This window comes from Heliconius melpomene, chromosome 9, assembly GCF_056956725.1.
Source record: "Heliconius melpomene rosina isolate 202511_hmr_F chromosome 9, ASM5695672v1, whole genome shotgun sequence".
In the NCBI taxonomy this organism is placed as follows: Eukaryota; Metazoa; Arthropoda; class Insecta; order Lepidoptera; family Nymphalidae; genus Heliconius; species Heliconius melpomene.
This window is the reverse complement of record NC_140397.1, coordinates 391,558-535,736: the sequence shown is the minus strand read 5'-3', so window position 1 is coordinate 535,736 and position 144,179 is coordinate 391,558. Positions and strand designations below refer to the sequence as shown.

Sequence of the window (144,179 nt, the reverse complement as noted above, 5' to 3'; positions counted from 1 at the left end):
GGGCCTGCTCGACAACTGCTCGGCTTATAACATTTAATTTTTCCTTATATTCTTTTCCTATAACTGAAGCCACAGGTACATTGGGTTATATCGAAACAATGTATTATGACTTCCTCTATAAATGGACTATCCAACACGATAATTAATTTTTCACTTCGAACCATGAGTTCTTGAGATAAGCACGTCGAACCAAACATACAGCATTGTAATATACTAGAATAAATATTTATGTATACTTTATTTATAAGCTGACGAGACTATCAGTTACCTAAGACGCTACTATATATAACAGGCGTGAGATACGCTAGTTTATAGCCATCGAACAACAATAGGAAGAAAAGCCCCACCGGCAGTAATGAGACTGTTACATACGAATATATGGACTGGTTCCGTTAAAAAAAATAAATTATAGCCCACCAATTTATTATACGTGGTACGTTTCAGTGATTTACGTTTGTAATAGTTTTGAAGTGAAGTTAATGATCGTGAAGTTGGTTTACGTGGTGTTATGTGGTAGGGGTTTTTTAGCTTCATAGCAAGGTAGGCAAAGGGAACCTGGAATCTAGTGTTAAAACACTAACGTGTCAATACGTAATGTCAATAATGAAATAAGATGGAGAGTGCAGAAAGTGATTTAAAGTCGTTTTGGAATCAGCTTTTGATACAAAAATACACAGTTATAAGCTTTTTTTTGCAGCAATTACTATATGTTCTTTATTCTTTCAATTCCAATAGGTAAATACCCAAATACGTATACATAATCGAAAGCAATAAAAGTCGAAGCTAAACGCTAGTCAATAGATATAACCTACCTACTTATATTAACATAATATTGCACAAACAATTTAAAATACAATTTTATATATTTTGTAATCAAGGACAATAGTAATCAGGTAATCAGCATCACTTTATGTATACATATTTGTCACGCTTCTCAAAAAAAATATTAAAAACGCCTTCATAAAGCCTCATTAGAAAATGTTAGACGTTTGTATTGGTTATAAACAGCTATTTATTATATTGCGTAGTTGTACTCTCGTGATTGCTCACGGTTATTGTGGATTCGAATTTGATTTGGGGAAAATATTGTCTGCAGTTTGGACTTGTCTAGTCTAGAATATCCCCATTTAAAAAGCGGCGTGGAGTATCACCACTAAATATGCAATGCCTTTAGAATTCGACAGAAAGTGGGGAACGAACTGTTTTACCAGGTTCCTTCTACCTATCCTGCTATGCGGGAAAGCTAAAATAACATTAAAAATACATAAATAAAGATGGCGAAATAAAACAATCGTGATTTTTGTTAAAAATATTAATTATTTTTAGCGGTTTAAGCGCAAATGAAATTTCTTTCAATGTCACAGAACTGTGTAAATAATAGTTATTATAGATATGATAATAAAAGCGCAACGGTCTCTTTGAGAGAGTCGTGACGACCTCTTTGCAAGAAAAAAATGTCTTACTTCATGGCACAGCGTGTGACGGTAGGAGCGACGGTAGTAAGTTCGATTCCCCTTGGGGGAACACATTACTTTCATTTTCTCGCTCTGTCAACAAGATAAGACGCTATGTTGAAATTGAACGGAATGTGGACTAGGTTCCTTCTGCTGATCCTACTACATACGGCATATAGCGTTAAAAAAATCTTAGTAACACACTGTTATATAAGATTCCTTAAACAATTAAGTGTTGGGTCGAATTCTACCGTAACGCAACTTTTTTTTTGCTCTATCTAATATTAGAGGAAGGGAAGCGTATTTATGGGAATGGGGTGTATTAACACTAGTTTCGCGGATTCCTTCTGATTTGTGCGGGATACAGCGTGAAACTAGAAAAAGTATAAAAAATTCAACCTAGCGGGATTTATAAATGTAAATTTTAAATTGACATTTTTTAATGTCAAGTTCCTGAAGTAGGTGCTTTCACCAAACAAATTCATCAGCTTTCTAATATAGTACTGCCTTATCAAATCAAAATATTTTTACTAGTAATTACGAACGTGTACTTACAATGAAAATGTAAACGACTAACTACTGTGCCTACTATTATATTTAACATCTCTAGCAATCATCATAACATGTGAAATAGGTATTTAGGTTAAGTTATATTAATGTATGAAATATCTTATTTTGTAAGAAGATATTAGTATCATAGTATGGTAAATAAAACCATGGTGATGCAATGGAGGTAATGTTTAAACGTACACGCGATGCTTATGGGTTCGATTTCTTCTTAGAGTTAGGCTTATTTTGCATGTAAATGACATTCATAAAGATATAAAAAGACAGGCCAACGTGGCGCAAATTTTAACCCAGGCATAATAAGAGATATATGTAGCTTAAGCCTAAAAAATATAAAAATATAGTATTATAGTATGTTAATGGCAGATTCGAGCTGTTATTAAAGACTATAATAAAAAAAAAATCTTTAATATAAATATTAAAAATAAAACATTTTTTTTTGGAAAACGTATATAACATTTCTTTCCTATGTGTGGAATAACACTTTAAAAATGTAAAAAATATCTGATCCACTTTCTTAAAAAGATATTACAAATTATACGTATTTTTTTTCACAAATTTTAAAAGAATTAAAGCAGCAATTTTTATTTACTATTGTAAGATAAAAAAGGAAAAAATCTTTAGAGCGAATATTCAAAATTTTAAAATATTATTGAGACTGACTATATATGAGACTCGAGAAAATTAAATATTTATTTCAGTTTATATTTTCACTTATTCTCTCCGCCACTCAACACGCTATGCCTCCGAAATCCAGTGGAAACCGGCGAACGGAGTGTCTTACTAGGCTCTGCCTACTAGTTTTTAAATAAAAAAGATATCCTATACCTCTAATATAATTATAGTCACAGATATTACGTTATACAGTGAAGAATCTGCTACTCGTGAACTCTAATTGGATGCTTAAAATATTAGCACGTGTACTATTAACTAATTAAATTATTTATATAATTACGTCTTAAATGCCGACGATTAAGGCGGCGCGGTGGTAGCGCAGCGGGACAGCATCTCATTGTAAACATGATGGTGATGGCTTCCATTCCAGTCACTGAAATAAGCTATTTTCCCATTCTGATAACACCAAGCCCATAATAGAGCTCCGCCATACGATGGAAGTGGACAACAGAGTGACTTAACATTAAGGTTTCTCTGACAACCTCCCATATAGAGAATAAAGTATAAAGATATACAAAAATATAATTTTATTGCATCAGCTTTAAAGCAGAACGCACGTGTTTTGGACACGTGGAGAGAATTAGTGATGAAAGAATGGGAAAAGTAATAGTGAAGGAAGAGTAAGTGGTGAGAGAGGCAGAGGGGGGCTTCGGATTGATTCTAAAACATAGTATGGATGATACTTGAGAGATTTCAGGTAAAAATCATGCACATGCTCGGCGTTCAGTTCCGCTTCTAAAGCTCAACATGCAATGCCATGCAGAGGGGAGTAAAGCGTCACAATATTAAGTTCCCTCTGCCTACACGGGTAAAATCGCGAAGGTGCGTCTTGATGCCACCAAAATATTTAAAAAACTAAATGCCACATAACGGAATTAAAAATAAACTAGAAGACAAAAGGTTAATCTTTAAAATAGACTTACAAGGCTACTTTGACACCAATCGTACTTTATGTAAGAAAAAGTCGTAATTAACATTATTTTATAGACTTATTTATAGTTGGTTAAAGTCAAGGAGGATCAAATACAAAAATAACCGAACTGGACTGCAAGCAGAACTGTTGAAAAAACATTATTTTAATGTTAAAGTTGATCTTAAGCAATAAACAAACCATGTTATTTATTTAAACACTTCCCTAGTAATGTCTATATTAAGATTGATTGCACCATATTTTGAAACACCGTTGATCCCGACGTAGCATAATGGCACAGCTCGCAACGGCTGTAGTTTTGATATCCAATCGAAGGATTGTCATTCTAGTAACAAGACAAAACGCGGCGTTGAGTTACGCTACTCAACATGCAATGTCTCGAAAACTAATCGGTACGTAGGAGACAGAGTGTCTTAATATGGTTCCCTTCACCTTTCTATATGCGTGATACAGCGTGAAGCTAAAAAAACGAAGACTTCCTCGATAATGTCTATTATTAAGATTCATAAAGTTTGGAAAAAAATTTCCAAACTGGGAATTGAATCCACAAACGTTGCGTTTACAGTCAGATGCTATGCCGTTGGACTACGACGGCTACAATCTTACGTAAGAGGAAGAGGAACATCTCTCCCGAAACACCGAAACAAATGTCTTTCTAGTAACATATTAAGCAATTAGAATGTAAAATGCTATATTAAAAGGTCGTCTTCAGTTTTTTTGTTGTTTTGAAACAATTCATTTCGTTTCATATTGTAAGTATGTGTGACTTATCACGACGTGACAGTCACCGCGTGACAGTTTAAAGAGGTTAGGACATTTCTATTATGAGTAATACACGATAATATTTTTTAACTTTGGCTAAGCGGATATGAACTTAAAATATGCAAGTAACGTATCCGATACCATTGGATTTTATTTATGCAGTTGAAGATGTTTGTTTTTAATTGTATCTCGCACACAGTTTGATAGAGAATCTCTGGAAACTTAGTGTCTAGACACTCCCGTTCCCACCTTTCTCCGAATTTGGGAAGCATTGTGTGTTGAGTGAGACACTCATTGCCTTGCTTTGACTCGTTATCAGAGCGAAGAGTAATAAAGAAGATGACATCTTCTGTAAGATTATTTTTAAGATGACATTTTCTTTGTAATATGGTAAAAAAAGATTATGTAGAATTTTCATATACCGAGCATAAATTTATAGACTTAGAGATAATTAATAGAAAAATTACCTCAAAACTAAGCAGAGATTACCCACTTTCTGCCGAACATTCAACGCGTTTTACCTGGGAACCATGTGAAGGAATAAAAATATGAATAATTAATTTCTCGGGATGGGAATAGAACCCATAACCGTCGTATTACTATCACACGCTTATGCCCCTACGCCACAACGGTCTCAAGAACATAAGTAATAAATGATCACAAAAATGAATAACTAAAAGCCTTCCTCAAGTCCAATCCGGTAACAAACAGATCCATCATTAAGGTTCCCATACAAAATCAATTATCACGGAAGTAAGATAAGGATCCTTAGCCTTACGTAACGATGCAACGTGAGATCTGAGGCACTCCATTTCGGTCCGTCTCGTCTCCTCAACACATCCGCGTGCCGTTTTGGCGATGAAAGTTTCAAAAGTTGCGAATGTGCAGACGTACGACTTTATTGTATTAAAAAATAATCATAAATTATCTTAGGTAGGCAAAGAGAACATAATTATACTCTGTTCTCCACTTTCCGCTGAATTCTTGAGGACGTGTTGAGTGGCGGAACTCAACGCCGCGCTTTACCTTGACACCAGAGCGAAGAAATGGAAATATAAACGTAAATAAATATTTCACTTCCTCGAGTGAGGATAGAACCCCCAATCGTCGCGTTACATTCGCGCCCCGACGGCCTCTTTTATATTTTAGTCGAATAATGAATATTAAACTGTTTAACATATTGAAGACCGTACAAAGTGTTTAGCCTAAGTCGGAAGATAGTAATAATTCAATCCCCGAATGTTAATCCATCCCAAGTCTCGTTTATAGTCACAGTTTTGCACTTGCATAAAAATAAATAGATTTCCATGATTAAATTATATTTTTAACTAGTGGACCCGGACGCGGCTACGCCTGCTTGAACTATAAGAATATTTTCGCGTCGGTCATACTCATACTATGCCGCCCGAAGGCTAGATCATTTGAATCAGTAACATCTCCTTAATTATTTATTAGAATGTTATACAGTAAACTATAATTTTAATTTAGGTAAAATGTTAAAAGTGACTATTATATTTATTTTCATAAGGATGAATATCAAAATGTCGCGGTAACGGTTGCGTAGCGACGCGACGGTTGTTATTAACATGGCAAAATAAATTGCATGTCAAATTAGAAAATACTTTAAAATATATTAATTTATATGGGTAATGTAATGTTATATAGCCTATAGCACTTCTGAAGAATGCAGCTTTCATACAAAACAAAAACAAAGTAAATCGGATCAGTAGATCCAGAGATCTTAGCGTTCAAACAAACAAACAAACAAACAAACAAACAAACAAACTCTTCCGCTTTATTATATTAAGTATAGAAGTATACTCGTAGATAGTATAGATTAGGCAAGTCTACGCAGCTTTCGTCCTACCATAACAGTTTTTCAGAAAGTCTCTCTAACCACGTAACAGTCCTATCTAGATCCTCGCAGGTACATACGGATCTCTCTTTTTACACACGAATTAAGATTTTCAGTTTATTTATACACGTACTGTTGCGTCATTGAAAATGAAAGTTTAGACGTGATGATGATGTCTCGAGCTTAATTTAGAACAGGTATTTACTTTAGAGAATATAAGTTTAGTTTTTTAATAATCTATTGTAGTTATTTATTAAAAGCTTTTTCTTATACGCTACAATGAAAAAACTAAAAGTTGTGTATGACATTCATGCCAGTCAGAATCGCCTTAGTGATAATAATTAATAATAATACTAATTCTTTATTTTTATAGTTTTATCCCGCACATAGGATAGGCAGAGGGAACCTAGTGCTAAAGCACTTCTTTCCCATTAAGACACTTCCATTTCCACTTTTCCGTCGATTTCTTTAAACAGTACGTGTTGAGTGGTTTAACTCGACGCCGCGCTTCGCCTCGTTACCTTGGCGAAGAAATGAAAATATTTCATTTCCTCGAACGGAAATCCATCAAATACCATGTGCTGTTTACAGCCACACGCTTGTGCCTCTAGCCTGGCCTCATTTATTACTTAATTATTAAAATTACTTTATTTATTATTGAATAATATTACAAATAGTTACTAGTATAGAGATACACATTCATTGTAACCAAATGAACTATTGCATATACATTTCATAATAATTCTCCACTGTACTGAATTTCAATACATATAATAAAATAATATACAATAAAACACTTTTATTCTCTATCAAAAACAATACACGAACGACACAATCGATCATTAAATCAATCATATTGATTACTTTCAATTGATTTCTTTTTCATTTTTTAGTTCCATTCAGACATTGTCTGTTCGGCTTTATTAAATAATTTATTGTCAGAATTACAATAAACGTGAAGTATACGTGATTGTAGATGATGGTTGTAGGTTCGATTTCCACACGTAAAAACGTAACTTAATAAGGAAACGAAATACGTAACTTAATAACGAAAAACGTAACTTATTATATTTACTTAGGATATCCTATGAAAAATGAAAAAAGTCGTTCGAACCTAGTTGAACAACAGTATAAAAAATAAATAAAATAAAATAAAATAGCCTTTATTGCTGTTCTTTACAATTAAGAACAGTATATAAACATTCAAAAAATAAAAAATATTAATTTCCTCGCTCTGGTAACAAAAAAAGGTGCCGCATTGAGTTTCATCACTCAACAAACTATACTTACCTAGCAATACGCGGGATACAGCGTGACGTTACAAAAAAGGAAATTCTTCCTATTAAATGTAGGACAAATATAAATCTAAAATAAGAATCCACTATTCGCTTAGTCAGAGCAATTATAATTATTATATCCACTGAGCCACAGATGTGTAATTAATTAAAATAACTTGTCTGTAACATATTATACATGGGATCTCGTCTCCACAATGACAATGGTTCTCGATTGTTCAATCACAGCTATCTCGGTACAAATCTTGGAGACCGACTCTGCGCTCGTACTCGTAAGTAAATAATATAATAACTGAATAAATATAAGACAATTTGCAAAAACAACGAGTTGTGAGAAACAGTGTTGTTAGTATTTTATTGTTTTATTATGGATTAAATAAAATAAACTATATAAAACTTATGAATATTTAAAAAAAACAGCAACAACTTTCTCGCATAGCATAGTAGACAGAGGGAATCTAGTGATAAGACACTTTGTCCCCTTTCCACCGAATCTCAACGCCACGCTTTGCCTTGTTGTTACCAGAGCGAAGAAATATTAATGAATAATAACTATAATAATTTCTCCTAGCGAGAATCGAATCTACAACCGTCACGCTAAGTAGGGACGTAAATATATAATATAGATATAGTTTTAAACAACACTAATTTGAAATTTATTGTCACAGGTGCTGACACAGATAGCCAGGTCAACTGTGCGGTTCAGGTTCTTCTCATTGTTTATTTAGAAATATATTTTGTAGTAATAAAACTTAATTATTATATAAAATGTTAATTATTATATAAAAGCTTTGTTTTTTATTTATTTATTGAAAATCAAATCAGCTTTACTCTGTATCCTGCACATAGCAAGGCACATAGCAGAGGGAACCTAGTGTTAAGAAATTCCGTTCCCCATAAATTAAAAATTCAATTATTACTATATCCATATAAAAGATATCCAAAGAATAACAAAAAGCTATTGAAAATACATGTTATATAACATATATAAAATAGACTAATAGCGTACCTGCTCCACTTAGAGATGACTTGAGAACAATATACTGGCAATATCGACACCGACAGGCCTGAGGCGTCGTTTTAATAGGGTTAAAGGTTGTTTTCGCTTTCTTTTCTTATCGATATGTAATATATATTTTTTTTATCCATACACATCTCTATTACACCAATGTTAGCTAAAAGAAATTAAAAAATTAAACATAATAGAAATATCCCGCATATAGAGGCGGAGGGAACTTGAGAACTTAGTGTTAAGACGCTCAGTTCCCATTAAAACACTTCTGTTTCCCGAATTCAACTGAAATCTTCCCGACTGTTTCGGGAGACATTGCGTGTTAATTGGCGGAATTTAACGCCGCGCATTGCCTCGTTACCAGAGTGAGAAAATAAAAATATATATATATTAAATTTCCTCAAGTGAGAATCGAATCCCTTGCACGTTTACAGTCGCACGTTTGTGCCCCTTCGCACGACTGGCCTCAAACGTAATAAATTGAAATGTTAGCATTTTCTCATATCGATTGCAATTAAATCAGATAATAAATTGAGAGAACTCTTCAGTCATTAAGGTTTTGTAGAGCTATTAACAGTTTAATTATTATATCATCCATTTTATTTAATGCCTATAAATATTTCGTAATTGGGTTACAGGTATACACGCTTAACTTTTTCAGGCTTAACTGACTAGATCGTTTGGGCAGTAGACAGGAGGAGCGGGTTCGAGTCCTGCTACATTACCATTTTTATTTGTTCCTTAATATTCCTTTTTGAAAAGTGTGTAAATGTATATGATGGTCGTAAGTTCAAATTCTGTTTAACGGAATGTAAATTTCAAACATTTTCGTCTCCCTGTTTTGGTATGGTCAGATGAACCATTGGGTTTCACCATCCAATGCTTAAATTTTCTTAATAATTCCAAAAAAGGAAATAATGTCGCTAGATATTCTTTGTTAAACTCAGAAGACGTGAATTTTATATAAACACGTGATAGAAAAGAAGAAAATATTTCTTTGATAATATAAAATATTAATTTGATTTTTTAAGAACTCAATAACGTAAAAGGTTTACCTATAGATACCATACCAAGTGAATAATTATAATAATGTACAGGGTGATACTTTAGTGAAAACAGTAAATTGAAATTAATTTAGCTACGCAAAAAAATCAAATGAATGTTACCTTTAGCATTGTAAACTATTTTAATAGTAACTATTAAAAATAATGATAGCATTACTAAGCGTTCACAATGGCGGCTAACTAATGAACCCATTTTGATGCGATTGCGTCGAATACCTCGGATGCATTGTCCGACACGCCTAGTTTCACCATGTGGGCGAACTATGTAATTATTACATTTGAATTACGAAGTGAAATGAGTATTGTTATTTGTATGGGTTGGTGGTTGCGTCCCGCATATATCAATATGGGCATAGGGAACCTGGGAACCTAGTTAAGAAACCGTTCCCCACTTTTTACGAAATTCTGAAGGTTTTGCGTGTTGAGTAGTGGAACTCAACGGAGCGCTTTGTACCGTACGCAGGAGTCAAGAATTGAAAATATTAAATATTTAATTTCTTCGGGTGGGAATCAAATGTGATGACCAAAGTGTCTGTCCCTCTGTTTACCATATTATGCGGGACACAGCGTGAAACTGCTGTTTGAACTATCACGTGCAATTTTTCAATTATCTTACATATTCTTTGTTACAGATTACTTACATACATATATGTTATACATAGTCTAAAACAATAGCGTTTGCTACAATTTAATTCAAAATATTTCTAAGTATATACCTTGATAATATATAATTAATTATTATGAAGTAGATATTATATAAGCTTATATTGTAAAATATTGTGACGTATACACGGTATACAATAATGGTAAAGAGGGTTTCTCACGGGCGGTGTCTTCACATAATATCACTTAGATTTATTTAGTAATCGTACCTTTTTGTCTAAAACATCTATTTTCTTTGTTGGGAAAATGGTGCATTTTTATAATACGCAAGTTGCTTCCCATATTTCCTCTATTTCACACTCGTAGATCATTGAGCAAAATTCTGTTTTAAATTCCGACAATCAACATACGATATCTCCCAAATTTAGCGGAAAGTGGGGAGAGGAACCTTCTGAGTGGGGAGAGGAACTTTCTGAACCCTGTTACAAGTAGGAACCAGCGTAGATCTAAAGCATGAAAGAAGATAGTTATCATTGAAGTTCATGATTCCGTGAGATCAAGAGAAGTGATCTCAAGATTCCCAAGTGGTTAAAGAGAAGGTTCCACATGAAATCAATACATTGCGTGTTTCCAATTAGGTATTTTTATTTGTCAATGACACCTGCCCAAAATATTTAAAAACTTGCATCAAATCAACAACCTTATACTCCAGCTTAGAGTAATCTATAATATTGCCATTAGTTATCTTATATATAAAAAAATCTGTTACTAATTGAGTGACAGAAAACGCAAAGACGAAACTTTTAGTTTAGGGGAGAGGATATCTCGAAATTCCTACGAGAGCAAGGAAAAGCCTTCAAATTAAGTTTATTTTTATATAAATTACCTATTGTGTATAAATATAAACGATAAATAAATACTTACATGCAAAAAAAAAATTCCTAAAACCTCAATAGTTACGTATAGCATTGTGCAGTTTCTTCCTAACTTTTATTTATAATAGGTATAATATATATAATAATATTTATATAATAAAATGTGACAGCGTTATATCATATTGTAACACCTTTCATAAATTATTCTTTTTCGTTTAATATGAAGTCGATGTATGTTGTAACATATAAGTATATATTATATATTTATTATGACAGCTTACGTTATATAAATGAATCTTGCTGATTCTTGCAATTTTGGAAATGGGACGGTCTTTACAAGTCACCGGGCGGGAAGGAGCGAGAGTAGCTCGCCCCTGAAGAAAAAGTAGGAGCTTTGATAATCTAATGAAAATGATTCTCTCGTATACTTTTCCTAAGCTGCTAATGAGACTAATGAGTCTGTAACTGGAGGAGAGATTGGCGGATTTGTTAGGCTTCCTTCCACTCGGTAGCGAAGGAGCAGCCTGCTAAAGAGCGTTTAATATTAGGACCAACAAAAAAATGAATCGAGTCGGAAGGTTCTTTAGGATCTTGTTGAAGATTTTGATGAGCGCCGGGGCCTTTTTGGAATTAAGGTCCTGCAGAATTGACAACCTTTTTTGCGTCTGGGGTTGGGGCGCACCGGTTCACCTATCTGGGGTATCGAAGCCCACTCTATGACCTCAGAGTCCACTTTCTATAAGTGATTCGAATCACATGGCTGACTACTCGGTAAGCATCGGGACTCTAAGCTGTCCGCAAAGCCTTTTCGGTGTCGTCGGCCGCTATTGTAGTGTCGGGTCTACTGAGAGAGGCAGTCGCCACTGTGTCAGATGGAAAGGTACTCGACAGCGCCCAGGAGGTCTTGGAGTAATGTTAAAAGAAAATACGTATTTTTTTTATTTTTTATTTATTATTCAGGCAAATTGAAGATTGGTCAATTTTCTTTCTATTACAAAACTCATGAAAAAACTCATAATGTGCAAAATATAAAATTTTAATGTAAAAATATTGGAACAAAGTTAATTATATATTAGTTTTGTTTTATAAATATCGAATATTAAAAAAAAACCTTGAACGTCCTTGTATCATCTTGTACGGACAAATACATAGAGTCCAAAATAATACTAAATTGTGTATAGAAAAAAAATTATATCATATTTTACACATCAGTTCGATAACAAAAACAAAATCAATAATTTGCACATTATGGAGAATTAAAAAAAAAACAAAAATAAAAAAGTCGCTTTTGACTAGACATTATTTACAGGCACTTAATTGATTACACAAACAAAAAAACCCACAAAAACACAATCAGTCAAAAACAAGGAAAACACTTTCAAGCATTTATAAAACTTCTCGAAGATTATTTTCATGTATAAAAAATAATGTAGAAAAGTGTAGATTCGATTTCGTTTGAATGGCAACGTCTGTAGTAGCACCATATTTAATTTTCATATGGGGTTTGAGGAAGTTAGACCTTGTTAAAAATTTATATTAGAATAAAAAATATACCTAATAAAATGTTACAAAATTAAAAAGTTTGTATTTACTGCAAAAAATAAAGTATTTCCATTTTAAGTGATTTTATTTTTTTAATATGCATATATATTAATAAGAGAAATATATAAGAAGGTAAAAACAACTTATTTTTATATTATAAGCAAATTTTGAATTAATTAATAATAAGTCATTTTGTAAATATTAAGTATAAGTAATACATTATTAAAAATATTAATTAAAATTGATATTTTGAAGTAACTTCCCACATAACCTAAATTACAAAATGAGAATTAGGAAATAAATAATAAAGAAAAATAATCAGGATTTAAAGAAGAAAAAAAAACGTTACAATTCAAACAAATCAACTAACAATAAGGTTATATTTACAACCATTAACATCTAAGATTCAACTTTACTAGTTTCATCTGATTCTAAATTACATTTAGAATCTTTTGAATCAACCACCCCGACTGATTCAATGGCTGATTCATTGAATGTTGCTTTATCTAAAACTGATTCAGTTTCAATTTTAGGATCCACATGTTCAAGTTTTGATTCAACGACTTCAACCTTAGAATCAACTGGTTCAAGTGTAGGTTCAACAGGTTCAACTACAGGTTCAATAGGTTCAACAATTTCTTCAACTAAAACTGCTTGATCAGTTTCAATCGCTGCTGTATCATTTTGTTGTTCATTAACAATTTCAAGATCACATAAATTAATATTTGCGATGTTTATAGCTTGTATTAAATTCTCCATTGTTTTGGTATCTACTTTTCCTTCTGGGTTTTCAGTTTCATTTAATTTTATTTCTTCTACATTTGATTGATTATCTTCTGTACTTTCCTTATTATTATTATTTTCTTTTGCAACTTCTTGATTGGCTTTTTGTTTTTCACCTTTATTCTTTTTAGATTTCTTTTTCTGTTTCTCCGGTTTAGGTGATTCTTCTTTTTGGTTTGTTAGTACATTCAATTGACTTTGTAAATGTGCGAGACTTTGTCTTAGTTGTACACAGTTGGCCGCCATTGCGTCAACCTGGTAAATGAAAAAGTAGTTTAAGTTAAAATTAATATTTTTAAAAATTTAAGGATTTATTTGAAAGAACCCACTTTTTTGGAATTAAATACAATTAATAATATAAAATAAAATTTACATCTACTTTATAAAGATGATTAAATTTATTTCTCCAACACCTTATTTAAAGTACACTAATTTTCTGATATGTTTGTTATTCCTTTTTTTTTGTCGTATATTTTAAATAATTTATCATATAATTGGTGTTTCGAATACTCTAAAACCATACGTTTACAAAACGATACACAAACTATTTATCATCATTATCATCTTGACATAGTATAGAATTTTGATTCACATTCTCTGCCGCGTTCGCAATTAAGAAAGTAAGACAAATGACGGACGTTGAAACTGCCCGCCTAGTCTACTATAGCTATTTTCATAGTATTTTATCTTATGGAATGCTGCTAAGGGGTCAGTGCTTCAGATATAAATTCAATATTTATTCTCCAAAAAAGAGCCGTGAGATATATTTAGAACCTAAGAGCTTGAGATTCTCTGCGAGATGTTTTTAAAGATGCAGGTATTCTTACAGTTGCTTCCCAATTTATATACTATAATATTTGTTTGTCCGACAAAATATAAACTCCATTGTTACTCCAAGTTTTCGCCTCCAAAAAGTTAATAAATCTTTTATGGGTCTGAGCATACGTGTATATAATAAAATTCCGCAGTGTATTCTATGTTTGCCACTTCCAAAATTTAAAGTATTTGTAAAAAAGTTCTAACAAGTTAAGCTTATTACACTGTACAACTATTAGACTATTTAGAGGATAAAAATGTATGGAATTAATATCTATTGAATGTAATGCAGGATAGCTGCCAATGTAATAAATTGTACCATTGTCTTTGAAAAGAGCAACTGTTGAGTTTCTTGCTGGCTCTTCTCAGCAGAACTGCCTTCCAACCCGTCGTAGCTTTTTGCTTATATGTTCATTCGACGATTCAAAAGTGCTTAAATATATATAATAAAAAATATATATATATATAATATAAATAAAGAATATTTTGAATTTGAATTTGAATTCACAGGAAGGAAGTGACCGCATACGATATTATCTTTGATATAGAATTTCTTGAAATTCTTAGCACCTACTCTGCTATATGCAATATAGAACATGAAGCTATAAAAAAATAACAATTTATATATTCAGGTTCATTACGTACCTTGGCATTGCTAGCGGGTGTGGGCGCGGGCGGAAGCGCGGGGGAGGGCGGCGGCGTGGGGAGCGGTGGTCGCTCTATATTGTGCTCTTTCAATGTGTTCAGTAGTACTGTACGCTCACCCTGATGGGACGAAAGACTGAATAAATTAATACATTTTAAGAAACATATTATATACTAGTGGGCCCGTGTACGCCTGCTTTCAATAAAAATATTAATAAAGAAATTGAAAACTAAAGATTCAGTCAATTCAGTAAAACGAATGAAGTATGAATTAAGTACTATAAATTGACATAACTTTTTTATTTATGAACCAATTGTAATAAAATAAACCCGGAAGCTTTCCAGAATCCATTAACATTTTGTATACATTTTCGTTAAAATGTTTCCTTTTCTTAAAAATGTTAATAGTTAAATTAAGTTGCAATATATTAACTACTTACTAATATGGATAACTATATAGGTGAAAAGTTTGTTTGTTTGGATGCGCTAATATGCGGTTAATTATTTTTATGAAGGAAGGCTATACCGCTATATTATATACACCGCTATATTACATTAAGGTCAGTCATACTAGTAGTAGTAGTTTGATTCTCACTTGAGGAAATTTAATCTATACATATAATAAAATTGTAAAAAAGGTGCATTTGTACATTGAATATATTCACAAAATAATAATTAAGAGAACTTTAGGAACAGTTATAGAGGCCAAGTTAACAAAAAAATATTGTCTGTTTGTACACGCTAATCTCCGAAAGTGCTAAACGCATTTGAATGAAACTTTTTAAAATTATATAGCTATTAAATCTAGGCATATATATAGGCTACAGTTTATTTTGAAAATCTCAGTACCTGATGTAGAACCTGTCATGTATAAAGTAATGAATTGTTTAAATGTAGGTATGTATTCCCTTGTTAAATAATAAAGTAAATTCAAGTGGGTATGTTGGAATTATGTATGAGAAGTTTAGTTCATGTCAGGCTACCTAGCTAATACAATACTTATTATGAACTCGAGTGTTTTATTTACGTTACATATATAATAGAACCTTAACAGCCAGTCTAAGCTATGAGAGATATAAATATACTGCCTTGGGGAAAATTGAACAACATGATAAACAATTTCCACCCACATAACAAAAATGAAGGTCTGGAGTACCTGAGGAGGAACCCTAGCAGCCCATCTAATCTCTAAGAGATATAAATAGCTAGTGACTAACGCCCCTCCCCATACCTGCAGCGTGCGACACAGTCCCTGCATTTGCGCGAGATGCCGTGCGGCGAGGGCGGCGCGCTCGTCCCCCGCTTGCCGCTCGCCGCACATCTCCAGTAGCGCGGTCTGTGAGGTCTCCCATTTCTTCTTCCACGTCAGTGATTCCTTTTCGAGCTTTTGAATTTTTTTTGACATCTGGAGTGAGGAAATGTAAATGTACATTAATAAGTAAGTTAAGAAGTAAAAGGAGGTCTATGCTGAGCTTTGTATTTATTTATGTCTGTTATAATATTATATAACGTGGGTGTGACGTGGGCCATCAATCGCGACGCTTTACTTGTGCGGCCTAAACCAGGTTTATAGTGTACAATATGCCTACATCATTTGTACCGAGAGCAGCGTCACATATTATACGTCATACATGTGTGTAAGATTACATGTGGACGTAATATTAGATGTGGATGTATCATCTCATGTTAGGATGTAAGATCACATATGTACACGTAAAATCAGATGTGTGGTTATACGTGTGGACATCACTTGTGTAGATATGAGATTACAAGTGTGGGCATGAGATCATATTTGTGGATGTCATCACATGTGTAGATGTAAGATTACATGTGTGGACGTGAAATCACATGTGCCGATGTGAGATCATATTTGTGGGTGTGTAAGTGACAACAATGTGTAATTTTATTACCCAAATCGATATGTATATTGTAGGTAAAGTTGTCACCAATCAAAACCTTCAAATCTCCATAGATTAAGAAGAACAATACACCAAAATACAACACATTACATTATTTATGCCTACATTAGATATATACATAAAAATCCTCACCTTCTCCATCTGCTCCTTAAAACCACCAAACACTTGGCTACTTTTCACTAAGGCATTTTGGAATTCATCATATTTGTCTGTGTATACTGCTAATTGTCCCTTAAGAGCAGTTTCTGTACCTTGAAGTTCCATTATTTTGGTCCTATATTGGGCTAAAGTTACTTTTAACTGTTCCATTTCAGCTAAAATCTTTTCTTTCTCTGCTTGATGTTCAAGTGACGCTTTTTGGAGCTTAGCGTCGGAGAGTTGTGACTCTAAGGTCATTTGTTTCGCCATCTTGTCTACCTGAAATGTTACAAATTATTTATGTTACAATTTAATATTCATTAATGTATAATTTTTAATAAAATTGATGTTAGAAAGAAATTCAAATTATTTAAAACTTTAAATAGAGGAAAATATAAGATAAAATCATTGCATACAATACATGAGGCCAGTTGTTGCACAGGGCTACAATGAATTTAAATGAGTAATAGTACTTAGAAAATAAATTCAGCAGAGACTCAATATCATAACTTCCTTATTTCACTTAAAAACAAGAATAATTTCATCTTTACAGGCAACAAAGTGTTACAGTGTTGAGAAAAGGATAAGCTTTAATTTGATATATAATTTACTTAAAAACATGTGAGTGCAAATTATCAACATTAAGTGACCTGTTTAAGCCTGGCAATCCTAGGGTTACTACAGAGTAAGAAGTGGCAACCATTCTTTTTCCAATTCCTTATGCGATTTTTTTTCAAATGATGTAGGAGTGACATAAAAGCCTGGTGTAATCTATACTACCATCTAAATACTAATATTATCTAAATAAGTTTCATTAAAAAACAGATACCAGATTAAGACAATGGGATGTCAACCTATCATAGATATATTTTATTCTTACCTGTTGCTCCCTGAGTTGATATTGTTGAACTACACTTTTAAACTTTTCTGTCATACTAATATTGTCATCTCTTAATTTAGCATTCTTTTCATTATTCTGTTGCAATAAAGAGGTTATTTCTGTCAGTGTGTTTTGGAACTTGGCTTGTGTTTCCTTACGCCTTTCCTCTTCTTCACGTATTTTGAGTAGAGATTCTTCCTGCAAAAATTATATTTTTTAGAATTTTTTTTACATTTTTAAAATATTACTCCTCACTTAAGAAAGAAAAATACTTTTTATAAAACATAAAAATTTTAGATTTAAACCCACGTCTCTTGGCAACCGTCCAAGCGCTCTGACCCAATCAGAGTTTGCTACTGCTTAAAAAAATATATATTTCTAAACAAATATAAGATGTTTTAAATATTTCTTCAAAAAAATGCATACCTTGATAGCCTTATTTTGTTTCTGTAATTCCCTACACAGATTCTCCAGCTTAGATTTAACTAATACTGTCTTATTAAATTCATGTTGAAGCTGTTCCTTTTCCTTCACTAGTAAAGCATACCTCTTATCAGATTGTTTTATATAAAATTGCATTTTTTTATTATCATCTGCTGTCTGTACATATTTTTTACATACTAAAGATAGTTTTTCGTCAAGTGTTGGTACAGAGTTCAAAGACTTCATGAATTGTTCAACATTTTTGTCATCCTTTTTGGATCTATCATCCTTTTTTGATTTCTTTAGCTGTTCTTGTGGTTGAGGTGTGGGTGCTTTCTCCTAAAATTTAATTATTATAAATAAATTAATTTAATATACAAGATAAAATTAATGTACAACAGACAGAATTAAAGATAACAGAATAACTTATCACATAGTTTTCTGAGCATAATATACATTATCTCAAAAGAAAGTGTGATACCTAACTGGAAGCATGTTGAAAGTGGGTTCAGTCTACATTCATAGGGAATGTTTATACTTAAATTATTTATTTTTTTGTAACATGCATATTTTAGGAGTGGAATGTCTTAACACTATGTTCTATTTACCTATCTTGCAATGTGGGTTTTTTTTTCACAAGAAATTGAAAACATTCTTTGTAAATATTTCTTAGTATGTGGGAAATAGACTGTAATATGTATACAACCATAGCAACAGAATACATTGCAAATTTTAAACATTACTTCATCCCACAAAATCGATAACGGCTTCACATTATGTTAACCATAAAAGAATAAAACGTGCTACGGAACAAAAATATCGTAAACATTTCCAATTTGGCATAAAGCCAACATTTAGCAGGTTAACTTACTTATTAGTGAATTAGAAAGTAATACATATTTTTATCTATGATCATGAAAAACTATTATTAACATATTAATAAAAATAGATCCTTTTTAAGTAATGAAAATGTAAAATATGCAATAAGAAATTCGGAAACCATCGTCATTTGATATTGTTTTACTTCTATTTATAAAACAAGGTAAATTATATATTTGTACTTACACCAATATTATTTACCGGTGAGGGGTTATCTGGATTTTCTTTTGGTATTTGTTCTGTAGTAACTTCCATTTTACTAATTTAATGGCTCTCGAATTTAACTAGCTAAACAAAACTTAAATAGATGGTTACCAATAATAGTAACACTAGTGAGGTACTGTCTGCAACGGTCAAGAAATGTCTATAAATAGTGCTGTCAGAATCATCGACTTATTGTAAATTATGTAGTACATTTTGTTAGAATTGCCAAAAGAATATTTATGGACCTTTATTATAAATGTATGCAGTATACTTATAATATATATAGCAAGTAAAATCAAAAGTAATTAATTCATTGACATGCATTACGATAATTGACAAATTTGTTGATATTAATATTTCATCACTAAGAAAAACTAAACTTTTCGGTCTAAAATGGTTATAATAATGATTAATCTTTCTAATAAAAATCTAATTGATAATAAATTCTGTATTCTTTTAATTAAATCAACTTCAAAAACTATGAAAAGTTTTAATTATTAAATGAACGTAAAAATTTGAAAGTTAGTATCAGATTTTTTTTAAGTTTTAAAACAGCTCTTAATTAGATTTATGCAGTTCTAAAGTTAAGTGTTGCAAAGTATTTTTTTTATTGTAGCTTCGTGAGGTCGTTTTATAAAGTATTTTTTTATAAATAATCTTATTGCTAGTGTAATGTAATATGAACTTACTTTTATTGAGTAAATTAAGTAGCTGCAATTTCATTGTAAAGTAATGTGTTGTAAAAGCTAGTAAGAATAATCATATTTAGTTTATTGTTAAATAAATTGTTATTCGTTAGTAATAAACAAGACAACGTTCTGGCAATACTCGAAATGTCAAATATGTTACGTCTCTTTTCCGCATTCATTCAACTTCATTCTATCAAAAAGAAGGAAACCGATTGGAGGTGAGTAATCTTATTTTATTATTAACCAATATACAAAAAACTTAAGCACAGATGTTAATAATTCTATTAAATATGCAGTATATCTTTTTTATGTTTTCGTAACAAATAGTTTGTCTTGCTAAGATAATCTAAGTAAATTTGCCGACCGGGTGTAGTCGAGCGAGCCGTTATTTTTCAAGATTGTGAGGTCAATGTGCTTAGTTATAGAGCGTTGGTATGGGCGGATTTTACATATTTGCGCACAAACCGCAAAATTGCGGATTTCCTCGGCATTCCATTAGAAAATCCGTTAGATATGCTGTCTGTTACTAATTTGGTCGTTGTCTGATGTTAAAAAAACAGTCTTATAATTATTGTATGTTTCCATACTTATTCTGAATAACAATTTTTCGTCTTTGTTTATTGTTTTTGTTGACTATATTTTTTTTATTCTACTTAGAAAACATGAATAATAAATTTATTTATTTTTAATCTTTTGTCCTTAGATTTTTAATTTAAATTATTTATTGCAAACATTTTTTTATTAATTATCCTACAGTAAAATATATTAGATTTTTGATAACAGTTTATCTATAATTGACAATTAAAAGGAAATTCATGTCAAATTCATATCTTATCTTTTGTCAATCAGCTCTACCCTATAAACCCAAATAATTCAAAGGGAGTGTTTTCAAATAAATATATTTAAGACATTTTTTTTTATTTATTTTATATTACTTTGACCAAATAAAACAAAAGACGACAGTGGCTTGGTATCTGATATGATAGTGATAATTGTGAGTTCAATCCCGCAAGGAATGTATTATTTTTATATTAGCATATTTGTAAAAAAAGAGAAGAAAAGAAAGCCTAGCTAAAATGTTGCATTGAGATCTTCATCATAACATCAATGTTTCTAAGTTAGTAAGTTGAGAATCAAGTGTTTTTATGTTAGGTTCCCTCTGCTTACTCTCTTATATCCAAGTGTGAAATAAAAAAAGAAATTAAAATTCATATTTATTCTATGCTTAATAAATTAATGTGGCATAAATATTTCACTAAATATTTAGATTCTTTGTACTGTGTAAAACAGACCTAAGAGCAAATTCAGATATATAAGTAACTTAGCAGTAATTAATAATATGAGACAAGTTACAGAAATAACAATATAATTATTATTAATATCAATTATATTTATGTATATTTCTAATTATTTTAAAAGTTTATTGGTTTATTTGGTTACAATAAGATAATATTAGATTTTTTCATTGCATATCAGTTGGGTTGCGAGTTCAATGTCGTACTTTATCTTGTTCTTTTTTTAGCTTATCAAAGAAATGAAAAAAAATTATGCACCTAAGCGGGAATCCAACCCATCACTGTCACAATTAAAGTCATGCCCCTGAACAAAGCCCAAAAGGATATATTTTGTGCTTTATCTATACTACAATCGATATTGTATTTAATAAGAAATACAATTCAATACTAATATTGACTTGTATTTCTTATTTACTCAATAATAATGTGTGTGATTAATAATCATTACTAAGAATGTAAATGCTATATATAGTTCCAGAGATAATAAAATAAGGTCAAGGCTGGCCATAAAAGGGCTTTAAGGATAGCAGTGTCTATAGACTTAATGGCCTAAATAAATATGTAATTTTTGTCAGACTGATGAAAGTAATAAATAGATATTTATTACCATTATTATGATAATTTTTATTAATATGTAATGTTTAGTAAAGTGGGGAACGGAGTGAGTTAACACTAGGTTCTCTGCCTAATCTGCTATGTGCGGGATACAGTGTGAAGCTGATTTAATTTAAGTAACATTACAATATAAAGTAATTAATTATTATATTCGACATCTTGGCCTTGGCTCGGCCTCGTTAACAGAGCGAGAAAATGAAAATATATATGTTTTTTCTTTTTTTTATTTCCTCGATTGGAAATCGAACCCACAACCTGCCCCGTTTATAGTCACACACTTGTACCACATCAGGCTACTAATTGGTAATGTAAATTTATGTAGAGGTTATCATGTCGACGCTGTTTATTTACTTCCCCTTTTCCGAAAGAAACTATAAAAGTAACATCAATGGCTATCGGATACAACATACCCTTGTTGCACCATATTAGCGGAACTCTTCGTTTCCTCATCGCGGTCGTAACACGATAGCTCAATGCGTAATCCTTACGTATCTGTTTACAGTTTCCAAATAAAGCCTTATAATGCTTATTAGTATTTGTAAATTTATTCGTCCGTAAGTCATTTAAAGTCGGGGGGGACAGTACTGACGTTTTAGAGTAAGTGGTTGATTTTTGAGTCCTTGTGTGAGTATTTAAAGAGGTTTCTAACTTTTCGAACTCCGTATAGCGTGCTTAAGGGGTTAGGCCACTGTAACGGTAAAAAAAAAAAGGTTTTTTCACGAATTTTTTGCTTCTAAAATTGAAGGTAATTGAAAAAAAAACTTTTAAGGGTGTTATCGGGCATACATTAAACTTTATTATTAAATTTTTTTACAGCGAAAAAAAACAAAATGGCGGTTCCACAGCTATCTTCCCGGGGCATGTTTTGCAAGCAGGGGTCCGCGGCACGCAGCATTACTGGTGCACTTTTGAATCTAGAACAAAAAAAAAAAAAACCATGAATCTAGAGGGTTATAGCTAGTGAATGTCGATCGGATTTTAAAAAATATTAATTTTTGTGGATTTGGCGTGCGTTTGAAAAAAAAAATTGATTTTTGACGAAAAAAACGGCTAGTTTTTTGTTAATAAAAAATCAATAAATAAAATTATTGAAAATCCCGATCGACATTCACTAGAGAATGTTAATGTTCACATCTGGTCAAAATTTCAAGTAATAAAAATGAAAATTGTTCGAGTGGTGCTGCGTGCCATTTCGAAAAACCATGTTTCGAGAAAAACGCGTTTAAAGTTTTTCGAATAGTTTTCTATTGGAAAAAATAAAAAAAATAGGGTAAAATTTTTTTTACCGTTAGTCTGCAATCCCAGCACCATACATTTGTCCATCGATGGCCAAATTTTCGTCTTCTTCTTTTTTCCTGGTAGATTTTTGGAGCGCGCGCGCACTTTTTGCCGCGTCGCTCAGAGATGTCTCCGCGTACGTAATGCGTTTGGCGTCGTCTTCGATGCAAAAATTATATAACTGTACACCAATTTCCACCTCCAACATCTTGAATATTTGCAAGACGTTGGTAAGGCCGCCATTGAATGTGCAAACAGCGATATCCGTCGCGATATCTAGGACAGTTTTTCCGCTTGAAGATGATTTGGGGGCCAAACACCAAACGGTTGCGTTGAAGCTTTCGTTATTATTTTGACTATAGGCTCCCAAGCAACGCTCCAGCAAGTCGTCCCGGCTCAATTCCATGTATCTACATGGGGTTTGATGGCTTCATAAACCTCCTCATTCATTGGCTGATTGTGATGATACGCATCCAAGGCATTTTCCGCTTTCGCTTTCTTCCAACTGCACCAATTCTCTGAACATTTTTCGTGCTGAGGCTTTTCATCCGTTGACATTTTTTGAAAAAGGGTTGCCCAGATCTCATTTTTCATAATTTCGACGGATTTTGGGCAAGCGATCACAATTTTGAAGCCTAAACCACGAGGACTTCTTTCTCGAAACTCAATGTCAGATCCGCACGTTTTGCACTTCACGTGCTGGGCAATAACGGAAAAAACGGCGCAGAAATTGATGATTCTATAGCCGAATTGACTATTAGTATCGAATTCCTCGTTGCAGTCCTTCAGTTTTTTCGCCGAAGCGCTGACGCCCTGCTCATCGCTCTCACATTCATATTGATTCATGGGTCGTTTCATCTTGCTTGACCGACGTCGCGTTGGATACGAGGTTTTCGTACCTTTTCGTCCACGATACACTCGAGCACTCATTTCAACTAACGCGTTCGTAAATTTTACAGTGAAATCGTAAAAAAACCACGGAAAACACGCAAAAATCGTCGCTTATGAACAATCAATCGCTCTTTACTGTGCGCTTGCTGTCGCAAAACTAACGGAATTTTATGCTCATAATGCTCAAAAGGGTCGAAAGGACACGTGGTACAACAATACAGGCGGTTGGGAACAATAAGGGGGAGGGGGCTATGGTGCCATATGGCCCATTATGTTTGCCGCAGGTAGTCGTTTCGGAGTAAGTTTTGTCGCTCTTGGCGGCGACCTTTATTTCCTAAGGAAAAAAAAATTTTTTTCGCACGGGACCTTTTTTTTCTAATTCTAGAGGGTTTAAACTATTTTTTAAGCCAATAAAAAAAAAATCGATTTTTCAAAAAAATTACAGTGGCCTAACCCCTTAATAGCTTAATTACCTGACTGCGGAGAAACGCGAAAGGGGGGTTATTTTTTTAACGCGTCCGTTTCTTTGTTCCTTTGAAACTGTTGAACCAGTGATGCAGTGAAACGATATTTATATATGATAGGTCGTTGGATTTGTCTTGGTTCTGCTAATATTACTGGACATATTAATTAAGTTTATGCAGTCGAGGTCTTAAAACACGTCTGGGCCATCACCTATTAGAAAATTAATAATGATTGTACCATTGTAACGAATTAAAACACTTGTAATTGATAAAAGTAAAATGTTCATCGCTTCTATCGCGTCTAATTTTCGATAAATGACTTGTTGAATAGTTGAACTCAAACGCCGCGCTTAGTCTTGTTACTAGTGGGAGGAAGGTAGTATAATTGATTTGAATGAAATAAATTCATTTCCTCCAAGTGAAATCGAACCCACAACCCACAACCCGCGGTTATAGTCAGCCGCTGCGCCAGAACGACCTCAATTTGCTCTACTAAAGCGTCTCAAATCTCAATACATAAAAATGACATTACACTAGCCATAAGTATGAAACGTGACTGGAGAGATCGCAAATATCTTGACTCACAGGATTTCCGTTGAGTCATTAAGAATATTATGACTTTCTTTCATTGCTAATGTAAAAACAATGAATTTATTGTTGCCATAATACACTATTTATCAATTATTTGTAAATTGTTGCAATTGGTCATACTTTTCTGAAAAATAATTATTTAACTTTACTAGTTGTCGCGCTTACTTTTAAGATCCTAAGATAAGAAAATCCTGCTTTTCCTGTTCCTATATTCTTCTTAGCAGGCACTAAGGAGAGTTTTTACTACACTCCGCAACATTCATATCAAATTTCAATTTTCTAAGTCCAATAGTTTCATGTGTGCATTTTCTATTAGTCACACAGTATCGGAAGAGTTAGTAGATATTACATATGAGAAAATGATATTTCCCGTTTCAAAAACAGACCTTTTACGAGCCACTAAAAGCATTCTCTTAGGAGAAGTCCATGTAGTGTATTTATCACGAAGTGTCAACAATAATCGTACAAAATCTTAGTTTTTGTATTATCGATTATCTTTATATTTTTTATGTTTTTATGTTGTTGTTCTTTTTTATGTAAATGTTCAAGCTCCATATTTTCTTTGTGTGAAGTAATTTTAAAATCAATGTCTAATTAGAATTGTGAAGCCACACACAGCAAACGCGCGTAGTATCTGCTTTCAACAGGCTAAGCATTATTGTAACAAACCTTAAACAAATAACCTCTGGGCTCACTCTGCCTACCCAACTATAGAACTATAGGTATGTGAAATACAACACGAAGTTAAAAAAAATATGGATTTATTTTTCTCAATCTCAATCGATCTCGAGAGCGTCTTGAGATGCTGTTTTGTGTGCTAAAGATTGATCTCAGAATTGAGAGCGGTATATAAATACATGCCTTTAACATGTTACCAAGCTGCTTTAATACGATACATAAATGCAATTACCTTGCTACTCGCAGTATAGTTAATTACAAACAAAACAGCGTAGTACAAATTATAATGAATTCCTTCATATAGACGCGAATACGTATAATACCGGTTTTGTAATATTTATAGTGGCTTATTTGATTCCTAATGACGCTACTTAGATGACTCACTTCAGATAGTATTACTATTAGGTCTCTTCTCTACATATTTATGTAGAGATATCGCGCTATGCTGGTTTTAACCGATTTTAAATAAAGGAGGTTGCCAGTATGTGAATAATTTGATATTGTTCTTTGAGATTTCCAAATTCGTTTGCTAATCTTCGTAAGAACGCTGATGAAAACAAACTGATATTTCTCTATATTCTCCACGTATACGTATCGTTAATTAACAGCTACACTTTCTTGCATATTGTAGCAGGATAGGCAGCGGGAACCTAGTGTAAACATTACGTACCACATTTTACCCAATTTTCGAGATATTTCCTATAAAAAGACGCTTTGTTTATCTGTAAAATGAAAATATTTGAAATATAATCATTTCCCGAGCGGGAACCGGACTCGTTAACATCGCGTTTCCAGTCAAACTCAATCCCACTGGGCTAAGACGGCCTCGTTCGTTTCTTGTTTCACCATTACTGCACTGGCATGCCTTGTACACAGTGTATGGAGCGTAAAACACTCGATTTATCTTTCTCTTCGGGGTCGACATCAAAGCGGAAAGATTTCTATGTAATTAATTGCAGTCTCGGTATATATACGGTAGGATTGACCTTGTTGAATAAAGATTAGCCATCTCGTGATTGTCTCTGTTATTCAGCATCCATATAAGAAGTTTCCGCTTCGTTTGACAAACTAATAGAATTTAACGTGGGTAATGTGATGCGGGTAGATTTGAAATTATATTTGTGATAGATAGAGGCATCGTCTCTAAACGCGACGGTTGTAAGTTCGATTCCAACTCCTGAGAGTGAATTATTTTTATTTACCCGCTCTGATACTTAGACGAAGTTGTATTATTTAGAGTTTTCTGTATATTTCAAAGTGGCGATAACTTTATTTTCCATCCGCATTGACTTCTACATTTGGCTTTTAAGTCTCATAACCAACAGAAAACATTTTAAACTTTAAAATGTAGGCTCAGTCTGGATAGGCGATATGTGGCGTCGTCATTCACCACTTTTTAGTTAGTATTAAAATTATTTATTTCTAGACGACACTAGTAAAAACATAATATCTATTAATATTTTTCCAAAATGAGGAAATGGGAAAATCTACAGGAAGTTTTCAATATATTAATTTTGTTTAATTATATAGAGTTAACTTCCCTATTTCATCGCTATCAGTCTAAAATTAATAAATATATCAATATTAATATTAATTTTCATCGGACAGACAGACGTTCAATCAACATATATATAGATATACAATCTACCGTATAGATATTTTTTTGTAGGTACCCATTCTTCGATACTCGAGCCTCACCGTCTAGACTCAGGTCACAGTCCAATTACATCGTACGTAATAGGAAATGCTGGCTATTTTAAATGTACGGACAGTGCTCTGTAGTCTGTTGGGTGGAAGCGAGTTGTTATCTTTGATTAAAGTTTCCTTGGTGCTTAGATATTTTAGTTTTGTTTGCATGATTTTGGATAAATATGACTATTTAAGTTTTTTTCTTGGATATACTCAATTTTAAAAAGTATTGAGTAGTCGTTTATTAGGGTTCCATACCTTTTAAGAGAAGAGGGAATCCTTATAAGATCACTTTGTTGTGCGTCCGTATGTCTGTCTGTCGGTCAAGAGCCTTTATCTTAGAAATGCTTGGAGGTATCGAGTTGAAATTCAAACCATATACTTAGATAGCGACCTAGAGCTCAATGATTTCTTGAAAAAATCGTATTTCTACATGTACTTAAAAAAAGATATGGCCGTTTATGGAACGACCGAGAAATTTAACTATATCATATTTATATTTCCAATTTTCCACGTTCTGGACTAACGAGACGAAGCGCAGTATTGAGTTCCGCCACTCAACACGCATTCCATAATGAAACGGAAAGTGGAGTGTCTTAACAAAGGTTCCCAAGTTCTCCTTTCCTACTCTGCTACGTGCAAGATACAGCGTGAAGCTGAAATTAATTATAGCAGGTTATAAGAAACAGTTAAAATTATGATCTACTTTCGTCAATTTGTCAATCGAATGTGTGCAGAATTGCACATTTTCTAGTCCGCCAGTTTAGCAACAAGTGAGCGCTCGTCGCGGTCAACGGACAAATTTACAATAGAGTTTCTCTTGTGCCGCTGTTGGTTTGGATTGGATTACATGATATCGATCTTCCATACTTTCTACTTCATTTTAGTTATTAAGTTTCATTTTTTAATTTTAAATTTGTTATTAAATGTATTTTTTTTTGTTTCTTCAATATAAGATACCTTGGTGTTCTTTTTTGAAATGAGCATTAATTTATTAGGTTCCAAAAAACCTGTAAAATATAAATAATTTAATCGATTTTTGCAAATAACATTATTTTTTGTGATATTGATTATTCGCGAATAATAATTAAATTCGGTACAAATTAAGATCTCAGCAAGTAATCAACGAAATCGATATAACTCAGTAGGTAGTAATGAGAAAATGACTTGCCATAGTGAGTCAGTGGTTAATCTGTTACAGTACCTAATGTTTTTCTTATTGAACTTACAATAAAGCTGCCCGCGTACGTTCTCACGGGCCATTGCGACAGGCGGTGGCGTTGGGTTGTGACATATTGTGAGTATGCCCATTTTTTTTAGTTTCACGTTCTATCCCACAAAAAGCTGGGTAGGCAGAAGGAATTTTGGAACCTGTTGTTAACCTTTCTGGCGGAAAGTGGAAAAAGGAGGAGTGTTAAGGTTGGAGTTTGGCCGCGCTTTGCCTATCACGTTACTTATTTTCACGTAACCATAACCTGAATTCGAAATTACCTCGAGACTTCATGTGCTAGTGAGACAATTTCCAATAAGATCGCGTTATTGAAATCTTCTATTTCCCTCATTACGCATGAAATATTAGACATATGTGTATTAAAGGAAATTAGAAAAACTATAGTGATAGCGGTATTAGGTACCTATGCAAAAAGTTTTGTTTATAACAGCGACTATCTACGATCGATCGATCGATGACACTCCCCCAAGCGCAACAGATAAGATTATATGAAGGGATATTTTTGCAATTTTACAATATTTTGAATTGCTATCTATGATTATAAATCATTGAACAACCATATTGAAATTGCAATATGAATTATGTTATACAACTGTAGGCTATATATATATATATATATATATATATATATATCAAAAAATTAAATCAGCTTCACGCTGTATCCCGCACACAGCGGGTAGGCGGAGGGAAGCTAGTGTTAAGACACTATTCCTCACTATTGTCTATATATCTCATTATATCTCAGATAGTTAAATAGGTAGTTTCATATAGTGCTACTGACGAATTCTTAACATTTTAAATTGATTTGATTGATGGACTTTGAAAATAGAAAACAATATTTCTTAGCCTGTATAAAATATCTTCTTAATAATTATTTTAAATGACTAAGCAACCCTAACAATAAGTATTGCAGTTCATTAAAATGTCTATCTATAATTATTATTTGTTCTGTCTCTAGACGTACCTGTGACAGTCATGTTATATTTGATTACAATTTCTTTTAATTAACTTTGTTAACACCTGCAATTTTGTTTGCTTTATGACTAAAAGAGAAAATTCCGTTTAGTGTTCCTGTGGCAAGTCTGAAAAATCCTGTATTATAAAACTAGATTCCCCCTGTCTATACCACTATACGGGAAAAAGCAGAAGCGTGAAACATATTAGCTTCACGCTTCTTGACATTTATATTGAAGAACACTTATGTAGATGAGGAAGCTCTCGATATATTCAAAGTTATAACGGCATAAGATTAAAGTTCCACGCGTCATATATCGTTAAAGATACTCGACATCTGGCACCTCGGCCAGCAACTGTTGTTTTTTTATGTTTTTATCCTTTGTGTTTGATATTTTAACGGTATGCTGTTTTTGAAGCGAGATATCAACATTTATATGGCCATTGATCGACAGCGATAGAGTCCGACTGTAAACTGTGGTTTTCAGTTCTATTTTATTCGGGGGAATGAGTTATTTTCATTTCTCTGCTTTAATAAGATATAACTTACTATAACGTTCTCTCTCCTTACTATGCGGGATAAAGCGTGAGGTTAAAAAAAATAAAGATAGATAAAAAAACTCTGTGCTTTGGAATGTACTTATTACAACTAACGTATTATTAAGGTTGGCAACCGCGGCTTAGTTAGAAATATATAACTAGATACATCACATTACTATTATCTTTATTGAACGTACTCGTGTATAATTTGACAGGAGAACTTTAATTAAAAGTAGTAGGAGATTATAGGATAAAAAGTAGGCTAATAATAATAGATTAGGTAGACTAATATTTCTTGAATTTTTAATACCTACACGAATACTTCGATTATATTAAGTGAATGAAATATTCGTAGATTTTATTTTAACTTAATAATTGAGGGTACTCAAAAAATTGGAAGTTACGAGGTATATTGATATGGATTTGATATTGTTTAAAAGCTAACTAAATTAATTGATGTTTCTTTGACGTAAAACGTAAAATTTCTCTTCTTCTTGTTCCTGTAGAAATTTTGGGAAATCTCTCACTTTTCCTGTATACTCCTAAAAGAAAATATATGACGAAATTCCGCTTTCTTTCATCTTTTTTTATTCCAAACCTAGGAAGTAAATATACTTTTTTTTTTTGAAAATGTAGCGGAACTTGAACCTCCTTAGATTAGAATTTTTATATGTGTTTTTTAAGTATTTCACTTTCTAATGCGTAATTCCAGCTAATTATCCAATCAGAAAAATAAGAAATTAATTAAAACTAAAATTGATTCAAGTGGTATTAAATGATTTAGTTCCACTTGATAGATGTCTATGCTTAGAATAAAACATTGAAGTGTACTTCTGTAGTTATAAAACTATAAATAAAGGCTTATAGTTATACATAAAAAAAGTAATAAGAGCACATCTTTAGATATTTTATATTCATCTTTTAATACCATGATTAATTGCAGGATGACTTAACATGATGGTTATGGGTTCGATAGCCACTTTATTGTTTGTTTGTGTAATATTTTTGTAATGCAAGTCCTTCCTAAGAGGCTATCATGGCGCAGCATCACAACGTGTGACAGAGAACGTGTGAGAGTGAAGTACAGTTTGATAGTTTCATTTACTGCACTCTGGTAACGAGACATGGGACAGTGTTGACATCCGCAACTTAACACTGTTGGAAGAAGCATGAAGTAGCTTTTGTAAATATATAAGAAACATTAATATCAATGACCCATTCAGACATAGATACAATACAAATACTATCATTCTAGATTATAGATATAACACAATGAACTATTGATCGCGTACACTGTAATTTAACTGGCGTGTATTCATCATTAAGGCATTTATTAACAGTCCACGTTACTACACGCTTTTAAACCTGTAGATACATTTTATCACGCGATGTTAAACTAGATCGGTTTTTTTTATTTTTTTTTATTTTCACATATCCCGCTCTAACGTGGTGTGCAGAGAAAATAGAACCTTGCCAAGACTTGGCTATCCACTTTCCCCTTAATTTCGAGACATTGCGTTTTAAATGGCGGGACCCAACACTGCTCATTGTCTTATCATACCGTCTTAAAGTAAAGAATTCTCATCAACTTTCATTCTACTAAAAATAATATTATATCGTATCTTATTGAAACCGTTAGGTAGGTACTTCAAACCATGTCGGTATTGTCAGTTCTAGAGGAAGCTACCGCTAGCCCGGAAGGTAGTTCCATTGACAAGAGCCGGCAAATTACCTAACACTAGTCGACAAAAAATACTATCAAATTCAATTCCAACTAGTAGTTCCTGAGATGAACTGAACCAAGCCAACTCTTCAGCTTTATAATATAAGTATAGACTAATTTAAACAATTCATTATATTGTTATATTTTATATGCGTAATGTTGGAACAGTATCGTCATTGCAAAGGAAATGCGCGCGCTTTGATAATAATAATGAGCTCTTAATTAGCACTCGGAATCAACTATGTACTATTGTTATGATAATTACACGTCTGTCTGTGTCTTTGTGACGTATCGTTCGTGGCTTTCTCGGGCTTTCCCTTTTGACTTTCAGAGAAAAAGTTTAGATGTTTTATTAGAGAAATTTTGTTATATATCTTAATATTTTTTTAAATTTATTTTTTACAATACAATCAATAACAATCAAATATATGATAAGCAACATAAATCCTTTTATGGAAAGAAATCCAATATTTATTAAATAGTTTTTACTGTAGTTTGTAGGTGCGGTATTTTTATTAAAGAATTTACTAAATTGGTTACGTTTAAGGAAATGAAAACAATTCTCTTTTACCACCAAAATTTCATAAATAACATTGCAATCTATAAAACCGTAAAAACGTAGAAAACCATGTGAAAAATTTAACAAATATTTAGTAGAACCCTTCTAAAAGGGGCACTTTGGCCTGCGTGCCGCGCACCTGCCTTCGCGGAAACAGGTGGTTTACCTTCTAATTAAAGAATCAATAGCCTGTCGTATACTATCATTAGCATGAAGACCCTAAGGATTCTAAGTATTTTCAAAGGGTTCCGTAATAGCGTTATGGTTCTTTAATATGTACCATAATTTGTGGTGACGAATCTTGGGTAAGGATGGGTTAGCCCCAATCGATTTAATTATGTACCAGTAAAATGGGAAAGAATTTGCGGTAAGTATTGGGGTTTTGCCGTATGGCTTAGATGGCATGTTTTATACTTTTATGCTAACAAGGTAGAGGGAACCTGGGGATCTAGTGTCAAAACACTCTGTTCCCCCTCTGGCGTTACGTGTTAAGTGGCGGAAGTTTGTTACCAGTGTGAGAATTGAACCCCCAACTGTCGCGCTTATAGTAACATACTCTGGCGCTGATTTTAAACTAGGTATTAGTAAATCAGAATGCAGACAATTCTCTGTAGACGCTTCGCCAATAAAAAACGTTTTGCGGTTACAAAACAATGCCTTTGTCTGAATCACGCGGTCATTATGGTTTGTATTGTGAGGAGATCAGGGCGGTGACAGACGAACTTATACTATATACCATTTGTCTATGTTTTTTATAATATTTTATTTATTAAGTTTTTGGTAAAAAACGAGAGGCGGGTTCTTATTCAAATTACAGGAAAATATTTAGAATGTAAGTGCGCGTGAGAAAAGGAGAACGGAGAAGTTATCATTAAGTTTTCATTTCCTTAAATTCTTTTGTTTCTTCTTGGTTTCTTCTAAATGATGATACTTGTATAATTTGTAATTTTTTCCTTAAAGGAAATTACGTAAATGTATGCTTCAGTAGCGTAATGTTTCAATAATTTACTTTAAATTGTTTTTTTTTTTGGAAATAATTGCAATATAAAGCTTAATTGCCTTCACGTAGCGACCATTAAGCCTTACAAAGCTATGCGTAGGCGTCTATCATATGGCTAACCTGATTGCTCTAAGCTTCGAAGAATTGAAATTTATAATAAATAATGAACTCGAGGCCGTTGTGGCGTAGCGACACAGCGTCTACCGGTAAACGCTACGGTTAAGGGTTCGATTCCCACTCGAGGGAATAAATTGTTTTCAATTCCTTTAAAAGGTTAAAAGATAAAGCGGGGCATTCAGTTCTGTCACTCAATATACACTCTTCTCCACTAGAATGGAGTGTCTTAATACTAGGTTCCTTCCACCTGCTGCCGAAGAATCCCAGCTATACAGAATACAGAGCTAACCAAAAACTATATAGGTACTTAAGGATTTTCTCTTTCAATTTCAGCATCAAAAATGACTTCCACATCTTTCAACGTTGGTATCAATGACGGGACGAGGCTGTCCAGCAGGGTGCTCCGTCCCCCTGGTGGTGGTCATACGGATATCTTTGGAGGTGAGCCCGAGCCCCCGCGGGGACGTCGTCAAGCGCCGTCGGCTGCTGCTAATCTTATACAAGGTTAGTTTTGAAAGTTTGTTTAGTTGAACGCGCATGCACCACGACGGCGAAGCTAGCCAGTAATGATAATGAATGACAAGAAACTGCTTGTGTGCAGTGGCACAAGCGAGCAAGCGTGTGATTGTTAACGCGACTGTTGTGGGTTCGATTATATTTTGATTTCTTCCCTCTGATAACAAGGCAAAGTGCGGCGTTGACGCTCAACACTCAATGCCAAGAGAATTGAGCCGAAAGTGGTTAACGGAATGTCTAAATGCTAGGTCCCATCTGCCAACACTGTCATAGGCAGCACACAGCTTGAAGCTGACAAGAAAGTATCTGACAGTACTCTAGACTGAGAGTGTTTGAGAAATTATTCATAATTATCGTAGTGAGTCAGGTCGTTTTTTACATTAAATTCTCCAGTTACTTCAAAAGTGTGATTCATGTTTAACTAATATATAACACATGTCATGACTATATACTATATATTGTTGCCGCGATGTACCAGTTTAATACTAGGATCGTTAGAGGAAGAGCAGTGATTGATGATTATACAAATGATACATTCTAAGTATAATGTTTAATTTCGAATAAATTTATAAAATAGATATATTTTTTAGCTTAGAAACTTGTTGAGTTCTTGTTTCATTGATGTTTGTAGACATTTTCAGACATTTTTCATCTTTGAAATGGCTTTTAAGGATATGTAGTACAAGAATTCTGATGTTAGACACTCTGTTTTGTACTCTCTGCCTTATTTGTGACGTTGTGTGTTAAGTAAAGGAAGAAATAAATCGAACCAACAAGTCTCGTTTACATTCAGGCCACGACAATATAATATTTATATTTTAAACTTACAACCCATATCAATCTTACAGGCCAATCCAACGAGCCATCACAACCGACAAACGGTGATATGCCTACCCAAAATGGTCAGGCAAGCGAACCTGCTCCCACCAGCCAAGTGGAGCCTGCTGCTCCCCAGTCCACACCAGAGCCAAGAAGCCCTGAACCATCAACTCCTGACTCTGCATCAGCGTCCGCATCACCCAAGGCTGTCACCCCCACAGAGAGGAACGATGCTCCAAAGCGTGTGAGAGTACCTCCGGGTGGTTTCTCGTCGGGTCTTTGGTAATGCCATTTGATGGATGGGTGGTTGGTATGAAATAAGATATTTAGTAATGTGTATATGGAATTGTAGTTTTTCTTTGGATGAACGTAACTTTTTTTAGAATCATGCTGTATTCCGTATATAGACAGAAACTAATGTTAAGACATTTCGTTCCTCACGTACCGCCCACTTATTTCTCATTCCGAGGTAACGAGTCAAAGTGTGGCGTTAAGTTCGGCCACTTATCTCATAAATGTCTCGAAAATTGCCCAAAGATATAGCGAGAAGCTAGAAATCATAAGTCTTATTCCCTATTCTGAATTGAATTTTTAATTTGTATACATATTATTAAATAAATATATTTTATTACAATACATCCTCGATCCAAGGTATTCGCTTCTTCTTGTTACTTTTAAATCCTCGCAAAGGTTTTTTATTTACTCTGATGTATTGTCATAATATTGATGATTATTTACGCAATTTTTCCTTTTATTATTATGAAGAATATACGATATTTTTAACTTGTAATGGTCTCACGGATTTGCTTGTCAAAGTGTCGTCACAAATGTGTATTTTCGTTGTTTGGCTAATAATGGTACCTTCCTTTTAGATTGTTGGTAGGTGGTAGAGTTGCGTTAGTTTTAATTGCAATTGACAATTCAAAATTAACAACTAATCATTACTTTGTGTGGAAATTAAGATGAAGTAATAATTGATTTTTCATTATAGAGTAATAATTTCCAATTAATTAATTTACAGTTCATTGTTTATTGTGATTGAATGAAATGATCGCTCGTTAAGATTGGATTGTTAATTGCAATTAAAATTTGCCCAACTCTCCTCTTGGTGGGTATTTGAAGTTGAGTGGTGTCTGAGTTGTAGCTGCTAATATCCATTCTATGAAATGTAACAAATTATAAAAATATGTTATAAAAATTAGTTTAGATTTTTATTTCTTTATGTGAAAAAAAAAACTGTATTATTTCATTGACGTTTTTGTATCATTTTGGGCTCAAATCTTTTTTTTAAGACTAAATAAAAAGGGTACATAAGAAAGAAGAATCTCACAGAGGGAACATAAGAAATTTCTCATAATGGAATTAGCAGTTGGCAAAGACAACATTGTGTTCGAGCAAAGACTGTTATTATAACGATTGAATCGATTAGGATAAAACTAAAAGGATTGTATAAGCAGCGTTCTTAGATTTAACTTGAGTGGCAAATTCAAGCTGTGTTTGACTCAGACTGACGTGTGCCTAAATTTTATATTGTACTTAAGTTCTTTTAGCATCTCTAAAAAAATAGCTAAAAAATGCTACTTTTTATTATTGGTAATGCCAACGACACATGTTTACGTAATGTAATGATAATTGTATTTTTATATGAATTAAAATGCAATATAAATATCTTCGTGTGTTTTATTTATTTATAATTCCAATTACGAAAAATTCGAGTTTAGTTTCTCGTTTAAAAATTGTTATGGCTACAGGATTATACCTATACTATTAACTATTTTTGGTATTTTATTTATTTTCACAAAAAAAACTTAATAATGCATTGTACTGAAATTGAGAAACGCGAATTGCATCATCCATCATCTTTATTCATTGTCTTATGTCTGTCTTATTTGTAGGTAACATTTTGTTATGACGTAAAATAAAATAAAGAAAAATATTGATGATATTGCTAGATCAAAATGTTGACTATGAAAAAAAAATTACACAAACATATTTTTATTTAATAAAACCTGTACTTAAAGTTGGATTTCTGCAGCATGGTTGCAGCATACATTTTTAGTATTAATGTGAAAAAAAAAACAAATGTCAAAAACCTCGCACTAAATACGGCTGTCAAAATTACACCTAAAATGGACAAAAATAAAATTAAAATATCTTTTTAAATAAAAAAAAAAATGTTAACTATGATTTTTACGTTGATTTTATATATTTAATAACTGTATTCTCTATAAATTGGCCAATAAATAAGTTATGGAGAGCAATAGCAGTACAAGTCGTCAATCTCGTCTTTTAGGCAAATTGTTGGGAAAATTACGTGGGGAGCATCGATACTCGAGTGTTGATAAAAAGATATCTTTTGTATCTACAAAGTAAGTAAATTAAAATAACCGTAATAATATCTTTGATTTTCGCGATTATTACACATTTTTTTACACCACGGACTACTGTATATATCACTAACTATACGCTTTTTAAGGTATGTATTGAGTTACGGCATTCAGCGTTGCGTTTTGTCTACCTGACGGGCGAAATAAAAATATAAATGTATACATTCTTCGTGTGAGGATTGAACCTATTTCCAACGCGATCCTACGAAGGCACGCCTCTTAAAAGTTTTTATTATAACATAGAATTTAATATAGGGTCATTTATATGTTTTATAATCACATACAGTTCTTAGACAAGAATCTACTTACCTACTATTAAAACTAATAACAAATTCTCATTAAAATAAATAGAATTCAAACTACGCGACTTACATAGCACGTCAAATTGTGTTGTAGAATTTAAATTGCATACCTCTTGCATGACTAGTTAAAATAAAATAAAAAATTTCAACAATTTTGCTATGTTATTCTGTAGATTTTTTAAACATTGAATGGCCAAACTCAACGATACGGTTTTCACCGTCACCAGAGCGAGAACCCCGAGTGGGAATCGAACCTTCAACCGTTGCGTTCATAGTCAGACATCAGCGCTGCGCCACGACTGCATCCTAACCAAACCTAACACTTTTCTTCACGCCATATCCCGCGTGTAGCGTAGACATTAAGAGCCTTGTGCTAAGACACTTTGTTCTCACTTTCCGCCGAATTCTGGAGATGTTGCATGTTGAGCTTTGCCTCGCCACCAGAGCGAAGAAATTGAAATATTAAGTAGGTATTTATTTCATTTCCTCTAGTGAGAATCGAAACCACAACCTGTCGCTTGTGCCTCTGTCCTCTTACTTAATGATAATAATTCCAGCATGAGTGAAAACGTAGGCTGTGGTACAGTGGAGGACGAGACGGAGACCGTCAGTGTGCACGTCGGTTCCAGTTCAACTTTAAACGATGTACAATTTGCCGCTAATATTGATATGAGGTAGCTATATGAAGCATGTATGCAAGTGACTTAAATAACGGAATGATTTACTGATCTTAACTAGCGTAGCTTTACGCTTTTTGAGAGAATATAGTGGTAAGATTTTATTTCTCATTTTTATTCCAATTTTCGAGATATATTACTTACATTTCATTTTTTATAAAAAAATTGACACTTAAAGTTGTGTAATATCATAAAATTGAAAGCATATTCAAACATTCAAATATAAAATAATATGTTAGATATGGCGGTCAATACCTCACACCGGAACAGCTGCCAGAGTTCTGCAACCAGCTCCACCACCTGGTGGAAGTTATAAGAAATATACAGTCCTATGCTAAAGTGACCGGGGAGTACCCTAGGTATGTATGTATAGAAGAACGTTTTTTTACTATACCGCTTGGGTAACCATTATGAATTATGGTCACGCTATTACATTTTAAATGTTTTTTATTTAGTAAGGTCTCTTGTAGCCTAGCGGCCAGCACTATTGCAGCTGATGCGTCATAATAAAATAAATTATTTGTCTCATGGTAGAAGCCCTCTATGTATTGTGCGTGTAAATGTAAATTTACACATTTTATACATGTATACATCGCACATACATGTGATCACACATTCACACTGTGTAAATATACATTTAGTTTAGTTAGTTGAGGGCAAAACTCTAAAGAGAGTAAGCTTCACACGTTCGTCAGTTACAAAGCATCCTATCTATGTAGATATGAGATCACGTGTGTGGAGGTAACAACACATGTGTGAACGTGTGATCACATGTATGTGCGATGTATACATGTATAAAATGTGTAAATATACATTTAGTTTAGTTAGTTGAGGGCAAAAGTCTAAACTCAGTTGTCAATTTATTCTAGCCGATGTGTCGATCTCACAGGAAAATAAAATGGCTACAAGCCTCTAGACTAGCAGTAGGTACAGTTTCCACTAAATTTAAAGAGTAGACAAGGCAAGGAAATTGCAGAATAAGAAACCATTAAAATGAACTCAAATAGTTAGACTAGGCTGCTTTGTCGTCATTAAAATATTAAATGTTATTAAGATATTTTAAAAGTTTTAAGTTTGTAAAAAAAGTGTTTTAAAATTTTGTTTATTGAAAATGAAATTATAGTTTATTTTAAATATATAAATAGTTAAAGATCATAATGTAGACCTATAATTTTAATTTTGAATCGTTTTTTGTTTCTGCAGTGAGCTCGAGCGTCGCTTGGACCGCGAAGCTCGTGAAATAGCGGCGCTTGCGAGCGAAGTGCGCAACGCTCGCGAAGTGGTGTCGCGAGCGCGCTTGCAGCGACGAGCGCTCAAAGCACAACGCGCTCAGATTGCGATCGACCTCGTTAAGTTGAGAGAAACTGGTTAGTCTTTCTTTCTCTATTCTCTTTACTAGTTGTCTGTGTTAGTTCACGAAATTGAGCACCGCACTAATTATCTCACGACACCGGAATAATGTGAAATACTTTATCTAGGTTTCAACTAAAATATTTTTACTTGCCATACTAGTTGCATTGGGTTAATAAGCACTTTTAAGTCTACCACAGTGTTGTATTTTTATTTAGCTCCACGCTGTATACACATGTAGCAGGCTGACCAGAGGTAAACAGTGTTAAGACATTTCGTTCTCATTAACATACTTCCGTTCCCCATTCTCCGTCGATTATATAGGCATTGCGTGTTGTGAAAAGTGGGAATCGAACCCGAAACAGTCACACGAGGCTCAAAAGCCCTGCGCCACGACGGTTCTTATACTTAACTTATCACATTTTATTTATTTGATAAAAGAAATACGCGAACTCGAAAGCTCAGTGCGAACATTGGATCGAAAGTTATACAAAAGTTGGGAAACACTACGAGATAGCAAAGATCCGGCTGCTTTCGATCCGTTACTTGAAGAAACTAGGGTGAGTTTATGTTATGGAAATATTTTTGGAGATTGTTTGGTGTTTTTGGTTGTATTGAACAACCAAAAACACCACACGGTCATATAAGAATATTTTATTTTCAATATTTTATTAAAAATTTTCAATTAATATTAGTTATACCCCAAGAGGGGAATGAAATTCGATTGTTTGTTATTTCCCTTTCTTTACTTTGGTAGCAAAGCGCGGCGTTGAGAATTTGGCAGAAAATGGGAACAGAAACAGAAATGTTTTAGCACTACGTTCCCAGGTTCCATGTGCCTACAAGATTCAAGATTACACGATACATATGTGGAAAGTATTTTCAAAAGAAAAAAATATATGAATATAGAAATACAACCTTTTCTGGTTTCTAAAGCTATTGTTTGTTTCGCTACTAAAAGTTTTGTTTCTATATACTTTTAGAACAGACAAGCTGCCCTAGAATGTCTTACCCGCCTCATAGAGAATCGTAAATTGAACCTGTTACATGCACCCACGCCTCGACCTCTACCACTGACTAATGAACATGAGGGTAAGAAAATATTAGAAACTAGTGGCCCCAACGCGGCTACGCCCGCTTGAATATCTATACGAATATTTAGTAAATATATTTCTGAAATTATTTTCAGTTTTCAATAGAGAGATGCTTTAAGTAAGCTCATTTTGGGTGACGTTTTCTAATAACAAACTTTACAAATCGTTGCTTAGCAACGACGGTTGTTGTTAACATGGAGGAATAAATTGCATGTCAAATTAATAAGTATTTTAATATATTGGTATATATCGAAAATATTACAAATATGAGAAAAAAAAGTATCCTATGTTCATCCCGAGACCCTGAAGTATCACTATATGAGTATTTTATCTCAATTAAATTAGCGGTTTGGCCCTGATTGCGTAAAAGACAGACAAACAGACAGAGTTACTTTCGAATTTATAATATAGGTATGGATAATAATAGTTTCTTTTACTTTAACTTACGTGAAATGAAAATGTCTAAGACGCCAAGAATCAGATTATAAACGCAATGGTTGTGGGTTCGATCCCCACTTGCGGAATGATTATAAGTAAAATATAAATCTTGGACGGTATCCAAGAGACGCTGCTTAAAAATATATGCTTTTCTTTATAGCTCAGTTCAGGTAAATTGAGTTCCGTCACTCAATCAGTACTATCTCAAATAGAGCGGAAAGGAAGAGTGTCTCTTGACTCTAGATTTTCTCTGCCTACCTTGCACAATGCATGATCCTGACCCCTAAAAAAAGTGTTTTTATTGGAATTAAAACGTAATTAAATCAATAAAATGTTTCACATTAAACGCAAAAATAAATACCATACGTTATATCTTGACTTGAGTCATGAATAAAACATGTAATGCAAGTTTGCTGATAAATAGTTAAGTCTTATAGTGATTTTCTATGGTTTTCTTGTTGATTCGTCGCGCCGCGTTCCTGATTATAATTTCTTAATTCATACTTTTTTCTTAACTTCACTCTTAACAATATTTTGTGCAATTTAGCTAGATATTATACATTCTGGAAAACGTTTGAGTTGAAATTCAGTTCCGTCGAAATTCAAGCCACTAAATAAATTATTATTTTTAGAACAAAAAAATCTATTATGTTCATAATTGACAATTAGGTATTATTCAATTCATTATACATTCAATTTAATAAAAACATTGATTAAATATTCGTAAAACTATAAATTGAATAACTAAAAGGGTACAGGGACCTATTCAGGGACCTTTACTCTTTCTAATTCACATTAACGTAAGAACTGGCATGTTTATATGAAAGTGATTATAAATTTGAATGGGTTAACTAATTAATATTATTTATTCGAATAGGTGGTATACACAAAAGGCAAGATGTGTCAAATCGTTCAAGCAAACGTAAGAGAAAGAATACAACGAGAGAACCAAGATCTATGCCTTTATCCCTCGAGCCCAGCCATCACAACCCGCAACAGGTAAAATCACTTATAATCAATTTCTTTGTTAATTTAATGAGTGATTAACTTGTAAAAGTTATAACTTGATTTATACCTCGACTGGCTGTTGTTGCCAGTCTCAAGCAAGCAAGTTTACTTCCAAAATAAAGCACATTATTTTTTAGGGTTTGGTTGCCGTTCATTAATTCTTGATTTATATCTTTGTATACAAATCCTTTTGTTTATGTTTTTATCGTTCATTAATTTGATATTTATTTTAATATTTATCTATAGTTTATGTATAACTTTAGGTAACATTATACGTACAAGGTTCGGGGATGTCGTCTCAGCCGCGCCCCCTGGAGCTGCAGACGCGGCCCAGTGTGCGCAATATATTGTTTTTTAGTACTGATTGATTATAAACGATAACTAAACGTTTCATTATATATGTAAATCAAGTATTTACTGGTGTTTTATTTATCACTTCTGTTGATATTAATATTAAAGGGGTCTGACTTTTAACGCGACTAATATGGCTTCGACCCCCGCTCGGGAGGGCAACGCCCGGCGTTGAGTTCCGCCGCTCATCACGCGATGTTTCGGAAATTCGTAGCAAGACTGGGGGCCGGGTAGTCCGTGCCCACCCTGGTCAACAGTCTGGAGCTAACCCCAGAAATTTTGTTTATAAAAAATTTGGTTCAAAATATCTCTAAATACGTCACTTAGTACTTGAATAATGAAATATTTTCATCAAATAAATAATATTGTAAAACTTTAGAATGCTAATTATCGTTCAAGGTAATATACTTATGTAAGATTAAATATAGTTAAATTTACCATTACAAAACATGTACTGCTACTTACCAAGTTAATATTGTTAAGATTTTTTTTATTTATTTTTACGATATCTCATAAGATACCATCCAACTGAACTAAAAAATGACGTTTACATGAACATAATATCTCTTCAAAGTAAAGCCCTGACATTATTTTTCCCCAGTGGGAATCAAGCCCACAATTCGCCACGACGGCACTTGTTTTCATTGACAGACATTGACAATCATCTACTAAAACTTGACGATTTCATTAATTGAAATTATCGCGCACTTTACTATGAAATTTATAGTAAAGTACGGTCAACGAGTCGTGGCCGCCGGTGAAGATAACTGTAGATGGTACAGATTTGATTTTAGGATTGTTTTCTAATTTTCACTATTTTCTTCCTGAGTGTACTATGCGTACAAGTTCAAATTCAAATACTTAGATTTTGCCTTTGACTTTCACTCAATGTCGCGGTCAATTTTACTATCAAACTTCATTAATAATTATTTTACATTTATATGTTGTGTTTACCTACCTACTGTTTAGTTTACGTAAATTAAGAGAAATGTTAGGAACTTTAGCTGGAATGCTATTGAATACCGCTCCCACTTATGGGACGATACAATTACCAGGTTTTGAAGATGATTGGCAGACGTGCCAGAAAATTAATCAAATACGAAACTGTCGTCGATACTTAGCTGTTGAGCCAATAGAGTGGAGTTACCTCACTGCAAAGATGAACGAGCGTATGGCTTTCCTGATGGTAAGTGGGCACCGTCAGAAACCCGATGACATCCGAGGAGCTAGAACTGTGTTGCCTTTAAGGTGAGGTCAGACGTGCTTTTTGAAGGTTCCCAGAATTGTATCGACCAGGAAACACTGCAGCAGATAAGTCATTACAAATTTTGGAGAGTGTGCCCTCGAATTGCACAATTTAGTTCCGTCTGCCCCATTTCACTATCAAACCTCACGCCGTCCGTATTATGGTAGTTTTTCTTACCGGACATACAAAATGTGTTAAGTCTACATTCATTCGCACAGAGAGACAATGGAATGTGAGTGAAATGTATGGAGAGACTTCAAATTTAGAGTGAACAGATATTTTCTAGACAAGCGTCACTGCATCAACCCTTAACATCAGGCTTGATGGGGTCAAACGCAAGCCTACTCTAATATATAACACAAACTTTAATATTTAACTTTTCAAGAAACTAATATGGGGTTTTTGGGTATTTTACAATAAAACAACATTTGTGATTAAGTATATTTTAAAAGACAATATATTATAATTATAAACGTTACATAGTTATTCTACAATCAGTGTATCAATATATATTTCATATTTCTTTTATCTACGCTTTCTTGTCCTCAGCGCGTACGGCGTCGTCGACGGGGACAGCCGAAGCTGCTTCACTTGGTGCGGCTTTTACCTATAAAATATGTCAAAATTTATGCAATTCTTAATGAATGAAAATGCCGTCATGTTGCCGTCGCCTTTGTATCAGAGCGAGGAAATTAATTATTTTTTTCCCCCGAGTGGGAATCGAACCCGTAACCGTAGCGTTTACACTCTCGTCGTTGTGCAGTTACGCCACGATGACCTCATATATATTATGTATATATACTATTTTTATTTTAACATTCTGGTTAAAATGATACGTTGAGTTGGTTTGATCTGCCAACTACTACGGAATACTTCTAAATATTCAAAATGTGGGAACGGAGTGATTAAAAACAAGAAGTAACAAAAACAATATCTGGAAGATACATAAGCTTAGCAGTGACGAAAGATACTAAATTAATTTAAAAAGGAGTATTGCCGCGGCTAATAGAATCAACAGTGCCTTAGCTGCATTGATGAGACGGCAAAACATCAGCATATCTGAACCACCATGTGACCATGCAGTGCTGGTAGCTCAGCAAAACGTAGTAACGTAAACGTAACGTATTTCAGAAGCAGAATAAAATATATGTAGAGTCAGTTTAGCTGACCACATTCGAAATGAAAAGTAACACAGAATTATATGTATTAGCGGGGATATTATAACGAGAATGGAAAATAATCCTTACTTAGCAGTCGGAAAAAAATTGCATAGGTGGTTTGGTGCATATTGAGAGAATGGGTCAAGAATGATTGACAAAAAAGATTTATGAAGAAAGAGTGAGTGGTATAGGCTGGGTTGACCCAGGTTTAAAGGTCACGTAAAATGAGGACCCTTTGGATTATGTCCTTATATATTATATCACAGACAGTCGACGGCGCGAAGCAGGTATCATCCAACCATCTTTAAATAGAAATAGAATTCGAGTTTTTTCTCTGTTATCATTCCTATGTGTACTGCCTACTGCTATTTATCAAACTACAGGAGTAGGCGATACAAGTAAAACAATTTTCTAAAAGAGCGTTGACCCCAGAGTTTTGTGAATATATTGTTTTTAAACCCAGCACCCCTTTCTCGTTATTATAAGCAAGGTAATTTAACATTTATGGAACAAATTCAAGTTAGGAATGTAATCAATACAACTACGCCGTTTGAGTATTTAACGGTCTGAAGTTAATAAAAACATAAACAATATTGAAATTTCTCTAATTACTAAACTTGGCTACCGCGGCTAATGCATTTGATATAACTGCGCTTTTCCACGGTACGTTTTTCTAATCAAAATTATATTTTTTTTACTCGTATTATATAAAAACGAATTCTGTAAGATTTTTATGTTTTTGTGTTTGCAATCAGCAAACAAACAGTTTATGAAACTCTTATTGCTTTTCAATTATCATAATAGTTGAATGGCAGATTTATGAGATATACTTACCTCCGAACTTTTTTCCCTCTTTTTTGCTAATGATTATCGGTAATTTTTATCAATAAATATAAAATGGTACATTGCTTAATCCAGTGTCGTGTGTGGGAGGCTATATGTGGAATATAAGAGGAGGGATAGAACAGAATGAAATATTAGATATGGATGTGATTAATCAAATATGGTGGGCCAGGCGTCTGGGACTTGGTTTTGGTTTTTGTGCAATTTGTGCTGAAAAACATGGATGATCCCAGCAGATAAGCGAGGTGCAATCATCGTGCCTCTGTATAAAGGCGCAGATTCAGAAATAGATTATGATTGCTAGAGCAGGTATTATATGTAAAGTTGTTCTTGGAAAGATCATCAAGCTCCTCACAGTGAAGATGCAGCTAGCATTTCTAATTTTCTTAAATGAAATAACTTAGTCTGTTTTGTCTTTCTCTTACTAGCATATAGCAGAGTAGGTAGAGGGGAATCTGGGGACCTAGTGTTAAGACATTCCGTTCCCATTAAGAGGCTTAAAAAAATGGGGAAAGGAATTTCCCCAACTCTCTAGATGAAAACAGATTATCGTAACTCGTAACTAAATGGTAATTATGATGACTATGATGAAGATATTGAAATATCTTCAGTATTACCTCCTCTGCTGGCTGACCCGCATCTACACCAACATGGTCTCCACCCGCATCCTTGTTGTCATCATCTGGGGTTGGTTTTGAGTGGCTAAACTATAAGACATAAATGTATATAGGTTTCTAAATTTTTCTAATATTTATATGGTAGATTCGTTCATTGAAATGTATTTTTTTAAATATTATTTTATTTAAAAAAATCTTTCAACGTTGTCTTTCAATATTTAAGGGTAAGATCAGGTACAGGAATGGGGACTGTCCCCATGAAAAATGAATTTAAATTTCGCTTTCGCCACCCATTTACTAACAATATCCTTGAAAAAAGAATGGGAAATGTAGAGAGATCTGATATTTCCTTAGGTATATCGCTAGATTCACTCATACATACTCATAAATCAATTTAAAAAAAACTGTAAAAATAAAAATATCGTCAATATTTAAATATTAATACCTATTATTAACTGTAAGTTACACTAACATTATAAATGTGAAAGTTTGTGAGGATGTTGTTTGACTCTCATGCAAAAACTACTTAACAGATTTAAATGAAACTTAGCTTATCCATCAGAGTAATATATTGTCTATAATTTAGGTATGTGAAGATTTTTTGTAATTTGGCTATAGGTACTGTAAAAAAAATTTTGAGCGGACGAAACTACGTTTGGGTCGACAGTTGGCTATAATGACACAACACTTAATTTGTCATTTTTCGTCCATTTTACAGATGTTCCGTATCAAGTAGATGGTGGAATTTTAATTCATACTTTTCTATAGATATTTTGATTACACATCCGATTCTATTCGAACATGCCACACCATCATATGCACTCGTAATTGGTAAAACTTAATATAACTATAAATATCTCACTACTTTTTTTCTCATTTCCTAAGTTATATAAGGCCAAGTTTAAAAATTACCTGAACAGCCACAAAAGCGAATATCGCGACGATAAAAACGATCTTCATGATTCTTTATAAAACTTTGAAACTGAATGAAGTATAATATTTTTCCGTACAACTATTATATAGACGTCGATGGTGTTCCTACTGAATCAAAACACAGGCTGAAGTTTCAATCAATAAGCCACTTGTTTATAAAACATGTATGAAACAATTAAAATCGTTATCGTTCTTCCAATTTGGCAAGCCAATGAATGTAGGATTTCAAGCGTGAACATTTTTATGCGACCCGATCATTCCATTAATGAATTCTAGTGTATTTATGTGTTTGACACGTGGAGCTTTCACTTGAATGCACATTTTTTGTATTTTCATGGCATATTAGTTTTATATTCTAGCATATTTGCAGACAATATTATTTATATTTTTCTGGTTATTTTAAAAGTAGATATCGGGATATTTTTCTAGCTACACGCTGTATCGTGGATAGGCAGAGGGAACATATTGTTAAGACACTCCGTTCCCCACTTTATGCCGAATTCTTCCGATTCTAGTTGAGTGGCGGATCTCAACGCCAAGGCGGGCGGAACGAGGCATTTCATCATTTTTCATATTTAAATTGGGCCGTTACAATCTACGTAGGATTTGCAATTTCTCAAAATCAATTATTATATATAGCCACTTGGCTAGATCCTGCTCAGGCTTAATATTCATTTGTATATCAAAAAAAAATCATGCAAATCTGCCCAGTAGTTCAGCAGATGTACCTGTATAAACAGACATAAGGACAAAAAATCAACACACAGATAACACTTTAAGCAATTAGAATATTATATAAATGTATATAATGAAAAGAAATAAGGATAAAACTTAATAGTTCTTTATACTTAACCTTTAATTAATAGTTAATGAATCGCCATCTAGTGGCGAATTGTATAACGAATAACAACTTTGTTTATAATAAATATTAAAGGCAATAATTTAATATAACAAACAAATTGTGTGAAGATTTATAATTTTATAAATGTTTGTGTGGTATTATGTAAATTCTTGAATAATTTTATTTGAGTGGTATTGTTTATATTTTGTCTTTGAATAGTGTACAATTATATAAATGCGTCAACGGTTTAATTTATTGAAAGATATAATATTTTTTTTATTTATTAAAATTTTATTTTGTCTTGTAATTTATTTGCTTAAAACTTATTATATGATGTGAATAAAATTTCTGAACGTTAAATGTAAAATGTCAACCTTGGAACGTTGGCATTTTTGGCATGTCAGTTCGCCAGCTCGGGCCTATTCGCAGATGTGAAAGTGTTAATACATAAGAAATTATTAAATATAAACAGATTATACATATTTATGAACCCACACCACTTGTAGAGCTTACAAGATTTATTTTATAATATTAAAAGCCTAACATTAATTTAAAAAATGGCTTCAAGAGGCGGTATTATGGTGACAGGCACAAATGGTGCAGATTATGAGCATAGGGAGAAAATCGCAGCCCATTATCAAATAAGGTGAGATTTAGAAGTATTTTTAAGCGTGATGAGCTGCTGGCCAGAGCTATGTTCAGCGAGAATGTGACACACGACATTTCGTCAAGTTCCGTCAAATTATTTTTAGACAAAAGCTTGGTCGAGGACAATTTGGCGCCATTTATTTGAATTGTATTATTTGAATGTGCTTGTTCTTATATTTACTATGTCTACATTCTACAAGATAATCTTAATTCTAAGCAAAAATCAAAGCAATAAAACAGACAATATTAAAGTAGATTACTTTGGAATTTAAAAAGTATAAGCTATAAGGCTTAAAGCAAACAGCTTTTATTATGAACTTATTGAAATCATGTTTTTATAATGTATTTCAGTGCACTGAACAAATCTCGTCTTAAATATTGTGTGTTCTTCCATCACATGCTGTTTCTGGGTATGCTGGCTAAACTCTCAGCCGACATATTGGACAAACTTGATGTATTTATATTAGAAATAGAAGAGATGCAAATACCACAAGTAAGTTAATATATTATATTGACGGCTCCTTATTTTATATGATATAACATATTAATTACAACTTACTAACATTATAAATGTGTAAATTGGCAAGGATGCATATTTATTCCACTAACATATCTTATACATCAGAATAACACACTTGAGATTTTGAATAATTTATCAATAAGTTTAAAGGGACAAAACCACATTTGGTTCCTTAGTATATAGTAATGTAATATTAATTTTCTTAGTATATAGTAATGTAATATTAATTTTCTTAGTATATAGTAATATAATATTAAGTGCTTAAATTGGTCTTTATTTTTAGCCACTTTGGTGGGAGTACATATGGTGCTTATCCCTCCTGCTATCATTCCTCGGCTTGTCAGCGATCAAACGTAACAACATAAAGTTCTTACGTCAATACATGTACGGTATCACTGCATTAGGCATGGGTCCATTGTTATACTGTGTTATATATTACTGTGGAGATGTGTATCAGTATTTGACATTTGATGAAGACGAGGATGATTATGAGGATATACAGTTGTGGCAGGTATGTAATATTATCTGTTATTTTTTTAATTTCTCTCTGTGATAAGGCAAAAGCTAATGTTGGGTTATATTATTTTTGTCTGATTGTAGATGGAAATAGTTGTGGGTTAAACCCTGAATCATTCAACCATTGATACATCTTTATAACTTAAGATTTTTCCCCTGCAACATGATGACTTAAAGATAAAGGCTAAGGCCATATTTGGATCATTAATAGTAATATAATTTTTATTTATTCCAGGGCTATCCCTATGGACTTTTATGGTATGCATTTGTCCTACTCGCATCTCAAGTGCATTTCTTTCAATTGTACTTCTCATACAATTTGTTAAAGGCGTGGAGGGCGCGAGGTGGTTATAGGAAAGCTGAATAATGTTAATTAATTTAAAAAAAGTTATTTTTGTGTGGAACTTGTTCTATTTATGTGGGTTTTTTTTACTTGTTAATTGTTATTATGTATAATTTATTAAGGAGGTTGCTTTTGTAGTTCATTTTGGTCTGATTAACACAGTGCATTTTTCATAAATAATAGTAATAATATTTAAAAAAATTGAGTAATCACAATATATACTTTATTTTGGCTGTTGAGTAGTTTTTCATTATACAACAATTTACAAAATGTATTTGATTTTTTTAATTAATTAAGTGATATATTTCTTGTTTTTAATAAGGAACAACTGAAATAACAAAAATAAATATTTAAATAATGTTAAAAAATTTTGTAGTAGATCAATCAATGTATAAACGTCATATGAAGTAATTCCGTCCACCATAAGTTATTAAAATAATAAGTACTTTTTTTTATATATTTGAACATATGTAGGTTCATTTCCCTTATATTTTTTTATAATCACAATCAATAGTAAAATTTTTGAAACCATGATGTTGCAACCTGACACAGTTTAGGATAAAAATGATGGTTATGAGTTTGAGTTCCACTTGGAGAAATTAATTGTTTTCACTCTGAAGACAAGAAAATGTCTGAAAAAATACTTTGAAATTTACTTTATGTGAGGAATACAGCGTGAATCTAAAATGAATTATAATGGCCTAATGACCAAAATGGACTACAAAAAGAATTATATCATACAAGTTATTTATGAAGAATAAAATAATTTCTTTTGTAAGAATATTTAAGTATATTTCATTTTATTATAAACAAATCTTTGTTTATTTCATGAAGACATTGCAAGTTATCTGAACATATTATATACATAAAAATATACTGAAAATATTTTTACGAAAATTATTTAATATGAAGAATATAAGCCAAACTTTAACCTACTACATTTGATTGTCTGCATTGTTTTATAAAATTCAAAATTTCAGTGTGGTTTATAATAGTATTTTAATATAAAAATAATATTATACAGGGAGGAATTGTCAGCACCACTTTAAATGAAACCACAGTTTTAACTACTCTATAAAAGCCTAAATACTAATAATTCGGAAAAAAAAAAATTCCCAAAAATTGAAAAGTTATTTTTTCAAACAAAATAAATAATAAAATTATCGTTTTAAAATAAAACGCCATTTGTAAAGTATAACATAAACACGCACACACTTACCTGTCAAAGCGGCAACGTCGCATACGTATGTGTGCGTCACACGAAATACAGGTATGGATAAAAATCGTGAAATGAAAAAAAAATCCTACGTCCAAACCGTTGAGGTACCTTGATTATTTTTTTTAATATTGAGTTTGAAATATTTTACCCTATATGCAGTTTCAGTAAAAGAAGCGCTGCCTCTTCCACCCTGTATATATTTAAAATTAACCTTTTTAGGTATTTTTTTGTTATATTACAACTACATTTAACAATTAAATACATGTCCAGTTAAATAAAAAAAATACCCTACAATTTTATTTTAATGTTTATTTCTTGCACTGTCTTTATTATAATAAAAGTATTTTATGTATTGTTTTATTTTTCAACTACACATGGGATGTGTAACCGTTATTTGTTATTTATTAAGAAAATTGTTATATTTTATCGAAAATATATATTATCTACATATAAAGTAACACATTAAATAGATACTGTGAATATTTATGATAAAAATATTTTTAAAAAAGAATGTATTGTAAATAAAATAGTGTTTTAGATTTTGTTACTATTTTTTATATAATCTTTTTGTGTTATTTTGTTATCTACATTTAAGCATTTAAAAAGACCGAATTGTTATTTTTCAATTTGTTATTGTGGTTCACTTAGAAATTTTTTGATGAGCAAAACCTCAAATACAAAAATTTTAAAATCTTGACTTTTCATATAATTTTTCAACGTTGTCATCATTGTTTGTATGGCATATATGACGCATGACTTGTATGGTTCTGGGTTCGAATTCCAGTCAGTCTAATGTTTACATTAAAGTATATTGGATATATAAATTATTCTGTTTTTTTTAGATAAAGATCGGTGTTGGGTTCCGCCACCTAGTAGACTGCAACCTAGTTTCTCCATAATGGACAAATGTAATAATAATGTTTTTTACAATCTAAATATTTGGACCTAGCCCATGAGATTACCGCCATATGGGATGTCAATGCGACTATCATTGTGCCGATAGTGGTTTCGGTTAACGGTCTAATAGCGAAAAGCCTCGACCAACACCTTAAGAGGTTATCGCTTAGCTGTTGGATCAAGAACCGGATACAGAAGGCAGTGTTACTTGAGACGGCACGTATTGTGCGGCGGTTCCTCTCTCTGGAGCCCTAGCCACCGATGGCTTGGACCCTTGTCCCGCCCTCGGAAGAGTGGTTTTTTATATTTTTAAATGTATCTTTTTTTATAATAATTTATATTTAAAAATGTAAAATTGATTCACATATTTAATAAAAGTATATTCAGTATGTTTTTTAAAGGAATGTTATAATAGCCTCGGTTCTTTAAATTGAGCACTTGTCTTTTGAAGTAAGCTTAAAATCTAACACTGCAATTTTTTGTCAAATGCTCATCCCATTGTACTGATGGTAAAATAATTTTGATTTAGATATTAGTTTTCCGCAAGAATTCTAAGCTATGGTGACGAGACAGAGCGAGGCGTGGAGTTCGGCCTCTCAACTCGCAATGATTCCCGAAGTCGGCGGTAAATAGAGAACGGAGTGTCTTACCCTCTATGTAATATCTATTTTTACAAAATACAAACATGAATATAAAATTCAAAATATATGGCAGCTAGACAAATTTATCAAAACTAAATCTTTGATAAACTATAACGTATCTTTTGTTGGTAACATTTTAAATTTACTTTATAGAAGAATCGAACCTGAAACTTTTTTCTTATTACACATAACATCACTTTTATCACTGCACCTATAGTGATCTAAATAATTATCTTTAAAATTATACTAATACAACCCAAAACATGATATCTATAACAACGATAGTCACTATCACCTAAAAGCCATATTAATTGATGATAATTTCTACATTGACGTCTTTTCTCAATTAATCGTATTGATATAACTATAGAATTTAGGGTCCCTGTCGATCTTATTATTTAATTAATTTTCATTTCTTCAAAAATATTGTTTAATTTAATTGATAAATAAAATAAATAATACACATTAATACAATTAAACATACTTTATTTATTTCATGTATCTTTTCCCAACACGCATCGTCTTGAACAGAAAACAGAACTAACGTTTTTTTCTCCGTAACATCTCTCTGCCTTGGGTCAGTCGTTAGTACGACATGAAGATATGAACCAGGAGACCATCAGTCTTCGTCAGCAATTTGGACTTCTTCATCAGACTCTTCAGCTGTGGGTGGACTCCCCGCGTCAGCGCATTCAGGTGTCGTCCTTCTCCATTTGGCACGACGATTCTGGAACCACGTTTTTACCTGTAAGGAATAATCAATTTGAACTAAAACTTTTTTAGTAGGTACTTTACGGAATTGGTAGGACATTCCGTTCTTAATTATTATCGGTAATTAAGACTATGACGTTCTGTGTTTTAGCGCAACGCTAAAAAAATATATATTTTGATATTTTACCTGTCTATCACTTAATCTTAACGATACAGCCAACACTCTTCTCTCATCAGGACTCAAGTACTTGCTGGCTCTGAACCGACGCTCCAGAGCACCAGTCTGTGCTGCGCTGAACCTTACTTGCCCTCCTTTTCTTCTACCTCCTACTCCCCACCAGGGGTTACAACATGAGGGTGCTGGAAGGAAAAAGACGGTTAAAAGTCGAATATTTCAAAAAAGAGCTAATTATATAATATTTTCGTTCGTTTCCGCCGTTGAACAAAAAGTGTCTGGAACAGTAGGCGGTGCCTTAGAAATGGGGTACCTTGACATTAGGTTCCTTCCGCAAATAGCAAATACCTTCAGTTAGGAACATCAAAACTAATTTACATTGAATAGGAATTTAAAATTTAAATTGTAATCTTAATTAATTAAAGCCTAATTGAAACCTAACCGTACGGGGACATTCACATTAAATAATCGTTTCGTAATGTGGGGCGTTGTAAACTTTCATATGGAGAGTATGGCAGGTATTTTTTTCCTCTGATCGCAGGTACAGTGGATTACTTCAGATTGATTAACGTTATGCAATATATAGCCTTTATAAATTAATTAAACAAAAAAAAATGTTTCAATTCGAACCGGTAGTTCCTGAGATTAGCGCGTTGAAATAATTGAGGCCAGTAGTGGCGCATGGGCACTAACTATGACAGTAAATGTGACATGTTGTGGATTCGATTCCTACTCGAAAATATTTCTATTTTCTTCGTCTCAGGCATGTCGTGGCGGTATTAATTGGGCGGAAAATGGGGAATGGAAGGTCTTAATAGTAGATTCCCTCTGCCTACCCTGCAGTGTGCGGGACACAGCGTGACATTAAAAAAATATTATTATCAGAACAATAATGATACATATTAAAATGTCCTAATTGTAAAATACGATAGCTATCTGTGTATGATTGATGATACAATCTAGAGATAACTGAACATTATGTTTTATTGCTTATATATTATCAACTAGTTTTAATTTCGTTATCATTATATATATTTTTTTTGTATTAGGATTAGAAATAATCACTATTTACTTATATACGGTACTAGCAACCCGCTCGCGGCTTCGCCCGCTTGAACTACAATCATCAATTTACCAATCAGCATTATTCAGCATTTTTTCTAATAATAATATTAATATCATATTAACAATACTATATAACTATATTGAAAAATAAAATTAAATATTTTTTTATTTTGCCGTTTGAAATAAAAGTAACATAAAATATTAAGAGAAGCTTGGCAAAATACAATAGTGAAAACTGCTATTAAATCGGTAAAGCCGTTTCTGCGATTAGCATATAGATATAAATGCACAGACGAACAGACAAAAGTTTTAAAAATCATTATTTTTGGTTCTGTTACGTCATTAAATATCATTAATAATATTTTTCGTATAAGAGTATATTTTCCATGTAACGAACCATTACGATTTTATTATAAGTATCGATATAGAATTAATATAGTTTTTTTTAAAGATTTGAACTTTTATTACAATTGCAGCTTTAAGTATACTCCGAATATAGCAGAGAAGAGAGAGTTTTCTTGCCGGAGACAAGCCACATAGAGCCCAATTTTCAAGAAATTACAATTTTCAAGAAATTAAGCAATGGAACTCAATGCTAGAAAAATCATTCACCCAAGAGGGAATCGGAAACACTCGTTGAAATTACAGTCAGAATTTGACAAAAAATACTTATTTACTAATTATCCTGCCATTAGTTTAACCTATCTTCTCTGATTCATCACGCAATGCTTCCAGAATTCGGCGGAACGTAGGGAACGGGAGTGTTTTAATGGGAACGGAGTGTCTTGACGCTAGATTTCCAGGTTCCCTCTGCCTACAGTACCAAATGCGGAATACGTCGTGAAGCTAAAAATAATCCAGCCTATCAAATTTTGCTTGTTTGTCCAAATTGTGTTTTTATTTTGCGCTATTTTACCAAATCCTTTCAAGTGTATATTTATCATAAGCCCGAGTGAAGTTATCTAATAATGTGTAAAACTACCTGATTTCGGCGATTACCGTTAAATACGATGGACTAAATTCCTTATCGGAGTATTTTTAAATAGTTATATTTATCTGTAAATATTTTATAAGTATTAATATTTTTATAAGGCCGTTGTGATGCAGTGGTACCTACAGCGCCTGGCTGTGAACGTCACTGTTGGGGGTACGATTCTTACTCAGCGAAACTATTATTAAAATTATTTCACTTCCACCTTCTTCCGCCACTCAAGATGCAATGACTCGAAAATTGGGAGGTCTGCCAACCTTGCAATGAGGGGTAGGGAGTGAAGCTTTTTTTTTTAAATATCTATATCTATACTTATAATTATGTCGTATGTTTGTCTGTCAAAACCATTTGTTTCGAGATCACGTGGAGGTATCGAACTGAAATTAATATCAAATATTTAGGTCTACAGTCTCTTAAAGCACTGAAACAATCAAACTTCTAAGTCAATGCAATCATTATATACGAGCAGTTATAATAAAAACATATAGGCTATTTTCCGTGGACCTTCAGTTGTGAAATTATTAACTTATATTGGTAGTTCATTCCATACAAAATAAGTGCATATACCCGCAAACTTAAGTTTGTTAACAGCAATCCTGAAGTACGGAAATCTCGGTGGGCGAGTCTGACTCGGACCTAACCGGTTTTTAAAAGCTTTTTTAATTTTAGTTAAATTATGTTATAAAATGTTATTGTTATAGTATATTTGTTTTAGGTTTCACAAAAAAAAGCGAAAGATAATAAGAAGGACCTTCACTTTTCAATTAAAGGAAATTGCTCAAAGTACGGCGTTGAGTTCCACTAGTCAATACGCAATCGCGTCCCTCATACGGCGGAAAGTGGGCTACGGAAGTGTCTATACAGAAACGGAGTGTCTAAACACTAAGTTCTCAGGTTCTTTGCCTACCCGCTATGTACAAGATACTGAATGAAGCTAAGAACTATCGAAGCACCACAGGTCCACAGAGTAGGTTCTTACTCCAAAGACCCCGTAAGGTACCTACTTTACTATCAATTACATTACACTTAGATTTAAAACAACGATGTGCTTTTTTAATACTCAATATATTGCCGTTATCTTATCTCTTATCAGTTATCACTAAGTTAGATTTCTTATAATTATATTCGTTAAATACAATTTTCTATAATTATTGATTTTTGGATGTTATCTAAGTTTTATTTTTTTAATAACTTTTTACGATTAATTTGAATTTCTTGTCGAGTTATAAGTACATAATTATTATTGTTATGTACTTATAACTCGACACATACATATGTTAAGGGAAAGTAAAGAAAAATGGACTAAGTTAGTAACCGAATGGTACCCAAGAAACAGCAAAAGAAATAAAGGCAGACAACCAAAGAGATGGGAAGATGACATCAAAAAAATAGCTGGTCCAGTATGGACCCGTCTAGCAAAAGACAGGAAAATATGGAACTCTTTAGAGGAGGCCTTTGTCGACAGACAAGCTGTTTCACACAAATATCTAGTTGCCGATGAATAAACAAAAAAAAAAAAAAAACAAACAAATAAAATTAATTAGATTATTATTATTGAAAAAATATTGATATTAATTATTAAAAATCAATTTAGTTTGTAGAAAAGGCAAGTTATATATTAATTGTAAAGAACAGCAATAAAGGCTATTTTATTTTTTATTTTTTATTTTTAATTATTATTGTTAAAACATAATGTGAATGGCCGAAAGTTGTTATCGATTATCAGTTCAGAGGATTTTCTTTTTTTATTTGTATAATGTAATATACTTTTAATAAGTTCTATAGATATAATTTTTTGAAGGTTTACACGTCTCTAACATATTATTTTCATTATATAGTACAGATTGTGATTGGTTCCTCCCTCGGTGCGACTCGCACTTGACTGGTTTTATTTGACTTTAAGCTTTATTATTCCGTCATCTATTAGGGCAAAGAGAAACAATACTTGTTTTGAACGGCGGAATTCACAGCCCAGCTTAGTCTTGTCAGAGTGGGAAATAAAAATAATTATCCCTTCCTAGTGTGGATCGATGGCTTTATCTATAATTAGTACAATAAAATAGTAGTTGCTAAGCTGATACAAGGGCACAAGCGTGTTCCTACGTTAAGCGCGACGGCTGTGGGCTCCATTCCCACTCAGGACAATTAAATATTTACTATTAGCATTTTCTCGCTCTGCCACTCCACAAGCATTGTCTCAATATGTCAGTGGAAAATGGGGAACAGGGTTTCGAGTCGAGTTCTAGGTCCCCAAGTTCCCTCTATTACCCTCCTATGCGGGATATTTGTTTCTGGAACTACTGATTCCAATTAAAAAATAAATTTGTATTAAATAGTAATTAACCAAGGAAGGTTATATTGTATTACCTTATTCCTTTGCGATCAGAAAATACAACTTATTTATTTCCACCTGAGCACGCGGGCGAAGCCGCAGTTAAAAGATAGTGGTAATTTTTTTTGTATATAATGGAATAATGGTTTCCATGTTAATGTAAACCAAGTATAAGTAATACTCGTATATCTGGTTACGGGAAGTGATAAATAGTATTAATTGATTTCGTTTTTTGTCTGTTATCGTGTTGTGATCGTAAACAGACGCTATTTTTTTATTTGCACTGATAACGATAACGCTGAATGGTCGAACTTATCGGGATTATCTGGTGATTAATTTACTTTAAACATCGTTAAGCCCAAATTAATTTGGGCGCGTAAATACGGCTGTATTCTTATTTTTTTACAGGAAAATGTTAGATAAAGTAATTTTTAAATAAGTTTTTTTTTTGTTTTTAGGGTTCCTTATCTCAAAAGGTAAAAACGGAACCCTCATAGGCTCACTTTGCTGTCCGTCTTTCCGTCTATCACAAGAGCGCGTGAAGGTATCGAGCTAATATTAATATCACATATTTAGGTCTATGGTTTCTTAAAACACAGAAAAAAGAAATTTCTAAGTCGTATTTGTATGAAATTCACCGCGGAATCAAATCCTATATAGTACTTCTTGCGGACCTATAATCCTGAAATTGGTACGGAAACCTCAATGGGCGAATGTTGTCGCTTACCTCTATCGAACCCATAGGGCTGCCGCAAGTACGGTGTGGGCACAAATCTGTTTACAGCAAGTTGATTTCTTAATATATGATCAGATTTTAACATAGGATCACTATAGAAACTGAGATTCCTCGTTTCTACCGGATATCCTTTAACCCTGTAAGGCCATGGAAAATTAGCTTTGACCGGTGTAGGATATAACGGATAAGTATTCCTCCTATCTAGACTTCCATTAATTTTAGCCAATTCCAGCTCTTTATCAACTTCTGTAACAACTTCAAATTTTGTTCTAAATTCTTCTTGTTTCGAACCCGTAATATTCTCGCTACTAGACTGAGATTCCCGCTCCAAAGGTCCATTTGGCTTATCAAATTTCTTATTATTGTTATCACTTAATATGTCATCTATGAAAAACGATGACTTCTTCAGTTTGCACGCGCACATTTCGGTGGTTTACTTGACACTGTCCAAATTATCAATAATAAATTATATTATGTTAGATGGGATAGCGGTAATTGATATCGCGTTATTTAATGGACAAGCCTAATCTATGCTGATATGCTTTTACAGATATCCTGTATGCTATAACATTGTAAGCAATTTTGTATTTTCAGTTAAAATGCTATAAGGGTGATTTTCGTATATTACAAAATGTTATAGGAATCTCAACTTAGGTGTGTTTCATCAGGTTTGGTTCAGGCTTTTAAGGTGGTAATGACAGGTTGAGATTATATCATTAATTGTGGAGTGTTGTAATGCGTGAGGATTATTGGAAGCTTTCGCCATTGTTGAGGATATGAGGGTACTTTTTACATATTTACTCGTATTATGGCAGTGACGTTATCTGTATGTGGATGTGATAGTGTCCCAGGATTGTGTTGTGGATTGTTGATAGTAGGTTCTGTTGAATGCGAGGTCAGTCGCAATTTTTTGGGTTTTTATAATAATTATTTAGAGATTTGCGATGTGAGTTATGAATAATAAAAAAAAATGTTTCACGTGATCGTCTACGGCTCATGTTATGGAAATATTAATTTTTTTGCTTCACGCTATATCTTGCGCAAGAGGAAACCATTAAGACACTTCCGTTCCCCACTGTTCACCGTATGCTGGAAGGAGTGCGTGTTGAGCGGCGGAATTCAACGTTCTGCTTGGAATTCCACTCCTGCTTCATACCAAAATAAGGAAATGAAAATATTTAATATTTCATTTCCTCAGTGCAGTTGAAGCGGACGAAGCCGCGCGGGTCGCTAGTATTAAAACAAATCACTCTAACCTCAAGCTCATCTATGCGTAGTCTAGCATATCTCATTCTCAAAACGGATTCCTCTCGAAAAACAAAAGGGGTGAAATTCGCGGAGCGACCGTAATTAATGGTTAGAGTTTTTACCTTTTGTTGCGGAAGGGCGGCTAATTGTCTTTAATTAATTGGGGTTGCGTATTTTTAACCCCCGTTATTCTCTTTGTCTAAGCGTAGGGTAGAATGTGAATTCCATAAAGTTACACAAATATAAACTTTATTTTTGATGGTTTAAGAGCTATTTTCGTTTGTTAGTTTCAGGTATAACACAAAGATAACGATTAAATAAGCTACTTAATTGTATGTATATGTATTCTAGTCGATTTATGATTTAGGAGCCCTAATTGCTTCTACCGTTTCGTTCGGATGTTTATTTGAGTTTTGTCAATAGATTGTAAGGCTCTTGTGCCGTTAATTGCTTAAGTTATTTGGTTAGCTTTTATGCTTTTTATAGCTGTATGGTGGTGTATTGTGATGTGATGGTCGTTGGTTCGATTCTCACGCGTTGAAATCTTGTTTTAAGTATAATATAGCGTGTAGAGTATCCTGAAACGCCTTTGTAGATCTATTGGGTGCTAAAATAAAATACGAAAATGTATATTTCCTGTGTAGTTTCTAAGATGTTTATTTTTAAATAACGGATTTTAAGCTAAGCAGTTAAACTAAGAATATAATATCTATTATTTGGTGTTATAAGTTATAACATTCTCCATAAAGTAATATGTGTCATATCTATAACATTTAGTGATGTCCATTTCACCAGGCGGACGAAGCTGCACGTAATCACACAGCAGGGTAGGCGGAGGGAACTTAGTGTTCAGAGAAAGACACTCCCTTCTCCACATTTCACGGACTTTTTGAGGCACGGACTTGTTGACTGGAAAAAATATATTTTTCTTATTCAAAAACCAAGAAGCAATGTATAATAAACAATTAAATGTAACAATTGAGCTGTCGACTACGGCGAGTTGATACAATGGGCGATTACTTAAGAGGCTGACAGCCCCGTGGGGTGTAGGGCTTGCTTATTTTGAGTACTCGATATCGATAGTTTTATAATTTTTATAATATTTTATAATATTTAGTGGCCATTGTATTATAGCGGAGCAACGTCCAACTTTAAAAAGAGACGGTTGTGGATTCAATTCTCACTCGGGGGAATGGATGAGAGAGAGAGAGAGAAGACAAAGCACAGAATTGATTTCCTTCACTCAATACTCGAGGTTGTTTGTCAGGAACAGAGTGTCTTAACACCAGATGCCTGATGATTGACAGCTATAGGTATGATTGGTTCTGCTCTGTTCTGCCACAGAAGTTTAAGGAAAGTGGAATTCATGAAGTATAACTATTCCAGAAAATGCAGGTATTGGGTGAAAATAAAAGACAAACTTTATTATTCAACATTTTTCATAATGTTAATTAGCGCCACTCAACACGTAATGTCTGAAAAAAGAGGGTTGTGTGTGAGTAAGAGTGGCTCAACCGTAGATTATCATCACCTACTCTCCTGCAACCTACAAACCCAATACAGTATGAAGCTAAACAAGAATAAAATATAAATCTATATTGATTTAACTATAAACGTTAGTTATTTTTACTGTTTTCCCTAAAAATATCGATACTCAAACAAACTCAACTAAAGCTATCTTGCAAAGCATTGTATTGATTTTGAGTCTATTTTTATTGCGGCCCACCTGGACGGCACACGCGGCCGAGTTCAGATGTCACCAAAACATTATAAGCGCATCTACAATTGTATACCTATACAATTTCACTGGGTTATAAAAGTATAGGAAAAATATGATATGCTACGAATTTTCGTTCATATGAAAGTTATCTTTATGGTAATGTGGTAGAGTTAATTTTTGTTTGTGTGTTGAATATTTTTGATTGATATATCGTAGAGCAAGAGTAATGTACGATTCTTTCGAGCACGTGTATTGTGTTGTGTATTATAGAACCGTTTTGTTGTTTTTAGTTATTTTTGATTGATAATGATTATCTACTGTCACGGCTTAATAGATTGTTTAGATAGTTTTCTTTATTTTAACTTTTCGCTGTATCCCGCATATAGCGGGGTAGTCAGGGAACACAGAGAATCTAGTGTTAAAACACTTCCATCTTCACACCAAACGCCGAACTTTTAGGTCTTGGTAGAACGAGGAAATAAAAAGAGCTCATTCCTAAGTCCTTCATTCCTTTAGATTTAGAATAAATATTTTTCTAAAAATTCTGTCTCAAAATTATCAATTTCTTATAAGTACGACTTTATAACTAATATTTGAGACGATTAGATTTGAAGCTGACCATAAAGGAAATTAAAACTCACAATTTCTAACAAGAAATATTTCTCTAAATCTTCATAAGAATTGGTACTTGTAACTGTGGATGTCAAGAGTTTGTTTGGTTGATCCTGCTAATCTCAGAAACTATTGTTTCAAATTTAAAAAAAATGTTTGCTTTAGATATTCCATTTATTGAGTAAGACGTTTAGACGTTTAGTTGATTGTTTCGACATTTACTTGAGGAGAACGTTACTCTAGAAATGAAAAGTACTTTTATAAGTTTTATATATTTAATTTTTTTAGCGTCCCGCTGTATCCGGCACTTGACAGGGTAGGAGAGGGAACCTAGTCTTAAGATTCTTCTCCTTTTTCCGTTAAATTCTGGAGGCTTTGCGTGTTTATTGGTGGAACTCAAAGAAGAGCGAAAGAATAAAAATATTTAATATATCATTTCCTCGAGTGGGTATCGAACTTATATCAACAACTTTGCGCCCCTGTATAATGTGTAATAACTGTTATTTCTATAATAAATCGCCCTCTAAATCAATGCATTTGTGGGTATAATAATATAATAATAAAACAATAATAAAAGCTAACAGCCGACGACGTTACGGCCGGGGCACTAAAGTGAGTTAAGTCACTTAACAATTTTGGATTTTTATTTCCACTAATAAAGTTGAGCGGTTTTGTAGAAAAAAATTGACAGTTTAAATCAATGGGTTCTGTGGAAAATTTTGTTTAGGTCGTAGTTTCGATGTTTTGTAAGGAATATATACTATTATACTATTATACTTTTTAAAAGTTAGCTTAGTCAAGTTTGTGCCGGATAGCCGCGTGTGCTAATTATAACAACAAATAATTAAACATTATGGATTATATCGATTTCTATAGGGATTTTAATTTTGTTTATACCTACGTATTCTTTAGTATTATCATACGAATAACATCTTTATAGGTGATAAGAAGATAATGGCATTGTACTGTAGTAAACAATGCAACACATTTATATTATATTGTAATATTATTGATTGTGGCAAAGTATGTGGGTATATTTAAAAATTGTATAAAAAAAATTAAATCATGCTTTTCAGCCAAAAAGATCTTTTTTTTTGGTCTTTACTTAGAGTGTGAGAAATAAAAGAAAAATAAGCTTATTAAGCTTCATCCGAAACCTGCACATATCAAATAGTAGGCAGAGACTACTTGGGAACCTAGTTATACACTTCGTTCCCATTAAACACTTCCATTCCTCACTTTCGAATTCTGGAGTAGTGGAACTCAACGCCGTGCTTTGCCTCGTTACCAGAGCGTGGAAATGTAAATATACACAAACATTTTATTTCCTCAAGTGGATATCGAACCCACAACTTGCCGAGTACCACGAGTGGGCTCAGTCAATGGTTTTTTATTCGTTTGTTAAGTGGAACCCTATATAAGAGATTCAAACAAATTTTTATAGCTGGCTAGGCCGCTACCTGCATTCTTCATAAGCGACAGGATTTACTACCAATTAAAGGTAATGACGGATGTTTTTTGTGACAGTGCGCTTCAAGTTCGAGGGTGGAAGAGGAGCATTAGATGGTTGGGGCTTCAAATCCCATTAAGGGTAATATAATTATTATGTTTTCTGTCATGTCTTTAAATAGAAAACCTATATAATAGTAAAGTGGAGAGTGTTTTGACACTACGTTCCTTCTGCTAACCCTGTTATATCTAAATTTAATTCACTTTTTTCTACATCAGAAATTGTGGAGGTCGCAATGAATCAATATTTTTATATTTATTTAATATTTCTGCTAAAAGTTAATTCTAAGAAGTGCTTCTTAGAAATCTATCATTTTTTGGTTAAGTTATTACTAGGTACTTCCCTCCCTGAAAATAATTCATTCATTCAATAATTCATTCATTCAATCGAACCCATGTTTATAGTCAGACGCTGTTTGCTGCACCACAACGGTTTCTACAGAAACGACGTATTTTCATAATGAACCACAGAGTCGGCAAAAAGTGGAGTTAAATGACTACCACAAAACCGAAAAAAAAACATTCGAAAAAAAAAAACTAAACACCCGATGAAGACATTGAACGGATTCCTCAAGAGATTTTTTGTCGACTGAACGATTGAGACGGGATGTTTAATTGCTGTCTTAATTGTTTAAAAAGAAGCTTTTATAGATCACTTTGGGACGTTTTATACTCCAAGTATGCGGAGCTCGATGTGGGCGGACATTCTTACACGTGGAACTTCTATAATAGACTGATTCTTAATAGCTATGGTGGATTTAAAGGGAAAAAACAGCTTCTTGTTTTTTTCCTCATGTCGGGGAAGGCAGCGGTAACCTGACGTTAAGATATTCCGTTCTCTAAATATGAAGCTTAATTCAAGTTAACAAGAAATTTAAAAAAAGTCAGTATACTATTCTATTAGCTTCACGTTATGTACCGCATACAGCAGAGTAGGCAGAAGGAACCTAGTGTTGAGACACTTCTTTCTCTTACTTTTAGCTGAATTTTTGAGACATTGCATTAAAGAGCTATCCAAGTACAATATTTCAATGATATACAAACAAACATACACACAACTATATCCGCCGTATATTACGTAGGAACGACCGTACAAGTCACACCAAGTTCCTAGAGACCGACACTTATCGAGGCAATAAAATGATCATAAAAAATAACTTAGCGTTTAATAGTGTTGTTAGTACTCATTACGTATGGATATATAGGAATTATACGAGAGTGGCATCTCAATGAGTGACGGCCTGGGACTTTGATATATTGGGCAAGTTTAGTGTGGAGGCCGTCTGGTTGTGAAGACAGGGGTTGTGGGTTCGATTCCCGCTCAGCGGCATGCTCATGCTCTGACATACAAAAGATATACTATAAAATATGTACTATGAAGGTTTAAATTCAAGGGATCACTGTACTTTTAACCATCGTATGGTTAGTAAAATTCTGCAGAGAGTACGTACTGATTAGTCACCTTGTTTTCTTTTACTTAAGGTAATAAAATAAAATTTTCTAATGAAGATAATAGCAATTTTAAAATCTATTTAAGCTTCACGCAGAGTGGCTAATATTGTATTACTGTGTGAAACAATGAAACTGTAATTTTTATAAAAGAAACTCTGAGCAACTGTGGAGTTTGGCGCCGGATCTTTTCATCGGAACTGCCTTCCGAGCCGGTCGTAGCTTTAGGTTCCTTCAATTCAAAAGTGCTCGTAATAGTCTGTCAATGTCTCGTGGCTTCAAGTATCACAATAGTAGACATTTCCATTTTTCTTTTTCCATTATTTAAATGACATTCCTAGTTCTGTACGATAATAAAATAGAAATACTCTTTACTAACAAACTTAAATTTTTAACAATAAATAATAAAGTACTTATATCTAGATATCAGTAAATAGTTTGTTTTGCTTTTTAGCATAAACCTCAATACTATAAGATAAAGATATTAAATACCACCAGGGGGAACAAACCATTCATCATCATACAAAATGGATATTTGCCTTGCTCCAACAATGAACCCGTGACCTCAACGTATTTGTAACATAATATAGTATAGAAGTATTGTACAAGTATATAGTAATTCTAATGTATAATGGCAATTAAAGTTTCGCGTGACACTAAGCCGTGATAGAAAACAATACTGTTCGAATCAAACGAACGGGCCTAATTAAAAGCGCGCACTCCGCGAACTGTCGGCTTAATTATTGTTATAACGTATTATGTATACAGAATGATGCTAAAATATATATATGCTAGAGTAATTAACAGCTTCACGCTCTATCCCGCAAATGGCAGGGTAGGCAGAAGGAAACTAATGTTAAGACACTCGTTTCTTCGTTTTCCACCTAATTCTGCAGGCATTGCTTGTTGAGTGGAGCTAAACAACTGGCTTCTATAGTAATGGAGGTGTGAAAGTGGTTGTGCACGAGATAGTTGTAGGTTTGATGCTGAGTTAGGGTAATATTTATTGTATTTATGTTAGTGCGTAAACTGTAAACGTGAATGTTAAAACTGATATAGGTATTATATTATCAGTAAAATGATAATATACCTATATCATATATAAAAATGTCATAATACTTTTTATTATTATATTACTTATAGTATGTTTTAAGCTACTATTGTATATCTTATCTTATACAATAAAGCCGTCGCAGCGCAAGGGTATTTTAGGTTCAATTCCCATTATGGAGTATGACTTATTATTTACTAATATTTACTGTTCTTCGCCCTGGTATTAAAGCTAAAGGGGTGGGTTCCACCACTTAACACGCAATACCCTGAAAAATCGGCTTAAAGTGGGAAACAGAATGTTTTAACACTAGATTCCCTCCAACCGTGATATATCCAGGTACATCATATGATTTTTTTTTTTTTATAATATTAACATACAATTTAAGCTAATATCTTATCTTATACAATTGTTCAAATAGTGCTAAATTATATTTTTTTTATAAAAAAGTATTGTTTATTAGTGAACACCCTGTACAGTCAGCATATAAGTTGATGATGTACGCTTAATACGACGCACGTTAATATGTCAAATGGATACATAGTATTAACAATGCGATGTGATGGCAACGCACACTATTAGACGTGTCTGCCGCACGCTGCGTTGAGGTGCCACTTATTATTAGTTTTTCTTATTTTTTTTAGCTTCACGCTGTATCCCGCACACAGCAGGATAGGCAGAGGGAAATCAGCTAATATTATTAATTAATGCAAAATATTAATTGTTATTATTTTAATAGATATGATAGTCGGCGTGTCACAGTAAGCTCGACGGTTGTACATTCGGAGGAATGATTATCTTTTCTTAATTTTTATTTCCCCGCTTTGGTAGACTTAGAAATGTTCCGCCGTTCAACATACAATGACTCGAAAGATGCTCAATAGAAAACGACTGTAAGCATCATAGGCCTTAGCACTAGAAAAAACATTAAGCTGTTGTTTTATGTTTAAATTATTTTGTTTGTATTGATAGTATTGGAATGTAACATTATAGTCTCCACTTTGAATTAAAATAGAAATTTTATTTAAATATATCAAACGGATACATATACTACGCATACTTTTATATTTATTGATATAACGTCACTTAAAAATGGCTTTACTGAGCTAATGAAGCTTAAGCCCAAAATATTAATTATGCGTATAACCTCAAATATAAGATATCTAATATTATCAATAGGTATAATGCTATGGCAACTCACACAAATAGAAAGTATAGTCACCTGTGTCTGTAAGCCTTCGACAGATTAAATGTAAATGATGTATATAACTGTTATTTACACATTTTGTGTTGCGAAATAACTTGTGCTAAGCTCATTAACATTAACTTATATGTCAATAAATAATGAATGTGGAGAACGGAGTGTCTTACCGCTAAGTTTCCTCTGCCCAACCTGGTATGTGCTGGATACAGCGTGAAGCTGAAAAAAAAACCTATTAATTAGCTCCATTATTTTGTGAACTATATTTATCTAAGTATATCTAGTATAATATAAATAATATAAGAAAATACTAAATAATACCAACAACCAATGGCCATATTTAAAAGACGTGTATAATATGTACAATTGTACATGTATCGCTTAATCAAATCCTATAGATTACTGTCTAATCCCACATGTATTGTATCACAATTCATCATTCAATAAGCGCTTTATCAATATTTCAGACCGTAAACTACTATCATGTGTAAAAATCGTGTAAATCGTTTTGTATTATCATCTTAGAATATAACGGCACTAATCCCGGTACTTAATTTAAAAGTTGATAATTTTATATGCATCGTATTGTTTTATTTGTTTTGTTGTTTTTGTAAAAAATATTTATGATTTAAAAATTCGTTGACACATGTTATATAGCGTGTCACAGGCAGTAATGTGTCCGTCTGATAGAAGGCCCAGCTCCACAAAATGCTGACAAGAGAGAGATCGGGTGAACGGCGCCGGTAGGAAAGGTATTCCTTCTTTTCCAGCACTTATTATTCCATCGTGGAGTAATTAAGTCGTAGGTTAAGTTAGATTAATTTAGGTTTAAATATATTATTGTTTTTCTAACTTTAAAATTGAAAGCAGTAGTCTTAAATATAGTTTAGTTTCAGATTTACTTTCTAATTCCATTTAAAATTTTATCAAAATAAGTTTATCTATAAATATCGTATTTTCTTAACCCTCCAACTGCAGCCCTCGTAACTCGTACGTTGTACATGTGCTTGATAAAACTGGACGAAGGTTTTAATGTGTGGCGTTATTGACAAAATATTCCATTGTATAAGAGTTGGGCATATGTTATTCATACTTATTTGCGACTATAGATCCTTTTTTTTACTTTTATTCATTATTACATTACATTACATAGGGAAATTGACATATTTGAGGAATTCAGCGGAAAGTATGGAATGAAATGTCTTAATGGAAACGAAGTGCCTTAACACTAGGTGTTCAGGTTCTCTCTTCCTACTCGGATATGCTATGCTATAAAAATATATAAATAAGTCAATAAGACATAATGTGGTGCCCTCGAGCTCGTTTTCTTAAGAGGGTGCGTAACTAATTTGTTTCGATTGGTATTTTATCATCAAAGAGAGTCATTACAGTTTGTATAACGTAATAACTGATAACTCTTCCAGCTTCTCTTGAACCATAGGAATTTGATAATATTTAAGTACCTAAAACTGTTTTGTAAATATTTAGGTATAAAATTTGAGATAATCACAAAGAATATAGTGATATATCATTGTTTATAATTTTTTACCCAAACTTCTGAGTGGCGCCTAATACTGTGTTTTTAGTAAGCAAATCGATAAATAAAAGATATTAAATAATCAACAATTATAATCTTTCACTTTGTTAATAACAATGGCGCAAATCAGCATTAATTATCTTAATTATCATAAATACCCAAACAAAACACACAATTTACTGAAAAAGAAACAAAATTACACAAAAATAATAGAAGCTCTCACCACAATGTAGCGTACAAGCTGCCCGCGTGTCCGACACGGGTGCGCGCGCGTGTGTGCGTGTGCGCGCGTGTGTGCGCGCTGTAATAGAGCGATGACGTGATTTCCTGCGCTGAGTTATTGCTACTGTACCGGCGCTAAATGCTTTGTGTGCTGTGACGTTGTATGGGAGTCGACTCAGGCAGGCAGCAGTGCTTTGATTATTGTGCTTGTCATTATCTGTGTGTTTTTATGTGTTTTTTTGTAGAATTTACCATTATACGGTAAGATTTTTGTTGTATATGATACGAGAGTTTTATTTATGTTTATTATAGCAGAGATAATCTACTGCTAGGTCGCTTCGTTCTCAATTTTTCGTTTTATTTTATTACGTTTTATGGTTACTGATAATAAAAAAATGTTAATACTATTTATCGTAAATCTCTTAAATTATTAAATATGTATCTGTCTTTGTATTATTGGATAGTGTTCAAAGTGATAGCAATTGAATAATTTCTAATTACTCATATATCATTGTTATCACGTTAATGAGTTATTTGTCCAATTTTGATGTTTTGATGCTACGATAAAGAATATTTCTTCGAAATTCCCATACGCACTTAAAAAAAAAAATCAATAGATATATATTTTAAAAAATACAATAAAAACACCATATTATATTCGTAAGTAATTAAAAATATAAAATAAACACTGAGCAATTAAGAAACATTTGTCTAAACATATTATTGGACGTCGCGTAAACGTTGTGCCGGGCGCTACGAGGGGTGGAGAAGGCAACAACTCATAAAATTAAGCGATTTGGATGTGAGTTAGTCTAACTGTGAGGACCGTCGCGTTAACAGCGTAACTGAACGCTGAAATCCGGATATACGGACGGGACATACGAAAATATACATATATATTTTGTATATGTGTTTGTATGTATACTACCTGTAATATCTGCTAAACGGAAGTTGTATAAACAGTTATTTTTATTGTGTTCTCTTTAATTGGGATTGTTTTAAAAGGTGAGATTATTATAAATATTTATACTAATATTTTTTTTATCTTATCTACAAGGATTATTCTAGGTTTTTTGAAACTATAGGTTGTGGAGCTGACTTTGCTTTTTCGAAAACTTTTGCACGTTGAAAACTTTTCGTAAAGCATTGTTAGAGTTGTTTTGTTTTTTTTTCTTTGAATGTAGTGTTCTAAAATACTATTTGGTATTATTTTTCTATCGAAAGTTTGTATTTTGTGATCGTTTTAGTACATGATTTATTTCCTGAAGCTTGTATTCAAATAATAATGTAATATAAAGCTTAAAGTTATCATTAACTACAATCCTTGGAAAAACAATAACTTAATATACAAAAACATTAAGTTAATAAAATGTATAAGTATAAAAGATGTTTATTATATTAAAATACAAACTTTTTATTAAATTTTATTCATATTAGTGACTTGCCGGGAATCACCGGTCAGGCCTCAGCTGATTCGTCAAAAACATAACGTTATCTCTTATCATAATTATTATAGAAGTGATAATTTTTGGACAATCATTTTGTTTTCATGATCCAGTAAGATATAATTATCAAATTGTTGTTTTAATAGAATATATCATTCATTTAATAGAATATATTATTTATTCATTATAGTTTATTAAGCTATAAGTAATTTAAGTTTAAATTGATAAACTGAGCTTTTATTTTGTATTGAAAACTTACTTTTGATCTTTATCATTTTCGTTTGTTTGTATTTATTTCAAGTTTCACGCTTATAAGATAACTGTAAGCGCGACGGTTGTGGATTCGATTCCCACTCGGGGGGAATTAATATTTAATATAGTCATTTCTTTGCTCTGGTTGGGTTCTTTTGAGATAAAGCGCGGTGTTGATTTCCACTACTCAACAAGCAATGCTTTTAGAATTAGGCGGAAATTGGGGAACTAATTGTTCAGTTCAATAAAAAATATTTTATGGGTTGGATAGTCCATGCATTGAGGAAGGCTTTATGCTATTATTGGATTATTAACAAGATGTCATCCAATGAATGTATAGTGTTAATGAAAGGAAATTTTAATTGATTTTACTAGAAATTGGATTAAAATAATAATTAAAGTGTAATTTACTTAATAACACGAACGCCCTTCTTTTTTATTATTATAATAATAGATATTATTATACAATTTTAACTTATTGTAAGGTTCCTTCCTTTTATTTTTATATTATTTAATTATATCCTCATTGAAAAATTTATAAGATCGTAAGATAATTTATATATTCAATTAAGGTTTAGACTAATCTCAGATCAAAGGAAAAAAGCTAATGACATAGTATAAAGAAATGTTTTTAAAAATTATTTAATATAAAACAAATGTATTAATATACTAGCCATCGGTCGCAACTTTGCCTGCTTAGATTTTAATATGTGAAATGGAAAATATTGATTTTTCCAATTGCTGTAGGAATTTCGGGAAATGCTCCAATAGTCTAAGGAATAGACTCTCCTGTCCTATATCCGTTGCTAAATTTCAACTTTCTTAATTCAGTCGTATCGTTCTGTGCGTTGTCAGTCACTCAGTAACGAGAGTTTTATATACATAGATTATTTATATAGATAATATTTTTCTTAATAAAATAGCTGTAACAAATTCAACTCACGACAAAGATAAGTGACAGATAGCGTTGTGTAAGCTCTCACAGAGATGCGCACGCGCAGCGCTACACGCTGTATACGACTTGCGCAATAAGTGATCTAACAACAACAATCTTTTTATCTTTATAGTTCTTCCGTTATTTATGTGAAGGAAAGTGAAAAAGATATTATGTCTCTATAGTTTTCAATAGCAAAATAAAACTGTTTATTAGTATTATAAGGCTGAAGAGTGTGTTCGGTTGATGGCGTTAACATTAGGAACTATAGTTTAATATATTTGTATTGTATAGTTAATTTATATTTTACCTTGTTATTCATTTCGATATAACCGATACCCGCGGTCGTAATCACTTAATGTGGTATATGCCATATGTAATAATAATTATTAATATTATTATAAATCTAAATTAAGTATTTCCATTTGATCATACGGACGAAGCCGCAAGAAATATTTAGTAATTATAGTTATTTTTTAACCGACTTCTGTAAGAAAAGGAGGTTATCAATTCGACTGTATTTTTTTTTTTTTTTTTTTTTTTTTTTTTTTTTTTTTTTTTATGTTTGTTACCTCATAACTTTTAACTGGGTGGACCGATTTTGATAATTTTTTTTTTATTTGAAAGGTATAGCTTCCCGAATGGTCCCATTTTTTTTTGGTCCATGTCTGACAATGGTATCCATGAGAAAATCACATAAGTCTTAAATTTGCATTATGCATGTGCGCGACTAATAGCCGAATAACTCAATGTCGCGCCAACCGATTTTGATGATTCTTTTTTTATTTGAAAGGATACACTTTAAGGATAATTTGGTGAAAGTTTGGTTAGGTTTCGATTATGGAATCCGGAGAAAATTGAGAAAGTTTGTTTTTTTTGGTCAAAAATTAATTATACTGTAATAGTTACAAGCAAAAACTTTTTAAATTGATGTCAGAAGTGAGATTCCTGATCGTTGCATTTCTTTTCAACCAATCTCAAAAAAGAGGATGTTCTCATTTTCAACCAACTTCAAAAAAGGGAGATTCCGAATTCACCCGAATACTTTTTATGTTTGTTCTTGTCAATATACCAAAATGTAACTTTGCACAAAAATAATAGCTAATTAAATGAAGTTTTACATAGAACAATCACAACCACTCGTTGACAACCACTACCACCACCATCACCACTCGTTCAAGAAGCATCATTTTAAGATCTACCCATCACTAAAAATCGTAAAATAAATTAATTTTTAACAAAAACAAAAACCGACTTCTAACAACGAACTAAAAAGTGAAAAATAATTATATAAAGATTTTATAATTTTGAAGTCGGTGTCAAACAAACTAATGCTACAACAACCTTACTACAATATCTAATTACTAAGTCTGTTTGTTTTACTTGGCACCGACTTCAAAATTATAAAATCTTTGTAAAATTATTTTTCACTTTTTAGTTCGTTGTTAGAAGTCGGTTTTTGTTTTTGTTAAAAATTAATTTATTGTCTTCATGCACTTACAGCATTCTTATAGCAGGGAAACTAGAGAAACCTAGTGTTAAGACATTGTAACTACTTTGTTTAACGATACTAAGTTAGCAAATATGTATGATTAACACTTTTAAAGTGTTATTCCACACTTAGTAAAGCAAAATATTTGTTTTAAGAAACATAAAAAAATTAAGTGGGGATTTGAACCTGCACTTTTTCGGAATTTTGGACAATTTTGTACATAAGTACAAAGTTAACAAAATCATTCCAGTATGAATGTTCCCCCGCATGGAAATATAATCTGACACTTTTCGTTTACGCCGCGTTAGTATCGCGGTCTTATGAATGAACAAGTTGAAATCTAAAAAAAAAATGAAATAGAATTATGGAAAGTTTGTTTTACTTATTTTATATAGCTATATAGATTTTGTACATTTAAAGTCTAGATACAAGTGCGATGGTTGTGGGTTCGATTTAGGACTTTGCATGCGACAGGTTGAAAAATTTGCTTTTATTTGTCCTTTTTTTAAAACGCGCTAATTTGATAGTGCATTATTCGAGCTTGGCTACTTGCTATTACATTAATTTTCGATATATCCCCTGCTATACCGGCTTTTATCGAAATGACTATGAATATATTTTTTACTTCAAATTCATAGGCGGACGCACCAAATTAAGAATTTAACACATCGAATTCGCAATTTTTTACTTAATATTAATTATCTTACAATTCAAATTCTTTCTTGTTATCGTGTGTTATATATAACTTTTAAATTATTTTTATTTTAAGTTTCATATGTTACACGTACCAAAACATTTGCTTATTTGGAATTCTAACAAAATATAAAAAATGGTTAGAAATCGTACGAGTCGCCTGCCGCTGGCAGCTTCCCGTCGGACTGACGGTACTGACGTTCTTTGTTCTATTTGCTAATCGGAAGCTTTTACATGAATCCAGATTATTAAATTTGCAAACAAAATACTAATTTCGTTTATCTAACTAGTATAAGAAGTAAATACTCACATAATAGCATCGTAGTATTTATCATTTCAGCAATTTATAAAAAAGCAAAAGATTGAAAATCTTTAGAGAAGTTTAACTTTTTTCTCCTTAAAATTTTTTCAGCTTCGATATATCTCGCAATAATCAGTAATCCCTGAAAATATCCATTCCTTAATCGAAATCGAATTCACAACCGTCGTATATACAGCCGGACGCTGTGCCACTGCGACACGAAGGCCTCTAGTCAACCATTTTTTATGTATGAAAATATTGTAGGTTCTATTTTAAGAAATGCATCCAAATACGTTTGTAAGCCCTGGGGACGGGACGGACTCCGTGCACTTAGAGCACCTGTAAAGTGCATCCGGGCTGCATCGTCCACTGCAGTGTTTAAAAATCAAAGCCTTTCTATAGGTACGTACTTTAAAATTTATCATCGATATTTTAAATTTTTCTTTATAACTTATAACTATAATTATAATATGAATATAAATAATTAAGTTTGTAAAGATTAATCAAGTTAATAAAATATCCATTACAATCATAATGGAATATAAAAATACATGATTAAAATGACAAAAGTACAAAACCAAGCAAAAATAATAAAAAAATTAAATAGCTTTATATTATAATAAAATTTATAGAAAAAAGTTCTTTATCTTCACTTTTATAGGGGTAAAAATTGTATGTCAAACATTTTCATACATGTTTGACCTCATAAGAAATGTCTCAATGACGTCAATCGAAAGCAATTGTAAGCATAATTGATTTAAAATTGTACTGTAAATGCTAGCGTATTGAAATATAAGGCATCTTATATACGTATTTAAATGGCTAGGTTTGGTTTTTTATTATTTGTTTTACGCGGGGAAAGTAAGTTGAGAGGGAATCAAGTGTTAGGACAAGTGTTCCCACTTTTCGTCCGCTTTTTGGAGACATAAGACAAAGCGCGGCGTCAAAATTCATTACTTATCCGTAATGTCTGAGAACTTGAGATACACTGTAGAGCTAAAAAATATATTCACTCATATCACATTATGGGTAATAAAGCGGGGTATACAACCTAAAGAAGCGCTGCTTGGATGTCGTGAGGCAGGACTTGAGAGCCATTCGTCTAACCATCGAGAACGTTAAAGACCTTGCAAATTCGACTAGGTTGAACAGGACGGCAGACCATGGCAAGAGCCAGGATTAATGCCAGGAGGAAGAAGATGGGGGGGTATAAAATAATTTGATTGACGTCCATTTTTCACTTACCATATGTTTTAGAGATAGAAATGGAAAGCGGAACTGAACGCCGAGCTTCCCGTAACCGAATCGTGGAATCCATAATATTTATATTTACTTGCACAAATATTCTAGGGTATCCTAGCTATAAATTAATAATACATATTACGTAGAACTCCCAGTTCGCTGTGCGTCGGGTTTACTTACACTAACTTACGAGTAAGCAGCTCAGTTGCCTGATAATATGTTAAAGCTTTACTCGTATACTAAATATTACAAATATATCGATTTTTCTTACAAAATATATATATGTTCAATAGATTAGTCTATTTCTTTCATAGATTAGGAACCCGCAGAGTTTGAACAGTCCAAGAGCTGTGACCACTAGCATAAATTTCTATCTAGGTTAAGAGAGAGAGAGAGAGAGTTTGTATAGTACTCTATGAATGTTAATCGTTATTCAATATGTAGTTTTCTTTTTGGCGGGAATTATCATCGTCTGCCTGATAGTAATGCTGGAGCAAAATGCAAAAAAAAAACCATAGCTCGACACAGTATAACGCATAGAGCAGGACAGACTGGGAAAATTAATTGTTAAGACACTTTGTTCCCCAATTTCCGCCCTCAACGCCGCGCAATGTCTTCTTTCCAGAGTGGGCAAATAAAAATCATTTCGCCGAGAATCAAACCCACAACCGTCGCGGCGCCGCGTTTTCACTCTCACGCTGATTTTCATTTAATAAAATACAACATACTGATACATTTAGTATTGATTCTATCCATAAAAAAATAATGACTGGCGATTAATAAATAATGAATACAAAACATCGATAAATAATCTACTATTATCGAGTCATAACATTCTCGATTAAAATAACAAAACAGACATCAAACTATATAGTTAATCTGTTACAATCAATAGACCCTACAAAGTCGCGGATGTCCGCAACGTGTGTGGCCCTTTGATATCGCCGGTTAAATTAAAATGCAGCTCGTTTTATACCCCAGTCGGGAATTGAACCCTGTTCCCTTCGCACAAGAGCTATTGCCGAGAGTATCTTAATAATATTTAATGCGATAATAATTTTAATAGATGCCGTCGGAAGCTACAAGTGGCGAATCTAAAATGCGATGATTTTCAAAGTGAACATTTCCTGTCGATGTTTTTATTTATATTTTCTCTTTGATTTTCTATATTCCGTGCGTTACAGGATATCTGGCGTGATGTTTGCTAGTTTATAATTGTAACGATTACAAATAGTTTCATAACTGTTCATTTGTATTCGCTTTCAATTTTCATAGGAAATATGTCATACATTAAATCATTATGGCGTTTATTTTTAAATAGTTTTCAAAATTGTAAAAGAAAATCTGTTTTCATTAATTTCTCACTGAGTTTAATTAATTATTTTCATTTTAATAAGAAGACAAAGGGTTGAGTTGACTACCACTCAATACACAATGACTTGAAAAATAAGCGGTACGTGAAGAATGGAGTGTCTTAACACTAGGTGAAGTGAAGGAACAGCGTGAAGCTAAACTAAATAATCTTCCCGCTGCAAAGCTCATAAAATAATTGATCACAAATCTCCTTCTGTTTACAATCCAATCTTAGTAACAATTAATTTAATTATTATTTCATTAAATGCCATGTAAATAATATATCTGACAACAAAAACATATCGACGACCTCTGCCCCACCACCCCACCCCCTACTAATTAACCCACGATATAGACAACAGATAGCAGAGTATAAAGAATAGAATAACAATTATGAATGCAATGGTAACGGCAACGGCAACGCTACAAACACAATAGCCGAATGTAACGAATGTAACGAATGTATGGAATGTATCGGTTTCGGAGTGCTGATTGTGATATGACGCCCCGACTGTAGGTTTTGTTTCAATTTGTGATGCAGGGTTGCCACTTTGTAAGAATTTTTGTTTTATTTGATAAATTCTCGTTCTCTATTCATTTTCCCCAAAGAACACTAAGATTTAGATGTGTTACATTTTTGTGTTGTCGGGTTTTAAAGTATAAAAATTTTAGCCAAATATTATATTTTTAATAATAAATTCATAAATTTTTCAGCTCTACATATCTATCGTATATAGCAGGAAAAACAAAGAGAATATAGAAACCAACAGTTTGTTTTAACAATTAATTCCAAGCAGGAAATAAAATAAGGTGATCTAATGAAAACAATGCAAATGTATGACATTTATATATTGACATTCTCAAACTGTTTTATAATTAATGTTCTAAAAGATTGATTATACACTATAGGTATAATTTATTAGTTAACCTTAATATCAAGGCTTTTCATCTTCATCTTTAGTTTTTAGTCAGCGCTTCTTTCTTGTTGTAGTCTTAAATGCTACGAATTATATATCAAAGTCGTAGTTTTCAACATGTATATTTTTTTTCAGATTATCTTTTTATTAAAATTATTTAATTGTGAAACTATATGTTTGAAAAAATTAATAAAAGAAATATGAAATTTGTTTCATGATTATCGGTAGAATAGCTTCCATGACAAACAAACAAGTTCACTTTCGCATTCATCACATTAAGGATTCTATTTAGACATAAATATAACATATATGATTCTAAAGTATTTTAAATAATTATTAAAAATATAAAATATACAAAATTATTATTTATTATCAATATAATACTTTTTCTACAAATAAAAAAAAAACAAGCAGCATTAACCCTATAAGCTTCCAATAAAAATCAATCAGCGTATACCGATCATAGTTACTACGGTTTTTGTGTGAGTGCGATCAAAGGGGGGTGTGACGTGGGGCTGTGGGGGGAGCACTGATGGGGTGGCACAATAAATACTCTTTTATCTTCCCCAGCCATTTTCAGAAAACAATAAATGTTTAGTTTAGTTTTTATTTTCCACTCTCTATGTAACATATCGCGGTTTAAATGGAAAATAAATTGTTCATGATTGATGATCCGTATGACTACTTTGTATCGTATAATGACGCATACATACGTAGATAGTTGTTTTTTTGACTAATATTTATTATTATTTGTTATTGTTATTAATTCATTGATGATTGTTTTATTTAATTAAAGCATTAAATTTGTAAACAGAAATAATTTAATAGTAAGTAAGTAGAAATATTTAAATACAATATTTATTTCAAAGTAAACTACAGTAGAGTGAATATAAATCTATCAAACGACTATTAATAATTGCATTACGCATACAATAAGTAGAGATATGGAACATCCACTCAACTGGTGCATCTAAAATAGCCAACACAGATCCTAGTCGATCAGAGCACTCAATTAGTCTCAAATCGTCCGTTTGTTACAGGAAGCGGTGAGAACATTCTACTTCAAAGCCACATTCGACATCAAACGAGCGAGCTTCAATCCCGAGTGGCTATTAAACGCTAATTCAATCATAAAAACAAACATGACCGACTATTTCCGTACGATTCGCGGTTGAGAATTACACATGAACGAACAAGACGCGGTCGAATGTAAAGTAACTGAGTCCGGAGAGATGCAAACTGTGGTGTCCACTTACGTGACACAGAGTCTCATAAGGCAGGACAGGCTTGAGGTTCACTATGCTGAGGATAGCTACACTGATTATCATTACGGCGAGGATGTGGATAGAGCCAGTAGTCCGGATTCGGATGAAAAGATAAACGTTGATGATGAGGACAAGGATGAATTAGTTATAGCCGATGATGATGTTTCAGAAAAGAATGAAGTCGAACATAAAGAAGAAGGAATAGAAGATAATGAACAGAAAAATGATAGTAACGAAAGAGAAGAGAGTGGAGAGCCCTCGTGGCATCCACATGTCTACGGCAAACCGCCAAAGAAGCCTACTCCTCATACGATAGAGAATATTCTAGGGTTATCAAAAAATAGGGAGGCTTCTAAGGAGGAACCAAAACGTGTAGTCAGTCAACTAATGAGCGTTAAGCGTAATTTCGATAGAAAAACCTTTTCCTGCCAAGAGAAGGGCACTCAAGTACAGAGTCTGTCGGACAGAAAGTATAGTGTAAGTGTGCATAAAAATAAACTCCAAGAACAATTGTTGCAGCGCGGTGTTAGAACTAACGACTGTGAATATGATAAAGTGCTTAAGTCCGAGGAGCAGCCGCTGAACCTGTCTGTGCCAAAGTCTAAAGATTCTACAGCGTGGAGCTCCTGTGCAGAAGAAGATAAATTTAGTAAAGGTTAGTAATTATTGGGAACTGTTTTTTAGCTATGAAACTAAGATTAAAACTAAATTATTATTATATTTTAGATAAAAAAAAACTTAAATGCCTATTGTCACTCTTTTCTTCTTTAAAAGAGACTTCTTTTGAAAAGAAATTACTATATTCTAATTTTCATTAAGCAATATGTGCTTATTCAAAACGTTATGTGATTGATTACTTGTTTAAAGCCATCTTAAAATATATATAGATCATATTTATTTAAAACAAAGCTGATATTCTAGTATAAATTAACTGTATAATAATCAATGTTTTAAGTGCGGCATTGAGTTAAGCATCTCATCTGTGTGTCTAGGCACTACATTATCTCTGCCTTTATTGCCATATGCGGGATAAAGCGTGATAAGCTACAACAAAAAAACTATAACCAATACCATCCAAACACGTGTAATTCTTATAAAATCGAACTGGAACCAAATTACCTTTTATAACCACTCAACCACATGCCATTGCCCAATAGCCATCAAGAAACAATTAATGAAAAGATTAATATTCGACGATTATATCCATATTTAAATAAAACCATAAAATTTACCATCGCGCCACACACGCTGACAAATAAACAACGTTTAATAAAAGTATACCATAGAATTGCATGGGAATATATGACTTTTGTCCTTAATAAGTAAGAACAATTTGCTTTGTCTTGTTTATTATAATATTTCTCAACGCTATAAACCTGCGCAGTTGTAAATCACAGTCAATTAGTCTAAAGTGTACGGTGCAATAGTCTTAATATTTTTGGCCGTTTAATAATACGTGTCTACTTGTGTTGTAGCTTTATACATATTTTCAACTTTGATATATGTTTCTCTCTTAACTTCACGCAGCACTATCCCTAGCAGGATAGTCAGAGAGCATGGAGAGCCAAACGCTACGGTCTCTACATACCTCTTTCTTTTGGCTTATCTTTTGGCTTTACTTTTAAATATAAAAAAGTTTAAAGCTTAAATAAGCTGTTTAACTAAACAGTTAAATAATCTCAAGAAGTATAAAAATTTTTTTTGTTATTTATCGTTGAATGGTTTCGATGTAACCCATTTTAAATTAGCTCAGTGTTACTTTTTTAGTTATCTCCCCTTAACACGTAGTGGCAAGCCGCTAGTACAATTTAGTGTCCTTATAATAAAATCATATCTGAACTAAGTTTTTCATATGGGTAAATTATCATAATTTCGAGTATTTTTATTTACTTTATTTTTATTAGACAAACATTCTAAAGAGTATAATTACGGCAGCAATTACCAACGTATAAACTATTTTTTTAAAAAAATAACATTATACGGATAATGTAATGTTTATAAAATAAGGAAATTCAACAATTAAATTCCGAATAGAGCAATTAAATATGACAGACAAACGACTAAGAATTTATATACAAAAAAGATATAATTTTAAAAAAAGTAATATAATTTAAAAATGTATTTGTTTATATTTATACAAAAAAACACAACATAACTATTTGTGTACTACAATCCTTATAATTATATTACCAAGACATTTCATCTATATCGCATACAGAGTTAAACCCAGCGCTGAATCTGAGTAGAGAAATTTCGGGTGGAATCGGAACCAGAACTATCAAAATATACTAACACTTCCTCGAGTGAGAATCAAACCACAACTATCTACAGTTGCGCTCTTGTACCTTTGCGCCACAACTGTTCTCAGGCCTCATATACATAACTAACATTCCTATTTTGTTACCAATGAAAATATTGTGTCTGCTGCTTGTTGAAGGCTTTAAGAATGTAACTATAAAAAATTTGAAATCCACAAATCACAACCTATCATAGTACCAGGTACGTACCAACCACTACCAACCACTACCAACCACTACCACCACCATCAGGTAGTCCAAAACACAAGGTACTCTCACTATCCCTTTAACAGAAATAGCCTAATTCTAATCTCAAGGCGTATGCATTGTAACATTTAATCGACTCGTATACCACAAACTTACAACTACCCTCATAAAACGCGAGTGCTCTCAATTTTCGACTTTATCTCTCTGGAATAAGGGTGTATGTTTAATTTTGTCGTGTTTCGTTTGTAAGATAATTTGCAATAAGCTATCGGGTGCAGCTGCGTCCGTCACTAGGGCTGCCAATTTATTTTTAGATAATAAATTCGTGAGGATTATTTGTGAGTGCTAATGTGGGGTTATTGCGTCAATCGCTCTCTAGTTAATGCGCTCTGCGCCGTCGCTTAATTGCTAGGGATGCGTTTTAATTAAATTACTTATTTAGATTAATTATTTGTGTTTTTACACGAGGTCGTAAGTTCGATCCTCTTTGGGGGATTATTTATTTTCTACAACCTTTTCCGCGCAACAGTGAGAACTGCGAGAACTGCATTGAAATCCAATTTACAACTTATGATGATTGAATAGAATATTATATATTTTTAGCTTTACGTTGTAACTCGATGCAGCGTCCTGCTTTATTATCAGATCCAGGAAATGAAAATATTAAATGTCCCTCGAATGGGAATCGAACTCATAACCTTTTGCGTTTACAACAACACTTGCGCCAGCAGTGGCCTCTATATATTATAAGTTAGCTTATATAAATATTTGTAAACATATATGTTACGCCAGCCCTATAGTAATTTATAGGTATTTACAAATCACCTATAGTCCTAATGGTTAATTTGCCCGCGTCTTGTTTAGACTACACTCACTCGTTGCAATGACTCTCTTTTTACTCTCTTAAGCACTAAGCTCCCATCAGTGGCGATTACTTCTTAAAATATCTGGAATTATTGGAAAAGCTAAAGTAACACATATTTAGATAGTCTGGTTCATGTGTATTTATTTATATTTTAGAGACACTGACGCAGCTTTAATTAATATTTTTGTATTTTCTGCCTTATTTGAATTGAATCAATAGTTAAAAGTTTATTTTATGCCAAATGTGCATATAGTATAAAAAAAGACGATAATTTACGAGACGGTATGTAAAATTTGTTTTAAAAGTTAACTTAAACATAAAGTGTAATTAAAAAAAAATATTATTTCGATATTATAAGAGAAACACCAAGGCCGTCGTTCTGACTGTAAATGCGACAGTTATGGGATCGACTCCTACTATTTTCATTTCCTCATTCTCGTAAAAATTTAGCGAGATGTGGGTAAAAGAGTAACCTAAAATAGGTCCCAATAACCCGCCCTATAATATCATAGCCACATATCATTAGCTTCTATTTCGCAAAATACCGGAATTACATAAAAGCACAATGTTTATCTCCTATGTCAGTTCACCAATCCGACGCTACTTACAAAACTGATCTATTTATAATTTGATTGTAGACACACTAATTGACTATTTTCTTTTCGCCCCAAGCTAAGTGCTCCTCCTAACTCGAGCTCGGTCCCAGGGGTTTCAGATCTTTAATCTTTGACCGCACATAAATCTTAAGTAAAGTGACTGTTTAATGACGAATGCTCTCGTTTGCGTCTCTGTGACGTTTCGTGTCCGGTCCTCTTGACGTTTGTGAGCGGCTTTTAGACGCGTCACTTCTGTTTGTCTGGAGGTGACAATAAAGTACTTATTTGTGTTTTAAGTAATTTTGGAGATTTATTATTGGGCTGTTGTAATCTAGTGGGATAGCGTCTGATTGAAAATGTGATGGTCGAGGGAATGGTAGAATATAATGAATATAAAGTATAATGTAGCGTAAAGGTAAATCAAAATCAAATTCTGTCTATGGGATATAAGGATTAAGGAAGTCTTGGAAAACAATGTAATATAGAAAAACCGTGGCTTTTCTTAGTAATTATATTATAGTTTTATATAAAAAAAACAGTCTTTAGACGATCGATAGTATAATCTGTATCTCATTCCTGTTCTGCCGACATCGATTCTTATCATTGAAGGTCAGAAATTCATGTATAAAGAAATGAAATTAAGATCAGAAACTAATATTATAAAGCTGAAAAGTTTGGTTAAGTGCCCTATTCTCAGGGATTACTGGCTTGAACTGTTTTTTTGATATAAATCCATTTATCGCAGGCTATATATTATAATATAGGCTGAAGCATCATTAACTGTTTCGATATAGCCCACTGTACCAGCGGTCAGAGTTGTCTCGGACATGTAGCAAGTCACGTCGTGTCATGTCTGATGTCATCACGTCACATACAACTTTTAGTTATTTGCATTTGGCCATGCGGGCAAAGCTGTATGTAAAGGATAGTATACGTTCACATCAATGTTGTCAGGTTAGTGGTAATCCTCGGTTAAAAACAGATTAGGAAACCTTATAGTGAAGGAGCGACAAAACCGGAGATTAACGTATCTTAATAAAAAAATTGTCGTTTCATATGTTTTTTTAGTTTGGCATTGGAATTAAGTTTAACGATTGGTCAATTTATTTTACACTAATTCTCGTTATTTGTCGGAATATTTTCTTTTTTGGGACCGGCCCGTTGGAATTTATAGCATATTTTTCTCTTTGCTCCCCTACTCTTCCCATTTAAAATTTGACTTTTAGGTCGTATGACCTAACAATCCAACAATTTTATCTGTTAGTCATTAATTATGTTATCGGTAACAGAAAAAAAATTAAGTTTACCTGAAATCACTTGAACACCTAAAATTATTTTGCCCTTAAATTACACGACATCATTTTTTACTAACACAGTAATCGAACTGGTTACTTATCGTAACACTAAAGCTACTTTGATATTTATACAGCGACCAGCAATTAATTATGATTAATTAACTTTGAAATTCACAGTTAATCAATAGCAAGAACCGCCTACCAGTTTCGACCGGAAATACTTGAAGATATCGTCTGGAACTGATTATTTTTTGTTTTTGATACTCCCGCTTGCAATAGCTGCCAGTTATTTCTTTGCTTTAGTAATTTTATTTTTCTATATGAATTCATCTTAATTACTAAGATTTAAATTAAATTGGTGCCTAAGAGGCTCTCTGTAACTCTAAATATGTAGAATTTTTTCCCCAATAGAAAGCTCCTATTTATCCCGGGAGTTATTAGTTCTTCACCGTTTAGATAAACTAAAATGCGGCGTTGAGTTACGCGTGGCAGTCAGTTACGCGCTTAAGACGCAGACTAATAAATATAATAATTATAATTATAATCCATAAATAATACTCTAAAACTAACGTAAATCACGACACAAATGATATAAATCCTAACTGAAAACTAATACATTTTCAGAGCGATGTAAAATAGTCATTCAAACTTAATTGCCACATACCGTCGAATTTGACGCTCATTATCACCTTCCTCTAAACACTAATAATAAATCTCTAGTAAAGTATCCTTTGAAGTCGACAGTCTGCGGCCGTCTTTATTACGCCGTTTTTCCATTCAAAGTAAATAGCTGTAAATATTTATTTATGTTTTAGTTAACGATCAACTAATCTTGTGATTGTGAAAACAAGGTTTTTGTTTATTCCAAATTATGGGGGAAGTATCAAAGTGTTTTTTCCCCCTTTTATTTCACCTTTTTATGTCCAATTCCGTAAATGCTACTCGATTTTTTATAATGATTGATACGATGGCGGTAATGAGTTTTGTTTTAAGTTAAGTATCGTGTCGAGGTCGATGTGTCGTGAGTGCAGTGCCACTACTGATGCTAATAACCGCACCATTATGAATTGGGTTCCCACTCGGAACAATAAATTGAATCTTCATGTCCTTTCCGGTAAGAGAAACAAGGCGTTAACTTCCTTCCAAAAAAAAGGGCGACGCGTAGGGAATGGTGCGTCGTAATACTAGGTTCCCCCTGAATCTTTGTTACATGCGAAATACAGTACTTAGCTGTTCCTCATCCTCCCCCCTTTTTAGTAGGCAGTTAAGTAAACCTATAATAAAAAGTGTTTGCTTAAACCATTAATTACTTCTAAGGTGACATGTTTAATCCTTTGTAATATATTATTAGAATTATCAAGGAAGTCCTCTAAAGTGTGTTGAATACTGTAGTAATGTCGTACAAATGGACAGGCCTCATTAAGTCTATACTATATAATGTTAAGCTGGCAGATATTTGTTTATGTCTAGGATTTTCTTGTTGGAACTTAAAGCTCGAAAATGATTGCCATAATTTATTAATATACTTACTTGAGTTTATGAAAATTAAGATGGAATTTGTCCAGCTTCACGCTATATCCCGCACACAGCAGGGTAGGCAGAGGGAACCTACTGTTAAAACACTCCGTTCCCCACTTACTGCCGAATTTTGGAAGCTTTGCGTGTTGAATGGCGGAAATCAACGCCGCGCTTTGCCTCCGCACCAGAACGAAGAAATGAAAATATAAATTTAAATAAATAGGTATTTCACTTCCTCGAGAGGGGATCGAACCCACAACTCAGTCACACACTTGTGCCCCTACACCACGACTATCCTCAAAATGAGAATTGATTTAACTTAAATTGAAATATTTGATATATTTTTTCTATGCTATTTAAACAAACGTCGAATGAACATAAAGCTCCCACCGGCACCGGCTCGAAAGGCACTTTTGATGAGAAGAACCGGCAGCAAATACAACAGTTCCTTTTTTCAATATAAAGTGTACAATTTAGTTATTTCATATGCCTTCAGCTCAGGGTAGTATAGAAATGAAATTGATATACTGATTACTATAATTTATGTTTTAATACATTCATAAATATATCAATCTGACTTCGTTGAAATATGCATAAATGAACTTTGTAATTACTTTGGCACTAAAATTTTATATATTTTAGAGGATGTGCGCTTGGTTTAATTTAAAAAGCAGTATTGTAAAATTAAAAAGAAAAACTTTCAAAAAAATACAAAATAACTTAATATCTACATAACAATAGCTATAAGGTTTAGGTTACACTATACAGCAACGGTGTTATGATAGGGTACCACCACAAACGAGCCCTTCGTAGAAGGGTGACGGTACCACACATGGAGCTGCCACTGCCCCAAGAAAAACAAAATGACGGCCAGTCACCCGTTTCCTCAATAAACTTGCCAAAATACACCTTACAGTTGGAATTCATCCGAAAACCAATACATTTAAAGTTTAAACAAGAAATTTATTTATTTTAACACGAGATTTTTAAAGCTTTTTAGGTTTTTATTGTTTCACTCAATGTCTTGTTAATTCTGGTTCGAATTTTATTCTCTAGTTTTACAATCGGCCAATTATCGTAAAGTGTTCTTTTAAGAGTTCTTTTGATTTTCTTCAGCGTTTAACTGGTGAGTTTTGATAGCTGACAATGAATTGCTATTTATAATAATACAAAGGTAAATGGTTCACTATATTAATAGAGAATGAAGTAGATAAATATTTATCTATTTCATTTTCTTGTTAAAATTCTTTTTGTGGGTCGCTGTATGCCGCACACAGCAGCCTAGGCACAGGAAGCCTAGTGGTAAATTTAAGACATTCCGTTTCTCACTTTGAGCCGAATTCTGGAGACAATTCTGCGTGTTAAGTGGCGCTACTTAACGCCACTTTTGCCTCGACACAGAGTGAAGAAATTAAAATATTATATATTTCATTTCCTGTTGTAAAATCGAACCCACAACAAGTCGCGTGTATAATGACATATGTGCCCTTGCGATATGACTAGCTCCTCTTATTAAGATAAACGGCATAGTTTAAAAGATCCTGGAGGTATATAATCAGACTTCAAGAAGATTTGCCTGAAACAAAAATACCCATAACGAAGATCGATTCTACGATATCCGGTCTGCTAACGAATCATAAAACGAAATTACTAGTTTAAAGCTAATTCTAGTTAAGCCTAGTTATCTATAGGCAGATATATGTATATAATAAAAATGTAACTGATCGCCGTCTGTGTATAAAAGATATTTATCAAAGTAATCAAAAGCATTTATCGTAATAATAGGAACATAAACAATGGTCTTTATTTTTTTCAATCTTTTCATATTTAAAACTGTTATATCAATTTACTTTCCCACACAGATGAAATCGCAGGCATAGATTTTTTTTTCAACTTCACGATGTATCCCACACGTAATGGTGGGTAGGCAGAGTTAATCTGGGAACCTAGTGTTAGGACACTTCCGTTTCCCAATTTCCGTCGAATTCTTAAAACATTACGTGTTGAGTGGCGGAACTTAACGCCGTGCTTTGTTAGTTGCAGATGATAGGCAAAAATTATAAATATCTATAAAAATAGTATGCATAATATTTAATTAGTATAAAAACCGTAAGCTAGTCTATTCAATATGTTGTGTCTATATATAGTAAGTAAATTCTCGGTATCAATGGTATCATTGCGACGTGTGATTCTTAAATTGCCCTCGTCAGCGTCTGGCGGTGCTTGGTGATGAGCGAAGCGTTTAAGTAGCGGTAATTAATTGTTATAATTTATTTGTTTTTTTTTATGGATACTTTACTTGAACTTTTTTAATGGTAAAGAGAAAATTTACAATACTTTTGCAAAATATTTTGCTATAATAGGCCAATTAAATAAAAGTATTTAATAAACAACAATTTCTCCGAATGGGAATTGAACCAAATACCATAATTATCTTGTTTTCAATGAAATACAAGAATGTTTAGAATAATTTCCCTTGTTCTCCACGATTTTTTTTTAAACAAAGATTGAAAACGTATGTCTTTCTATCAGGCTCACCCTGAAGACCCTAAGCATGAAGTTGTATCTGTAAAAAAGGCCTTTGAGTGCAGCAATTTTATGCTACTGTTTATCTGTCTTCTTTCATATAATTCCTTACTCCAAGTGGGAATCGGACCCGCAACCGTCGCGTTACAACTGTAACGCTTGTTATCGCTATCGGCGAAAAAAAAGCAACAATCGCAAACTTCTCACCATGTCCTCTCCCTAATAACAAACTGCTAACTACTATAATAGTGTTTTTCTCACGTAGCGACGCGCCGCTCTCGACGCCGTTGCGGATTACAATCAACTGACGCACATTAATTGTGTCATATACATACATACATACATACAATTATTATATACTATTAAATATGATTCTGGTTATTCAATTATTTTATAATATTGCTTTTAATGGCATGTTTTTATGCGTTCGTTTATGATTTTAAATAGAAGATTGTTATTGTTTTATTTTTATACATTTTGTGTATATAATAAATACCACTGCAGAGATTTAAAAAAATCATTCTATTTATTATCAGTTACTAGACTATATTTATTGTATAAAATAATAAATTATAACTATAAATTAATAAAAGGAGTAAAACAATGAAACGTCAGGCGCGGCGGTAGTGTTTTTCTCTTACAAGTTAAATAAAAGCTTGTAGAAATTTAAATGGATTAAAATTACTTCGATAATGTTAGATTATAGAGGTAGGTATTAATAAAAATCGCCTAATACTGCAATTTCGTAATTGTCATCAAAGAATTTGAACCCTAAAACCTACTCATAGTCACTGCTTCATCACCACTGTACCAGAGTGCATTGTTTCTACACTGGAACAATGGAAGCTCAAGCTTCATAGTTATGTGAAGATCGTATGTAACGCTTGGCACCAGGCTTGAGATATTCCAGTAGTACATACCTTTACCATGGATTTCATATATATGTCTAATAGGATTAAAATATTTTTGAATTATTTATATTCAATATTTCTTGATTCTTGAGTAGACGTGAGAAGTTGCGGGTTTGATTCCCACTCAAGGAAATGAAATACTTAATATTTTCATACCCTCGCCCTCGCTCTGCTAACACAAAACACTGCACAGGCAAAATTGAATTTCGCCACTCAACACGCAATGCTCCCAGAAATACGACGGAAAGTGGGGAAAGGAATTATCTTAATGGGGCCCGAGTCTCTTAACACTAGGTTCCCAGGTCCCCGTACCTACCCTGCTATATACAGCGTGAATCACAACCGTAGCAAGATCAAATAATATGTATTTAGCATTTATTATTTTCAGTTTACGAATACGATGTACGCTGGAAACGCAACACGATTTAATTAAAACGTATCTTCAATTAATACTTGTTCGAGATGTTTATCCATTAACACTCGCTCCCATCTTTAAAAGCTTAAAGCTTTTGAAAAAAATATGTAAAAACCCTCGCCAAGTAATTGGTGTGCTTTTTGTTCTTACTCTGTTTTATTTATATCGCTAACTTCATTGGTTTATAATAATACTTGTTTTTAGCTTTACGCTACAGAGGAAACCAAGGAACTTAGTGTTAAGGCACTTCCAAAATTCAAGTTATCTGGCTGGCTTAGTTGAAATATATCTGATTATAAGACATAGTTGTCTTGCCTAAGGAAATATAAAATATCTCTCTGAAGTCGTCCAAAGTTTTAGGACTTGTTTAACTTAACGGCTTCTATCAAAGTTTTAAGTTAAGTTAAGTTTGGAACGTGAGCCTATACGTTAAAGAATAGTGATCCTGGTCATCTCCTTCAAAATGATGAATATCTGGTCAAATTATAATGTCAATTCGCTATACATATCTACCTGATTTTTTTCAGCTTCATGCGGTTTCCCTCATTTAGCAGTGTAGGCAGCAGGCAACTTAGTGTTACAACTTTCCGTTCCCCACATTCTGAAGAATTTTCAAGGGATTGCCTATTGAGTGACAGAACTCATAGTATTAGTAGTGCGCTTATACCTTGATACCAGAGCAAAGAAATTAAATCATTAATAAATAATACTACATTCCCTCGAGTGGGGATCGAACCCACATCCTTATTCCCCTGCACCTGCACCACGACGAGTATTTTGATCTAACCGATAATAATTCTAAACTATTTATACGAACGCCCCACTTACTGTCTAATTAGACATCACCCAGCTCGTACATCGTACACCAACACTTTATAAATAAAATATGACATTTATATAGCACGAGTTAGTAATATCGTGCGGTATGAATGGGCCTCGAATACTTGTGCCCAGGCCAAATATTTTAATTGTCTCGACGAGTCTAAAAGAGCGGATTGATAGGGTCTTTTGATGACGATTTATGTTCTGTTTACGGCGTTTAACTGCGGTGATGTAGGGTTATAGTTTTGATATGGTGTTCGTTTAGTATATTAAATGTTGTTAGACATTATCTATATTCATTTAATTATAACTCTATCGTTAGTCAATGAGTGAGTTAATAAGTGACTGATTTTTCAGTTTACGTCTTTAATTTTACCCAAGCAAAGGTAGGAGTGACGACTGGCTTACTATAAACTATATTATAATGACGTAACATTCAATTTAATTTGGAAGCGGAGGTTAATGAGAAAAATAGTTTTAGGTCCTTGATCTATATAAATAATCGATTACAGTACAACGAAAATAAAATATTTGTTAATTTTAATTAAGTCTAAGTATTTTAACGTAGGTACTGATTAGTGCATATAATTATAGTATAAATAAATAAAATATCAATTAATTACTAAAAAAAGAAAAAGAAATCGATTTGAATCGATTAAAATCAGTGATATTTTAAATGATAGATGTGACAGATGCTTTATGTTGACATATTGCCTATTGATTTTTGCATTTTTCGTACCTTTCGACGCGTTTTTTTTCTCAGTAATTACCTATTTTATATAGGTTCGACTACCTAATCTTTGGTAATAAAGGAAAAGAAGAGAAAGACTCGATCTGGTAACAAAACAAAGCGTGGCGTTGAGTTAGCTGTTGCGGAAATTTAACGGCGAAATTCACTGTATTTATTTAAAAATTTACAGATAAACAACAAATGAAACGCAAAAAGTCGACCGAAGATGTGCGTTCACCCCTCGGAGGTGAAGGTTCAATGACGAGTGAGGAAGGCGAGGAGATTGGCAGGCGCAAGAAAGCAAGGACAACCTTCACTGGCCGCCAGATCTTCGAGCTGGAGAAACTCTTCGAGGTCAAGAAGTATTTGTCGTCTGGTGAAAGAGCTGATATGGCCAAGTTGCTCAATGTTACGGAAACTCAAGTAAGTTTTGTAAATTTTGTTATTTATTCTTAATTATTATTTAATTTGTAGATAATATAGGCCGTTACAAGCATTTTCCGTTGATTAAGCATTTCTGGATATTTTAAAAGTTCTATGAGACGGAGTTTAATGCTACGCGATTCCAAACCAGAAAAGGAAAAATATAATAGGAAAAATCTGACTAACTATCATCGAGGATATTCAGAATTAAAATAATATTAAATGTCTTTTACAAATCAAGCTATGATATTTTTTTTGTGTTTTGAATAAATTAATAAGGATAATGTTCACATTAGAATTATGTATTATGTTAATTCAAATTTACCCAACTGTAGCAAGTTGTCAGTTCCCCTACCAGCAGCTTCAGCTTGTGCAGTTGGTACATCTGTCAATAGATGATATTTAAAACGTTACAAATCGCCGCCTGTAATTACTTAATGGGTCATCACCTCGTCGTTTGTTCCACGAAATACCGATTTAAACACTGTGCGAGACGAGCGCCGTTAAGACGTAAGCTGTAGCGAGTCATACGCTTATTTTTATAATTTTTTTAATAATTATTTTTTTCACGGGTTCTGACTATTTACCAAGGTCATGAATTCGATTTTTACTAGAGGGAGTTAGTTATTTGCATTTCAACGTTGCAGTTCTAAGATCCGCCTCTTATCACATAGTGAATCGAAAATTAGACAGAAAATGCCGTACCTGCAGAGTCTCTTTATCCTAGGTTTCTGCCTATATTGAAACTTAAACCAAAACTTAAATCAAGAAAAACGCAGGAACGAGGAAAACACGGACGATCAAATTCAAATTCAAAATATAATTGTACTAATTTGATATAATAATTGACATAATTATTATATTAAACTACCGCCAACGATTTTTTAATTGCCTCGCGTACTGCCTGGATTCCTGTCTATTCCGATTTCTATGTCTTGCTCTCTGGTATTTCTCGGAATTTCACCTATCAAAAATTGTTCTTACTACAATATATAAATATGTATATGTTGTATTATCAAAAATACTCATGTTTGAACCCCCAACACCACCACCCCAACACATACTCATTGGAATTTCGCCATACAGGACAGCATCAATCGCTTCACCCTTCATAATTAAACGAACTAATAATGTTATTCATCATCGTCTGAATAACCAAAAAAGTAATTATTCTTAAAGATGAGCGTAATGTGGTGTCAAATACTTAATGCTCCCGGGCGCTCCCCTCCGCTCCCGGCCGCTCCCGTGCGGTCGGAGTTCTGTGAAATCTTCACAAATTAAGTGCCTAGTTGCCAGCTGGTTCTCCACATCTCTTGTGCACGTTCAATTCATGAGAGGTAGCGGTTTTGTGTGTTATTTCGATGAAGCGGTTTTGTGTGTTATGTTTTCAAAATTGAAGCTAGAACCCTGAAGAGGCTGATTGAAGAGATACCCTAGATGTAGATTTTTGTTCGTTGTTTTGTTTTGTTTTGTTAAAATTTTATGACACTATTAAATTCCTTCCGAGTGAATAGAATCATCTTTGAATCTTTTAAGGATAGATAAAAAGAAAATGTATTGGTATATCACTATTTCGTTCAAATCTCAGTCTTTGGTAACAAGACAAGGTACGTCAAAGCAATAAATTGGCAGCAATAAGTTGGCAACGGAGTGTCCTAACACTCTTTTAGCCCTCTGCCTATCCCACAGGATACAGCGTATAATATAAAAACATTACTTATACTATAAAAATAACCCAAAAATCGTAACTTAAACCACACAGTAGCTCAAAAGAGATAATTATATTATCCAAGGTGGTAGCGTCCCCCGCTGACGAGGCGCACATGGCGGCACTAATTAAAGCGTCCCATCATATTCTAAACAAAGTGAAATTAACACATGCTTCTCGCGTGACACCAGGGCCCCGTGCATGGAGGCAGGCTCCCGAAACTCATTGTTTTATTATATTCAAAACTAGTGACTGAATAATAAACAAAATAAACTATATTTAATTATAGTAACTTTAAGTACCTACTACCATTTTGTGACGTATAACACAGTGTTAAGACACTCCGTTTCCCACTTTCCATCGAAATTTTTCGAGGCATTCCGTGTTGAGTGGTGGAACTCAACGCCGGGCTTTGCCTTGGCGCCAGAGCGAAGAAATTAAAGTACTAAGAAATAATTATTAATTTCCTCGAGTGGGTATCGAACCTACAACCGTCGCGTTACGGTCACACCAGTACCTACTATACAGTAAGTACTATATATTTTTGGTGTTAAACTTCGGCACAATACATAATTAAATAAAACCATTTAAATTAACCACTAAATACTTGTCATCCTGTTGAAAACCGAAATGATCTAAAAAAACCCTCCGCAGTTTAACAAAATCAACATTCACTCCGCTCTACGCGCCATCCGCTCTTTAATTGCCTTTCCCAAAATATTTGGACACGTGTGTCGTGAAGTTGCAAATCTTTAACTTAATAAGTTAGTGACAAAAAAAATCTTGTTAAGTGCGTCATTCTTTTTTCTTCAGCTTTACGCTGTATCCCGCACACAGCAGGGTTAGGCAGATGAAACCTAGTGTTAAGACACTCAGTTCCCCATTTTCCGCCGATTTCTGGAGACATTGCGTGTTGAGTGGCAGAGCTCAACTTAAGAAAGAAAATAAAAGACATATTAAACGTTTTAATGATTAAGTAATAAGTGTTTGGCTATAATTAAAACACACATCTGCACACTATAACGCAAGACTAACAAAATTCTCTGAAGTAAAATAGTCTAAGTTAGTCTATTTACATAGCTAAGTGGCTTATTAATTCGCGGTCGTGCGTCTGTTTGTTCGCCAGTACGAGTGCCAGTACGAATACGAATTCAATATTATTCTACCACAATCGCAGGAATAGCAACACTAATTGACTACTCCATTTATTTAATATTTACCAACGGCTATTGCGAGACACGCAATTAAGGACTTTATTACTTTAATATAGAATTAGTTTTTATTTGTTTGTATAAGTCAGTTAGGACATTTTGCTTTGGGCGTGTACCGGTTCCACTGGGAGAGGAATGTACAGGCTGATCTTATTTCGTTAATATTTCGAAGGGGACGCTCTTTTGATATGAACGCACGGAGATAATTAATCTTAGTTAATTTATCGTATCGAGATTTCTTCTGTTGTAATATAGATTATAGAAATATATTTTTAACCGACTTTTGTAAAAGGAGAACCTTTCTCAATTGGTGTGTATTTTTAATTATGTAGTCCTATTGTTGGACATGCTGTTGTTATAATATAGTATCTATATTATACATAATAGAAAATATGCTTAGAAGTATTATAATTAAGATCAATATCATTTTCTTGAAAAATATTATATTTAAAATCCTAAATAACCTAAAATATTATAATGAAAAAGGATGAAGTTTATACAAACATAACTCATACTAAACAGCCTATGTAACACTAAACACGTCTCTTTCAGAGCACATGTCATGTGTTAAGTGTTCTCGTCCCCTCCGCGAGGTCTCTCACTCTCGCGTCCCTGGCTGACTGCGCGTGCGCAACCTATTGAGATGGCTGGGAATGTTTAATTGATATTATCACGCTTAATACATATTGTACGCCCCTATGGCTCAGTGAGGGGTATGTGAGATTGATTGGGGTGGTTGTGGGTTCAATCGCCGATTGGGATGATTTTATTTATTTTTTCATTTTCCGAAATTGCAGAAAATAGAGAATGAAGTGTTATAAGGCCGTCGTGGCGCAGCGGCACATGAGTGTGACTGCAACTTGACGGTTGTGGTTTCGATCCCCACTCGAGGAAGTGAATAATTATTTACGTTTATATTTCATTTCTTTGCTCTGGTGTCGAGGCAAACCTCGGCGTTGAGTTCTGCCAGTCAACACGCAATGCCTCCAGAATACGGCAGAAAGTGGGGAACAGAGTGTCTCAACACTAGGTTCCCTCTGCCTATCCTGATGTGTGCGGGATACAGCATGAAACTGAAGTATTATGACACTCCTTATAGAGGGTCGTAGGGGGCGGTGATTATTTACCATCAGGTGAGCCATATGCTCGTTTGCTATGACTATTCTATAACAAAAAACACGTGTCTATTCTCTACTTAGTCCACTCTACTAAATGCGGAAGACGCATGAAAATATGGTTTTTGCATTTCTTTTTTTTCCAATGTTTATTTATATAAAATTTATGTATTGATGAGTGGCAGAACTCAGTAGGGATCGAAACCACGAGCGTCGCAATTGCAGTCGGTTTCTGTACCACTGCGCCACTATGGCCTCACACTTAATAATAATTAAACAATTTATAAATTTAAGCTTTTTTATTAGACATAACATAGAATACCTATCAGAGGCACTCATAATTCGAACAAAAATAAAAGCTCCCAAGAGACGAGCTTCCTGCGAGCTTACACACACACACAAATTACAATTGAATGCTCAATTACAACAAACACAAACACAACAGCTTTTCATGAAAATCATATCCGTATTGCGTACGGGGCAAAGCGGGGCAAACAGATTTCAATAGACACTAATAGTGTGTAATCAGTTGTTATTAAATTATGAACACGCTAACTACTATTTTGACCCATAATCATATAGTAATAAAACCTATAATGCTATATTTCGGGAAAAATCATCAGATATTCATAATCCCAGTACAAATAGACGGGTCTTTGAGCGATTCACTTTTGGAAATAATACCTATTACTGGAAATATTATGAAATTTCGACTTTATCCTCTTGAAATAAGGTCGATTTTGTAGTTTTAGTAAGGCAGATATGTAACGATTGAGCTTAGGGTTGCCAAGCGACGGAAATGCGATGTTTATTTCTTGTTTGGACGGACTTCATGCTCCAAGTTGAGTATCATATATATGAAACATATGAACTTGTTCAAACTTGTTGGTTTTAATATTGGGTGGTTTGTTGTTTTTGCCATAGATATTATGTTGTGATTCATGATTTATTATTAAGGTATGTAGTTTATTTTGTATTGATGTTTCAAACTAATCTTCGTGTTATTGGCATTTACTAGACTACAGTTGTTATAGAAATATATATTTAATGTATGATAGTTATTAATTAAACTAAAGAAAAATTAATAAGTTTTAAGTTTATCACTTAGTTATATTTAGATATTTAGAAAAATGAAATACAATTAAGAATTTAAATTATATAAATAATTTTTCTTATAAATTATAACAATATAAATGGATAAATTCTTAATTATTACATAAAATAAAATATAAAAAATACTTGGACATTTATTTTTATTAGTGACGAAAAAATACCCTTTAACTTTATAAATATAACATCATACACATCCCTAGCTCACATTTTGTTAGCCCACAGCCGGTAAATGGGTCGTCAAATCGACGGTCGATTGGTATTGCAAGGTAAATAAATTAATATAAATTAATAAGCACCAATTAACATAATAGTTGATTTCGTAGCGCAGTGCGGCACTCTTTAAATATAGAGCAAGTTCGATGTCAAGTCTAGGAAACGTTTATATATTTTCCTTTCCATTTTCTAGGTCTGATTAGAGAAAGTGCGACGTAACATTTGATTCTGTAGGTTCAAATTCAAGCTAATATAAATATTAAATTTTGGTTTTACATTTTTCAATTAAAAATTGTACTTGGTACATATCAATAGCTGAAAGTGCTTCACTTCGCGAAACCACGTTTCACACATCATCACTATAAATCGGTACCCTAAGGAAACGGAGCGCCAAATGCTACAATCTCTCTATACCTCTTTCTCCTCGTCTATTATCATCAAACTCTTCATACATGCCCACCGAAGGGACCTCATACGTTCGACAAGACCTTTCTCCAGTACTACACATATTCTCGTAGGTCCAACGAGATCTCCCGCTGGGTCTCTTTCAACTTACTCTTGCTTACAAAGTAAAAAGCCGTAAATTATGCGTATAAATTGAATTAAGCATTCAAAATAATTAACATTTATAAAAAACAGTATGCGAGTAGCGTTATAGAGTAATTAATGATGCATCGTTGTAAACTGAATGGTCTCTTAAAATTTAATTAAAATTAATTTTAGTCAATAATAAAATTTTATAATTTGTGTAATATAGTTTCTTTAAAATTTTATAAAATTTCAATGTTTTGGTGGCTTTAGAAAATTCTCGTATATTGCTAGGAGGCAGACAGAATATTGTAAGGCATTCCAACATATTGTAAAGGTACTTTTACTTTCCCATTTTATGACAAAGAACTGCGTTGATTTTCATCACACGAATCTGAGGTCAGAGAGTGTCTTGACACTAGATTCTCTAATGGGTATCGAAAAAAATAACAGTAACTAATTTGTTATTCTGCGTATTTCAGTAGAGTAGGATTGGCCAGACGTAATTATATTTTGTTTTTGTTTCATTATGCTATCACCCTAGGGTAAGGAAGCTTAGAGAGACTTTTATCCAGTGGTATTTGTAGGGTGTGTATTTCTTAATTTAAGTAATTTTTCTCCTGGACATTCTTATAAATGTTTTGTAACTATGAATCATTATTAGTATGAATTCTTCCCAAGTAAGCTCTTAATTCGATTTAAGCCACAAATTCCTTAATCTTGCGATAATCTTGATATTATTGATTTTGATTTAAAAAAAAACTTTTTGCGTCGGATGGTCCATTTATCGAGGATACAGTCTACGTTATGTAACCTAGTTATTTCAATTTGACAACAGAGGCGAAGCGAAGCGAAAATAAAAACTTAATAAAAATAATAATGAACAACAGAAACATGGCAACCCTACGCCCAACCGAAACGATTACGCTGGTCATTGGATACGTAATTTAAATTAATAAAGCGGCTATTAATGTTTGATCGATGGAGCAATAATCGCGTCGTGACAGCCTGCAGACCTGCCTCGCGCACCGCCTCGTTAGTGGTAGTGGTGGTGGGTACGAGCGCCGGGCGCCGCGGCGGGGGACTTTGTAACGGATTTCGTTGCTTTTTGTTTCTTCTAAGTTATTCTGAGATATGTATTATGGTCGAGGCTGGCGGTGGTTGGTGATTCGATTTCTACTTGAGAAATTAATTATTTTATTCTGCAGGGCAGGCAGAGGGAGCCTAATGCTTAGATACTTCGCTCCCTATTTTCTGCTGAAGTTTATAGGCACTGCGAGCTTGCCTCGACTCCAGAGTGAAGAAATGAAAATATTTAATATTTCATTTAAATGAGGATAGAACCCACCAACCAACCAACCTGTCGCGTATATAGTTACACGCTTGTGCCTCTGTGCCACGAGTGGCTTCATGTACTGATTATTCTAATTAATATCGAATTTACAATTCCATCGGTCATTGAAGTGCCGCCAACATTTGCATAAACATAGACAAACAGTTGCTAGTTGCTTTATTATGTCGAGTTGTTCAGATCACTTTTTTGTTATTATTTATTAATATTGTTTCTAAGATTTTTGTCGCACATTGGAACAGGGTTAAAAGCGATAGTTATGGGTTCAATGTTTACTTAGAAGAATAATTATATATTTGGAGATTGGTCAGAGTGATAATTTTAGTTATTTCTATACATAACTGCTTGGGTACCGTAATATATTTTTTTATTATCACGCTGCAATCCTGCACATAGCAGTGTAGGCAGAGGAAATCTATGCCTAGGAAAGTATCTTAGGAAGTCATTCCTTTGAGTACGACCCGAACCCACAAACGTATCGCTCAAAGAACGCTGGTACCCCTGTCCCATCGCGGCTTCATCGAAGGGACAATACATATCTGCCTCGATTTTAATACTTGAAATCGTTAGATAAGTTTATAAAGAAAAATTAAGTAGACCCAAGACTAACTCACCTGCCTCTACTAGACCGTAAATACACCACAAACGTCAGTAAACCCATTCAGGCTATTAAGCAAATACAATTAATTTAAATGATCATCACTCAGGGACAAAAAAGATACGTTTTAATTTCGGGACGCGCCTGCAAGGGATTTGATTTATCTCCCATTATCTAGCTGTAGGGCTGCCCTCTGTTGGTTATGTTAAAATATTTAAAGAAAAAAATCTGAGAAATTCAGTAATTTTGAGGCACCAGTGTATGACGGTAAGCGTGATAGGTTGTGGGTTCGATTCTTACTCCAGGCATTGAAATATTTCATATTTTTATTCCCTCGCTTTGATAAGGAAGCAAAACACAATGTTAAGTTCCGTAACTCAACACGCAATGCCCCCACATTACGGCGTGAGGGCAAAAGTCAGGAACGAACGAGTTTTAATGGAAACGGTGTATTTTATTCCTAGGTTCCCTCTGCTTACCCCCCGGGATCCAAACTACAAAAAAAAGTAAACATAAAACTTGTTTTGTTATTCCAACACTAATGATTTTTTGTCTCATTTTTTTCTTTGACGTGTTATGAAATATACTAAGACAAAGTATAATCTTTTATTGCCCCATACATTACACGCGGTGCTATCAAATGTAATCTTAGTGACAATTTTAATTGCCTCCATTTTATTTATACATATTATAACAGGATAGAACCTATTTTAGTTAGCGTTTGTTGTTGTGTTAAATTATTAGGGATTATCTATATCCGGGTGTTTGAATTTAACATTTGTATCTTTTAAAGCCGTCGTAGTGCAGTAGATGCGATGCTCGTGGGTTCGGCTTCCACTCAAGAGAATTAATGTTATAATATTTTTATTAACTCAGGCTCAGGAAACACGTTAAACCGAGGCTTTTAGTTTCGGCGAAAGTGGAGAATGCAGTGACTTACCACTACTTTTACTATGTCTGCTAGTTTATACGCCGGATTCAGTAGTGAAATACATTTAGGCTTAGTGGTAGGAAACATGTGATGAATATAGGTTTAAAATATACATATTCATTTTGTCATATTAGTATGTTTCTAATTGTTTCGTATTTGGTTTTTAATATTTATCTTGCTATAAATAACCCTGGCTATAATTTAAGGTGACTTCTTCAAGTTACTTTACTATATGTTACTGTGTTATCTACCAATAGATAGAATTAAGATACAAGAAATAAATCTATAAATTAACACTTTTTAACGGTAAACCATATCTATCTTTTCTGAGATTCGTTCCAACTTGGCCGATAATTACAAAAAAAATCTTTAATCATTTCTTATCTTTGACTAGATTTTTTTTCTAAGAACGTGACAAAATTTTGAAGCTATTAACAGGTACAGACAAAAACGTCTTATAAAAACTAAGGCTTCACTCCGGCATGTTAATAGGACATGACTGTAATGTTGTTTTTTTACAACTTGGTGACAAGATGTGATTTTTTTATTTCACGCTAAGGTAGCGAAAGAGAACTTAGAGTTAAAACACTCTGTTCTCCACATTCCGCCCAAATTTCGAAACGTTGCCTGTTGACTTGTGGAGTTCAACGCAGCGCTTTATCTTGTTATCAAAGCGAGGAAATTAAAATAATTCGTTCCCCAAAGGACAATCGAACCTGCAACCATGTTTACAGTCAGACATAGCGCCGCTGTGGCACGACTACCTTGGTTTATAAAATATTCAATATTTAGATCCTCGCTAGTCGCTCTGGTAACGAGAAAAATCAGCGATGTTGAATTCCTTCAAACGTCTCCAAACGTTGACAGAAAATGGGGATCATCATCAGAGTGTCATAACACTGGGTTCTCTCTGTCTACACTACTCTATATTCGTATATACACAGTAAAACTAAAAAAATGCTACCAAAATTAAAATCGCCACTGATTCACCCCATTCCACAATAAAAACCTCAATTAAAATATCCCGAACTGCGCTGAGAGCTGTAAAACATTATTAACCTTTCACAGTAACTCCGCTTTAATTTCCTCAAAACTCACAAATAAACAATCGAATAAAATCACTAGAGCACTCATCGGCCACTTAAATATACCAACATAACTAGACCCATATATAATTTCACAAAGAACTTATTTCTAAGGGGAAAAAGCTCATTTTATAAAAGCTCAACCATTGATAAGGTTCATGGTAAAGTGGTCGCGTCGCACTTAGAGGCTAGTGATGCAAATGTTTGATATAATTGTAGCTTATATCGATATAATGAGCGAGTTATCGGTTTTAATTGGTATCGGTATACGATATAGGATTTTGTACTTCCGCGTGCGTTAGTTGTGTTTAAAATGTATTAAGTGCTTTTTTTGACGTGTAAATAAACTGGTAATTGAGTTATGTTTTATGTTTTTCTTGAGGCCATTAAATATCATATAATTAAATATTTGTTTAAGAATATTAAAAGGTTTACTTCTCTCATGGGATTATTATTAACTACTTAGTGCATTTAAATCTTCAATTACTTTGTACACATTAACAATTACTAAAATAGCCGCAGTAAGCTTTTATTTTACTAATTATATTTAACCGACATTACATGATAAGCGTTAACTTGATAATATTATTCTGTTGTATGTTCGTTTTTGTGATTAATATCTGTTGCACGTACATCCATTGAAGACCTTTAATAATAATTGAGAACGGAATATTTTGAAAAGTGAGGAGTGTTTTTACACCCTGCTTTTCGCGCTTAGCATGATAGATAGATGTAACCTAGTGATAAGATACTACATTCACAACTTTCTGCAGAATTTTGGAACTTAACGACATGCCTTAATGATACTGTCTCAACGTCTTACTTCGCCATGATCAAATTAACTCTATTTCACAAACATCTTTATAAAAAAAGCTATTAATTAAATAATTATCGATATAGTCAATCAACACCACCATACTTATCAAAACCCCAACAATTTCGAAAATACTCCCTTCACTTTGGAATCTCGTAAACCATATTCATCGTTATTCTTACTCATTGACGGAGCGAGAGAGATATATTTGTTTGTGCGAATTAGAAAGGGACGGAAACATAAACAGGATGACGAAACACTTTTATGAAGAGTGTAATGGGTTAAATTCAACGTCAAATTGGTCGTTTAATAGGGTGATGTCAAAGTTGTGAATATTTGAAAGAGCTTTTGTTTAATTGTTTATGTTTGTATGGAGAGCTCAGCTTTTTGCAGCTTTTCTTTTATTTTATTTGAATAAATATAGACGTTTTAGACGTTTTTTTAGTTGAGTTATACGTTAGTGTAGGTTCGTTTCTCTATTTGAGGTAATTTTTGTATTCAGATTGTTATATTCGCATTTACGTTATAGTTATTTAAGTATTTTAATTTTAACGTAATGCGTAACTAAAAGCTCTTTAAACAATTGACTTTAAGCATTTTATTTCTATTTAATTATAACACAACCATATTCCCTAAAAAGTTTAAATTAATATACAAATAATTGTGAAATCAAAACGATTTTATATTAAAGATAGTTTGTTAGAGATGGCTATTAGTAAAATCGGTAGTAAGAGAGTCTTTGCAAGCTCTACAGTTAATGAATTTTTATTGTATTTTCCTTTGTATCAGCTGTGTGTGCAATGAAGTAAATAATATCTATATAGAAACTATTTCGCACTCCGTTCCCATTTAGATTTAACTTCCGTTCCCCAGTTTAGCGGAGCTCAACGCCGCGCTTTAACTCGTGAAGAGAGCGAGGAAGTAAAAATAATAAATCAATTTTAAACTAAATATATGCATAATGAAAATAGTTACCATAAGATCTAAGCAATCCCAACAGACATACAACGTCTCTATTACGTCCATATTCTCTGTACATATCAAATACAACCTCACCTAATACCCGCAGTCGGAAATAATACTCCTGACAGGAACTAACATGACGTTTGATACATTCGAACCGTACTGTACAGCAGGCCATTTCTCGCCAATTATACTACCTTGCTTTTTTTTATACACAAGCAGATATATCGCTTAAGCTTTCAGTTTAAGCTTCAATTTGCCATATCAATTGAAAGCTGTGAAAGCTCTTGAAGGATAAATTGATAAGGAAATGTAAACTCTATTTGTGAAGCTTTTAGAGTTTAACTTCCATTAAAATAAAGATCAAAAACCGATGTTGCACGACACACCGCAATAATATGGTGATATTCGAAAATGGTTGTTAAGGGACGGATTGTGTTTTGTTTATTTAATGTTTTTTTATTCTCTATTTATTTTTAATAATTTTTATTTAAATCATTATAATTTACTATAGCGTCTAACTGAAACGATGGCTGTGGGTTCAATCCCTACTGGGAGGATAAATTATTTTCATTTCCTCGCTCAGTATATAAGCTAAGGGCTTGGGTTCCGTCGCTCAGCCCATAGTGCAGATCGGAGTGTCCTTAACACTAGGTTCTCTTTGCATATCCTACTGTATGCGGGATGAAAAAATAGCTGAAATGCTAGTAAATGAATGTTTTGTTTGTTTTTGGCATACAAACTACACTAAGCTTTTACTACTTGGCTTGAGCTTAGATACCTTTTAAATATGCAATACCTAAGAAATTGATAAGTAGTGAGTTACTTTATTGCAGATAAAATGAATGATAGAGGACGTAGTGACGTAGCAACACAGTGTCTGAACACGATGGTCGTAGGTTCGGTTCCCACTCGGGTTACCGACTTTGAATTAAGTCAAATAATTGAATTCAAAATAATAAATGACATGCTTAATTTTTTAAACGTAAATTTTTTACACCAGTTTTTACTCCCTCACTTTGGTAGCTAGAAAACCGTGGCGTTAAGTTCCGCCACTCACCAAGTAATGTACAATTTGGCGGTGCGTGGAGAAAAAACTTTATGTACATTTATTTATATGCAAATAACACATTTATATACAAATAAGGTACTTATGTCATGAATTAAAAAGTAAACATGTGGAATCAATTACAAGTGTTATTTTTGCAAATTTAGTACAAAATACCGTTTTCTGCTTTGAAAACTATCTAGACCAGAAAAGCATTAACTTACTAAAATAAGCATTACTTTTCTTTATTGATATGACTTACATTTTAAATTAATAATTATTATTTCTGACTTTTTTAAATTTTATAAATATCTTATATCTGTTATATCACCGCCTTAACTCTGTACCAAAGCGCGCGTTCACAGTGAACCATTACACAGTTACTTGACGAGAGCCCTTCCTGCGTTTGATCTGATAGCTTATATTGCACTTACAATTATTAACTTGCTAATATTGTCTAAGATAATAAATAGATACAAATAAACTCAACTACAAATACTCTTCCTTCTCTTATTTCTCTCTTTCTTCTCTTATTTGACTGGATATGTGTAGAATAGAACAGACGGCTTCACTATTACAATAGTGAAGCCGTCGTGGCATCACTGGTGAGAGTAAAGCGCGGCGTTGCTTTCTGCCTCTCAACACACAATGACTCCAAAACCCAGCTGAAAAGTTTCATAATGGGTTTGGAGTGTCCTAACAGTAGTTTCCCAGGTTCCCTGCCTACATGACATGCTATATGTAGGATGCTGGTTGAAATTAAAAAATGCTTAGGGCTGTGCTATACAGCGGCACAGTATGTTAATGCGACAGATGCAAGTTTGCAAGGGAAGAAATTATTTTTACTTCCTTGATCTATAAAATGGGGAGAGGAGTGTCTCAGCACTAGGTCCTGCGTCCCTGCTATATGCGTGGCACTGTGGTAAGTGGGACAATTAAATAAAGTTAAATATATCATCTGGAAGTTCAGCACTAATCGTAAGCAGCCACTGTCGCTTCCTCAGCTCGGTGCCAAATGGTGCTCGATAACCGTTAAACACTCTATAGTTAGCTTGTTGGGGCAGTCTGCTTTTGTACTATATAGTCTAGATATATATTTATACATATTATAATAAAATTGTAGGTAATAGCTGTCTGTATATAAAAGATATATGTGAATATCTATTATATTGAGCATCTATAAATGTAATGTTTTTTGTGTTTGTATGTGCGTTTGTGCTCGTCAATCTTAGAAATAGCTAATGAAGTAAATGAAAGATTGTAATGTAAGACCGAAAAAAAGATTTAGGCAGAGTGAGTGGTAAGAGAGGTAGAAAGAGACCTCCGTAGACGTCCGAAAACATAGTTCAGGTATCATAGAACTTGTAGAAGATCAAATAAAAAACATAAGAACCCCGAGAGCATTTATATTCGGGTTGACGACAGATAGGAGGTGTAAGAGATATAAAGAAACCGTAAGTGCTTATTAAGTTAGGTTAGGCTTAGGTTAGATTAAAGTAATTTTGTAGATAACGTACGGCGTTGGATTCCGTTACTTAACACGGGAAGTCTATACTCGTTCCCTCTAGCTACCTTGCTATATGCGGGATAGAACGTGAAGCTATCTAAACACTTTAATAGACTAACAAGTGTAATATAGCTATGGAAACTAAATAATCGTCTAATAACCTCCTCCGAATCGCTATTCCTCTCCAGATTAATAGATATTGTGTCATAATTGACTTGATCTGTGGCTCGGGACGCGTCTAAATATACTTGCGGAGTTGAAATAGATCGATAGTTAGGTAACAATTAAAGGTAAAGTTATCTGTTTAAATTTGCTTTGACTATATTTTTTGACGGTGAAGAAGTAAAGTAAGTATATTCTGGAGGTATTGCATGTAGAGTGGCGGAACTCAACGCTGCTAAATAAAAAAAATCGCTATCCAGTCTTGTGTTTTGTTGTAATTAAATTGTTTTCAAAATTTAAGGATAGATAAATTATCTTTTAAATTGTTGAATTTGGATTGAAAATGAAAATATTATTTACATATCACAAAATATTATACATTATATATCTATGATACTAGGCTTCGCCTTCGTGGTCTTAAGAAAATAGCTACCAAAAAAATCTCAAAAACAACAAAAAAATCTTCAAAATCCAACAAGTAACACGATTAGTATTTCAAAGTCCAGATTTGCGATACAGTTGTTACGGAGCTATAACATGTATTATACATACATACAAGCAGTAGGAGTGTACCAGATCGATTGTGCTTGTACATAATACTCCAGTGTATTTGATGTAACAAGGCACTATTAGCTCAGGTATTGACCTGCGACACCGGTGTAATTTACTATTATATAGATTATGCTTGTATGTTAATTGAGACTTTGATTTGTGCTTCTCTTAATTGTACAATAAATGTAACTTAAACTTAACGTTCTTTTTAGTTTTAGGGCAATAAGTTATTTCTGATTAATTGAACCCGCAACTCATATTTTAATTCACTTAATAATTAGTGCAAAAATATCTTTAAAACTTGAGTTACCGCCACCAGGACCACTGGTGTCGTCAATCAATAAATTATATACAATATAATTATCACGTTACAAGCACAGTCGGGAACCAAACCAGTATCTACCGTTGAGCGCCCCATTCGGCGTAGGTTAATTAGCACAGCCCTCGCGGGCCTCTCAACAAAGCGACGTTAAAAAGAAATCATCTTTTTCTTTGTTATCTGTGCCAATTATTTTCTTTGTTCTGATTCACGTTGTAATTTTTTTATTATACCCACCTTGCGTTGCTTTACCTTACGTTACCTTATTATTGAAGATTCTGGTACAGTGGGTCCTCGGTGTGTCGCAATCTCACAGATCTTTTTGTACAGTGTGTTGTTACTTTTTGTAATTTTTTTACAATAGGATATAATGAAAAGTGTGACTTCGCATATCTGGTATATAAGATGGCTAACAGCCTAATATTAAGGCCGCTTATCACTTTACGCTAATACCAATATCCAAAATAACATGAACCTCTTATACCCATATAGGCTATCCTCTTAGCCTCTTAGATCTAAAACGTTGTATTGCACATAATTGCCGGTTTCCTGAGATAGGGTTACACACACGAGCACACAGCGACACGCCGACAGCGCTGCGCGATTGATCTTTTAACTTCCGTCGCTTTTGATATGCTCTATATCGTTTTGGTAATTCGCAAAAATGTTTGTATTGTAAGATTAGTGAAACAAATACGTCTAGAATATATTTAAAAAAAGGATAAGTCTTAATAGTAGGTACTCTGCCATATTAATAGTAGTCAAACAACTCTATGACTCTTAAAATGCCGAGAAAAGTGATCCTTAAAATAAGAAATTGGATAAATATTTTTTTTAACGTTTGTTCTAAATTCTTAGACTAATAAACGTGGTAGAACACATTTTTTCCAATTCGATGTCAGCCCTAATTAGATAAGAACCCACACCCATCACGCTACAACTGCCCAACGATCTACAATCATAAACGTTTAATCTCCCATACGGTAGTTACTTAAGTCATAATTGCGGCTTCCTGAGCTCCCATTACTAGCGATTGATCTCGCCCACGCTTACTTTGTAATTATATCATTATCTTCTATAGATGGGGCAAACGGTTGTCGAATTTTAAAGTAGTGATACGTCACTAACTTTCTAGATCACATTTCGACGGCCTTCTAATCACATATGTGATGGCGTCGTGGAACAGCGTTGGCTGTAACGCGATGGTTGTCAGTTGGTTTTCCATTGCGGGAAATGGTTAAATTTAAATTACTGTAATTGTTTCTTCTGTTGTTTTCTCTTGTGTATTACATAATGTTTCCAATATTGGGTCGTGTATGAAATACGGAGTGTCTTGACACTATATCACCTCTGCTTATTAATATGAGAAAAGGCAATTAGCAATTAGGCTTGCCTATTAAAGGTAATAAAACGATTTTGATTCAAATAGTTCCGCAGAGGCGAAACGTGCCAAAGAGAAGGCAGGAAGGTGAAGAAACGTAGCAATTATAGAGACTACAGAGTGGACTGTAATTGTCAGACACTTGAGTGTCCACGTACAGCGTACGGCGTACGGTGCTGGTGAGTGTGGAAATACTTTTATTTTTCTTCCTATGCTTACGAATTTTGTATGGAATTTTGCCTAAAATGGTTTGGATTTTCTCAGTGTGAAAAAAGGAGTTTTTGGTTTTTTTAGTGAACCTTGTGTTAAGGCACTATATTGTTAACCAAATAGTTGACATTATATTTTTTTAGCTTCCAGCTGTACACCGCATATAGGCAGGATGAGCATAGGGAACATGGGGGACTAGTGCTGCCATTCTGTTGATATTAAGGTTCCGTTTCCCACTTTCCGCCGAATTCTCGAGGTATTGCGCGAAAACACTTAACATTTCATTCCCTCGAGTGGGAATAGAATCCACAACCTTTGTGTTTACAGTCACACGCTTGTGCCCCTGCGCCACGACGGTCTCTATATATTTTCATTTCCAATCCAAATATTAAAAAAACAGATATACTAGATATACTCTTTCACCTGTCAACCGTCGATATTTAATCCAATTGAAATAATGTAACCATATAATTTAGTATCGGATAAATACAACGAGCGCTCACAAAAGGCAATTAACTAATAATCTAAATTAAGCTTAGTTTTAAAACCGCAGTATAACGACGAGGCCGTAATTACAAAGTGATGTATAATTTAATTCGATTAGAATCACATTCGTATATTCAAACAATACTAATTGTATGTGAATTTGGATGTTTATGGATAGGCTATAAATAACCAATAATTCCGCATAGCCGGGTAGACTGAGGGAACCTGGGAACTTACTGTTAAGATACTCCGTCACGTAAGACACTTGCCCTCTTTCCGCTGAATCCTGGAGGCATTGCGCTTTGCATCGTTACTAGGGCAAGTATCTAAATAAAAATATTACACCAACCAAAAAAATATGATTATTGAAGTTGATTTCAAATCGGCCCTGTGCCAGAACAATGATAAATATAAAATACTACTATAACTAACTAAATAAATAACAAATTTAAATATATTAAATAAACTCTCCGACAAAGCCGAGGTATAACACTAAACAAGTTGTAACAAGACCAATCGCTTAGTGAAGACCACAACCGTCCAGCTCAGGAGTGTATCAAACGCCACTAAATCAATTGTCATACGAGAATTTACCGCAAACGGTATGCCATCGACATTTATATACCATCTGTACAATCTGTACATACTGTGCTTGGGAGACTGTTGTGGCACAGTGGTGGAGTGCAACGATGGTTGTGAGTTCGATATGTACTCGGGCGAATTCATTATTTTTCCCGTCAATTTTCGGGTAATTTTCGAAACATTGCGTGTAAAGTGACAGCGCACTACTCCGCGCTTTATATTACTATCAGGCCGAGGACATGCCAATAATTTATTACCCCGAGTGAGAATCGAATCCAAAAGCGTCGCCTTTATAGTCAGACTCAGTGCCAATTCCTATCTCTGAGTTGTACTTAATCCAAATTAACTCTTCTTCGTATCTACCTTCGTACAAGGTACCTCGTCCAAACGTCTGCCACGCGACCGCACGTCAATCACAAATGCGGTAATGGGTAGCATTATATTATAAGATAGATAGCTGCCACTTAAATATAAGATAGATAGATATTGTATAACGACTGTAAACGCGACGGTTGTGAGTTCAATTTTGACTCACGGAAGTGCTTATTTAAAATTTAATTACCCAGATTTTTTTTCAGATTTACGTTTTAAACCCTGTGTAGCAGAGTAGGCAGAGAGATCCTAATTCTTATTAAGTTTCTTCCTTCTCCACCTTCCGCCGAACTTTCGAAGCATTGCGTGTTGAATAGCTGAACTCAGCACCGCGCTTTGCCTTGTTATTCCCCTGAATAGGAAACAAACCAATAATTGCAAATAATTCACATATAAACATCCCCCAACTCCGATTCGTACCCGCGACCTCTCCATGCATAACTAACGCAACGATTATCGCTGTCAACGTATCCAAATCTACTTCTGCAGATAACGTATCGACGTAGCGAGCTTGACCGCACGTCAATCACACTAATGCGGTCTGTAATATACATTTGCTTATACTCATACAATATATTAATTATTTAATCTATCTAAGCTTAAAATTAAACGCTTCACGCTGTATCCCGCACAGCAGGGTAGGCAGAGAAAACCTAGTGTAAAGGTACTCTGTTCCCCAAGCTTAAAATGTAGGTCTGTAAAATATCTACTTTTGAGAGCCTCGTGGCGCAATGGAAAAGCGTCTTTCTGGTTGTGGGTGCCACTTGCCACCTATGTATAGGAAAATACCTAGATACGAAATTCACATTCATTATTAGATGGAACAAAAGATGGAGTGCCTAAATTCTCTAACTCCCAAACTTTATGCTGTATAAAGCGTAGGAACGAAAAGCTAAAAAAACAAAAAAAAGAGAATAAACCCTCCGCTCCTCACACAGTATGTTTTACGCACAAATAACTCAAAAACAGAGAACAGAAAAATAGATCACTAGATTCCTTATGTGTACATTTAATAAATACAACTACCTTAAACAAAACAATAACAAAAGAGACACTCATACTAATACACCCCTAAAATAAAAAAAAAATCCATACAGAAGAAATATTCACAAAAGTGTAGAAATCAATTCGCATTACACGCCGGATTGAACCTCCTCCGTCAGCGCAGTCGGCGGCACCGCGCCGCTGAGCCACCAACTAATATGACCCCTCTAACACTTAGTTTATTACGTCAAAAGAAATCGCTTGTAGGGTTGACACGTTTATATTGATATTATTTACTTTTTAATGTTTGCATTTATTTCTTACATTATTATTCTAAAAAAATAAATCAATTTTATTTAAAGTTTTTACAATTACACACATCTTTATGTAATACTCATACTATTATTACCGTTGCAAAGAGGAGCCTCTTCACTTGTTTCACCGTTTTACACAAATTTTGGGTAAAATGGAATGGGACGTTGGATCTATCTTGTAATTTTACTAAATCTTAGAAACAATAATCATATTAAAAACTATTATCATATAAATATTTCCAATACAGTTACGGTACAATTTCCAATATAATCTATTTTGTGTGTAGGTTTGGCTCTTAATAGGGTAAGACACTTGGTAATTAATAAAAAATAATAATTGGGCACGCCGCCTGTATGCGAGTAGACGAGGCGACAGAGGTATGGAGAGTCTATAACATTTGACTCCATCCTTTCTAGCTACCTCTAGGCATAAAGCCTAAGCTAAAGAAATAATAATAAATTAATTAAAAAAGCAATATTTGAAGTGACAACCCTGTAAAAACACGTAATAGACACAATTTAAAGCAAGTCATCATTAAAATAAAAGCGTGGAAACGAGCCTCCCCCGACGTGCGTTATCAACGCGTCGACCGAGGACCGGGTGCGGAGGCCTGAGGACTGAGGGTCCACGGGACGGGAGATCAATTCATTCTCATCATTTTGTATGAGCTTTTAGATTCTTTTCGTGTTTTAAATTATTTATAAATACTTGTTTCTTGCTTAAATTATGTACGACGGTTGTAAATTCGATTGAAAGTTACAATGATATATTTATAATATTTTTGGGTTGTCAAGAAGAGGGTAAAGTATTGTGGCGTTAGGTTACACCACAACCACTATAGGTTAGAAGTGCAGGTTTAAACCCTGCTACATTTAAACATTTCAATATGTTTGTTATTCTAAATGAGCATCCATTTTAAAATATTGAATTATTGGTAACTATTAGAATAAATGTATAATAAGATTAGGTACGGCGTTAAGTTCCGCAACTCAGCAAGCAGTGTCTCATCGGAAAACAAAAAACGGAGTGCCTCAACACTAGGTTCCCTCTGCCTACCCGACATTATGGGAAAAAGGTGTAAACTTTCAACAAAATATTGCAAATAAAAATTTTAAGATCGCGTTACATAATACGGAGCTTAAAGCTTAATTTATTCGACACCTGTCCCACTCCCAATCCCAGGCGCGTCAACATCTAAAAAAATCCATTTCAAAAGAAACATAATCGCCTAAATCACCGAAGAGACGAGTGTTGGGACGTTATTGGATTATACAAGTGTTGAAAACTTAATGTGTTTCTTTGGAAAAGAAAACAACACTATGCAAGATTACAAGGAAAACGGCTATTAGGAAGGGACAGATGTCAAATTATCTGTTAGTTGTATGTTCGTTACGAAATTAACCCGAAACTCGGTGATGAAATGGTTGTAGTGAAATGTATGTGGAATTTTTTCATATGTTTTTATTTATTTTTTATGAAATAAATGATAAAATTTTAACTTGATAATTTTACTAAGTAATATATTCTTCATTCTTATTTTTTTTATCTATATCTTGTGTTGTAAAGCGCGACGTTAAGTTCCACAACTTAAAAATAGTTTATATAATTTTATTGCTCCATCTAAGGAGAAACGAGGGTCTCTGTGTTAGGTTAGTAAAATGCTAATAAGTAAGATGTGTGACACAATGACACATTTAAATATCCCAAATAACTAATTATAGTCATCCATACCTACTAAGGTGTGGGTTTCCATGGTGTAGAATACTTCAACTCTTCAACTAGCTTGCTCTAGCTCTTCAGCTTTATAGTACAGATATAAAAATACAATTCAGCGAAATAAACATCTAATTGGATTAAACGCGACGCAACGTCTCTGGCCTCTTGTAAATGATCATTTGACAAGTTAATTCCACATTCTGTGTTTGTTCTCAGAAATTGTATATTTTAGTATACATGAGAATATTTCATTACGACGCTTATTTAGAACCGACTTTTATTTTTTCGCTCTGCGTTGGGCGGTGCGGTGATGAGATAAGCGTGGCAGAGAGTTCCACCACTCAACACACAATAGGTACGTGTAGTTTTTTACGTAAAGTGGAGAGCGGAGTGTTTTAACACTGGGCTTCCTCTGCCTACACTGCATGCGGGATACAGAGTGAAGTTGGAAAAGAACGAGTCATGTCTCATTCAAAAATTCTAGTGTCAATGATATCATCTAATTACGTATCTTAACTAGAAGAGCTCAATGTCTTAATAACACTTAAAATTATAGCAAAGAAAATACCAACAATAATTGAAATATAATCATTCAAAATAAACATTTAAATTCTTGTTTCCTTATGATTAATTCTAAAACGAGGTGCTATTAAGTACGTAGCACACATAACATAGTACGAGTAAAGTGGTTTTTAATTGGCGCTCAGTCCGGACTCCGGACTCCTGGCTCGTGGAGTCACCGACAATAACCTTTATTTCGTATTGTTATTTTTGTACGAGTTCGTGTATGGAAATTGGTGAATTGATTTAATTTAAATTAAATGCTTAATAGATTTATTGGGTCTATATTTGTTTTCTATGAATGACTTATTTCAATTATAGCATAATTGATACAGTTATGACATTGTTGTAGATGTGCAGGCTTTTAATACCCCTCGGAATTAGTTTATATTTAATTTTTTTTTTGCTTCACGCTGTTTCCCGCACATGGCAGAGTAGGTAGAGGAAACTTGGGAACCTGTTGTGAAGACACTCCGTAGGTATGTAGGTATTTCCGGCGTATTCTGAAGGCAATGTGTGTTAAGTGGCGGAACTCTCGCCTCGCCTCGCGTTGCCTCATTATTGCCCTTCCTATCCTGCGGATCCTTAAGTTATTACGTGACCTTCCATTAGTACGATAAGTTCTTAAACCCAGCCTTTTATATATAAAAATATACATATTTAACTTTTTCTATTCTACGTTGTTTGAACTGGGAACCACAGACACATTTCACCAACCACTTAGCCATAAGGTATATAATTAACAAATTAAATTCCCATCCAATTAATGGGCAATCGAAGCAAACACCTAGGCCTAGCCCCAATAAACGTATCGTCGTTTTGTATATATTCAATTAAGGCGCGTGTCTGTGCATTTTTATGCAAATGCGTTCGCCGGTGGTCTCTCGTGTTACCTGCTGCTGATAAGGGAACCTTATCTACATACTATTGTGAGATTCCTTAGATTAAAGAGTTTTGGTGATATTTGTGGTTAATTATTGTACATGAAGGTAAGTAAGTGGGTACTAGATTTGACTAGCGGTTATAGCTCCTAGGTTAAATGGAATTAGCAAGAATTATGTATGACATTCATAATTCCTAGTGGCCGAGGTAATTCTTACCGTATATCTAGTAGTAATAGTTTTATTTTTTGTTTAAATTAATCCTGAGTTCCTGAGATCAATACGTTTAACCAAGCTTTTTGGTTTTATTATATTAGTATAGATATAATTCATACTATTTAGGCGTATTAAAAATATATAATATTCTCTAATAAATATTTTTTTATTTAAATTCTAGACACCTACTAGAGATGATAAAGTAATAAGTCTAAATCAATAAATTATCATAGAGAATAAAAGGCATTATCATAAAATAACAACTGTAGGTACCTACTACGTTTTAGCTGACCTCGGATTTTTTAGCCAGGCGAGAAAATGATTACCTATATTATAAACTAACCACCCAAACGCGGCTTCGTCTTTCGTTTCGGAGTGTCTTACCACTTAGTTCTCTCTGCCTACCCTGCATATTACCTTTAACAGAAGAAGAAGCTTAGCAAGTACACTCGAGCTCTGCTTCATAATTGGTAACTATTTGTAGTTAGCGAGTTATTCCTTTTAGGCTTAATTAGCACCTCGTAGCCAAAACTATTTTAAATCAATTCAAGGTAACCATACCAGCTACCTTCTCTATAAAACGTTTATTTCGCCTTATGTGAACGCAATTAGAGAAAGAAAGCCACAGGAAAGTGTCTCTTAAAATTAAGGTATTAAAATAGATTTTTCAATACTAATATAAATTTAAATCATATGTTTAATGACTATTTTTTGTATACGATAATGAATCTTGTTTAAGAGGGATAAAGTCCATAATTTCTTAACTTAGTGTAACTTTAATAGGATAATGCGTATTGCTAAGTAACTTGGTAGTTAAGAGATTTTTTTCTTGAATCTTGAAGTACCTACTTACGAGAAACTTGTGTTTGATATTAATATACAGAATTGTTGCCATTTTAAAAGTTTATTTTTTTACCAGAAAAGTAACCGTTTATAAGAACGGTTATATTTATATTATTTTTATTTCTTCGTTATGGCAAATAAAGTGACATTTTGAAAATTGCCTTAAAATTTAATGTTCAATTGTCTCTTACAATAAATTAGGCGGGGGCAAGGAGTATCTTAACACTAGGGTTTATTGGATAGGTTAGTAAGTAGTAGATTAAAATTAAATATGTGCTAGTGTGCCATGATACCGCTTTATTTTTTAATTTTTCATATATTTATTCTAAGTATACAGGTTAATAACTAACTATCTATATATATAAAAGGACTTGTCCTCACTGACTGAGGTAAGACGCACGCACAGCCGTAACCGCTGATGGTAGAAACGTGAAAATTGGACATGTTTACTTTCGTTATCTGGACATCCACTAAGAAGGGATTTTGAAAAACTTCAACTCTAAAGGGGTGAAATAGGGATTCAAAGTTTGTATGGAAAAAAAATTAAATCGCCACCGATTTTTATAAAATTTGAAATTTAGATTTTTAAAAGTATTTAATTGAATACGTGTTTCATCGTTTTCTAGAATTCTCCCCCTAAGGGTGCAAATAAGGGGTTGAAAGTTTGTATGGAAAAATCTTTAAATCACCACTGATTGGCTCAGGCGAAGCTGCGCGCATCCGCTAGTATTACATAAGAAAATCTTTTTCAATTTCCTAAACACCGAACATCATGGCCTATTAACTCATCCCACAGTGACATATTTACAACGTATCCGTAACACTAATACGTACAAACACAAATATTTTTTAAAAAGCCCCGCCCACTTGAAGCATTGCCAAATTATTGTGTTACAATCTCCAGCCAATAGCAGCGCAGTATTCGCTGAGGCGCGATATCTCTGACCAATCAGGTGCGAGCAGATGCCCACGCGCATGTTTTCGTTTGCATTTCAATGACTTAGCTAATTGTACTAAAGTTGTTAGTTCTATTTCGTTGACTGTTTCTCATGATTTGTAAATATTTAAATTTGTAATTTGTTATAAGATTTTTTTAACAGTTATCATCATTTAAAATAATTTTAATACGAAGGTGAAGACTTTTAATATGAGGTGAGGTGAAATGTGAAGAAAATCGCTTCAATTATTTAATGTCCATATTGAGTTTATTTTGATCGTCGATAATGTTATGTTAATAGGTATAATAAAAGCTAAGCGAAGCTATATAAATCATATTTATCCATTATATCCACCAGTAAAGTAACACTGTTATTTACAATACTACATAACTATGAATGTTACCTACCTACATAATATTTCAAAGTCCATTAACGTACCAGATAAATCGAATCCAAAGTGGTCGTGTAAAGTGTTTCATTAAGAGTTTCTATTTTATATATAATTTGGTGTTTTGCCAACTGAGCTGACCGCCCGCAGTGCCAGCGCCGCAGATATTGGAGATGATGTGGGGGTAGAGAGGATGGATGTGGTTTTATACCATTATTATGATTATAAGCTTTTACCTTCAGTTTTGAGTCCAGTCGTGGCGCACTTGTGCCCACTGGTTGTGGGTTCAATCCTGGCGCGGCTTTGAGTCCCGCCACACAACACGCAATGCCTCTCGAATTCGTCGGAAAATGGGGAACGGAGTGTCTTAGCACTAGGATCCCTCTGCCTCCCTTGACCTCACAATAAAAAAGTGATTACCTATTTATTTTCCAGTATCTTTATATCATTGTTCACGTACCTACTCTATATAAAGACGCAAGTAGTATCCGGTGTTCATATTGCTTTGCCTTTGAGAATTGATTTGATAATGTCAAATACACTTCTTTCCTTCTTCATGGCTTCCTTATTTCTTTTAAAATTATGTTAAAGATAACTTTTGACTGAAATAAAATTATTAAGTTATCGGTATATCTCAATTGTTAAATTATTGTTTAACTCAATTGTTAAGGTGTATTATATGCATGTTATAAGCGCGGCGTTGAGCGCCGTCACTGAACACACAGCGTATCTTGACATTAGCTTCTTGGCTTTATTGGATGAAAATGGAAAGTTAAAAAAGACTGTACCTAGTAGGTAATAGTTATGAAAAAATAATATTATAGGATCACTTTGTTTCATAGTGTTCTCTCTTTTTGCCGCGAATAATAAACAATGTTAATAAACAACTAACTAAAATCTATTAAGTCACTATGTAGAGTATATTTATGATGAGGATTGCAAAACGCTTTTAACGTTCATTGCGTAAATATTTTAATGTGAATCTAAACTAGTTTACTGCTATACTTACTGGTGACGGAGTATTCTGTAACAGTAATTCTGTTATAGAATATGTAGTCACTGCATTGTAGTGATGAAGAGCGGCGTTACGTTCTGCCATTCAACATGCAATGGTACCAGAGTTCGGTGAAAAATGGTGAACGGTGTAAGTGTTTTAATGGGTAAACTAAACACTAGGGTTCCTCTGCCTATACTGCTATGTGCGGGATACAGCGTGAAGCAAAAAAAGGAATTCTATTATTCTAGTATGTAATCTTATAATTTTAAAAAACATATTTAACTCTGATTGACAATTTGACGAAAATCGAACCTACAACCACACTTACTGTGCCATGCTGGCGATAACCCATTTAATATCTACTCGAACATCGCTTATTTATTTCCTTCGATACATTAATAGTTTTTGACAAGTTGGCAATCGAATAGAAAACGTACGAGTCGTACAAACGTAGCTCATAGTATCAAATGATCAAACTGTCACATGAGAACATCATATTTCACTTTTGCCAATAAATTATAGTAAACGATATTTATATTTATGGCTGAACCATCATGGCACGGCGAGAAGCCTTTATTTACTTGATAATTGTGGGTTTCATTCATAATTGTCAAATTGACAACACTTTAGATGCCGTCGTTGCGCAGTGGAATAGCTTTGATTTTAAATGCGATGGTTGTGCCTTCAATTCCGTATTGGAGGAATTGAAGTGAAATATTTATTTACGTTTATATTTCCATTTCTTTGCTCTGGTGTCGAGACAAAGCGCGGCGTTGAGTTCTGCCATTCAACACGCAATACCAGCAATTTCCTTTGTTAATTCTAGAATAACACTTTAAAAATGTAAAAATAAAGTTATTTTATAAGTATTTCTATCGATTTAGAAATAATTTAATATAGCTGTAACATATGACATCGCAATTCATTTGTATTGTGATGCTGCGAATAAAATCAATACCTACACCAATGACATTACTATAAATACTGTGATATGATTCGCTCATTACGCACCCTGGTACCCTGGTACCCGCATAGCGGGGTACTGGGTAACGGGTAGCCACGGAGAACTTAAGTACGTATTTATAAAACTCTATCAACTTTGAGATCGATCTTGACAGCGATCTTAAGATTGAATAAGAAGTAGATTGAAGCTACACGTATTAATATATAGATTTAATTACTTACCTAATGTTTATGATTTCTTATACTTATTTTTCTCCATTTTTTACCACTCAATGTATAACGTCTCGTATTTGCGTGGAGAGTGAAATACGTAGTGTCTTGACAGTTAGGTATCCCTTATTACACTACTACGACGAAATAGAACACGGTAATCTCAGGAACTATAGATTTCAATTGAAAAAATATCAAGGAAGACTATAGACTGTATTATTACATAACGTCAATCGTTTCTATCCAACCATCTACCACAGAGTGACCCAAGGCACTTAGACTGTGTCACGTGTCATGACACCATCCCATTTTCATATGAGCACAGTCGAGGCCACATACAACAGCTAGTGTTATAACATGATAGTTAAATAATAAATGCGTAAACAATGATAGCAGATAGGACGTTTATATAAAATCATCGATAGAATGGCTCTACTCGTACGCCGCAGCTGAGCGGTGTAATGGGTTTATCTGGTACGTAGTTTAGCGACGCGCGAACACACGCCTCGATTATTAATAATTGTTTGAAATAATCATGATAGTATTAGATTCTGATATTTATTGTATCAATTTTGTATATAGTAACATTGTAAAAGCGGTCGTGTTACATCGACTGACTGCCTGACTGATTGGGAATGCAACGGTTTTGGTTCGATCTCTACTAAGGGGATGATTGTATTTCATTTTTTAGCTTTGCTTTAGCAGACGTAGCCCAGGGTTAAGATACGCAACTTAACATATAATGTCTTGAAAATTCTGCGGAAATAGGACACGGGAGCCTTAGCCATAGGTTCCCTCTGCCTACCCTGTTGTGCAAAAATAATCAACTCCACCTACTATAGTCTACCAATACCGAAGTTTAATTTAAAATCACTCATTTGCATTTGACACGTAATACCGAACACGCTTCACATATATAGGTACCTACATATAAACAAATGTTTGTTTGTTTGTCCTTTGTTTGATCAGATATAACTCATGAATATAATTTAAAACGTACTATGTCGGCTATTAACCGTCGGGCCTAATGAGCTGTAATAATGCTTCCAATGAAATATAATGGTGTGTGCCACCTGACACGGTGGTGTGGAGTTGCTGGATATGACACTGTACGGTCAGGTATGGTCAGGGTTGCGGGTTCTTCTTAAATAGTCTTTAATAATTTGGGAAAAGTAGGTAAAAATCTTTTTGAGAAGTAAAATATAAAAAAAATAGAGATACAAAATATTTTATTTCCTTGATTAGTTACTAGACAAAGGGCGACGTAAAGTTTCGCCACTTAGCAATGATTTGAAAATTGGGTGAAAGCAGGAAACAGAGTGTTTTAACACTAGGTTTCCTGTGCAGGATAGGCACAGGAAACCTTACATACTATTATGATACACAAAAACGAAATCAAAACAACTAGTGATTCTTTCTTTTTATTTTCTTCACAATGTATCCTATAATATATAGCACGAATAGATCCCTATTCGTGTTTTAATAGGAAATCTAGTGTTAAAATACTGCGTTCTCCGTGCACCGCACATTGTGCTCTGTCTCATAACCAGAGCAAAAAAAAAAAATATTTCTCCGAGTGGAAATCAAAGTTAAAACTACAGCCTCATTACCTATTAATTCAATTCAAAAAAACAAAAGATATCCACATCTACGAATAAAACAACCCCTTTAATGTCATAATTAAAATGAGCACATTTCTTCCAGCAGAACCCAAGTTATTGTACGTACCTATATCTGGGAGCGTTTGATCGCTGAAACGTAATTACGATAGCAGTGAAACAGACGGATCACCCTTAGCCGTTATTCACGCCTCATTATTATTAATTTGGTTATACGCTTAGCGAGTATGTAATTTTAACTTTATTGTAATTTAATGTGTGTTTTCATTTGGTATTTGTTAATTTTAGTAAGTTTTTATTAGGTAGATTTGTAACTGTGTAAGTTTTTTTTGTTCAAGCTGTATCCTGTAGTACGTTAGGTGGAGGGAACCTGGGTTCTTATTAAGAGATTTTCGCCGAATTCTTGCAGCATCGCGTGTTGAGTGGATTATGATGAAACTTGGCTGACGAAGCCAGAATTTCAATAGTAAAAGTATTCGAAGGTTCCTATTAAACCATTCGAGATTAGGCTCATACAATTTATAGCTCTGAGCATATATTATTATACTTTCTTCAGGAGGCACCAAGTGTGGCGTTGAGTTTTGCTCAACAAGCAATGGCTTCAGCATTCGGCGTAAAGTGGAGAACGGGATACTGCGGGATACAGCGTGAAGCTGGAAAAAATAGATAAAATGCGTTGTTGAAAGCCGTTACTTAACAGACGGAGAAAGAGTCTTGGACAGAATTCAATGTTACACTTTCTTAGCACTGCGCCATGATGGGCTCAGTACTCTACAAAAGCTCCTATAATACCTACGTTAATTAGATTAGAGAGTAAGATATACAATATAATATATAGTAAATGTAATAACATAAATATAAATATAACAATAATATAAGACAATAATATACAAAGTTAGCAAAGAATAATCGTCCCGCAGAGTGTAGTTAGTGGAAGTCAAAGTTTTAGGGATAAACAAAGTGGATGGAACTCGTTAGTTTTGTATTATTAGGTAAGTAGGTATATATTGTTTGTTTTTTCTTTTATTTCCTACGTACAGAAAAAAATCTGAGATGTTGTGTGCTTAGTTGTGGAACTTAACGCCGCTGTTTGTCTTGCACCAGAGCGAGGAAATTAATAAGTTAAGTATAATCCTGAGTAGAGATCGAATACATAATCATCGCGTTTACAATGGTTCATGAGATTAGGACGTTAAACCAAATAAATTTATTAGGTTTTTTATTTTTTTATTAGCCTCACGCTGTATCCCGCACATCGCAGGGTAGGTAGAGCAATACCGGGAACCTAATATTAAGACACTCCGTTCCCATTAAGACACTTCCGCCTCCCATTTTCCGCTTAATTTTGGAGTCATTGCCTATTAAGTGGCAGAATTCAACACTTTTCCTCGCTAGCAGAGGCCAACTTTCAACATGCTGGCGCACGTTTTTGCCTTAGCGTAACGACTGGCCTAATCTTAATAACATTAGTATATTTAGATGCAATATTGCAACTTTTCGTTTTAAAATCGAACCGGCAACCACCTCCCCACTAATGACAACTAATTACCACAACAACTAACTCTAACATTAGTCTCATGTAATAGTAATAATACATAACGGAGCCGGTAAGCCGGTTAATGTACTTATGTCAAACGGGTTAACTTAATCCTTTGATCGCGCCGCCATATACCTAACACCGACGCGGTTAATCAACTAACTAAGCGAATTTCATTGTGATATAGCCGTGATGAGCGTCGTGGCGCAGTGGTAGTGACTGTCAGTTAAGTGGGGATCGAACCCACAATTGTCGCGGTACAGTCAAACCCTTGCCCGTGAACCACGACGACTCGGGGGAAACACTATAAATATTTAAATGTTTTTTATTTCAACATCGCGTGAGAAATGAAAAAGATAATTTTAGCTATAATTAATAAGTGTTAAGTAATTATTAATATACTTGCTTGTTATATCTAACTTTTTTTGTATCTCTTTACCTAGCATCGCTTTAAATAAAACCGTCCGGTTTCCAAGACGTGCGGGTTCGAGTCTCGAAGCCTGTTTAAAATTTTAAAGGTTTCTAAATATTTTACTTTACTTTTTTGTAACATAAATGCACTTTAATACTGTAATAAACTTTCACACATAAACTTTCTTTCAAATTGTAACAACTGTTCATGTCAATGAATTTATTTTAGCAAATGGTTCTGTATTCGTAATGAGTCAGCTATGAACCGGATGCTGTTTTTCAACTGTAATTACTAATTTCTCTATAGGTACAGGAAAAGGGTTAATGCTGAAACTAAATAAGAAACAAAGCTTATAAAAAAGTTTACACCATACAGGTAGAGCTAATTTTAAAATAAATTTACAGCCATTTATAGGTAGAGATACCTGCACAGGTATTTTAAGCTCATTCACCTGTGACCTTTTCATGTCTTTCATAGCTTAAAATAGTTATTAAAGTTATAGAATTAGTTTAATAATAGAAACCAGTCGTGGTAACGGGGTATGAACGTGCGACTGTAAAAGCGATAGGTTTTCGGTTCGATTCCCACATGGGGAATGAAATATTATATTTTTCTATTTCCTCGATGTATTAACAATAGGTTCCCAGGTTCCATCTGCCTACCCTGCTCATTGCGGAATACAAAGTGAATCTGATAAAATATTTTTATCTTTCTCTCTCTAGGCTTTGAATTTCGTTACTTAACGTGGAGAATGTGTGATTAGAAATGTAAAATGAGAAAAAAATCGTACTTATATAAAATCAATTAATAACCGATGTTTTTTAACTTTAATTAACTTTTTTCCACACTTAGGAAATTAAAAGTACTTTTTCAGAAGTTGTATAAAAAAATTGACGTAGCGGGATTTGTACCCACGCCTCTGGACCTCCAAGAGCTCTGACCCATTACAACTTATATATGAAAACATACATATGGCTTAGTGATCAGAGCACTTGAACGGTGTAAACGAGGTTAGGGTTCAAATCTTACTACGATCAAATCTTTACAACTTTGTATAAAAGTATTTAACAGCATGTACTCACCAATTATTACTTTATTCGAATCGTTAAACTGAGAATATTTTTGCAGTGCAGCAAAAACATAATGGTAACTAACAATGAGGATTTAAATGTCTTTAATAATCGATCAAGTGTTCTCTGTCTCACTCTAATACCACCGATTAGCGGGTGAGTGAAAGAGACGGATCACTCCAATTTTGTGCTAGGGCTGTTCAGTGCTCATTATTGTAGTTTATTAATTTGTATTTGGGTAAAATTATTTCTTTTTTTAAATTATTTTATTAAAATTCAATGTAAAGCTTGTTGTTTTTTTTAGCTTCAGAGGCAAGTGTTAAGATACTTTTCCCTACTTTTCACGTATTGTTTTAGATATAACTTGTAAATTTTATAATATTTTTTTTTTTATATTTTTTTAAGTGTCTTATAATTTATTTGGTTACGATAATGATTATATTATATTTCTTTTGTTATAATCTTGTTCGGTATTTAAAAACGGAAACATAAAACTTTAGTGAATATTTTTAATCTGTTGTAATATTGTCATTGGCTGTCAAAGGTTCTCTATGAAGGCTGAAACTAAAATAGCTTTTCAATGAATTTTAAATTAATTGGTTTTAAATTTCAAATATTGCGGTATACACAAATGCGCATTACATTTTCATTTGTATTATAGGTATGGCATTGTATAGGTTTCATTTACTGTGGTAGAATTATACATTATACATTTTTCTTTGTAAATTATACACTGACTGTGTTTTTGCCTTTTTTACTTTCGTGAAGGTTATGTCCACTCCGTTACCATTACGAACATCCCCACTTTCCGCCATATTCCGGAGGCATTTCATGTTGAGTGGCGGAACTCAACTCTTCGAGTGAGAATCGAACCTGACACGCTTGTAGGTTGAGATCAGTCTCAAGTTAAAGTTGCCTGGAAGAGATTGTTTTAAACTTAGTTTTTTTGTGTGCGATATCGTACGTATATTGTGTAAAAAAGAAAAAAAGACACTAAGTAAACATAAAAGACATCTTATTTTTACGACAGCAACCCTAGCACTAACTCCTGGTTGACGGGAGAAGTCGGACAATCTTCAATGAATAATTGTTAGATTAACGAGCCTTAGTCATCGGCTCCGATCCGAGAACAGATAAGCTTAGTGGGGAGACCTGTCGATAGTTTCTTACGTTATATTTGATCTTTCTTTTTATTGTGGTTCTTAGGAAACTTATGTAGGTAGGAAAATTTCACGCTGTATCCCGCATGTAGCAGTTTAGCCAGGGGTTTCAGCGTTAAAACCGACATAAATGCACATACTCCGTCCCGTTAACTTTTTTAAATATTACGTGTTTAAAATTTAAGTGAAATTTTATCAAGGCTATAACTGAGACCACGTTAATCGTTTCGATGTAGCACACTGTGCTTGTAGCCAAATACCTAGTAAACTTAAAATTCTTATATGAAACTCTTAGTTATTTCAATTTAATCTAGCGGCCGAAGCCACATTTAAAAACAAATGAGTAATACAAATTTCATAACAATAATTCGTGTCGATGTCGATATCGATATACGCCTTAAGTTATTAAGCGAATCCCTCTTTAATACTGTATGCGGACACACGCTGACTTACGATTGCTCCTCTAAAATACGTGTTCATTTCCACCGACGAGCCCCAACGCGCCTCGAACAGAGAGAGAGAGAGAGGGAGAGCTGCTTAATACCTCTATTATAACTGAGACCTACCTGTCAGAGCGTACAAATGAAATGAATCGCAAACCCTTTGTTAGGCGAGTATAAACATTATTGGTTGTTGTTATGATATCTCCCTGATGATAATAACGATAGACGTATAATACGTATGTTACATAACTTTTTTAATTGTGAAGTAGGCAGTAGGTAGAGAGATTAAGAGTAGGTATACTATCCTATAATATCCGAATATCCTAGTGAAGTATCACTTTATATTTTTTGTATACGTGGGAATTGAACTTACTTTTAACTAAAATCACTATATTACTAAACTGGAAAATGGTTAAAATAAAATTATTTTGTGCAACTATGATAGTTAATTAATTAACTAAAAGAAGAATTACCTTGTTTAATAATAGGTGTTGAGTGGTGACACTTATTGCGCCTCGGTGGGCTAATAATTAATAATATTCATACATATAAATCAAAAATTTAATCAACTTCTCGCTGTATCCCGCACACAGCAGGGTAGGTAGAGGAAATCTCACAGCCACACTCCGTTCCCCACTTTCCGCCGAATTTTGGAGGCCTTGGGTGCTCGACGCCCGTGCGAAGAAATGGAAATATAAATTTTAATAAAAATTTCGTTTCCTCGAGTGGAGATCGAACCCACAACCATTTGCGCCACTGCGCCACGAGTGGCCTCAACAACATACATGTGTGTGTGCACTTGTACAGTAACGAGCTCAACAAAGTATTTCGTGACTGTAAGCTTAATTCGTACAGTATTACGGTATGAGGCTATGAGGCTATGAGGGTTAAGTCGTGTCCTAAAATCACAGTGTTTGCATAAAGAGGTTAATGAATTATGAGATGCTGCGCTCGCCGCCCGCCCGAGTTCAGTTCCGTTTTTGTCGCATTCGCAACGTCGTTGTTTACGAGGAGGTTTATTTACTACGTATGTATGAAGAATTAAATTAAAATGGTAGATGTGTTTGTGTCAACAAATTTTTAGATAAATCTTAAAAATGTGAAGCAGAACATTGTTAAGATACTCTGACCAACTTTCAAGACGTTGTTTATTGCGTGACTGAATTCATAGTTGCATTTTTCTCACAGACTGGGGAAATGAAAATGACGGCATTGATGTTACATCGGTGAAACATCAAAAAGGAATTAAACGATAAAAACTGATCCCTATTAGGACTAAACAATATGAATAACAATACCTTTTACTTGCATATAATTAGTGTTATGATACTCCCATCTTGACTCCCCAATTTTCCCATATGTGTTGAGTGTTGGAACTCAACGCCGAGTCGCTTCGAAAATTGGGTACAATTAACCTTAAGTTGCCTTTGCCCACTCTGTTTTGCAGAAGAATTGTAAGAAATACCATTAATAATAAAAAATAAAAAAAAGAAATATCATCGCTACCCAATTAAAGAAACGGTAAAACTCGTCAAGAACATTCACAACCCTATTACACTATTGTAACAGGGTTGTGAATGACCTAAACATTAATGAACCGCGTCACTATCAAACATCGATAAGCCGTCGATTCCACGATTTCCCATCCCTATCGTGACACAATTAGCGCGGGTTTGACATGTCGCATAACCATTGTGTCATTGTATCACTGCTTCCCGCTCTGAACCCGCGACCCCCCGCGCCCCGCGCCGCGCCGCCCGCGCCCCGCTAATGCGCAATCAATAATAATTATCTTTGTGTTTGCACCCAAGTAGATTGCATTGTGCTGTAATGTAAAGGTGTGGGTAGGGTGGCTAGGATTTTGGAGGTTTTTATAAGTTTTGTTTCACGGTGTATACCGTAGAGACAGGGAGCAGAGAGAACTCAGTGTTAAGAAATTCCTTCTCATTTTCCGTATAGTTTTTGTTACCAGAATGATTAAACAAAAATAATTTGTTTTGCGGAGTGGAGAAAATATGCTTAATAAGATATTTAACATTGGTACACACTATGCAGTATTTAATCCAGAATTTAAATAGCACCAATTAATAATATATTAAACCGGTGTTTATATTATTAATAATACAAAAAAAGTACAATCGGAACTGTCCACGAATTTGTCACCGCATGGCAACCGTAACGGATAGCCGCAGGTCAAATGTCACATGTCCAGGGATTAATTCGCGAGGTAATTATACGGAAGTGCGCTAGTGACGTGCCACCCGCTAGTGATGTATCTATAGAGATTATGTTTGTGTTTAATGTATTTTAAATGTAGGTTATATTTGTTTTTTTCGATTCGACTGGTAGTGGGGAACGGATGTCCCAAAACTAGTTTCTCTCTGCGTAGCACTGAATATAGTGTGAAGGGTACTGAAGAAATACTATATTGTGGCCGTCATGCTTCAGAGGCATAACGTTTGTTAACGCAATGGATGTGGGTTCGATTACCATTAGAGGGAATGAATCATTTTCAGTTTCTCTCTCTGAAAGGGAAAACTCGGCGATGAGATCTATCTCAATAATTGAGAAACGGTTACGGCGTGAAGCTAAAAGAATACATTTAGGTATTTCATATTAGAAACGTTAATATAGAATCCTGTTCACATAAGGAATATTTTGAATATGAATTGGGAACGTTGTATGTGTCAAAATTTTGTTTACCGTAGCATGGAGTATAATTAAAACTAAAGAACGCTATACCTACACGATAAGTTAACGATATTTCACATAAGTTTCACTTACAAGTGCAAGTGTAGCCTATAATTTTAAAAGAGCAACTATTGAGTTTGTTGGCAACTCTACTCAGCGATACTGCCTTTTGAATCGGTGGTAGCTTCCTGTAGGAAAGACACTATTTATATATCGTGTCGATTCTGACCAAAAGTTCTTATAGTGATCAAATTGAATAAAGAATATTTTGATTTTGATTGTGGGATATATATTTTTTTGGTCATTACAAATTCTCTTGTTTTAAAAGTAAAATTAAAATAAAAAAGTAAGGTTCACGCTATATGCCCTGCACCTCACACTTCCACCTTTCTAGAGGCATTAAAATGTAACTATAACTTATTATCTAATCAAACGTATCCATGTCTCGTCTCTCTCTGAGATCGATTATTTGGTAATTAGCTGTTTGTTAACTGATATACGTATTTGTACCGCAGACGGCGTCCACACTCTCGGGATATCAGTGTCATGTGTTCCCTATACATATAATAGTTATAGGAAGCGAGAGTGCGAACAATCATTATTTGTTAAATTCAGTTTAAGGTTTTTATTAAGAGAGAATGCAGGTTGAATTTAATTTACAGATATTCAATACATAATCATAAGCCTATTTTATTCTAAGTAGAGAACGTATGGCTTTGTTGCTCAGAGCGCTTGAACGATTTCCAAGAAACCCGGGTTCAAATCTCGCTACGTTAAAAAAAAATTATACATTTTCTTAATAAGTATTATTTTCTTAAGAATTTTAATATCACATATTCAAATATCCTTTTATCATTTCCAGGTAAAAATATGGTTCCAGAACAGAAGAACGAAGTGGAAGAAGAAAGACAATGTGTCAAATGCAGAAGTTGCCGAAATAAAGCAACAGAACAAGCCAAACGTCGAAGAGAAGACCGATGAGCCCAAAGACCCGTTAGCCCTGGACATGTCCAAGAAGACCTGTAACAAAATACTTAGTGAAAAGCTCAAATCCACAAAAGTCATCACCCAAAATCTGCCAAAACCAAGAAAAGTTGACAAAATAGTTGAAATGTGCGACGCAAATGACATCGAAAGCAGAATATCCATAACTAAAATAACAAATAAACTGTCCAGTACGGATCTCTCCGAAACCGTGTCAGTGAAAAGTTTTACCGCAGAGGAGGTGAAAGAGAAGTACGATACTTTAAGTAGAGACGTTGTCGAAATGTAAATCTATTGTAGTTTAAGTTCGTGGTCTGCGACGATCTCTGGTAGGTTATTTTTATATGGGCGTGTGTCAACTTTTGTGGATTTTCTTGGAGATTTTTGGACTATATGAGTTGATTTAGTTTTAGCAGATATTTTAGTTATGAAACTCTCTTGTTTTGCAACGTTTGAATCTTTGAGTTTTACATTAGTGCAATATGTTTGTGTTCGTGGGTGAATGACAATCTAAAGCGTATACGAGTAGATAGGTAATCAAATGTTATATCAAAATGGCAAAGATCGCATCAGCTCACAATGAAAATGTTTTTGTATCTCTTAATCATCAGAGATTGCTTCTTTCCCATTACGTGTATTATATATTATATTTTTTGTCAAAAATGTATGAATAAAATACTATCGAATTATAGAGATATGTTTGCTTTAGCTTACACAGAGAAAATAACGGATTATTCAACAAGATTAAAGGGACTGCAATATCTTTCTTTAATATATTTATTTATATTTACTAATGTGTGTGTATTTTGTGTTAATATCTGTTCTAATTGTCTTTAGAGCAACAATACCTCGCAAATCCCACAAAATGGTGAAACTATTATTGTGAACTAAAACTTCAAAAACTTTTCCTTGAAAATTACAAAAATATTATTGATATTATAATTGCTTCTTTTATAGATGTAAAGCTTTAATTCTTTATATTACGACAACTGACGCAAAAACTAAGCACGACATTTCGTAGGTAGGTACATATAGTTTCAGATATATACCATAATAAAAACATCGATCAGATGTTCTTTTAGAGTTTCAAAGAATATATTATAAAAGCTCAAAGTATAAATAACAAAATAGCTTTTAAAAATAACTTCCACAGTAATGCTCTACTTCACATACATATAATTTAGAAACATACATAAGTTCAATACAGCTTAATATATGTTCGACGAAATCATGTCTTAACTGGAACTAAGAACGCTACCTCCATAATTATGCTTCTTATTAACTTTCAGTATTAAAATACATTTAAGTAAATAGTTGTTTTTTCTACGTCAAAAATATAAACTAACAGTATTACCGCTGTTCAGCATTGCATAATGAATGTTTGTTATTCTTTCTTCTTATGTCACTGAAAAATACATTATATTTAAAGAAATTATAATATGTAGAGAGTATGTTTTTTGTCGCTCCCTGGATCTAATGACACTACCAATATTAAACGCCATAGGATCTCAAAATAAATCTTCTAATACATATTATGTACTACTCAAAAAATGCTACTTTATATGTTCAACAAAAAGGCAGATTTAAATATTATATAATTAATATATACTTATTGCTTTTTTAGTTTTCCGCAGTATGTTTAGAGAATGAAGAAAAATGGTTTATTATTCTTTATTTACCTTACAAAACGATAATTATTCAACTCCATTAAGTATTTAGTGGCGGAATTCAACGCCGCAGCTTGTCTTTGCAGAGCGGGAGTTATTCAAGATAATCAAGGCAATCAGTTTGACAAATGCATAAAACTAAAAATAGTAATAATCATTTTTAAATATTTTTTTGTTTTCCAAATTAAATATATTATATATGTATCATTTAAAATAACGCCTACTGTTGTTTACTTTGTTTAATTTAGCAATTTCAAATTATTACAGATTATATATTACTATTCCTATAAAAGTGGAATGTATTAGGTACTGTTCTACTGCCCAAGCACTGTATACCCACTAAGCTCCTTACATCATAAAAAGAAAGCTCCTAATCACTTCCACTAAACATATGTATAAAATAAAAAGAATTGTTTTTCTTAAAGTATTTTTTCTAATGTATTTTTGTATCCTGTATGTGCAATATCGCTACTTCTCGCGGTAGTTACTACTGTTTAAATATAACATAAGTACATATTTTAGTATTGTTATTAAACTATTCTGGGCTTTTTGTTTTTTAAATATTTACAGACAAATAGGAATGTGTGTTACCTCAAAATTACATATCATTTTATAAATAATATCTATATGTATGAAATGGCCGATTTTTCTGATGAGTTATAACTTTTTTAAATAAACGTCTCATAACCTAACGCTGCGCTTTTACAAAAAAATGCTCCAAAAATTGTAGTATGTAGAATCCCCCCCCCCCCCCCCCCCGAACTCTTCTAAGTCTTACATGTTTACTTTATTATGAATTTTAATTTCATACAGGCACTATCATGACTAAATGACAAAGTTGTACATATACGTAGATCAACATAAGAATTAATTAGAATACGAAAATTTTTAAATCTAAGATTGAAAAAAAGCAAGAAAAATCAGCCATTTTATACAAAATCCTGAATGTGTAACGTTTGAAAGCTTCTTACTAACTTAGTTTGTTAATATATGATTTGCTACCTATAGGCTAAGTGGAATTGTATATTATTTATTGCGAGTGTAGGGGTTCGATACGTGCCTACTGTACCTACGTATCCTAGTGTTAGAGCAAATGAGAAATACAATAGTTTTTCATATTTTTGAGATTTTTATTTTACTTTGTTTTTTTTTAACGTTTTGGCTCACATAGGGTAGGCAGAGTGAACATAGCGTTAAGACATTCAGTGCTCTGCTTCCTGCACAAATCTCAGATCAAGCCAGGCTTAGCTTACTAGAGCGGAGAAATGGGAATAAATAATTCCCCATAATCGGGATCAAAATTTAAATCCACAACCACTGTGTTGGTAGTCAGATGCTGTTCCCTTCCGCTATGACGGCCTCATTCTTAGTGAAACAGATTAAACGAATGAGCTTGAGGATTGAGATAGATACGAAATAAAATATTTCTAAATAATAGTACAACTAATAAAATTATTTGTAATTTTTGTAAATTTTTTATGTGATATATGCCATTGAGTATCGAATTTTTTACTTTTCAAAAGTGAATAAGCTTGATGATAACAACAAAACAACAGCTAAGAAAAAAATAAAATAATTTCCATAATTTTGACAGCGCCATCTATGATTTTTGCTCTTAATTACCAGAATTCAAATTTTCACCAACTTAAACTAGGTAATAGCGCCATCTACTGAAACATAAATGTATTATTCCAATGACGACACTAATAAATGTAGCCATTCAATACGTAGTACGAATAATAAATAACAGATGACACTATAGATATTTTTGCACACGAGATTGTTTTCGCACTTATACAGGAATTGACAGAAAATACGTACAAAAATTTTACGATTAAAATTTGTATGACGTTTGATTTAAAACAATTTATTAAGAAATTAAATATGTTTATACGATATTTAGGTGTATTTTATTATATTGCAATGCTTAATATTTTATTGATTTCAATTCAATGCGATTGAAATTTGCTACTCCAGAAATTTTAAATAACTGTAAAAATAATGTTAAAAATAAATAAATCATCAAATCAGCTTCACGCTGTATCCCGCACACAGCAGGGTAGGAAGAGGGAACCTAGTGTTAAGATACTTCACTCCCCATTTTCCGCTGAATTGTGAAACCCACAATCTGTTGCGTTTACAGTCACACGCTTGTGTTCCCGCTGCGCCACATAAACATAATATTACTTACTTTACAACTTAATATTGTAGATTTCTAATACAAACCTGCTAAATATTTCTAATATAAATAAAGCAAATTTAAGCAAAATGGCTGGTATAATAAAATAAATTAATATCAATTTTCAGCCATCACTCGTACAATTTGGGTAAATCTCAACAGATGAGTAATCCGGGATCGGCGTTATTCGCGGATTATGTTTGTTATTCCTTATTTAGTGCGAGCGAGACGGGTATAGGACGGATGTAGGCGTAGGGGCGAGTGCGAGAGGGACGGCCGTGAGTGACGTGTCGATTTGTCCCGCGCTAAACAAACACCTTGGCGGAGTTGCGCACATTTGCGACTTTTTGTTTTTATTTTTTTTATTGAAATTATTTTAGTATCCTAACCGAAATCCATATTCTTCGTATATTGATGTCCGTATCCAGATCCAAAATGTTATATAGTACGTAAAAGAAGGATATAATACAATTAGAAATATATTCTATTCTTATATAATTTATAGAAATATAGAAATACAAATACATACAGGTATAGACAAAAGGAATTGTGAATGGGAATCGATCTATGAGCCTAGACTCGATTAATTAACTGGTAACCTGAAGAGTCCTACTATTTAGTTCCTGACTCAATCATCAGACGACCCACCTCAATGACTCCGTAGTATTGTACACTTAAACTAAATATAACTGCCAAGCTTGGTGATATATTTTTTGCAGGTATGTCTAACTTGTTTAATTTAAGTAAATGCTCAATCCCACACATAACAGAGTTGGCAGAGGGAACCTGAGAATCTAATGTTAAGGCATTCTATTTCCTTTAAGACATTTCTGTTTCCCACTTTCTGGCCAATTCTTTTCCTCGAGGCATTCCTTGTTGATTGGCGGAACTTAAGATGCAATATTTTTTCTTCGAGCGGGAATCCAACTCTCAACATAAGTTAAAAGTTGTAAAGTTGTAAAAAAATAAGTGTAAAGATTTACGTAAAGTGTGCAAAAGCTCTTTATAGGTAGAGTAGACCCGAAGAGTGATCGCCACGATTACGACAGTATGGGATTAGTCCCAATTTTAAATTGTTGATTACTTTCACCCCTCAAGGTACCTCCCCCCTTCCGTACTGGCTACCCCCTAGACCATGTTTCTAGATCTTAAATTCATTAAATCTGGATCTAGATTTGAATAATAATAAAGTCTTTTATTTTCCTATAAACATAAAATTGTCCACATTTGACCGAATTTACAAAAATAAATATTAAATTTTCCCATGTTATTAATTTAATTTTATTTTTTTTGCTTTTATATATATATATATGTTTTTTTTAAGGCCTAGATTTGAATGTTTTATGCTATTTCCGCTTTTTTTGTTATTCTTTTATTAATATTAGTAGTAGGATTTTTTTAGCTTTTTGAAGTTAGAAGTAATTCATTCCTCTGAGTTGGAATCTAATCCATATACGTTGCGCTAAGCAAGACGCACTACCACCGAGATCAGCCTCAAAAGTTAGGAATACGAAATGTCTCCGCACTAAGTTATCTCTGCCTACCCCACAATATAAGGGACGATAAAGGGAACCCAAAAAAAAAGTTATTAAAAGTTTGTCATAACTCTTCCTGTCCCATAAGCAATACAACTATATACCGAACACACAAAACAAAATAAAATGTAATCGTCTAATAAAACAGCAAATACCCGTTCATTAGGTGGCCGTATAATTTACGAGTGCAATCAACCTCTCAGCCCTCGCCTAAACAAGCACGACTCACGAGGACAAGGGTCCCAAAATGTTCCGCTAAGTGCCTAATTATTACTCGGGAAGGTTTCTGGTAATGTCCAATTGTGATTTTGAATTTTAATTGTACTGTTTATTTCTGTTTCTTGATAAGAACCTGTACTCTGTATGTAGCAGGGGATGCTAAAGGAGGTAAGTGTTAGGACACTCAGCTCTCGCAGTCAGGTACTGCTCAATTTTAGAGATATAACCTGGTGAGTGAACTCAACAACCAGAGCGAGGAAATGGAAATAGTTATTATTATTCTTTAAATTTCAATCATATTTTGGATCTCCATCATCAACCCACAATTGTCATGTTTCATAGTCTCGAGAATTCGTCGAAAATATATCCATTAATGTGAACGGAGTGTCTTAACACTATGTTCCCAGGTTCCCTTTGCGTACTTTTCCGTGTCCGAGATACAGCGTAAAGCTAAAAAAGAGGCTTCAACAATACTAAATATACATAAGATAAAATTATGCAGAACAAGAAGTGACCTCATCAAAACCATTTAAATGAAATAAGTTAAGCTGAATTAAAATAACCCGTTCCACTAAGTGGGAATCGAACCCACAATGTTCGCGCACGGTTTCAGACGGTTTCGGCTGTATAATTTTAATACTAGAAGAAATATGTTTCAAATTAGGTGCATATCTTAGTTTCTAATACACCTAGATCGCGCACAACAGAATGACTTTTACGAATAACATCGTAAATCCAATAAAAGTACATTACAAGGCAATAAAAGCAATTATTCACGGTTCAATTTCCAAGTGAAGGAACACCTTTGCGCTTACAGATGTTCCTGAGTAATATGTGCTCGTGTGTACCTACTGCCTCTCATTTGTCGCACAATTTGACCCAAAATACGTTTAATGTTAAATGGTATCTGCGACCCGGCACCCGACAGATGTTTTTGACAAATTGTAGCAAAAAATGACTATTTAGCGTTAGTTCACGCTTGTTGAATGCGCTATTAGAAGTTTGTTTTGTTAGTTTGACGATTTTGTATTTGTACTATACACCGTCGCGACTTCGCCCGCTTAAATGAAATTACTTTAGTGTTCTTATAACATTATTATTTTAAACATAATATCTTTACACAAGAAAGTGAAATTTCAACTACATAAATAATAAAACAATTATTTTGTAACAATATTCAAATTTACTTATTATTTTTTCATTTCCCCACGTTTATCCATATCTGTATTCCATGTGACGCAGTTACGCATAGATACCAATAACGTGAACACATACTACAAAAATTGTTTAATAAAATCCTATTTTAACGCAAATTATGTTCAAAATGTTAACACAAAAAATTATATTGAACTAGTACTTACATTTAACATTAGTTGTCGTCGTTACATCGTCGTCATTACGTCATCGTTGAATTCTTTTTACTACCACTAATATTTTTATCATAAGAAATATCATAAAGTCAACATTTGTTTGTTTCTAATCTTAAAAGAATGTATTTTGAAGAATGGTACACTCAAATACTGACACAATACTTTCACATTAAACACCACTCAGTAATCACATGTTATATTCTTCACGATTTTAGAAATTCGATGAATGATAAAATTAATATTAAATAACAACCAAATAATTTAAAACACTTAATAATCACTTAAAATCTAAAGACGTCAAAATAAGGTAAATACAACAAAACTTAGCCGCGCCGCGAATTATGGTTTGCCTTTGCTTACATATTACAGTCACAGATAATTAAAAACAGATAATTAAAAATCGTTGTAATAATTCATAGTACATGGTAGTGCCTTTAATTAAAATACATACTTGTCCAACTTATTTTAATTTTTTTTTATTATAATTTTTATTATTAAATTACTATGCAGGGTGGAATTGACAGCACCACTTTAAATTAAACCACAGTTTTAACTACTCTATAAAAGCCTAATATAATTCAGAAAAAAAAAAAATCCCAAAAATGAAAGAGTTATTTTTTCAAACAAAATAAATAATAAAATTATTTTCCCTTTTTAAACTAACACTCATTTTTAACATGTTATTACAATAATAGCATTTTTTCTCACTTTAATAATAAATATTACATTTTCTGTCCACATTACATACAGCTTGACAATGACCCACATTATTACACTTGAAACATTTAATATTTCTTTTAATTGTAGCATTTCTTTTTATAATAAATGTGAATGATGATGATGACACAATTTCACCCCGTATTAGTATTATGGTTTGGAACTTCCAAGCATTCCAATTTTTTTACTCCTTCCAAAGTTTTATTACTGTGCTGTTTCCTTTCATCGTAATTGTTTTTTTGCTTGTTTTTCTTTTTAGTCCTTCTCGGCAACTTAACCTCCAAATTCCAATACCAATGCCGACGCGCCGCGTGAGGTAGCGCTGTTTTAATCTCGCCAGTATTTCTAATTTTCTACGATTGAAGCAATCTTCTTTATTATTGTTACGACGTGGTCTGGGCCCATAACCCGTTGTATTTATATGACTTAGTAAAGAGCATTCAGCTATAGTTCGACCCAACTACTATTGCGCAGAATGCACGCGCCGCACCGATTCCATGGGATTCCCCGGGAATCGGTGTGGGGTGAGCGGGGGTGTCTTTGTGCAGATATCAAAATTCATTTTTAATATTGATTGATTGTTTAATATAACACTATAGTTCATAATAAATGTAGATTATACTTTTTACGCATAATTTGATATTAAAATAATTAATAAAATTATCAATATTATTTACAAATAATTACTAAATATTAATTTATTTCGTATTGAGTTTTCGTAGCTTCTCGTATAACATTATAAAACTCGTTTACTATTTAATTTTAATACGATTTTCTATCAAAATAATTATAGAAATATAAATAATAATGAAAATCTTAATAAAAAATTTAATAGTATGTTCGATAAGTATTTCAGTTAATGGCAACTATTACAATGTTTTAAATTATCTGTGTAAGTTCTGTTGTATTTAAATTATTTTGTTGGACTTTAGATGTTGAATAATTATTAAGTGTCTTAAATTATTTGGATGTTGTTTAATATTAATTTATTCATTAATCGGATTTCTAAAATCGTGATGAATGTTTCGTGATCGTGATGATGTGATTACTGAGTATTTTTCTCAAATGTGAAACTATTGTGTGTCAGTATTTGAGTGTACTATCAAAACATACATTCTTTTAAGACATTTCAAACAAATGTGGAGTTTTTGATATTACTTATGGTGTAAATATTAGTGCTATTAAAAGGAGAATGCTACAACGACCATGTAACACTAATGTTAAATGTAAGTACCTATCTATCGTAGTTCAATATCATTTTGTGTGTTAACAATTTTGAATATAATTTTGTGGGTGGTTCAATAACCATGCATTATTTCTAAATAATTTAATAATAAAGGTGATATAATAAATTGACTTAAAGTAGGATTTTATTAAACAATTTTAATAAGAGTTTTGAATGTTATTTAGATTTATTATAATAAATAGGTAATAGGGTGAAAAAGAACGCGAGATATCGTTCTTTCTCGTTCGGTTATGTTTTGACGAATGAAAAGTAGAAGTTTGGCAACGCTTAGTAGTATTTTTGTGGTAGTATGTGGGATGCAAGGGGGCCATAATATCTAAGTGCCCTCAAACAGCCAACCTCACCTGCCCGTGGTGCATCCTGCTGATCTACGAACGAGGCTCTGACGACCGAACGATGGCGGTATAACCATCCAATTAGCCAGGCTTCAAATTAGGCTGGTGACGGGCAGCAGCGTCACCAGTGCAAGAGGGCCCGGCCCTGCGCTCGCCAACACGCCTTTGCCTAGCGTGGCGAGTATGGGCAACACTTCCCATGTCAGCACACCGAAAGAACGGCCCTCAGTTCCCGGCGGCCCTGCTATTCCCGACCATCGTGGTGACGGTCGTGGTCACGGCGGGGCAGAGGGTGCGAAGAATCTCCGGGTAGGATCCGGTCACCACACATACCACCAACTACATTTGGCTACATATAATGTTCGTTCGTTGAAGGAAGATGTCTACCTAGCTGAACTCGAGTCGGAGTTAGGACACATAAACTGGCACATTCTAGGGCTGTCTGAAGTCCGAAGACAGGGAGAGGACACGATAACCCTGAAATCGGGCCACCTACTCTACCATCGAGAGGGCGATAAGACGTCACTAGGCGGAGTTGGCATATTGGTTAACAAAGTTCTCTCTGGCAATGTGATGGAAGTCAGCAGTGTGTCCACTCGGGTAGCATACCTCATACTCAAACTAACTAGGAGGTATTCTCTGAAAGTTATTCAGGTTTATGCTCCCACGTCGACACACTCTGACGACGAGGTCGAGGCCGTCTATGACGACACAAGAAGGGCCTTACACAACACCACCAAGACCCACTTCACTGTTGTTATGGGGGACTTCAATGCCAAAGAAGGAGCAAAAGAACGCGGTGAATCGGTTATTGGATCGCACGGTACTGGTAGCAGAAACCGTAAGGGCCAAATGCTAGTTAACTTTCTCGAATCCCAGAGGCTCTCTCTGATGAATTCTTTTTTCCAGAAAAAGCCTCAGAGGAAGTGGACATGGCGAAGCCCTGATAATGTGACTAAAAATGAGATCGACTTTATCATGACGAATAGGAGGTATATATTCAAAGACGTCTCAGTGATCAACAGGTTTAATACCGGAAGTGATCACCGACTTGTACGAGGGACTTTGAATATAGACTTCCGACTCGAAAGAAATCGTCTGATAAAGTCTACGCTCCGACCGTCACAACGCCATATCGTTGCTTCCTATGAGTTCCAGCTGGAATTCCAAAACCGATTCCAATTGCTGGAAACTACGGAGCCGACGGCCGCTGGGGCAGACGTCTCGTAGAATGGAGACCCCGTACAAAACGACCGGTGGGACGACCCCCTGCCAGATGGGCCGACGACATAAAGAGGTTGGCGGGAAGCGGATGAGTCTGAAAAGCTGAGGATCGAGTGTGGTGGCGAGAATTGGGGAAGGCCTATGTCCAACAGTGAACAAAAGATGGCTGTTGATGATGATGATGTGTATGTGTACGTCACACGAAATACAGGTATGGAGAAAAATCGTGAAATGAAAAAAAAAATCCTACGTCCAAACTGTTGAGGCATCTTGATTATTTTTTTTAGCTCCGGGTTTGAAATATTTTACCCTATATGCAGTTTCAGTAAAAGAAGCGTTGCCTCTTCCACCCTGTATAATAAAATAAATTATTATTTAGTAATTGTTTCTAAATAGTATTGATAATTTTATTAAATAATTATAATATCAAATGATGTGTAAAAAGTATAATCTACTTTTATTATGAACTATTGTTTTATACTAAACAATCATTCCTGCACGATATAGCAGCACTGGCGCGAAACACAGAGAGAGCTCACCTTCGAATGACGTAGCTGAATGCCACTTTCCGCCTTGTTGTATTTTAAAATTTCGGAGACTATTGATTGACCACTTGAATTATTTAATATATCTGTTAATAAAATTACATACAACATTACTCCACATAACGTGACATTTTATTATTTATTTTGTTTGGAAAAATATTTTTTTCATTTTTGGGAAAAAACTATGTATAATTTTTATAAAGAGGTGCCGACAAAAACACTTTGTAGAAGAATACATATCATCATACTGATATTATAAATGTGAATGTAATTTTGTTTGTTACGCTTTCACGCCAGAACTACTCGACCAATTATCATGAAACTTGGTACACATATCCTTAGATGTATCTATCAATAAGGACATATGATTTTTTTCATATAAAAAGCGAGCGAATCCGGCTTGAGTCTGTAGTATTATAAAAAATATTAATTTTATAATTTTCCATACCACGGTTTGAATTTACGCATCACAAATAAAATAAGAGTTGAAGCGTCAAATGATAATGTACGGCGGCGCTGATCTGATTATCAACGTAAATTATGGCGGCTTATATCTATAAAAACATATTAAATTAATATATTTGTTTATGCTATTGAGTGTTGTTGGGTGGCGTTGGTTTTATATGGCGGAGAGAATGATGGAGAGACCTTGCACCCACAGAGAGGGAACACATTTTTTAATGTAAAAAAAAAATTGAATAAAGAGGTGGTATGAGTGTAGGCGCCAGGGTCGTGTATTCGATTTTCTTCCGGGATTTTTATTTTAATTTTGCAGGACAAAGATCAGGGACATATATCCAACATATGGCTGGGTAGGCAGAGGCAGCCTAGTGTTAAGGCACACTACTTCCCACTGCCCTCCGAATTCTGGAGACATTGCATGTTGAGTGACGGAATTCAACGCCGCGCTTTGGCTTCGACACCAGAGCGAGGAAATAAAAATATTAAATCTTTCATTTCCTGGAGTGGGAATCGCACGCTTGTTCTCCTGCGCCACAACTGGCATCAAAGGAAAATATAACTTAATCAAATATTTATTCGACGCCATGTAAGCTATCCTTAAAGATTAAAGAGAAAATTATTCGAGCGCGAGCGTTTCTTATTAACTTATTTGTCAAGCGAAGCCTTATTTTTACACGATAAAAATATTTGTTTTGTACGTTATGTAAATATAAGTGTCGTACTATATAATTCTTTTCTTTTACTTACTAAAACTTAAAATTTCTTTCAAGTAACTTAATTTATGAGAATGTATAGACAAAGATGTGTTTTAAGAGGTTAATAATAAAAAAAAATGTTTTCTATTACCTACAAATGTCTATTATGTAAACTAGTGGCCGCCTGGAATTTTATTTCCTTGGACTATAAAACATAGCATAGTAGGTAGAGCCCGCTTAACCAAGACCACGAGAGCAAGGATCGTTGGCTATTACATTTCTTCGCGTGGGAATCGAACCTAAAACCTGTCACGTTTACAATCCCACGATTGTGCCCCAGTGTGCCATTCAAACAAACTATAAACATTAAAAGCATCTAAAGCCTTAATTAACACACCTCATCCAACCAACCCACCTAGTACTGAACCCATCAAAACACCAGAGCAACATAAAATAAGAAGAGCCTACAATAATAAAGCTACAAACTACCCTACATACAATATAATACAAGTTTTAACATGAATATACCGACGCCGCACAAACGTATGTGTCGATCTTTTATTTTTATGTAGAGTTCGTTTAGTAGGGAAATGGGTGTTGGTTTATTTTTACCCGACTGCGGCGAAAATGGAAAGTTATTTATTATATGGCTAGCTATTTTAGTTTGACTGTTAATGTTAGAGGGAAATTAATTATTTTCTGCTCTTTGATTAGTGTGGGCGGAAAGGGGAGAAAGAAAATGTCATAAGTACTAATAGGTTATTTTCCTGTCTAACCAGCTATAGGTATGTGGTACAAATCGTGAAGACTTCTTTGACTTCTTTGGTCGGGATGAAATTCGAAATATATCATATATTTCATATCATAAGAAAGAGAGAGAATAAAATTAATTTAAAAATCTGATTTTTTAGATGATATCTTCAAAGCTCACAAGCTTCTTATACTTTTGTAAGATTTTAAAGTGTTTTTCCACATGAAGAACATTTTAGAAAGCCTCTGAAAACCCTCCAAGATGGTTCTAGTCTCGTTACGTTATCTTTTTAGAATTTCTAAAATAATAATTCTATAATAATAATAATAATAAATCTTTATTTCGGACATCCATAATCCATATAAAATTTTGTTAGTATACATTTGCTTAATCTACGTTAGTAATTGATATTATTTATTATTTCCTCTATTTCCTCGTATACTTTTTTACGCTCTCTAAAAGTATTTTTCTCATTCTCTCATAAATACCTACGGAACTCTATTACAAACCCCCACTCCTCTTGACCAAACACCAGTAGCTGACAATGGGGCTCATTTATCAGGCTCCTGCCTTTGCCGCGAGCCCGGGACCGCCACCGCCAGCTACCTGTTCTGTTCGTTACCATAATGACTTCACACTTCGCGTCAATGGTCCACGTAACAACTTAATAAATCTAGATTAATTAACTCTATACATTTATACTTTAATAATAATCTTTTTGTTTAGCTGTACGTTGTATTCCGCTCATAGCAGAGTTGGTATAGGGAACCAGGGAACCTAGTGTGAAGACACTCCGTTCCCCACTTTTCGTCAAATTCTGGAGGCTTCGCGTGTAGAGTGACAGAGCTTAACGCCGTGCTTTACCTCGTTACCAAAGACAGGAAATGAAAATATTCGAATGGGAATTGAATCTCCAACAGCGTTTGTCACGTTTACAGTAACACGCTTGTACGATGACTGACCTTTCAGTCTTTTTTTTAGTTATTTTATTAAAATAAAATTTAGTTATTTTGCTATTTCTGAAGTCAGGACGTTCAAGCAAACTAATGCTACAGCTGTTTAGTATTAGCAAAGATTATTTTCTTGCATTGAGTGCGGTATATAGAGTTTTTAGATTTAAGACATTCCTTTGTGTGAATATTTAAATTTACAAACATATTTTTTCAATCCCAGTAGATGAGACAACAGACAACTTAATTAATATATATTATTGTATATTTGAGAGCGAAAGAGGTTCTTTGAGTTGGAATAGAATACCATCGCTGATGCAATTGGAATAACTACGTAGTGATGCCGTCATATATCTGTTCCTTGCCATAATGGCTATAGAGATCAATGCATATGTCAATGCATAGTGCATACCAACTACTTGAAGAACGAAAAGAGAGAAAAAAAAAGAAAGTGTGTGTGTGTGTATGTATGTAACCGAAACTTTGAACGTGATTTTAAAACGTCAGATTAATGTGAATTGATGCCAATTCAATAAAATGAAAAATTCATCTCGATAATTATACTAGGACGCGCGACGACCTTCGGCGATAAATAAGCAAAAATAAAATAAAATAATATTTCTATTCTATACACGTCAAAGAGATCACTATAATTTAACTGACAAAACTCAAATATCGGGACGTCATTCACAGCCATTCACGAAATTAAGCAAAAAAAATCATCAAATCGTATATCAGATTTACTCCAAACACCAAAATTAGCTTCGACAAATCCCTCCAAAGCATAAAAGCCGTAAAATTAAATATGTCACTGAACAGAATTAATCCCGAATACAATAACTAATAGAAATCGAGCTCCATTCACTCGAAGACATCTAACGCTAACCCAATAATGGGTACTATTGACAATTTATATGATTTTTTTTCTTTACACATAGCAAAATAATAATACAATAACACAATTTTAACCCCCAAACTCATAAAATATAGGGGTTATTTTACCATGAAAGAATTAAGTAAAGTTTTTCGTTACTAGCTGTATAGTAT

At 33.6% G+C, this 144,179-nt stretch overlaps 9 protein-coding genes across 11 annotated transcripts; 5 read left to right on the top strand and 4 right to left on the bottom strand.

Annotated features, from left to right (window-relative positions):
• Positions 1-12,662: 12,662 nt before the first annotated feature.
• On the bottom strand, positions 12,663-19,483 carry LOC146536090 (beta-taxilin-like). Its single transcript, XM_085190267.1, has 7 exons — positions 19,305-19,483; positions 18,243-18,578; positions 17,817-18,014; positions 16,931-17,215; positions 16,111-16,284; positions 14,880-14,999; positions 12,663-13,673 (listed from the first exon to the last, which is right to left on the bottom strand). The coding sequence occupies exons 1-7, from the start codon at positions 19,371-19,373 to the stop codon at positions 13,035-13,037; spliced, it is 1,821 nt and encodes a 606-aa protein (XP_085046393.1). The 5' UTR covers positions 19,374-19,483; the 3' UTR covers positions 12,663-13,034.
• A 601-nt stretch (positions 19,484-20,084) lies between these two features.
• On the top strand, positions 20,085-36,641 carry LOC146536088 (uncharacterized). 3 transcript variants are annotated; one of them, XM_085190281.1, is made up of 3 exons: positions 20,085-20,229; positions 33,970-34,077; positions 35,001-36,641. In XM_085190281.1, the coding sequence occupies exons 2-3, from the start codon at positions 33,978-33,980 to the stop codon at positions 35,255-35,257; spliced, it is 357 nt and encodes a 118-aa protein (XP_085046407.1). In that variant the 5' UTR covers positions 20,085-20,229; positions 33,970-33,977; the 3' UTR covers positions 35,258-36,641. The 3 variants fall into 3 exon arrangements, with proteins under 3 accessions (XP_085046407.1, XP_085046406.1, XP_085046408.1); XM_085190280.1 differs by having other exon boundaries at positions 20,090-20,229; positions 33,970-34,140; XM_085190282.1 differs by lacking the exon at positions 20,085-20,229 and adding an exon at positions 28,791-28,809.
• Positions 22,594-24,545, bottom strand: LOC146536089 (uncharacterized). Its single transcript, XM_085190387.1, has 2 exons — positions 23,208-24,545; positions 22,594-22,835 (listed from the first exon to the last, which is right to left on the bottom strand). Exon 1 carries the CDS (start codon positions 23,603-23,605, stop codon positions 23,210-23,212), a length of 396 nt encoding a protein of 131 aa, XP_085046513.1. The 5' UTR covers positions 23,606-24,545; the 3' UTR covers positions 22,594-22,835; positions 23,208-23,209.
• Positions 36,642-37,066: 425 nt separating the features above from the next.
• Positions 37,067-42,640, top strand: LOC146536087 (uncharacterized). The gene is made up of 8 exons (XM_085190344.1): positions 37,067-37,340; positions 38,218-38,334; positions 38,577-38,696; positions 39,541-39,704; positions 40,129-40,247; positions 40,671-40,779; positions 42,097-42,218; positions 42,491-42,640. Exons 1-8 carry the CDS (start codon positions 37,222-37,224, stop codon positions 42,593-42,595), a joined length of 975 nt encoding a protein of 324 aa, XP_085046470.1. The 5' UTR covers positions 37,067-37,221; the 3' UTR covers positions 42,596-42,640.
• Positions 42,641-44,257: 1,617 nt separating this feature from the next.
• LOC146536086 (uncharacterized) lies at positions 44,258-48,198 on the bottom strand. The gene is made up of 3 exons (XM_085190276.1): positions 47,357-48,198; positions 46,445-46,534; positions 44,258-44,431 (listed from the first exon to the last, which is right to left on the bottom strand). Exons 1-3 carry the CDS (start codon positions 47,402-47,404, stop codon positions 44,354-44,356), a joined length of 216 nt encoding a protein of 71 aa, XP_085046402.1. The 5' UTR covers positions 47,405-48,198; the 3' UTR covers positions 44,258-44,353.
• A 422-nt stretch (positions 48,199-48,620) lies between these two features.
• On the top strand, positions 48,621-52,288 carry jagn (jagunal). The gene is made up of 4 exons (XM_085190343.1): positions 48,621-48,864; positions 49,218-49,359; positions 49,670-49,897; positions 50,138-52,288. The coding sequence occupies exons 1-4, from the start codon at positions 48,776-48,778 to the stop codon at positions 50,267-50,269; spliced, it is 591 nt and encodes a 196-aa protein (XP_085046469.1). The 5' UTR covers positions 48,621-48,775; the 3' UTR covers positions 50,270-52,288.
• A 1,183-nt stretch (positions 52,289-53,471) lies between these two features.
• On the bottom strand, positions 53,472-59,464 carry HHEX (Hematopoietically expressed homeobox). Its single transcript, XM_085190342.1, has 3 exons — positions 59,004-59,464; positions 53,901-54,073; positions 53,472-53,747 (listed from the first exon to the last, which is right to left on the bottom strand). The coding sequence occupies exons 1-3, from the start codon at positions 59,434-59,436 to the stop codon at positions 53,622-53,624; spliced, it is 732 nt and encodes a 243-aa protein (XP_085046468.1). The 5' UTR covers positions 59,437-59,464; the 3' UTR covers positions 53,472-53,621.
• A 10,889-nt stretch (positions 59,465-70,353) lies between these two features.
• Positions 70,354-132,024, top strand: LOC146536083 (uncharacterized). Its single transcript, XM_085190307.1, has 4 exons — positions 70,354-70,566; positions 79,231-80,110; positions 91,828-92,060; positions 129,116-132,024. The coding sequence occupies exons 2-4, from the start codon at positions 79,375-79,377 to the stop codon at positions 129,524-129,526; spliced, it is 1,380 nt and encodes a 459-aa protein (XP_085046433.1). The 5' UTR covers positions 70,354-70,566; positions 79,231-79,374; the 3' UTR covers positions 129,527-132,024.
• A 6,664-nt stretch (positions 132,025-138,688) lies between these two features.
• Positions 138,689-139,735, top strand: LOC146536082 (protein CFDP2-like). Its single transcript, XM_085190504.1, has one exon. It carries the CDS (start codon positions 138,689-138,691, stop codon positions 139,733-139,735), a length of 1,047 nt encoding a protein of 348 aa, XP_085046630.1.
• Positions 139,736-144,179: the final 4,444 nt, after the last annotated feature.

Bases quoted from the DNA above. Each gene is read 5' to 3' on its own strand.
- LOC146536090 (XM_085190267.1), bottom strand. From the start codon at position 19,373: ATGGAAGTTACTACAGAACAAATACCAAAAGAAAATCCAGATAACCCC. The intron at 18,579-19,304 runs GTAAGTACAAAT...ATTAAATTTTAG, and splicing joins CACCGGTAAATAATATTGGT to GAGAAAGCACCCACACCTCA. The intron at 18,015-18,242 runs GTATGCATTTTT...TAATTTTTGCAG, and splicing joins AACAAAATAAGGCTATCAAG to GAAGAATCTCTACTCAAAAT.
- LOC146536089 (XM_085190387.1), bottom strand. From the start codon at position 23,605: ATGGAATTGAGCCGGGACGACTTGCTGGAGCGTTGCTTGGGAGCCTAT.
- LOC146536088 (XM_085190280.1), top strand. From the start codon at position 33,978: ATGACTTCCACATCTTTCAACGTTGGTATCAATGACGGGACGAGGCTG. The intron at 34,141-35,000 runs GTTAGTTTTGAA...TCAATCTTACAG, and splicing joins TGCTGCTAATCTTATACAAG to GCCAATCCAACGAGCCATCA.
- LOC146536087 (XM_085190344.1), top strand. From the start codon at position 37,222: ATGGAGAGCAATAGCAGTACAAGTCGTCAATCTCGTCTTTTAGGCAAA. The intron at 40,780-42,096 runs GTAAGAAAATAT...TTATTCGAATAG, and splicing joins ACTGACTAATGAACATGAGG to GTGGTATACACAAAAGGCAA. The intron at 42,219-42,490 runs GTAAAATCACTT...GTATAACTTTAG, and splicing joins GCCATCACAACCCGCAACAG to GTAACATTATACGTACAAGG.
- LOC146536086 (XM_085190276.1), bottom strand. From the start codon at position 47,404: ATGAAGATCGTTTTTATCGTCGCGATATTCGCTTTTGTGGCTGTTCAG. The intron at 46,535-47,356 runs GTAATTTTTAAA...TATGTCTTATAG, and splicing joins TCGCTTTTGTGGCTGTTCAG to TTTAGCCACTCAAAACCAAC. The intron at 44,432-46,444 runs GTAATACTGAAG...CATATTTTATAG, and splicing joins CGGGTCAGCCAGCAGAGGAG to GTAAAAGCCGCACCAAGTGA.
- jagn (XM_085190343.1), top strand. From the start codon at position 48,776: ATGGCTTCAAGAGGCGGTATTATGGTGACAGGCACAAATGGTGCAGAT. The intron at 48,865-49,217 runs GTGAGATTTAGA...AATGTATTTCAG, and splicing joins GCAGCCCATTATCAAATAAG to TGCACTGAACAAATCTCGTC. The intron at 49,360-49,669 runs GTAAGTTAATAT...CTTTATTTTTAG, and splicing joins AAGAGATGCAAATACCACAA to CCACTTTGGTGGGAGTACAT.
- HHEX (XM_085190342.1), bottom strand. From the start codon at position 59,436: ATGTGCGCGTGCAAACTGAAGAAGTCATCGTTTTTCATAGATGACATA. The intron at 54,074-59,003 runs GTAAGCGACAAC...TTTTCCTTCCAG, and splicing joins GCCCTATGGGTTCGATAGAG to CACCCTCATGTTGTAACCCC. The intron at 53,748-53,900 runs GTAAAATATCAA...TATTCCTTACAG, and splicing joins TAAGATTAAGTGATAGACAG to GTAAAAACGTGGTTCCAGAA.
- LOC146536083 (XM_085190307.1), top strand. From the start codon at position 79,375: ATGAACGAACAAGACGCGGTCGAATGTAAAGTAACTGAGTCCGGAGAG. The intron at 80,111-91,827 runs GTTAGTAATTAT...AAAAATTTACAG, and splicing joins AGAAGATAAATTTAGTAAAG to ATAAACAACAAATGAAACGC. The intron at 92,061-129,115 runs GTAAGTTTTGTA...TATCATTTCCAG, and splicing joins TCAATGTTACGGAAACTCAA to GTAAAAATATGGTTCCAGAA.
- LOC146536082 (XM_085190504.1), top strand. From the start codon at position 138,689: ATGGGCAACACTTCCCATGTCAGCACACCGAAAGAACGGCCCTCAGTT.